Genomic DNA, 115,875 nt, shown 5'->3' on the forward strand with positions numbered 1-115,875 from the left:
GTGTGCTGGGGAATCACTAGCCCTTAAGGGTGAGAAGGTCCTTATTTAAAGGAGAAATACGGTCAGGTAAAGGAACGAACTTTAATTCCAACATTCAAAAAAAGGAGGCGGCAGGAGGATCAGGGATTCAAGGCCTGTCTTGGCTACAGAGGAGTTCAGGGCCACTTGGCTGCATGAGAATGGGTCTCAAAGAACTCGAACCAAAAAAGAAGGGCAAAGAAGCTGTTCCTGGAGCCTTGAATCAGGGGAATGGATTCGGAGGGAGCCAGCCAGATCACACTCTCAGTCTCCACGTGCCCAGGCTCCGTCCACCTATCTCTTGGCTGCCTCTGGTCTGCCTGTGCCTGCGTTTGGGAACATGGGCCCTGTGGCTAATGGGCTGGAAAGTGCACACCCAAAGGCAGGTCCCCGCTCGTGGAGGGTGCTGGTGTGGGGGCCAAAGGTGGGTGTGAATGAGAGCGCCTTGGCTTAGTGGTCCACAGGCTACCCCAGGCTGACCGACTTTTCTCCTTGCCAGGCTGTTCTTTGCTGGAGCCAGAGAAGGCCACCTCCCCAGCGTGTTGGCCATGATCCATGTGAAGCGCTGCACCCCAATCCCAGCGCTGCTCTTCACAGTAAGGCCCCCTGCTGCTGCTGGCCTTGCACAGATCCTTCCCACGCCTTGTGGCTAGCCTGGGTTGGGACTCACACCATCTGCACACACATACCTGTCCCCCTTCTGGTCCAGCTCTGCATTGCAGTAGGCCCCAGCTGAGATAGCATGTGTGGCCGTTGCAATGCTTTGTGAAGGTCAGGGGATATAATTAGAGAAGATCTTAAACACCCACAACTCTCAGGCTGGCTCATTTTCCTTCTCCTGTCCTATGGAGTCAGACTGAAAAGACTTGGGATGCCACAGTCTCACAAAAACATGTCTCTGTCCCTGGCTTCACTGGCACCTGCCACCACAAGGGTACAGCGCTGAGCCTCTGCTTCAGCTGGTCATGCACACGCTCACCCTTCTCCCCTTCCACCACTTCCTGCCCTGGACCCTGCCAGCCTCTTGGAAGGGGCCATTGAAATAAACCTAGTTCAGGGCACACGTGATAAGAAAAGTCACAGACAGAGGAAAACTCTTGAATTGAAGGTGGGGGAAAGGCCGCTTTGAATGGGGAAGAAATGGTGTAAAAAGAACAGAAGCATTTAGAGCAGCAACCCTCAGCCATGGGTGGTGACCTCCTCAGGGGCCGCTTATTAGATCTCCTGCATTCAGACACTTGCATAACGGTAGCAAAACTACAGTTACGAAGTAGCAATGAAAATAGTTTTATGGTGGGGGGGGGGGTCACCACAACCTGAGGAACTGTATTAAAAGGGTATGACGTTAGGAAGATTGCAAACCGCTGCTCTAGAGAGTAAAGGAAGACCCAAAGACTTGTCCTCGTTACGTTTTTTGAATTAATTTTCTTTTCCTTCTGAATCTTGGATAAAACATTGCAAATTACTTTGAGCCAGACGTGGTGGCACACACCTTTAATCCCAACACCCAGAAGGCAGAGGCAGATAGATCTCTCTAAGTTTGAGGCCAGTCTGACTTACAGAGCAAGTTCTAAGACAACCAGGGCTACAAAGAGAGACCTTGTCTCAAAAAAGCCATAGAGATGCTCCTGGCAATAAAGGTATAGGCCGTCTGAGGCTATTCAAGGTGGCTGGGAAGTCCCTATCCCGAGATGTCCACTATAAACTAGCACACCTGGCCTGGAGGGGCAGACCATCCCCTAATATCTCACGTCACTCTCACCTCTCCAGTGCCTCTCCACGCTGCTGATGCTGGTCACCAGTGACATGTACACACTCATCAACTACGTGGGCTTCATCAACTACCTCTTCTACGGGGTAACAGTTGCAGGGCAGATAGTCCTTCGCTGGAAGAAGCCGGATATCCCCCGCCCCATCAAGGTGAGAGGACCTGCCTCGGAGCCCCTCCCTTCCTCTGCTGCATCCAGTGTGGGGCAGATTTTTGAATCATCGTGGCCGTGTGTGCATGAGATAGTCACTTCCTTACCTCACTCTTAAATCTTACACCCTGGGTGGGCCTTAGCCCTCCAATATCAGGGTTCGTTACATTATGTCCCAAAGTGAATCTCCTGCTGTCTGCTTGTATGCATTCTAACCGAGACCCATTCTAACTTGAGACCCATTTGGTGCATCCAGATGAGGCCTGGCCTGGAAGTAGATGTGAAGTAGACAGGAGCCAAACAGACCCAGGCCGTTTCTTTGCTCCCCCTCCAGGACCTCTGCAGGTGTACACTAACGCGCTCACCGGCTTCTCAGTCCCCTGGGCTTCTCTGGCTGCCACAGGCACTTATATGAGTCATGAGGTCTTATCTGACCTCACCTGGGAGGAAACTGAACAATAAAGGCCCTTACTTCCCTGCCTCCCTCCCCGATTTCACCAACATCTGTTGATAGAGCACCTATAAGAGCCCAAAGTGTGGGACACAGAGCTGAGTGAAGCTCCACCATTGCCCTCGAGGAGGATGAAGAAGAGAGAGGGTGCCCTCATCCTAAAGCCTCTAAAAGCCACATAACTCACAGTACTTCTGTCCCACAGATCAATCTGCTGTTTCCCATCATATATTTGCTGTTCTGGGCCTTCCTGCTGATCTTCAGCCTGTGGTCGGAGCCAGTGGTGTGTGGCATCGGCCTGGCTATCATGCTGACGGGAGTGCCTGTCTATTTCCTGGGTGTCTACTGGCAACACAAACCAAAGTGTTTCAATGACTTCATTGGTAAGTAGTGGCTAAAGAGAGGGCCTCTTGGGTAGACACAGAGCCGTCTAATGGGGGATCCCACCTTCACTTGAGTCCAGAGGGCTCCTCATTCAGGGCCAGGAATGACAGGTGTCTTCAAAGACCTCTAAGGAGAGAAGACCCGCTGGCATCCGCGGATAGACCTGGGGCAGCCTACCAGTCATCCACCAGCTCTGTACAGGCACTGACCCGGTTTCTGTATTGTTCCTTTCCACAGAGTCACTAACCCTAGTGAGTCAGAAGATGTGCGTGGTCGTGTATCCCCAGGTGGATGGGGACTCGGGGACAGGGGAAGCAACCAGTGAAATGGAGGAACAGCAGAAGCCCATCTTTCAGCCTACTCCTGTCAAGGACCAGGACTCAGAGGAACAGCCCTAGCCCTGAGGACTGCCGTCCCTTTAACTGACCACTCCCCACTTCATCCTCTCTGCCCTGCATCCCTGCCTACATCCCCCTAACACACACACATACACACACACACACACACACACACACACACACCTATACTTCTGTCAGGCAGGGCCAAGTCCTGGGTGTCCACAGTGACAAGTTCTAAACAAAGACACTGACCTTTGTACCCAAAGAACCCGCTTCCAGTCCCAAGGCCCACGGTCGAGGTCAGTGCACCAGGGTCGGCAGACACTCCAAGGGTTAGAGGAGACTGGAGGTGCCATGGGTACCCTGCAGGACTCTTCCTCCTGGGCCCATGCCCTTCCGGTGCCTCTAAGAAACCCGGGTTCACTGCTGCTTCTTCTCCCTAGTTCTGAGCCCAGGTGAAGCTTCAATTGGGAAGGAGGTAGCAGCACGGTGGGCTGGTTGGGGAAGGCAAAACAAACACAAATGTCACCACTCACCATCTTTTCTGGAGAGACTGAAATGCCTCTTCACTCACCGGGGACCCTGTACCTACCACTCCACTGCCCAGCCTAGGCCCCCTGCTGAGAAACTTCCCTTTCAGGATGCCTCCTCCCCACTGAGCTAAGGACCAAGAAGGAGGACCACCCTATCCCCAGCTCTAAGTCAAGCTTGTGGAATACATAAGGGTAGGCTCAGACTGCAGAAGCCAAGCCCTACCCCTGATCCTGCCCCTGCTTCTGCCTCCTGTCTCCTTGTGGTGCCAAAGCTCCCTGAAGCCAGAAAGGCTTCTTATGTTCAGTCGAATAGATATCTATCTCTCTCTTAAGGGCAAAGCGACTCAGCTACACCCCTCCGGCCCCCTGAGCATCCCAGCCGCTCCTCCCACCCACAGCACTGCCAGCCACCCTCATGCTTTTTCTCCCCTGGACCTTGGCTCAAAGACCAGGCAGAAAGGATCCCCAAGCCCTTCAGGCCTGAGATTCAGAGTCAAACCAGCCTTAAGTCATCTCTCCACCAAGAACTGAGCCTAAAAAATGCTCCCTAGTTCTACCCTTCAGGACAGACTTGGTGTTAAATGCCTCCCCTGGAAGGAAGGGTGCTTCCCCCTCCCCAGAGACGCTCAGCCCTCACCCTGGGGAGACCATGTTGCTGGGGGAGTGTTTTCTGAAGGCTGGTTCCTCTCCCCTCCCCCAACTCAAGTGATCCCACCCCCATCCTGCCATCCTGTTTGGGACAAGATGGAAGGGCAGTGACAGAATGCCACTCCCTTTGGAGAGCTCAGAAAAGTCCCTTCCACGAGAGCTACCGACCTGTGCTCTACGGGAAGGTAACAGTGTTTCCCTTGTCCTGGCAGCCTCTGTATCTGCTGTGCCAAGGACCCCATGCCCTATTCCATCTACTTAAACTGGAATACCCCAGGGCCTTTGCCTGGCCCGTCAGGTCCCCTGACTTCTCACCTAGCTCACCTGACCCCTAACTGGTGAGAGGCTGGGTTTGGGCTGATTATGGCCCTTCAGAGTGCAGTCCAGGCAGGCTGTGGGGCCTCAGGGGGACCAGGGACCATCCCTCCATCCCTTTCTTCTCATTCCTTCAGCCTCTACCCACCCCCTCCTTGAATTATTATCTTTTTTTTTTTAAGTGGATGCCTTACTTTTTTGGATAAATATTTTTGAACTTGGCATTTCTATTTCTTTTAAATTTTTTAATGTATGGTGGTTTCGGGGGGCAAAGCTAGTCCCTTAATAATCTGTCATGTCACTGAGTTCATTTAGCTCTTAAGTTTTCTTGGTTTGTTTTGTGGAGTGTTTTCAAGTAATAAAATTTTAAATGGAAATGAAGCAATGATGTTAGTCAGATGACCGCTGGCTGGTGGTGGCGTGTGCCTGCAGAGCAGGCAGAACTCAGAGTGTCGAGGCCAGCCTGGCCCGCAGTAAATCGAGTTCCAGGACAGTCTGGGCTACGTAGAGAAAACTGGTCTCAAATAAGAAAAAAAAAATCAGATGACTTCTGAATCAGAGTCAGTGGACGTTTTTACTTAATCCAGAATTCTTTGGTTGCCAGGTTCCTCTGGGACTTTGTTCTCAAAAGTCTCGGTTGCCATACCTTTGAGCTGCCCGGTAAATTCGGAGCCTATACGGTCTTCCAATAACTACCTCTTGTCCCTTCTGTGGCGTCCTGAAGGTCTGCGGAGTCCCCACTCCATGCACCGTGCTGAAATCGTGCAATCACTCCCCAACATCCAGACAGTCCAGGGGCCAGCACCAGGCCAAAATGGGGGTAACACCCCGAAGCCTGGCAATAAAGACTTTGTGGCACTGTGGAAACAGCCCGCAGGGGGTCCGGGAGCCTGTGGAAGATGAGGCACATTCACCCAGTCAAGCAGAAGCTCCTGTGAGCTTAGTCACTGAAGGAGGATAGAAGCCACTATTGGGCCAGGACTAGAAAAGGGGAGGAGTTAAGGTCAGCTTATGTGCTTACTTGGGAATATTTTTTTACATTTGTGTGTGTGTGTGTGTGTGTGTGTGTGTGTGTGTGTGTGTGACAGCACTTGGGTGGAGGTCAGCAAACATCTTGCAGGAGTTCTTTCTTTCCACCGTGTGGATCTCAGGGATCTAACTTGAGTTAAGATTGGCAGCAAGTGGGGGCTGGAGAGATGGCTCAGAGGTTAAGAGCACTGACTGCTGCAACCACATGGTGGCTCACAACCCTCTGTAAAGAGATCTGGTGCCCTCTTCTGGTCTGCAGCATATATGTAGGGAAACATGTATACATAATTAATAAATAAATCCTAAAAAAAAGATTGGCAGCAAGTGCCATTTTGCCGGCCCCTAGAAAAAAATTTAGTTAGTTTAAAACAAACAAACAAACACATTAGCTAGTCATGGTGGCATATGCCTCTAATCCCAGCACACAAGAGGCAAAGGCTGGCTGACCTCTGTGAGTTCTAGGCTACCCTGGTCTATATAGCAAGTTCCAGGACAGCTGGGGCCCTCCTGGTGCTTTTGGAAAGTTGATGGGACTGGATCTAGTCCTTGCTTCTGCCCCTCCTCTCTACAGCCCTCCTGCAGCCTCTCCTGGGGCACCATCATTCCAGAGCCAGCTCTGCTTACAGACTTAGGACCTGTGGGGAGGAAGAGAGTGAACAGCAAGACACTACCCTTCACCACCTGGGAAACTGAGGCACAGGCACGTCCACTCCAAGTCTTAGCCTGGTATCAACACTCCTGCTTGTGGCTGTCCTTAGCTCCAGACAGGCTAAAAGCTTGCCATCCTCGGAGGCACAAAGCCAGGATGGGGAGATGCTGGGCCAGTAGCTGGTCACAGAGCAGCTGTGTACCCTCGGTTATCCCACAAGCAGAGGATGGCAGTCCTCCAAAGGCCACCCACTAAACCTCACATCACCTATTTGAACCTCCATTCCTTTCTCTAGCCTCACCAAGTCTCCTCCATGTTGCCCCCATTCCGGTGTGGTCAGGCCTCCCGAGTTCCCTCTTACGTAATGAAGAGACTTGTCCCTGGGATTGTCCAAATCCCCCAAATAAAGTGACATCTGATGATCTTCAGCGTGGTCAGACGCAGGTGTGGGTCTCGTACACGGCTCGCACGTCTTTCTAGCCTGAGCCCTTTTTCTGCCTTAGCCCTGACGTTGCCTTCAGCGCTAGGAACTTCAGATGTTTTGAGTTTAGATAATATTTCTTCTTTAGACACTTTAGGAACCTTTTAGGAGTCACTAAGTCATAGCTGCTTAAGAGTTTTTGTTTGTTTGTTTATGTGTTTATTCAGTGTATTTGTGCAGCTCACACAGGTCTCAAGGTCAGATGTCATTTCTCACTCTTCACCACACCATCCCTGGAACTTGAACTCAGCCAACAGACTCGGTGGCAAGTGCTTTCCCCTCTCAGCCATCTCACTGGCCCACATTCGTTAATTAATTAATTTAATTAGTTGCAATTAATTGATTAATTAATAATTAATTACTTGCTTAAGCAACAGGTCTGTGGTTACGGTGTCCAAAGGCTTCACCGTTTTTATGGAAATAACAAGTTTATCCCTGAATTTTGCAAGCTATCACACAGATTCCAAATAATCCTTATCTTCTGAAGACTATTCAGATATGTAGTGGCATATGCCTTTAGCATGCCTTTAGTCCCAGCACTCAGGAAGCAGAGGCAGACAGATCTCTGAGTTTAAGGCCAGCCTGGTCTACATAGTGAGCTCTGGGCCAGCCAAGTGCTTGCATAGTGAAACCCGTCTCAAAAAAGAAAATAAGCCGGGCGGTGGTGGGCGCACGCCTTTAATCCAGCACTCGGGAGGCAGAGGCAGGCGGATCTCTGAGTTTGAGGCCAGCTGGTCTACAAGAGCTAGATCCAGGACAGGCTCTAGAAACTACAGGGAACCCTGTCTCGAAAACCAAAAAAAAAAAAGAAGAAGAAGAAAGAAAAGAAAATAGTGTTCAGACATGTCAATCTTCCATCCTTTTATCGTTTTGTTTCGTTTGGGTCTTTTTAGTTGCTGTGGTTTGTGGGTTTTAGATTGCATTTACTTTGTGTCTGTATGTTGCCTGTATGTGTGTATATACACCGTTTACATCCCTGGTTGGTCACAGAATTCAGAGAGGTATTGAGTCCCCTTAAAACTGGGGTTACAGATGATTGTAAGCCCACATGGGTGGACTAGGAAATCAAACAAGATTGTCCTCTACAAGAACAATACTCTTTTTTTTTTTTTGGTTTTTGAGACAGGTTTCTTCTTAACTTTTGGAGACTGTCCCCGGAACTAGCTCTTGTAGCCAGGTGGCCTCAAACTCACAGAGATCCGCCTGCCTCTGCCTCCCAAGTTGTGGGAAGAAAGGCGTGTGCCACCACATCCAGCTAATTCATTTGTTTTTTGAGAAAGAGTCCCCACTCTGTACTTATACTCACCTCAAACTCATAGCAGTCCTCCCTGCCTCAACCTTTCACATCCTGAGTATGATGTGATTACAAGTGTAATACATGCTCATCCTTAATTTTCATTCAGGAAATATGGTCATTGTGTTTAGTAGTTTTATGTCAACCTTGACACAAGCTAAAGTCACCTGAGGGGGGGGAACCTCAGTTTAAAAATGTCTGCATAAGATGGAGCTTAAACAAGCCTATAGGGTATCTTCTCAGCTAGTGATTGCTGGGTGGTGTCGCACCTGGGCTGGTGGTTCTACGTTCTGTAAGAAAGCAGGCTGAGCGAGCCATCAGGAGCAAGCCAGTAAGCAGCACCCCTCCCTGGTCTCTGCATCCGCTCCTGCCTCCATGTTCCTGCCCTGTTTGAGCTCCTGTCCTGACTTCCTTCAATGATAGACTAAGATACATAAGTGTAAACCAAATAACACCTTTCCTCTGGAACTGCTTTTGGTCATGGTGTTTCATCACAGCAGTAGAAGCCCTAATGAATACAATCATCATCACAGAAAAGCTTAAAAAGAAGTATCTCAGCCTATTCTCAAAGAGCAAAATGGGCTAGGGATGTAGCCCAGTTGGTAAAATACTTGCCAAGTATGCATGGTGCCCTGGGTTCAATCCCCAGCACCACCACAGAAAAAAAAGGAAGGACAGAAAGAGGGAGGGAAACAGGGAAGGAAAGAGGGAGGGAGGGAAGGAAGAAAGGAATGCATGGTGACATACACATAAAATACAAATAAATCTTACAGGGGTGGGGTGGGGGATGAAAACCCTTAATCCCAATACTTAAGAGGCAGAGGCAGGTAGATCTCTGAGTTCGAGGCCAGCCTGGTCTACAGAGGGAGTTCCGGCACAGCCAGTGCTCTGTTATGCAGAGAAACTCTGTATTGGAAAGCGAAACAAAGCAAAACAACAACAAAAAGTATGCCAGGGAGAAGAAGCCAAGAATGAAAATGTACTTCATGGACTATCTCTCTGTCCAACCGCTGCAGATGAAGACCACCTCCCCATGGGGCTCCCAGTCTGGACTGGCAGGGTCTGGCAACAGTATTCCCAGAGCCTGTATACTCCCTGGTGCTTTTATGCTCAAAATGCCACTTTGAAAAAATAAAAAGTTTGTCAAAGCTGGGCAGTGGTGGTGGCGCTAAGCTTTAATCCCAACTCTTGGGAGGCAGAGGCAGACAAATCTCTGAGAATATGAGGCCAGCCTGGTCTATAGAGCGAGTTTCAGGACAGCCAGGGCTACACAGAGAAACCCCTGTCTCCAAAAAAAGAAAGAAGGTTGTCGAGCTGATTATGAGCATGGTGGCACATGCTTACAATCCCACTTGGAAGAGAGAAGCAGAGGATCAATGAATTTGGGGCCAGCCTAGGCTACATGAGAGCCTAGTTTTGTTTTTTTTTAAGATTTATTTATTTATTATGTATACAGTATTCTCAGTACTCTGCCTGCAGGCCAGAAGAGGTCACAGATCTCATTACAGATGGTTGTGAGCCACCATGTGGTTGCTGGGAATTGAACTCAGGACCTTTGGAAGGGCAGGCGGTGCTCTTAACCACTGAGCCATCTCTCCAGCCCCGAGAGCCTAGTTTTTAAGAAAAGTAAAACAAGAGCAAGTGAGAAGGCTCCAGTGGTAAAGGCGCTCGCCGCCAAGTCCAGCAACTGGAGTTTACTCCCTGAGACTCACGTGGCAGAAGGAGAGAACTGAGTCCCACAGTTGTCCTCTGAATTAATGTGGGACAGGAGAGATGCCACAGTGGAGAAAAGCACTTGCTCTTACAGAGAATCTAGGTTCAGTTCCAGCACCCACATGCTCAACCATCCCTAACTTCAGTTCCGAGGGATCGGAGCCCCTCTTCTGACCTTCATGGGCACTAGGCAATCACATGGTGCACATACAAACATGCAGGCAAAACACCTACACCTATAAGATTAAATTGAAAAAATCAAAAAAGAAAAGGTAATTCCCACTCAACAAGAGAGAAGTCATTCCTGGTACTGGAAACCTAGCCAGCTACTCGGAGCTAGTGAAGTCATGGATCTTGGAGGAGAACCTACGACCACCACTTTACTAAACCAGCATAATCCCTAACTACACTCTAAACATCTGTCTCCATCAAGGAAACATCTCTTTATAAGGCATTACGGAAAACCACAACCAGTCAAAACGAGGACTTTTGGAGCCCAGTTCCAACTGATACATGTACAACGTAATTCCTGCACCTAAGACTCAGGGATCGTTGTGGAAGACTGAGGCAGAAAGGATGTAAAAGCCAGAGAAACAGGAAGTGTGCTGTGAGCGTGTGTCTCGTAGAAATGTCAGCGAGGCTGCATCCATGAAGTCTCACCAACACGGCTGCCTAAACATAGCATGAACAGTGATGACACCAATAGACATGTTAACATTTGGGGGGACTCATGAAGCTTCAAGCCTAGACGAAGAGCTACGAGCAACCAAGGAATGCTGAGAAGTGGAGAAACAGTCTGCCCCTGGGAAGAACTCTCCAATAGTTATCTAATTCAAATGATCAGCCCTGAAAACACACACATACGAGGAACATTTTACAGACTAAATAGGTTGCATTCATGTATTTAAGAATATATAGATCAACAATTAAGGAAGAAGAGGCCATGAATTTGAATGTCAGCAAGGGAAGGGTGTATGGGAAGGGTTAGGGAGAAGAAGGGGAAGGAGGGAAATGATGTCATTATAATTTCAATTTTTTTTTTAAATAGAGATGTAAACTAGGTGGTGGTGGGGCCTGACTTTAATCCCAACATTCGGGAGGCAGAAGATCTCTGTGAGTTCGAAGCCAGCCTGGTCTACAAGAGCTAGTTCCAGGACAACCAGGGATACGCAGAGAAAATCTACTTCAAAAATAACCAGAGGGCTGGAGAAATGGCTCAGTGGTTAAGAACCCTGGCTCTTCTTCCAGAGGTCGTGAGTTCAATTCCCAGCATTGGTAATGAGATCTGGTGCCCTCTTCTGACCTGCAGATGTACATGCAGACAGAACACTGTATACATAATGAATAAATAAATAAATAAATAAATAAGTCTAAAATAAATAAATAGCCAAAGAAAGGTGGCAGAGTGGGGGTGAGTCCTTTTATCCCCCAGTGTGGTACCCACTCTCTCAGCTCATTATCCTTACATAGTCACAGGAGGCACTGAGCACACCAGCATACCACAGACCATCTTCTAGATGGCAGCCCTGGGGGCAGGCAATACCAAGTGTATGCCTGTTTCACAAGGAAATGTGACTTATGTGCTGTCTGCCTGACATTAACCTGACACACGCAGTTTCAGGAACTCCATAAAACCTCATTATGTTCATAACAGTGCTTTGAGTTGTGACAGTAGCTTGAGATCGTACATTAACTTCTTTCAACAATGCCTTAAATTTCATTTGAACAAAGTATTTAAGATCTGTTTTGTGAAATAAAACAGTAACCAGACATGATAGAACATGCCTTTAATCCCAGCACTTGGGAGACAAAAACACATCTCTGTGAGTTCAAGGTCAGTCTGGCCTACGTAGTAAGTTCCAGGCCAGCAAGGGCTATGTAGAGAGACAAACAAAAACAAATAAATAAATAAATAAATAGAAAATTTAAAGTCTTAAATTTAAATTAAAATATGTATTAAAAATACGGTTAAAATTTTAAAGAGAGCACTGGATGCTCTTAATGGACAGAGGTTTGATTCCTAGCACCCACGTGGCAACTCACAAGCCTCTGTAACTTCAGTTCTCAGGAAGCCACCGCCCTCCTCTGGCCTTCCACGGGCACTGCACACCACCACCCTCCTCTGGCCTTCCACGGGCATTGCATACTGGAAATGCACAGACACACATGCAGGCAGAACATCCATACACATAAAATAAAATGAAAGACAAAAGGGAGATGAAAGCAAATGTTTAAATAAACCAGGTGGTGGTGGCATACGGCTTATTTTGTTTTAAACCCAGCACTCAGGAGGCAGAGGCAGGCGGATCTCTGTGAGTTTGAGGCCAGCCTGGTCTACAGAGTGAGTTCCAGGTCAGTCAGAGCTATTACACAGAGAAACCCTGTCTCAAAAAGAAAAAAGAAAGAAAGAAAGAAAGAAAGAAAGAAAGAAAGAAAGAAAGAAAGAAAGAAGGAAAGAAAGAGAAAGAAAGAAGAAAAAATGTAACTGGGCAATGGTGGAACACGCCTTTAATCCTGGTACCCAGGAGGCATAAGCGGGCAGATCTCTGTGTACTGGCATTTAATTTGTATTTTAATAAATAAAACTTGCTTGAAGATCAGAGAGTAAAACAAACACACTGGTCAGCATTACAGACCAGGCAATAGTAACACACACCTTTAATCCCAGGAGCTACACTAGTTGCCATAGAAACCAGGCAGTACGTGCCTTTAATCCCAACCCTAGAGATTATAAAATAGGAGACAGCTCTCACACAGTCTCATTCTGAGATTCCTGGAGGCAGGATCGCCATTTTCAGACTGAGGTCAAGGTAAGAGCCAATGGCTGGCTGTTTTGCTTTTCTGACCTTCGGATTGAACCCCAATTTCTCTCTGAGTTTTTATTAATTGTGCTTCATCTCTGTTGGTTCTAGGCTAGCCTGTTCTACAGAGAGAGCTCCAAGACAGCTAAGGCTACATAGAAAAACCCTATCTTAACCTTCTCCCCAATAATAATAAAGTAATGTTAAAGAAATACAAATTTATTTGGTTTTGTTATTGTTGTTTTGGTTTTTTGAGATAGGGTTTTCTCTCTACATAGCCTGGACTGGCCTGAAACTCACTATGTAAACCAGGCTGGCCTTAAATTCATAGAGATCCTCCTGCTTCTGCCTCTCCAAGTGCTAGAATTAGAAGCATGCACCACCACACCCTCATGGGTTTCTGCTATTTAAAACCCAGATTTTTAAAATGCTTGTCAGTGTAACCTCCAAGACAGCAGGAGTGTGGGCTCTAGGGACGGGCATAAAAGCAGTGGAGAGGTCAGGAAAAGGGAAAGAGACAGCGCTCACTGGGTCGGTTGCAAAGTTTGAACAATCTCCTGAGGCAGGCACCACTACTGCCATTTTGCGGTATGAATAAGTAGCTTAGCCAGGGTCAGAGAGCTGTTAAGTGGCAGATTTGAGCCCATTTTCCTCTTAGACTTCATAGTTATGCTTAGCCACTGGCCTGTCACAATTCACTGAGATAATATACACCCATTGTTTTAGTTAACGCACACAGTAGCAACAAGAAACCGATCTCGCTGAGCTGCGAAGCCCCCCTCCCTAAGGACCTCCCAGTGTTTCTACCTCGCTCCCTCCTTTCCCAACCCCCTCTCCTGGTTCCCTATCTAGACCCCTAGTGTTTATGCCTTAGTTACTAGGAAACGCTAATATCAGCCTGCAGGCAGCGCCAGCTGAGCAGTCCAGACACCTGCATCACTCAACCTCCTCATTTCCTGCTGGCTTTATCTGTACCCCTCCCTCAGGGAATTCAGTGCTTCCGTGGAGCTCTCCCCTACTCACCTACTCCAGGCAGCCGGCTAGGCGGAAGAAGATTCCCTGAGTCACGCGGCAATGGCTACTCCATCCCTCTGTCCCCGGGCCATTTCAAGAACAAGCCTGTAGCCCTTTCAGAGATCCACAAGCCGACCTCTTGTGTTTGTGCAGCCTCTCCGCCTTATTTTCCTTGTCAACAAAATTAGAATAAAAATACTGTTTTGCCTCCTCTCCTTAGCTCACAGCAAAATGGGCACCATGAAAAAGCGCATATTTCACCAGACAGTGGTGGCACACGCCTTTAATCCCAGCACTCAGGACGCAGAGGCAGGTGGATCTCTGTGAGTTCGAGGCCAGCTTGGTCTACAAGAGCTAGTTCCAGGACAGGCTCCCAAGCTACAGAGAAACCCTGTCTCAAAAAAACAAAAAAGAAAAAAAAGAAAGAAAAAGAGAGAAAGAGTGCATGTTTCATCGGTTAAAACAAAGCATTAATTACCAGATGACATGAGACCCACCCATTATCGTTATTCCACAGCCAAGGAGGGGACATAGTTTCTCTTTGAGACAGGTCCTGGCACCAATCCCCTAGCCTTCCCACACTATCAGTAACCTGACTGAATCCCCAATCCTAAACTTCCTTTTCCTGCTTCTCAGACCTGAGCTTTCAGGGCTGGTGGCAGGGTTGAGAAAGGCTGCCCCCTGCTGTCCACCTGGTTCCAGACCATTACAGTACCGACAGTATAGAATTTAGGAAGCAATATCGTCATCTAGTGGCCAATAGCGATAGGTCACCAAACTGAAATCTCTTAGCTCTGGTACCTTTTTGGCAGGAACCTGTACAATAAAGAGCAGAAATTGCCCCACCGTTTCCCGTGCTCTGCGTCTAGGATACGGGTTGCCCTCCCCCTGCTTGGCCAGGGCTTTTGAAGGAAACATATTTGATCGTATTTCAGGCTGCACTCAGAACATGTGGGGCAAATTGTTACATTGGAGGGGATGGGCTGGAGGGTTCTATCAAGGATACAGTGTCTGACAAATAGACAAGTTACATTTGCAGTTTGACTTTAGTGTTCAATGACAGATGTATGCTATGCAAGTTTACTCCTGCTGTGGCCCCTCACAGTTACCTGGTCCTTGGAATATTCAGAAAATGTTCTGGTTTGGGGCTGGAGAGATGGCTCAGCGGTTAAGAGCATTTCCTGCTCTTCCTAAAGGTCCTGAGTTCAATTCCCAGCAACCACATGGTGGCTCCAACCATCTGTAATGAGCTCTGGTGCCCTCCTCTGGCTAGCTGTATACATAATAAATAAATAAATAAATAAATAAATAAATAAATGTCTTTAAAAAAGAAAAAGAAAAGAAAATGTTCTGGTTCTTAGGGCTGGAGAGATTGCTCAGCGGTTAAGAGCACTTACTGATCTTCCAGAGGACTTGAGTTTGGCTCTAAGCACCTATATTGGGTGCCTCACAACTGCCTGTAATTTCAGCTCCAGGAGATCTAATATCTCTGGCTTCCTCTCTGATATCCTCTAGGCACCTGGAAGTGTGCACGTATTCACACGTGCATGCACACGCATGCACACCCACATACCTACAATTTAAAATAATAAAAATAAAGCCATTAAAAAATTCTGTCCTTCTCCCCAGAGCATCTGCTAGTAATAAAAGAGTCAAGGGGGTATGATGACACACCTGTCAACTCAGCTCTAGGGAGGCTAACGCAGGAAGACTGAGAGTTCAAGGCCAGCCTAGGCAAACAGGGAGCCTCAGCCTATAAAACTGAAAAGTAACACATTTCTCATTTCTGTGTATTCTCTTCTTGCCACTAGCCTTAGAGCCCTGCCTGAAGCTCAAATAAAAGCCCAGCCGCAGCAGATGCCTCTGACTGCAGGGCACAAGGCAATCCCAAAGGGGAAAAGAAAAACCAAGTTTGGAGATCAGTAGACCAGCAAGAGGTGCAGCTACGGGCTTCTCCTATGGACCCAGAAACAGCCCCAAGAGGAGGTGAGGACTCAAGAGAAGACTTCTCAAGCTTACAAGAGGAAGTGGACCCGAGAGACACACACTAGAGGTCAGAAAAGAGTCATGCAGAAGGAAAGCTAGCAAGGGGAGCTCCAGTGAGCTCCTGAGCCTGCATACACCCCAGAGCACAGGAAGTAGGGGGCAGAGCCTCCAGTCAGTGTGGGGTGGGGTCAGCCTGAGCCTCTTTCAGTGAAGGTGAAGCAACTGGAGCCTCCAGCAGATCCTGTCTGTTGGTTCTGGGGCAGCAGCCTGCCTGGGCCTGAGGTACAGGGCTCATGTCTTAACCAGAAACCTCAGCTATGTCCAGGCACCCTGTGGCAGGATAGGAAACATGTACACAAGCCCTGTACAAATTAAAGCGCACTCTAGAAGCAAAGGCAGGCAGAACTCCATGAGTTCAAGGCCAGCCTGATCTATGTAGTGAGACCCTGTCTCAAAACTAACAAATGAGCGTACTTGTGCTTGGGCCAGGGGTGACTTGGTCCTCAACTTATTAATACTTTCCAAACCCTTCAAACAATGATGGCCAGGAGAATGCTGCGGGAGGTGGGGTTACACAAGGAACTGACTTACCCCAGGGTAGGTGGAGTTCAGGACTAGGGGGAACAGGGAGGAAGATGTGTCAAGGGAGGAGTTTAGACTAAGTTGGCATTGGAGGACTGCTTTCTCTATTGGCTGTGGCTTGGTGCTTTACTCTACACAGATCTCTTTGGAAGAAGATAGACGTTCAGAGGAGCTACCCTAGACAACGGGTTCCAAACCCTTGGGCTCACAGGACAAGAGGGGACATTTTCCCAAACAACAACTTCTGGACTTTGGCTGGGGCCTCACCAAAGAGCGCCCTAACTGCTAAGCACCCCTCCCTCTGGGGTGTGCCCTGCCCCTCCCTGACTCATACTAAGGAGAGAGGGGAAAAGGGAAGAAAGGAGAAGCACTGACTACAGAAGGAAAAGGAAGCAGTGGAGGAGGAGAAAAGCCACGTAGGAGTGGGTGACAGAAAAGCCCAGAGAGGTCAGACCTAGGGCAACGCTAGGGTCGGGGGAAGATCAAGAGAGGACAGGGTGAGCATCCCAAGGAGTGCCCCAACACAGAACCCAGGGGCGGGGAGCCAAGGGGGCGGGCCGGCTATGTCCCACGGGACCTACTATGAGTGTGAGCCTCGGGGTGGCCAGCAGCCACTCGAGTTCTCAGGGGGTCGAGCTGGGCCTGGGGAACTGGGGGACATGTGTGAGCATGAGGCCTCCATCGACCTCTCTGCCTACATCGAGTCTGGGGAAGAACAGCTACTTTCTGACCTCTTTGCCATGAAGCCGGCGCCGGAAGCCCGAAGCCTTAAGGCCCCAGGAACCCCTTCGTTCCCCCACTACCTGCCAGCTGACCCTCGGCCATTCGCTTACCCCTCACATACATTTGGCCCAGATAGGAAGGCTTTGGGGCCTGGCATTTACGGTAACCCAGGGAGCTACGACCCCAGGGCTGTGGCCGTGAAGGAAGAGCCTCGTGGGCCAGAGGGCAGCCGAGGCACCAGCCGAGGTGGCTACAATCCCCTGCAGTACCAAGTGGCACACTGTGGGCAGACAGCGGTGCACCTTCCCCCGAGCCTGGCAGCACCTGGCCAGCCCCTACGCGTCCTAAAGGTAAGACCAAGACAGCTCTCCCTCTTTTCACCATGGGCTGGAGCAAGGTGGTTGGATGAGGGGACTCTGACTTGGGGCTTACCTAAGAAGTCTGCGTTTGGTGCTCCTCTGTGAAAACTCCCCACCTTAAGGCCTTCTTTCCCCACTCTTGTGAATTCGCTTCTTCATACTCCGCTGTGTCCCGAAGACCTTGTGGGAGCTGCTCTGCCCTGACCTGGGCCTGGACCCGCTTCCCTGCTGTCTGTCCACTCCACCCCTTGTCTTGTTTCTCCACTGTCCGCTTCTGGAAGAGGAAACGCTGCTGATTGTAGAATTGTAGAACAGGAGACTTACAACAGACAAATGGAATGAAAGTGTTCTCAGAGAATATGAGAGAGCAGGAAAGAAAGCTTTGGGCTCCGATCAGGAACATGTGCATCTGGGTTGTTGTCTTTCACAGGGTCAGGGCGATGCCTTGGGAGATGGGAGCTGCCTGGGAGCCTGTATTCCTTGGAAGCCCCAAGTATGCGCTTGCTGCTAGGATTCCTACTCAGACTCTTCTCTTCCTCTCGGTGGACACTCACTTCTCTGTCCCTCTGACTTACCCTCCAGGCCCCTGTGGCTGCTGCTGCCCCTCCCTGCAGCCCCCTTCTCAAGGCGCCCTCCCCAGCTGGGCCCTCACACAAGGGCAAGAAGGCAGTGAACAAAGACAGCCTCGAGTACCGATTGCGACGGGAACGCAACAACATAGCAGTGCGCAAGAGCCGGGACAAGGCCAAGAGGCGCATTATGGAGACACAGCAGAAGGTGCTGGAGTACATGGCTGAAAATGAGCGTCTGCGCAGCCGTGTGGAGCAGCTCACCCAGGAGCTAGACACCCTTCGGAACCTCTTCCGCCAGATCCCTGAGGCGGCCAGCCTTATCAAGGGCGTGGGGGGCTGCAGCTGAGCCTGCCTGGCAGACTGTGGACACCAAACCCTGCCAACCCCCTCCCTCCTAGGTCCCCAGAGTCCTGAATAGGCCAAGCCTAAAATAGGGATCATGGACAATGGCAGCCAGTAGCTGGGAAGGTCGGGACCGTAATGATTCTGTGGCTGAATAAATTGCACTGTGGCTTGATGCTGGAGCGGTTCACTGGGTCTGGGGCCTGGGCCTGGTGGGACGGCTGTGTGGCCATGGCATACATGTGGCTAGGTCCACATATTCTTGTCCCCCTGTCCAAATGCTGCGCACATCTCTCCGTCACACCTACAGCCAAGCTGCAGACCTGTCGCTCCTTTCCTGTCACTTCACCTCCGTGTCCTTCCACCTGCTTGTGCCTTTGTAAGTTGAACGCATGCTCGGTACCACCACCGTGCACGCCAGGGCCTGGAGCAGCCTCTGCACGCTGTCTTTAAAGAATTCTGGGGTTCAGGGTGATCCCAGCACTACACAGCTCCAGCGCCAAGCCCTCTGACCCTAGGCATGCTCTCTTACTTTAAGGCCTGGAGCTTTTTTCCCCCATGACTTCCTGACGGCTCTGCCATATTCGGGGTCCCTTAGCACTCCATCTCTTTTGTCTTGTCCACAGCCCCGCTCCTCTCTTTCTCTCATCCCCTAACTAGCTCCCTAACGCTGGAGAAGGTGACCAGTGGGGAGAAATCAGTTAATATGTGAAACCCCCACATTTCAGGGGTTTTCTTCCCCCATAGAACTGCAGCCCAGGAAGCAAAACTGTACAATAATTGAGTCTCGGTTTGCACCTCTGACTGACTGGTTGTCTGACCCTGGACCAGTTCCCTCTCCTACCAGTGCCTCGGTTTCCTCATCTGCACAGGAGGAATCTCAGTACCAACCTACCCCGTGTGCTGTTTTCACAGGGAAAGGGGCTTTGGCATGTGGTGAGCGTGACTCTTTGTCCTAGCTCCATTTTTGCTAGAAACAAAAAGACGTCAGACCTCCTCTAAACTTCTCTTTTTGCAGGTGAGGAGCCTGGGGCCTCAGAGCAAGGAGAAGACCCCCCAGAATCACAGAACTACATAGAGGCAGAATCAAAAATAGCTCTGTGAAATCACAGATCTCAAGAGGTTCTAGGAGAGACCTCAAGAGATCATCTGTGTGAGCTTTGCCCTCAGACAAGCCAGATAGTGTGAGCCACATCTTGTAGATAAAGCAGGGAGGGCCAAAGGGGATAAGAGCTCACTCAGTCCTTTGCCGCCTCAACTCGATGCTTGTCTTTCCTCTCACATCCTCCCCTCAGGGAGAATTCTGAGGGCTGGGGACGCGGCAGAGTTGGCAGAGTGCTTGTCTAATATCCACAAGACCCTCGGTTCCACCATGAGCACCGCAAAAGAGTAGCAGTGAATTGTTCCACCGTGTTGGAGACTAGACAGGATGAGAGCTGCAGCAAGGGGAGATGGGCATGATATACATACATCATCACAGATCTGATTCCCTTTCCACATCAGACCTCAGTGGTCCAAGCTATCAGACATCAGCATGTACCAGGCTAATCTTGGCCAAAACCTTCCCACTTCTGTCTTGGCACCCTCTCTTCTCCCTGTGTCCTCAGGCCTTTGCCAAGCTCTGTTTGGGGAGGACAGACTTGAACCTTTGGGTGAAGGTCTGATGGGTGCTGCTTGGATAAGAGCTGAAGGTGGCCATCTCTATGACACCTGGGGAAATCCTCTCACCTTGCCTTCACCCCCTTGGGATGTATAACAGGGGGCTGCACAGAATGCAGCTGGTGGCTCAGTTTCCCGATTCCCTCCACTTGACTTAGGACCACCCCACTCTCTCCTGGACTACTTTTGAATGCATTCGATGGTACTGCTTTGTCTAAATGTCTTTCCCATGGCTCTAAGCTGTGTCTCCTTCCAGCCCCTCAGTGACCTGTCACTCCTAAGAGTGTCTTTTTAATTGGCACTGAAGCTGAAAAAGCCATCTCCCCAGTGAGATCCCGATGAGATATGACGAGGAATCAAAACACAGCCCACTCCTTTCTGTCTGACTCTGTCCGAGTGTCTCGCCGCTTGCAGGCGGCCCTCGAGCTGATGTTAGCTGGCTTTGATCAAAGTCATTTATTCAACAGATACTGCCAAGCTTCTTTGCTGAGAAAGAGATGTGGCTCAGCTGCAGGACTAGGAAGGAAAAGGTAATAGACAAGCATGCCTCCTGTCTCCACAGCCCTTCTACGCACCCCTCCACTCTGTCCCTTCATGGGCTGTTCTGCTCTCAGGAGGCTGCCTGGAGGTGAGGGGGCACTGGTGTACAAGAGAGAGCTAGAGGAATGAGAGACAGAGCCTCTCTGCTGGCCTGTCTCTTAGCATTCCCCTGCCCTTAGGGCCCTAAGGTGGCAACGGCTCCCCTGCTATTGAGCCCTGGTACCTGCCATTCCTGAGGTTTTCCAAGACTCTCCTTGGACACCATTATAAAGTACTTTCATTCTCATTATCCCATTCGAATGTGCCTGTGGGGAAAATCAAATTAACAGGTACTGTCTCGGCTAGGAAAGTTAAAGGCCTCTTGGAGGAAGTGACATTTAAGTTGGAACCTAAAAACTTTCAAGGGGGTTGATGGTCGCAGGGAAGAGGGATGAAGGGTAGGTGATAAGTACAGCTGGGCACTCTGAAAATACCCCCCCGCCACAGCGAGGAATAGCGAGCGAGGACTCCCCTGCCGGTCCCTCTGCCTTGACTGCTACCTGTGCTGGGAGTCTAGCTGGCTTATCTTTGACCTGAGAGTGACCTCTCAGGGCTGTCCAAGGACTAGCCGGAGGAATGGAGGGAGGGGCACTTGGCCAACCCCTGCCAGAGTTTGGAAAGGCTTCAGGACTAAAGGTGGAGAACCTGTGAAAACCAGCACATTAAGCCCCCCAGCCTCACCCCCACCACCTCTTCCACCACCAACCCCATGTCCATTCCGGGCCACTTTTCCTTCTTTGAGCAGAACTGAGGTAAAGGACAAGAGACCTGAACTGAGACTCGATCTCAGGCTACGGGGAAGCCTGTGAGAAGGAAGGTTGTGGGGAGAGACCGATACCACGAGGGAGGAAGCTGCCCAAGGTGAGTCTGCCAAGGTCAGGCAGCAGCGCTTGTGAAAGCTGCCCCCTTCAGTGCACACCTCCCAACCCCCAGAGATTGCCTCACCCCGGCCCCCAGGGCCCCCAGCCCAGTGTTGCAAGATCCCCGTTGGGGTTGTGGTGGAAAGGGGCCTCTCCACCTCCACCTCCACCCCCTGCCCTGCTCCAAGCCTGTGAGAGGACACTAGTGTAGAGCAATGAGACAGCGGGGCTGAGGACCTGTGACCTCCCCTTGGACAGCCACTAGTCTCCAGCCAGCCAACTCCTCCTCCAAACTCAAAGTGTTCTAACCTACACAGTATGCCCTAGCCTGACCTCAGAAACCCAACAGCAGGTGAGAAATTCTCTCCATGGGGAAAGAAGGTGGTGTATTTGAAGGACAGTGGCAACTTGACTTTATTAAAATGACCAACAGCGGTGTCTTAGTGGAGCAGGGGAAGGATCCTCGGTCCTGGCAAGGGAAGGCCTTGCTTGCAGGGAAAGACCCACCTGCAAAGCTGTGACTTCTCACTTGTCCTAAAAAGAAGCAAGGTCACGATGCAGGCAGAGGCGAGCCATATATAGCATGGCTCCACCCCAGGGTCCTTAAAGCTAAGCTTCATCCAAAGGCTCAAATTCAAAATCCCTATCATTCCCCCCAACACCTAATGGCTTGGTCACCCCGACCAGGCCATCCAAACACTGCTGCAATCGGGACGGTTTGCAAAACTTCAGCTAGCTCCCCTTTTGTTACCATCTGAGGTTAGGACTGTACTTGGGAGATAAGCTCAGCCCCACCCACCTGTCCCACAGACTGCTGGCCTTCTGCAACTGGGAAGGTTTGCAAAACCCCTGCTAGCTCCAGCTGTCAACATCTGAGGCTAGCTAGGACTGCACTCCAAGATAAAGGCTAGCTCCACCCACCTGCCCTGCCTTCAAACCTCTGAAGTATCATGGCCCCCAAGAGACAGTGCTCCCAAGAGCCCACTCGGGGTCTGGAAACCTTCTCAGGCTAGCACTGAGAGCCCCTATCTGAACCTTGGGGTTCCATCGCCAGCCTCACTTTCTGGTTTTGTGTTTGTTTCTTGAGTCTCTTAGGCTGAAGCCCAGACTAGCCTAGAATGCAAAGCAATCCTCCTGCCTCAGCCTCCTGAGTGCTGGGATTTCAGGCATAGTCTGACACACTCAACTTCTTTTCCTATCTTTGTCCTCACCACATGGAACACTTACTCTTGGCCAGGCACTTTTCCTACATTAGGAGCGACAGGCTAAATGAGATTCGTCTTTGCTCTTGTAAAGTTTACAGTTAAGAAGGGTGGCAGACAAGCACGTTATCATAAATAGAGAATTCTAGATTGGGGCCATTGCTCTGTGGTTAAAATAGAAGTGATTTGTGAACATTTTTGTTCGTTGTGAGACGGGGTCTCACTACGGTAGTCCAACCTGGACATGGACTCTTTTTTATTTGTTTGTTTGTTTGGTTGGTTGGTTGTTAGGTTGATTTTTTTTTGTTTGTTTGTTTCTGAGAGAGTTTTTCTCTGTGTAGCCCTGGATGTCCTGGAACTCAATCTGTAGATCAGACTAGCCTTGAACTCAAAGGTTCACCTGCCTCTGTCTCAAAGGTATGTGCCACCACCACGGGGCTGGACTTGAACTCTTAATCCTCCTGCTTCAGTTTGTCAGGTCCTAGGATTGCAAGGGTATACTACCACACCTGGCGCCAGTGGTGGGTTTCAGTTAAGGCATGTGCTTTAAATGTAAGGACCAGGAAAGGCATGTTTGAGAGAATAACATAGAAACAGATTTCAAGAGGTAAGTCTGGCAAAAAGCAGGGTTTCCCACATAGATATAATTGTTCCTAAGCAAGCCATTGCCATTCATGTCACAGTCTGCGGTTGCAGTGGGACAGGATAGATTGGGAGGGAGAGGGGTGCCCGGAATTAGGCCCAGCATGGCTGCAGCTGGAGTTCCCAAGCTCCCTCAGGTGGAAAGACTGCTCTTCCAAAGGAAGAGAAACCTGCCTCTCTCTCTCTCAGAAAAGGAAAAGGTAGAAACAGATAAAAATAAAACTAAGGAGCAGATAAGACAGCTCAGTAGATGGAGGCACACATACTGCCAAACCCGGCATGAGCTTGATGCCCAGAACCTGGCAGGAAAGGAAGAGAACGGCTCCTGTTTGCACATGGCACAAATGGCTAGACACACACAGACAGACACACATACAGACACACACATACAGACACACAGACACACACACAGACACACATACAGACACATACACACATACAGACACACACACACATACACACATACAGACACATACACACATACAGACACACACACACATACACACATACAGACACACATACAGACACACATACAGACACACACACAGACACACACACAGACAGACACACATACAGACACACACACAGACACACACACACATACAGACACACACACATACAGACACACATACAGACACACAGACACACATACAGACACACACACATACACACATACAGACACACAGACAGACACACACACAGACAGACACACATACAGACACACACACACATACAGACACACACACAGACACACACACAGACAGACACACATACAGACACACACACAGACACACACACACATACAGACACACACACATACAGACACACATACAGACACACAGACACACATACAGACACACACACATACACACATACAGACACACAGACAGACACACACACAGACAGACACACATACAGACACACACACACATACAGACACACAGACACACATACAGACACACACACAGACACACATACAGACACACACACAGACACACAGACACACACATACAGACACATACAGACACACACAGACACAGGCACACACAGACACACATACAGATACATACAGACACACAGACACACATACAGACACACACACATACAGAGACACACACAGACATACACATACAGACACACACACACACAGACACACATATACAGATACACAGACACACACACACTACTTTTTAAATTTTATTTTTAGATTTATTTATTGTATTTGCAATACAAGTTTGCTTGCATGTATATGTGTGTACCACATGCATTCTTGATGACCAAAGAGGTCAGAAGAGGGTATCAGTTCCCCAAGAACTGGAGTTCTGGATGGTTGTGAGCTACCATGTGGGTGCTGGGAATTCAATCCAGGTCATCTGCAAGAGTGGCAAGTGCTCTGACCGGTGAGCCAACTCTCTGGCCTCCAAAATAAATGGGTTTTGTTTGTTTGTCTTTTTAACATGTAGCAAAGAATTTAAAACACATAGGGTTGAGTTGGGCATGGAGACATATACCTTTAAGCCCAGCATTTGTGAGGCAGAGAGAGGCAAGAGGATCTCTATGAGTTTGAGGCCAGTCTGGTCTACATAGCAAGTTCAAGGCCAGGGATGATACATAGTGAGACCCTGTCTCAAAACACCAAAACTAGTGATAATTTTTAAAAATAAATTTTGCGGGCCGGGCGGTGGTGGCGCACACCTTTAATCCCAGCACTCGGGAGGCAGAGGCAGGTGGATCTTTGTGAGTCTGAGGCCAGACTGGTCTACAAGAGCTAGTTCCTGGACAGGCTCCAAAGCCACAGAGAAACCCTGTCTTGAAAAAACAAACAAACAAACAAACAAAAATAGGTTTGGCTGGGCGTGGTGAAGCAAACTTGCAATCAACACTCAGTCAGCTAAGAAGGGACTATAGTGTTTGAGGCCAATCTGTCAGCATAGCAAGACCCCATCTTAAAATAATAAAAAGACTTGTAATAGACAGAGGATGTTCCTATCTTAGAGCTTTTATTTTTAATTGTGAAAAAAAGAGGCTCCTAAAAGTGGCTGAGCTGCAGGAGAGGCTTTGGCATGAAGGAAGGTACAAAATCCTAGTTGCAGCCACGCGGTAGTATGCATGCCTTTAAACCAGCACCCAGGAAGCCTGGTCTACAGAGTGAGTTCCAGGACAGCCAGGGATGTTACACAGAGAAACCCTGTCTCCAAAATACAAAACAAAACAAAAACCCAGCAAACAACAACAAATCCCAGTTGCTAAGGGGAGGAGGAGAGAGCTGGTCGCTGAGATTTCTGGTTTGGGAGCACACAGTTGGAGCTGGTGATAAGCGTTTTTTTAGAGCGGCAATGGTCTGTCTTCTGGAATGATTTCCTCTGGTCCTTAGCTGCTCAAATACAGATGCAGGCAAACGCTGGATCCGTCTAAGGTTGGTGCTCAACTAGGGAGGTTGGTGGAAAGGATAGACAGGGAAGAGGAGTTGAAGACGTTCAGGAAAGAATTTCATCAGAGAGTCTACACCCTCAGGCAGAGAAGGGGAGACTAAAGAAAAGAAGGGTCACCGTTTCCCAGCCTGCTTGTCCAACAGCTGCAGTGAGCCAACCTAGCAACGAACCCTAAGGAAAAGAGATCGTATCAGAGAGGGGTGTTTGATTCCGTTATTTCGTAGATGTTTCAGTTTCTAGTGATGATAAGGCTCTGGCAACAGCCTGGGACTATCTCACTTGAGTGGAATGGAGGACAAGAATGCTAGAGGTGGAAGGGCAAAGGATCTGACAGAGTTCCTGCTGGACAGAGCACCACCCGGTGACACCACCACAGCGGCAATGCCACCACCTCTGTTGACTGTGCTCCCTTGTATTTTCTCCATTATCCTCCAACCTCTTGTCTCCAATTCCTCACCCCTGTCGTATCCACCTTCCCTCCGGTCACCACCTTTTCTCCTCTGTCTCTCCTGTCTCTCTAATGTAACCTCTGCTTCTCTGGGTGAATTTTTTTTTAAATAAAGTGAATACTTTTCTTTAATATTTTTTATTTATTATGTGTACAGTATTCTATCTGTGTGTATGCCTGCAGGCCAGAAGAGGGCACCAGATCCCATTACAGATGGTTGTAAGCCACCATGTGGTTGCTGGGAATTGAACTCAGGACCTTTGGAAGAGCAGGCAATGCTCTTAACCGCTGAGCCATCTCTCCAGCCCCCTCTCTGGGTGAATTTGAGAAGCCATACTGTGTAGTTGGTGAGATGAGGAGTCTAGGGTTGGAATCCCACACAATTATTTGATTGCCTAATTTTGTTGTGCCTAGATTGTAAAATTGAGATAATGGCAATAATACCTAATCCTTCTAAGATTTCTGGAAGACTCACAGGGGTATACAATGTTTGGAACAATGTCAGGACACGAAATGTGCTTGTAATGACAATGGCTAACGCGTAACTCCTCACCTCCTTCTCCTGCCTCACCCTCATCTTCTGAGCTCCACCAGCCCTCCATAGTTACTTCACACATCTTCAAAGAGATGAGTAAGACTATTTCTCTCCGAAGTCTGGTAGAAAAGCACAGTCTCACAAAAGTCAGGATAGAGCTGGGGGCAATGAAGAGGTTTCAGTAGCTAAGAGTGTTTGTGGCCTTTGAAGGGGACCTGAGTTCATTCTTCACACTCACAATCATCTGTAACTCCAGTTCCAGGGACACATGCACAGGGCGGTAAAACACTTATACACATAGAATAAATAAAGCTTAAAAATGAAGACTAACTCGGGAGGCAGATGTGGGAGGATCTCTGTGAGTTCAAGGCCAGCCTAGTCTACAGAGCTAGTTCCAGAACAGCTAGGGCTACACAGAGAAACCTTGTCTCAAAAAACAAACAAAAAAAAACAAAAAAACAAAAAAACAAAAAACAAAAACAAAACAAAACAAAAAACCAAGAAAGAAAGCAAGAAAGACTAAATATGTAAAAAAAACAAAAATAGAATTGGGCATAGTAATGCATTTTAAAAGTGATTGCAGCACTGAATTTCAAAGAAAAGAGTTGGGAGGATCCAGAGTTCAAATGATAGCTTCTCAAAAACAAAACAAAACAAAACAAAACAAAACAAACAAACAAACAAAAAAAAAAAAAACGAGGCCGGGCAGTTAGGACTATTACACAGAGAAGCCCTGTCTGAGAAAAACAAACAAATAATTAAACAAAAACCTGTTTTTAAAGATGAGAAATAATTGTTGTTGGAAGACAGTATATACAAATGAATGTTCTCTTCTTTCTGGGGAATAGAGAAAACCCCAAAGGGTAAACAGCTTGGATCTGGAGTAAAGCAGGGGCAAGGAATTTTTCTTCCAGGCATTTCCGCGCAGGGTTGACAGTAGGTCCTAGTTCACTGCCATCCTACAGTAGGCTCTGTCTGATCTGAGAGGTGTAATATAAACTACTTATAGGCACGCAGTGCAGGAAAAATAAGGTGTCCCTGTGTTTCTTTTGCTGGGGTGGAGCTAGTTCCACCCTCCACTCCCACAGCCTTTGTGAAGTTAAGGACAGCCCCTACTCCAGCAGGGTAAGGTCTCTCCTAGCACGGCCACATGGGGGCAGCAAAGAACAGGAGTGGCTGTGGAGAAGGGCCAGAAATGGGCCAGGCCGACTGTACTCGGCACACAATACTTCTTAGTGGGAGCTTTTTGGTTTGTTTGGTTTTGTTGTTGTTTTTCAGATGAAAGGTCTTCAGACAGCTTGAGAAAGCTGTATTTGTCTTAGACAAAGAAAAAGAGTCCCTTCAAGTTTGTACACCTAATAATAATAAGCTTTTAAATTCTAAATTCTCTAATTTCAGTGTGTGATTTTTTTTTTCTTCTAGTGAAGGTGAAAACAGGACCTTGCCCTAGACCATATAATATATATTCTTTTTTTATTTATTTCTTTTACATTCTGACCACAGCCTCCCCCTCCTCATAATAAATATTCTTTTCTCATTCACGAGTGCCATTGGAGGCCAGAATCCCTGGATACCCCTAGAGCTGGAGCTGCAGATGGTTGTAAGGTACCTGACATGGGAGCTGGGAAGCAGGAATCCTGCTATCAGATATTTACATTACAGTTCGTAGCAGTGGCAAAATTACAGTTATGAAGTAGCAACGAAATAATTTTATGGTTGAGGGTTACCATAATTTGAGGAACTGTATTAAAGGCCCCCCCCAAAAAAAAGGGTCCCAGCATTAGGAAGGGTGAGAGCCACTGTCTTAACTGCTGAACTGTCTCGTGCCCTGGGCACTGTTAGCGCTTTACAGACCCTCGCTTACTCCCCGTAGCAATCCTTTAAGTATTTTCATCCTTAAAATGGGAACGCTAGAGCACTTGGTCAAAAGAACATAAACAGGGCTGGGTGGTGGTGGCAGGAGAATCTTCGAGCTCAAGGCCAGCCTGGTCTACAAAGAGTTCCAAGACAGCCAAGACTACACACAGAGAAACCCTGCCCATATTCATTTCCCAGAGAACCCAGAAGTTCCCTTCTACTACGCTGGTCCTGAGCGGTTGTGATGGTGCACATCTTTAGTCACAGTACTCCAGCACTCGGAGGCAGAAGCAGGAAGATCGCTGTGAGTTCCAGGCTAGCCTGGTTTGCATAGAGAGTTCCAGGCTAGCTAAGGCTACACAGTGAGATCCTGCTCCCCCAGCCAAAAAATAAAAAATAAGAATAGACTCTAATCCTTCCCTGTCATTAATTAGATATTCTGCTTTAACATATGTGACTTTATCCCTTGCAATTAGTGGAGCAGACACGAAGGTGCTTGGCTGTAATCTCTGCACTTGGGAAGCAGAGGCAAAAGGGTCACAGGTTCAAGACCTGACTACATAACAGAGAAAAGAAGCTAAAACAATAGAGTTAGGCACTCATCTCCACACTGAAGACCTGACAGGAAGTAGGCTTCTTCTTGGAGTTTTGGCGAGCAGGAAGAGCCTGTGCCTGTACTTAGAGAAAAGTAGGGCTTGTCAGGGCTACAAGGAGGGTCCCGTAAATGCTCCCTCCCACCTCTGGGTGTAGAATTTGGGCTGGAGATGTTAAGAAAGACTTCCCAGAGTAACTACAGGAAAGGAAAGGTGGGGGTTAGCCCACGGGGAGGAATGGTAGCCAACCAGGGGAAGCAGTTCAGAAAGGCGCAGTGGGAGCCGAGGAAACAAAGGGCTCCAATAGTTCCCACAGAGTATCTTTGAACTTCTATTACGCCCATCTTTACAGTTATTTTCCCCCTCCTGCCAATGAGCGAGCGGGTTCTGGGAAGCCTCTCAGGCCTAGCTCACAGCCTCCCCAAGGAGGAGGTGTTGGTTGGTTTGTTTGTTGTGCACCTGCTGGCAATACTACACAGGTGCAGAACATTCCTGAAAGTCTCACAGCCTCGTTAGAGGCTGGTCCAGTAAAGGGCAAGACCTGTTTGCTCACCTCCAAGGAGATGGCAGGCATCCATGAAAAACAACAAAAACAAAAAAACGACTGCCCCCAGGCATTCCTCATCCATCTCCTCATCCATTGCCTCCACTTTTTTTGTTGTGGTCTTGGGGGAGACTTCAAGACTTCCCACTGAGAAAGACAGGAATGTGAGGTAGGCCCTCTCTGGGAAAGTAAACTGAAGGCTGGGAGTCACACTTCCCCAGCTCTCCACCTCTGGCACCCTAGAGGAGACAGCCCTAGTCCTTGTGGTCCATATCCTACCTCCTAGTAGGAAAGGAGACTTAGTTAACAACTTCCAGCTCCTCAGAGAACAAGCGAGAATGGTGCCGGGGATGTGGAGAGAGAATACAGAGAGAAGGGCAATATCTGACCTGGCACAGCGGGCAGGACCCAGGGCTGGCAGTGGAGACACAGGGTGAAGATGCAGCTGCTACTCCTCCTTGGGGTAGCCGCAAGCAGATGTCTGCATGACGAGACCCAGAAGTCTGTGCGCCTTCTCGGGCCCCACTTCTCCCACGCGCCCATACACTTCCGCTCCTCGATCCTTCCTCTCCCTGGCTCCCACGATCCTCAACCCCTTAGAATCCAGACCTACTATACAAGAGATCCCGTATCCAACGAAGCTTGGGCTCCTGATGCGGATGAAATGAGAGGGGCATCTCGAGCCCTGGCTGCACTGAGAGAGACCACTCGAAGAATTCAGAGTATCCTTGCAGGTAAGTGAGGAGCCAGCAATAATCACGGAAGGCTGAGGGGAAGAGAGGTCCAAAACAAAGAGTTCATTACAGAAAAGGACTTGAACTCAGATGATGAAATAAAAAGTGTCCTCTTGTCTTAAGTCACCCCAGTACAAGGATCTCTGCTTCTGAGTCGGGACCCCACACGATACTGCCATGCCATCTGGGGAGACCCAGACACTCCAAACTACCACAGGTGAGTTTGTCACTGCTGATGTCTTCTTCAAAGACATCTAGAAAATGTCTCCAGCTAATTTCTACACTTTTTTTTTTTTTTTTGGACAGGTGTAGCCTCTTGAACCCAGGATACCAAGGAGAGAGTTGCCTCGGGGCAAAGGTAAGAGCAAGTCACCAGTCTTAGGAATCTGAAGGTCTCTAACCTACTTAGACTTCCCTAATACCTCAGCTCATAAAAGGAACTGATCTCAGATTCGTCAACTTGTCCTGTTCTTCATAATAATGTGCATTCCTTAGTTTCTTTCCGCCAACTCTCCTCCGATACGTTAAAGCAGAGCTCTGGTGGCTAGGGGCACAACTCTGGGTTTGTTTTTTTTTTTAACTCAATTTGAGCCCAGGTCTTGCACATGCCATTAGGTGCTCTGAGTTATACACACTCAGCTAGCAATCAGCTCCAATTGGCTACCTCGATTGGTACTGAGACAGCCCGCGTTATCTCCTTCCTTCTAGCATTCCAGTTTCCATCCATCTGCTAAGTTTATACAGATTTCATCCCTGACAGATACCCGATGCTCACCTGCGCGGTTATTCCGTGTGGCCAGAGCATGGTCTGCCCCAGCTGATCCAACCAGACGGCCCTGGTGTCCAAAACACTGATTTTCTCCTGTATGTGCGGGTCGCCCACACTTCCAAGTGTCACAAAGAGGTGAGGTTCCAAGCCCACCCCTTTTCCCTCTCTTAGTCTGAAGTTTTGTAAGGAGGGGTATGGAAATAGAAGCAGCTTTATTGAGTTGTGCTTGGGGGAGGCAGTTTGGGGTATGCTGACAAAGCTAGAATTTGGGGCTAAGAACCTTCCACAAGGGCACCACGCCCCCAGCGCTCTCCAGAGGCCCTGCTCAGTTTTCAGAAAGGCTCCATCCAGCTGTACTGCCTGCCTCCCTCTCCTCCTTTCTGGCTACCTTCTCTTTTTTTTTTTTTTTTTTTTTTTTGGTTTTTCGAGACAGGGTTTCTCTGCAGCTTTTTTTTTAGAGCCTGTCCTGGAACTAGCTCTTGTAGACCAGGCTGGCCTCGAACTCACAGAGATCCGCCTGCCTCTGCCTCCCGAGTGCTGGGATTAAAGGCGTGCGCCACCACCGCCCGGCCTGGCTACCTTCTCTTGTTGGCAGCCCTCTGTCCTAGCTTACGCCGCCTGCTGCCAGCTGGACTCAGAAGACAGGCCCCTCGCTGGCACCATTGTCTACTGTGCCCAACATCTCACCAGCCCCAGCCTCAGCCTCAGTGACATTGTCATGGTGACTACTGCACGAGGGGTGCGGGGGGATGGGGCGGGGTGGCAGTCTCCCAGGAAGAACCTAGTGGAGGTGGAGCAGGAGATGCCGTAGGCTCTACAGAGAGCTGGTTATGCAGAGGGGCTAGAGTCCTGCTACAGAGCCCGCCCCCCCCCCACTGCAACCACTTGTTCTTAGGGTACGCTACATGAGCTGCTCCACACACTGGGTTTTTCTGGAGAGCTCTTCAAGAAATGGCGGGATTGCCCCTCAGAACTCAGTGGTAAGCGGGAGGAACGAGGGAGTGGGCTTCCTGTCATGTCGACCAGGGGAGTTCACCACCTCTCGGTTCTACGTCACCCTTCCTGAGTTTTCCTTTTTCGAAGCCAGCCAGAGAGAACTGTTCTACAAGGAAACAAGTGACAAGACGAGATGCGTGGGGACAACTGCTCCTCAGCACCCCAGCTGTTAGCCACAGCCTAGCCAAGCACTTGGGTGTCCCGGGGGCTTTGCTGGGCGCTCCTTTGGAAGAAGAGGTGAGACTAAACCTTGGGATGATGAGAGAAACAGGGAATAGCCAAATAGCAACCAACTAATTGCTGCCTTACCCAACAGGGCTCTGTGTCTTCACACTGGGAGTCCAGGTTATTCCAGGGCTCTGTGATGACGGCTACCTTCGAAGGTGCCCAGCGCAGTCGACTTGACCCAGTAACGCTGGCTGCCTTTGAAGATTCAGGCTGGTATCGAGTCAACTACAGCGCTGCAGAGCAGCTATTGTGGGGTCAGGGTAAGAGGCAAGAGAGATCTGCCGGGCAACACTTCCAACCCAAGTCAGCTTTGTGGCAGGATCTAGTCTGGAGTTATTCGCTACTAAGGTGTAATTCAAACTGTAAGCAGTGCTGGTGCTGAAGGATGGGGTTTTATCTCCTCCCTCCCACAAGACAGGGTCTGGCTGAGTAGTTCTGGTTGCCCTGGAACTCACTCTGTAGACCAGGCTGGCTTTGAACTAACAGAGATCCTCCTGGTTCTTACTCCCAAGTGCTAGGATTAAAGTCATATGTCACTGTGGCCAGTTTGAGGTTTCGTCTTCGCGTACCTTCTTTTCTTATCGCACAAGCAGGCTCTGGTGTAGGATTTGGCCTGGTGAGCACATGCAGGAATGGGTCCTCAGACTTCTTCTGCACCCGCAGGTGTGTGTGGAGTGGGCAGTGTGTGTTGAGTGGGCAGTACAGCTGTCGGCGATCCCAGTGTCTTTATCTAACTATCGCTTCCACACAGTGGGCTGGGCTGCCACTACCTGCACCTGGACAAGGGAAGCTGCTCCTCAGACCCAACGCTAGAAGGCTGCCGCATGTACAAACCCTTAGCCAGTGGGGTGAGTGGACTACAGAACAGAGGAAGCAGGGCCAGGAAGAGTCGACCTCTGCGGTCTTACACTACTCTGCCATTTTACCTACACTTCAGAGTGAGTGCTGGAAGGTGGAGAACGGACTCCTTGCCGGAGCAAAGAACCCCCACGGGGAGATCTACCATCCCTACAGCCGATGCTTCCTTGCCAACCTCACCTCCCAAGTGCTCTCCGAAGACAAGGGCAGCCAGCTCTCGGTAACTCCCACGGGCCGTTGCTATCTACATCAATGCACACACAAGGGAGCATACAAAGTACAAGTGGAGGGATCACCTTGGATACCTTGTCTTCCGGGAAAGGCTATTCAGGTGAGAATTTCTTTTTCTTTCTTCCTTTCTTTTCTTCTTCTTTTTTGGTTTTGTTTGTTTTTTTCAAGACAGGCTTTCCGTCCTGGAACTTGCTCTGTAGACTAGGCTGGCCTCAAACTCACAGAGCTCCACCGCCTGGGCCAGGTGAGAATTTTAAGAGTAGTCGGAGCACACAGGCAGAAAAGTTGGGAAATGATTGATTGGTATTACTGCCTAGCTTCTTAGAGTCTTACTCTGTAGTTCAGGCTGGCCCAGAACTAGCTACATAGCCTAGGCGATCCTCAAACTTGCAACAATCATCCTGCCTTAGCCTCCCATACACTGAGATTACAGACATGAACCACCAAGCCTAATATTGTTTGTTTTTTGAAGTTTTGAATTTTTATAATATATGTATCTACTTAGCAGTCCTGGGGATCAAACCTGGGGCATTGCAATCTCTGGGCTGAATCTTCAGCCTCTGGTCCACCTATCTTTCTCCTCCTGTCTCCATAGCCCACGACTGGGCCAGTTTCCCTAGACGGTAGCCCTCAACGAGTACCCGAGGCTGTAGCTTACACCCTACCATCTCGTTGCAGATACCTGGATACAATGGTCTTCTCTACTGTCCCCAAGGCCGGCTATGCATGAGTAACGAAGTTACCAGTGCCATCACTTCTCCACCGAGGAGTTTTTCAACCCCAAACTTGCTATTCCAGCTGTCTTTAGGGTTAGCTGGGACCCCAGGCTACTCTCTGGGGAAAGAACAGAGAGAAGAGCTGGCTGAGGTGGTTCTGCAGGCTCTGGTGACAAGAGGTGGCACTAGCAGGTAAAGGGGACAATTCTACCTGTTTAGACACTGAACTCTGCTCTCCTCACTCTGAAGCTACACTTAACTCTAGATGTTCAAGCACTCCTCCTGCATCAAGTGATCTCACTGTCTGTGCAGGTGCTATTTTCACAGCCCAGCCATCACCTCGAGTCTGGTGTTCACTGTGAGTATGTGGAAGTCTCCAGGCTGCCAAGGGCCTTCCGTTGCTACACTGTACAGGACCCTGACTTTGACTCTTCAGGAGAAACCCCTCCAAGTACACTATGAAGAAGCCATCTTTACCACAGAATACAGCAAGTAAGAACGTGCCCCTGCTTTCAGACATTTGAAATCACATTTGTTTTGGGTATTTTTAAGATTTACTTATTTGTATGTATCTGCATGTGTAACCTTATGCCAGAAGAGAGCCTCAGATCCCACTACAGATGATTGTGAGCTTCTGTGGTTGCTGGGAATTGAACTCAGGGCCTTGGGAAGAACAGTGCTCTTAACCACTGAGCCATCTCTCCAGCCCCCTGAATTCACATTTGTTAGGCATGCATTTATGTATACCTTTTTCTAGACAAGGCTATGTTTGTCAGTAAAGATGCCCAACATCACCTTGTACCCATCAAACAGTAATAGGACCCAATCCCTAGAACTTAGCAATTTCAATTATCTTGTTTTTTTGTTTTTTTTTTTGTGGGGGCAGGGGAGGGTGAGACAGGGTTTCACTGTATAGCCCTGGCTGGTCTAGAACTTACTTTGTAGACCAGGGTAGCCTTGAACTTATGGATTCATCTGCTTCTGCTTCCCCAGTTGTATGGTTTTGTTTTGTTGTTTTGTTTTTAAAGACAAGATCTCATTTAGGATCAGGCTGGCCTCAAACTTACAGAGGATGATCTTGAACTTCTGATCCTCCTGCCTCAGGAGTAAACGTGGGCCATCACAGATCTCTTACGCAGTGTCTTCCCATATGCTTGTCATTACCATTAGGGTCTCCTTTCCGTACTTGAAGCTGTTGGAGACTTGGACCTTGGTTTCATACCTATGTTTTGGGTTCAACATCAGCTTTTACTGGGTTGTTTGCCCTAGTGCTTGATCCAAACAGGTTTCCATTCCATAACACCTGAACACTACTGCAGGACAAACAGTGCCTTTCCTGTTCCTAGGCTGTTGACTTCCTTGGACCATAACCTCTCTGTGACTGACCAACTTCTACCCACGGGATTCTGCCTACTGTTGCTAATTCTGGTGGGTGCATTGGGAACTATGGCTTATCAGAAACGAGCTACACTCCAAGTGGGACCATCTACCACTTAATCATCATGAGAGATACATGTACAGGTGTGATGCCAGCCAGCAAGATGGCTCAATGGGTAAGGTCACTTACTTGAGTTTGATTCTTTTTTTTTTTTTTTAAATATTTATTTATTTATTAATTATGTATACAATAGTCTGTCTTTGTGTATGCCTTCAGGCCAGAAGAGGGCACCAGACCCCATTACAGATGGTTGTGAGCCACCATGTGGTTGCTGGGAATTGAACTCAGGACCTTTGGAAGAGCAGGCAATGCTCTTAACCTCTGAGCCATCTCTCCAGCCCTTGAGTTTGATTCTTAAGGAGCCACAAAGTGGAGAGAGAAGACCAACTCCTACAAGTTGTCCTGACTTCTATGTGCACATTGTAGCTCATGAGTACCCATATACAGACATACATGAACACATCCAGAACTGCGTAATTTTTAGTACTTATTTATGTATGAGTGTTCTATCTGTGTGTATGCCTGCATGTTAGAAGAGGGCATCAGATCCCATTACAGATGGCTGTGAGCCACCATATGGCTGCTGGGAATTGAACTCAGGACCACTGGAAGAGCAGGTAGTGCAGCCAATGCTCGTAACTGCTGAGCCATCTCTCCAACCCCCTCCACTGTTTTTGTTTTGTTTTGTTTTTTTAAGACAGGGTTTCTCTGTGTAGACCTTGGTGTCCTGGAACTTACTCTGTAGAACAGGCTGGTCTTGAACTCAGGAGATCTACCTGTCTCTGCCTCCTGAGTGCTGGGATTAAGGCCCTCACACATACATTTAAAAATAAATGAACCAGCCTGGTCTACAAGAGGACAGGCTCTAAAGCTGCAGAGAAACCCTGTCTCGAAAAACCAAAAAATAAATAAATAAGTAAATAAATGAAAATCTATTTATTGTAAATCCTGTTCTACTTTCCTCAGAATGCCTCTTTGCTAGAATATCAACTTTTCAATAGTTTTGCCATATACAAAATGTGGAGTCTTATGGTGAAGAACTATCCTTTATTTTGATACTCCCCCACAAATTAACAGTGATTTTTGTGAAGCATCAGTTATTTTCAGACTGTTGTAGACCAATGACAGAACAGGAACATTTGCCACCAGCCCTAAGTGCATCACACACGCTTTAGAAAAGGTTGCTGCTATTTGATGTTTATCTAACATTCATTGCTCTTTGGAGTCAAACAATGCAATGGATCAAGTAATTATTTTCTTCTCTTGATTTTCCTTAATTTATTAAATCATCACTGGAAAATCCAACAGTTAGGACATCACATTTTATGCTAGAGTTGGGTGAATGTGGTAAAACCAGCTATCTGGGCCAGCAGTAGACCTGAGTTATAAAATACAGGTTCATTTAATTATAGTAACAAAAGTCATTAAATTCTTGAATTTAGACATCTCCTGCTAAAGCAAGTACGTGCCATAACCAGATTTGTCTAAATGGATGACATTTAGAGTCCAGGTGGCATCGCTAAGTTAAAAACAGTGCTGGCACTCATCATGAAGTTCACACAATTTTCTTCCCCCAGAGGCAGGGTCTCTTTGTAGCACTGGCTGTCCTGGAACCTGATACATAGGCTCGGCTGCGTCTGCCTCCTAGTGCTGGAGAAAAGGGCACACCACTACCCCAGCAATTCAGGCCAATCTGAGTGACAAACTTACACTCGATTGTCACTATAGTCATGGTCTTTGGTTTGATCAGACATAGTTATCTTCTTGATCTGATTGGCTATCAGTCTTTACCGGCAGTGGCAGCTACTTCTTGGTAAAACTTTGCCACGAAATCTGGCTCACTGACCTCCAGCTGTCTGACAAATTCATTGCGCTCCTGATCAGCCCAACCTCGAAACCACTGATCCCAAAGCCGTAGCTGACACTCAAAGATACACGGTGGCCGGTTTGCCCCAGACACACTAAGCTGCTCCAGACCATCCAGCAGTGGCTGCAGCTTTCCAGGCACTGCCTTAGCTACCAGGTCTTGCAGAAAACGTTCCCGCTGGGGACCCGACCAGCTGGCAAACCAGTGAAGAATACACTTCATCTCCTGGGAAGTGATGTAAGACATTGGAGGAGGGGACGAGCCGGCAAGGTCATCTGGCACCGAAGGTAACACAGAAGGGAAGGATGGCGGCATTGACGAAGACGATGATTCCAGGGGCATCCTGAAACAAACAGATCTGTTAATACAGTCTATGGCAGAGAGCAATCCAAACAACCTCCTAAGCAGCAAACCCTACTGCACCCAATTGATAGCCACTAATTCAATTTAGAGGAAAGCAACTGGACCCTTTCTTTTTTTTCCTAGAGAAAAACAACAGGACACTTCCTTTCTTTCCTTTTTTTTTCTTTTTTTCTTTTTTGGCTTTTTGAGACGGGGTTTCTCTGTAGCTTTGGAGCCTGTCCTAAACTAGCTCTTGTAGACCAGGCTGGTCTTGAACTCACAGAGATCCACCTGCCTCTGCCTCCCAAGTGCTGGAATTAAAAAAGCAAGCGCCACCACTGCCTGGCTTATTTCATTAACATTTATTTACATTTATTTGACGCTAAAGTTATTCACGTGCTGGAAGTTTTTGTTAGCGTTAGTTTCTCCTGAGATGTTTTTGTTCCTTGTAGCCCATCCTCCATTTTGGGAACAGTTTCTTTTCAAAAGCTAAGATCATTTTGAAGTGACAGGCAAGCTCACACGTGGGTTAATCTGACTGTATTTTGGGTGCACTGTTCTGGATATTGTCAATGACCACAGAATCTACTTCAAAGCTTGTAGTTCAGCATTTCCAAGCATGTGTAACAAAACTTCAGCACTCTTTGGGGACCACCAATCACATATCTAGCCCTACTCTTATCAACTCTACTGTAATACTGCCAAAAGGTCAGTTTCCTTAAAGGGACATCTTTCAGGTACTTGGTAGCTCTTTGGGTACATAAGGCCTTGATGGCTTGGGCAATTTCACATGTGTTCTAAAGTGAACACAGACACCTAACCTCTTGGTTTGAATGATTTGGAGGTAGAGGTTTCTGGGTCAAGAGTAGAGTAATCATTGTTACAGGTTACCTCAAGCAATCTTAGAAAAAAAATCTTGCCTCCTGCCTCAGCCTTCCATGCGTTGGTGTTAAAGATTACAGGCATGTCAACACATCCACCCACAGCTTCCCTCCCCACATCCCTTCTAATTTTCGCATAGCCTAGGCTGAACACATAGCTAAGGATGGCCTTGAACAGAGACGGCCCACCACACCATTCCCAGGGTGCTAGGAATAGAAGCCAGGGCTCCTGCATGCTAAGAGAGCACTCTACCAGTTGGATCTCCAGCCACCACTACAAATAATCTTAAAACAACCAACTGAGGGGCTGGGGAGACGACTGCTCAGCATTTAAACACACTTCCTGTCCCTTCAGAGTACTGCCTCCAGCATCTGTGGGACACGCATACACCCACAGACAGACACAGATACTCAGCATCTGCGGGACACGCATACACCCACAGGCAGACACAGATACTCAGCGTCTGCGGGACACGCATACACCCCCAGACAGACACAGATACTCAGTTAAAAATAATAAAAGCAAGCTGGTCAATGGTGAGGCAAGCCTTAATCCCAGAATTTGGAAGGCACAAGCAGGCAGATCGGATCTCTGAGTTCCAGGCCAGCCTGGTCTACAGAGTGACTTCCAGGACTCTATTCTGAAAACCAAAACAAACAAACAAAAATACTTGTTCTATCTCTCCTACTTCTGTTTCAGGTTAGGTTCACATTTATCCACTCTAAAATCAAAGTGTATAGTTTTATAAACTTTGGTACAAGCAACTGCTCCCAGACTGTTCTGTAGTTATCAACAGTGTGGGGACATCCGAGAGCCAAAACCCGCCTATGCAATGTGTACACAGCCTCTGAAATTTGTCAGAATTGTTTTTATTTTCTATGAGGTCCTTAATAAATTCTGTACAGCACCAATAAATTCAGTGTAGGATGAGTAAAGGCCTTGCCTCAAGGAAGGTAATAGCTGATAAATCACAAGTTACACTTTCAAGGTTCTGAAAAAGGTGCCTTTGGTTTCTTGACTTAGGCAGCCAAGGAAGGGAGATACTGGTGCACATGTGTATCTGAACCGTTCTCCTTACTGGTTTATACCTATATGTGCTCATGCATCAAGTGTCAGCCAACTTCATCCAAAATGTTTAAGTCCTACAGTTTGTATCTCGAACTACGAAAACCTTCAACCCTCTATGACCTAAATTGCTACTTCTGTTCCTTCTGCTTCGAGTTGGAAGATTTGTATCGACAAAGATAGGAATCCCTAAAGATCAGTTCAAGTCGCGGTTCAGGGTGACTGCCATTTTCAAAGAGACCCTAAGGGGTAGGTTCTTTCTAAAACTTCTCTTTTTCAGGGAAAGGGAATTTTTCCAGGGTCTTGCCACATGGCTTCAACGGTAAACTTAAATTCAATGTCATTAGTAAATTTACTGCCTGGGAAGCTATTTTTTCCCACGTTTGGAAGCCGCAAGCCCCCAAGTATTCCTCAGACCGAATGGCCAGGATGTAGAGGATGCGGGACCACAGGAGTTTCGCCACGGGAGCAGGAGGGTTCCCCAAAAGGAAACCTGCAGACAGACACCAAATCTTATCTGGACAAGGAGGGACTTCTTTACCTGTTAGTTACCTCCCCTTTCCTCTCAAAGGGCGCCCAGAGATCACTAGAATCTTTCAGCTCCAGCTCCCGCAGTCTCTTCCATGTTTCCTGAAAACCCTAAGCAGAGCCAGCCCAGTAACCCACGTACTTCCGGTCTCAAACCAGCCCCAAACACCCAAGTGCCCCAGCGCCTCATCCCCCAGGTCCGAAGATAGCCGAATATCTCCGATTACGGTTAAACCCGATTCGAGGGCTTCCGAACAGATTCGATCAAAGCCTCGGCAAGACGAAAACAAACGAGCCTGAACGCAAAAAAGGGAGGGGGCGGCGGCTGGGCAAATAGAAAGAGCCGATTGGTACCGATGTGGAGACGGAAACGACCGAACAGTTCCGGAGGAAGCCGGGGAATTCAGAGCAGTAATAGAGGGGTAGACTATGGCAGTGGGCGGAGCCAATTCGGTACGTTCGAAGGGCGTTAGCGGAAATTACCGAAGATGCCCGAAGCCGTCGGGACGGACCCGAGTACCTCACGCAAGATGGCGGAGCTGGAGGAGGTGACTCTGGACGGGAAGCCTCTTCAGGCTCTGCGGGTGACCGACCTGAAGGCCGCACTGGAGCAGCGAGGCCTAGCCAAGAGCGGGCAGAAGAGTGCCCTGGTCAAGCGGCTCAAAGGGGTGAGAAGTCAGCGTTGCCGAGGTGTCGGAGGGGAGCGGACCCGGTAGAGACGAGTCTCCGCCGCGGCGCAGGCGCAGTGTCCGGGCTCGGCGCGAGCTCTCTCAGGCCGCCAGCGCGAGCCTGCAGATCCACGCGCACGGTGGTTGGTGTGGCTTGCGCTGGAATAGAGATAACGCCGGTTCCCGCCTTAACGGCAGCAGCGCGAGCCCAAAATGGGAGGGTGCGCGCTACTCTCCCGGAGTGTCTTAAGCTCCTTCCTTCTTCCCCCACCCCCTCCTTGTTTGTGTCTGTGTTTTCGGCGCATGCGCTGCAGAAGGAGTTAAATCCCTCTACAACCACCGGTGTGGCTGGCCTTAAGGGGGCGAGTAGGGCAGGGTCCGAGTTAGGGGTACAGTTGGGCGGATAGGGTTGGTGTCTCTAGCCGCAATAATACACATGGGGTAGGGTAAAAATGTCCGCTTGATTAGATTAAGACCTTGGATGAAGGGAAATCTTGATAGAAGGACTTGGTGAAAGACGGGTGTCTAATGTATAGGGAATCGAGAAGCAGTCTGGATAAGAATTTGGTGACTATTAGTGTAAGAGGTGAGACAGATTAGACAGGGATTTTCGTATCGGTTTGAGTAGATGAGAATGGGTTCGTCCTGAGGTATACCATATTGTGTATCGGTTTGATGTAGATGGAGGGAAGAGGAGATGGACCTGTGTAGTTCATTAGGGTACATGGCTGATAGTGCGGATTGGGACGAGGTTAGTTCAGGGTTTGAGTTGACAGACCGTTGCTTATCCTGAAGCTGACAGTTTGTGGGTGAATGTGGATTAAACCAAGCCACAGATGACAAAGTCTGTGGTCAATTTCTTTTTGAATTTTTAATACATTTGATTAGTCTGGATGTCACTCTGCTGAAAATTGTGCCAGTTCAATTAGTTTTAGTTCTGAATAACTAACCAAGTCAGATCCTAATCAGCAGCCTCACGGGTTCATGTAATTTAAAGCTTGTTTGAGTATTTGGATTGCCGCCCTCCACCCCCACCCCTGCCGCCCCGTATTACGAGATTTAAAGTGGCTCCTAGTCAAAATTGCCGACAATAATCGGGATTCTAGTACTGATTCTGTCACTTTTGCTTATTTTTTTTTTTTATGACATAGCCAGGTCGCTGATTCTTTGTGTGCCTGTATTTTACATCTGTATATTTGGGAGCGGTAACCATGGCTACCATTAAGGGTCTCATGAAGATACATGAGAACAGTATTAGTAAAGGGCTTTTAAGCTCCATGAAAGGAGTATGGTATAAATGTATATTTAAGTGATTTAACATAATGAAAAGGCTGTGGGAGAGGTAGAAATCTGGGCTGCTTTTTGGTCCCCCCTCCTGGTTTCTGATTTTTGCTCTTCTTTATGCCAGGCTCTAATGCTAGAAAATTTACAGAAACACTCAACACCCCATGCTGCATTCCAGCCAAATTCACAGGTAAGAAAGAATTTGTTTAGATAGAATGGGCTGTTTGGAGAAAATTGGAAATAGAAGGTGTTGGATCTTCCATGCTTATCAGAAGCAGTATTTTCTTAAATTATTTTTATTGCAAGTGTTCTCGTATTAGACAGTTGTTGTCTTTTTCTTTTTTAAGGTTCATTTTTATGTGTATGCGCGATTTGCCTGCATATATATCTATGTATTGTGTGTATGTCTGGATCCCACAGAGGCCAGAAGAGTATGCTGAGTCCTCAGGAACTGGAGTTACAGACAGGTGTGAGCCACTATGTGAGTGCTGACTTGTACCTGGGTCCTCTATAAGAGCAGCCAGAGCCTCTTAACTGCTGAGCTCTCTCCAGCTTGGGCAGTTGAATTCTAATCAAGACTAATTTTGCATAAAGAGTAAAAAAACATATTAGTGGAGCTGTAATTTGGATACTTTCAGTGTAGCATGCCAAAAGGTATAGCTCTGATGAAGTGTGCCACAAGAATCTGAAGTCACTTACTTGCCATTAGTTTGGGGAAAAGTTGTCTTTGAATAGGGATGTGAAATAAAACACCTGTTATTAACAACTCTTATTGACATAGTTTTTTTTTTAAGAATTTGATTCTGTATTAAAAATTCCTTATTTCTAGTGCTAGCTGCTTAACTATATACAGTTACTCTTAGACATCCCTGAAACTTTTGTCACTTAGGACAAGGAACTCAACATTTGAAGGCCTTATTTCCTCGCGTGTAGTAGGAAAAGTAGTTGGGCTCAGTTCTTAGTTATGCACCTGTTCTGCTTGATAGCCGGGCTAAGACACTATGCTTTTTTGTTGTTACTGTTTTGTTTTGTTTTGTTTTGGAAGAATGAGACAATTTCTCTGTGCAGCCATGATGGCTTGGAGCTCCCAATGTAGCCTATGCTGACTTTAGACTCGGAGCAGTCCTCCTACCCAGCTTCCCTGGTGCTGGGATAACAGACTTATGCCTTGTCCCCAGCTTTCTACATATGTTTTATTTTGAAGACAATATTCTATAGTTAAAAGCAAAATATAAATGTCTAGATCATATTGTCTATTAGAATGCTTTTCATCTTTTAAACATTCCTTCATTTAATATGTCATACACTTAAAGGAAAATGCAATGGTGTCTGGGTCCAGGACTAGATGAGGTCCCAGGATACTGTGGAAAGTCTTCTGTTCCCTTGTTAATACCTCATTAAGCTGTGAGTCCCATAATCTAGTCAGGTTTCTGAGGTTAACAAGCATGGGAAAAAAAAAAAAAAAAACAACTATGTAAGGGGCTGGAGAGATAGCTCAGTACTCAAGAGTGCTTGTCACTCTGATTCAAATTAGAGTTGATTCCAGCACCTCTGTTGTAAACATCTGTAACTTCAGTTCCATGGGAGCCAACCCTCCTCTGACCTCCAAGAACATTGCTGAGCACACAGACACACATACACACACACATCTAAAGGTACGTGTGCATATACCCATAAGTGAAAGCTGAAGAGATGTCTCCGTAGCTAAGAGTACTTGTTGCTCTTTAGAGGACCCAGGTGCTGTTCCCAGCACCTACATGGTGGCTCACGGCCGTCCTTAACTCCAGTTCCAGGGCATCCCATATCCTCTTCTGGCTTTGAACACCAAGCATACACGTGATGCACATACATCCATGTAGTTTAAAAAGTCATACATATAAAATAAGAATAGATAAATCTTCAAAAAACAATTTAAAAAAGAAACTACTTAGAATAGTCAATTCACAGTTGTATTTTTGGATCATTTTAGACTTTGAAGCATTGATTGTATTAACCAAGGTTTTGCAGGAAACATACTTGTTTTTTTATCCTTGGAGCTCACAGTTCGTCAGTGTCCATTGAGTACTGAGAGACTCTGGTACTGCAGGTGAAAATAAGTATTTACTGTTAGAAAATATGATTGAAAACATCGAAGTATTGGATTGACTTGCCTTTTTTTGGAGGTCTGAAGACATAAAAGAAGGACTTGAGGGAGACTTGTAAAGAGAGAACTGAAGGACAGAAAGAATGATGTGGGAGTATTATAGATGGGGGAAGGATTAACCTTGGATTGACTTTGTTGTTGCTGTTGTTGTTTTGAAGCAGGGTCTCTCGCATTTCCCTGGCTACTCTGGAATTTCCAGAGATCCTCCTGTCTCTGCCTCTGGCTCCACCTCCCTAGTGCTGGGATTAAAGGTATGGGCTACAGTGCTTGGCATGGCAAAAACTTCTTACTCAGAGAAAACAAAACTATTTGGTTGGAGTTTTTGAGGCAGGGACTTCTCTGTAGCCCAGCCTTAAACTATGGCAGCTCTCGTGGTATAATTGCAGATAAAAGCCACATGCACTCCCTTTTCTGTAGTTTATTTTGTTTATCTTTTAATGGAAGTGGTGTTATAAGTGTCTCAAGTATTGAATGCATATTCCTTTCTTTGGTCTCTTAATTTCATTTAAATACTATGCTTGTTTTGTTTTGTTTTTGTTTTTCAAGATAGGTTTCTCTGTAGCTTTGGAGCCTATCCTGGAACTAGCTCCTGTAGATTGGGCTGGCCTTGAACTCACAGAGATCCACCTATCTGCCTCAGGAGTGCTGGGATTAAAGGCGTGCCCGGCAGTACTATACTTTTTTATATTCATTTTGTGTGGATGCGTGTTGTGCCTGCATTTGTGTATGTGCGCCTTGTGTGTGCCTGATGCTCTTGGGTCAGAACACCTGAAACTGTGTAAACGGTGATTGTGAGCCACTATGTTCCAGGGTTTGAACCCAGGTCCTCTGTAAGAACAGCCAGTGCTCCTAACTACTGAGCCATCTCTAAAGCCCTGCACTTGAACTTTAAAGATATGTAACAAAATATTTTCCTGGGTTGGTGGAGTTTGATCTTTTGGAGAAGCTACGACTTTTTCTTCCCAGATTTACTTACTTTTTAAAACTTGTTTGGTTATTTATTTATTTATTTTGGTTGTTCAAGATATGGTTTCTCTTCTGTAACATCCCTGACTGTCCTGGAACTCACTCTGTAGAGAATTATTTATTTTGTTTTTAGGAGTGTTTTGCCTGCATGTGCACTGTGTCTGTACCTGGTGTCTGTAGAGGTCAGGTTCTCACTGGAACTGGAGTAACAGGTGGTAGCATGGGTGCTGGGAACCAAACCTGGGTCCTCTGCAAGGGCAATAGTTGCTTCTAACTGCTGAGCTGTCTCTCCAGCCTGGCATTTGTCTTTTTTCTTTTTTTCTTTTCCTTTTCATTTTATTTTATTTCGGTTTTTCAAGACAGGGTTTCTCTGTAGCTTTGGAGCCTGTCCTAGAACTAGCTCTTGTATACCAGGCTGGCCTTGAACTCACAGAGATCCATCTGTCAGGGATTCACCTTCCTCTGCCTCCTGAGTGCTGGGATTAAAGGCATGCACAACCACCGCCTGGCTGGCATTTGTTTTTTTTTGAGATGGGAACTCACTTGGTAGACCAGAGTGACCTGCACAGTGGATATCATAGAGATTGGCCTGCCTCTGCCTCTCTAGTGCTGGGATTAAAGGCATGCATCATGCCTACTCTTCTTATTTTTAAGGAAAATGGTAGGTTATTTTTAGATAAATTCTAATTTATATAGAAATTTAGATGAAAAGGCATAATTTGGGCTGAGGATATAGCTTACTGGTAGGGCTCCAGGTATTATTCCTCCATCCCCAATACATACAGGGGCCAACAACAGGATCCATTGTGATAGCACACATTGTGATATACTACTCAGACTGAGGATGCTAACGCCTAAGGATTTCAAGTTGGAAGCCAGCCTGGACTATGTAGTGAGACCTAATTTCCAAAAGAAGTGTAGTCCCTAGAATTCTTACTTCTTTTTATCTGTGCACTAACATTTCTCTTTGGACTGAATATTTTAAATAAAATATTGACATAGTTTCTCTTTTTGCCATAGTGCTATTTATTCTGATGTTTAGTATAGAATGTTTAGAAAAAGCCTTCCATCTGGGTGGTGGTGGCTCCTGCATTTAATCCCAGCACTCAGAAGGCAGAGGCAGGTGAATCCCTGAATTTTGAGGCCAGCCTGGCCTGCACAGTGAGTTATGGGACAGCCAGGGCTACGTAGAAAAATTCTATATTAAAAAACCTAAAAAAAGATAAAGAAAGATAAATCTTCCAAGAGTTATGTTTCTTGGATCCAGATACATGAAGTAGACTTGCTCCATGGAATTTCTTTGCATTTCCCTGGTATACTTTCTTAGACTGTTTTCTTTTTTTAATCTCTCATTAAAAGAGAAAAGTCTTACATGTTTAAAACTATCAGATTTTACTGTTTATAGAAATCATTTAAATAAATTCACGTTTCTTTATAAGGTAATTTGCTTTTGTTGCTTTTAGTAAAATGTTTCATAATCATTTTTAGTTTTATTTATTTATTTTTAAGGCAAGGTTTCTTTGAGTGCTTTTGGCTGTCTCCTGTAGACCACGATGGCCTTGACTCACAGAGACCCTCTGCCTCTGCCTCCCGAGTGCTGGGATTAAAGGCGTGCGCCACCACCACCACCACTGCCTGGCTTTATTTTTAATTTTTTAAATCTTTTTTAAGGAGTAATTTTTTACTGACTTATTTTTATTTTATGTGTATTGGTGGTTTGCCTGAATGTGTGTCTTTGTGATCGGGATTCACCTGGAACTGGAGTTACAGACCTTTGTGAGTTGCCATGTGGGTGCTGGGACCTGAACCCAGGTCTTCTGGAAGGGCAGCCAGTGTTCTTAACTACTGAGCCATCTCTCCAGCCCTCATAATAATTTTTAAAACATTTTAACATATTGAGCTTAAATTTGTGATAAACATTTTAAAGCATTTTTTAAGGGGTGGGGTGGGTTAGAGCAGTAACTCAGTAATTAAGAGTACTGGCTGCTCTTCCAGAAGACTTGGGTTTGATTCTCAGTGTCCATGTGGCAGCTCAGAGGTAAATATATCCATTCCTAGGGCATCTGATACCTTCCTCTGAACTCCGTGGGCATTTACAATGTGCTGCACAAACAGTCAAAGCACCCATACACATTAAGTAAATTTTAAGTTTTCAATAATTAAAATAATTCATTATAAAAAAAGAACTTGGAAATAAAAATGTTATGTAGCTAAATTAACCAAACCCGAAGTATGTACATTACCATGAGCTTCTCTGCAGTTAGAATGGCCATTGTGAAGCTATGGAGCTTCACATTGGATTGTATGCTTTAACTGTCTTAATACATTTTTATGTGACTTTCCCATGAGGAAAAAAAAAAAAACCTTTAAAACTAGAAAAACATATTTGCATCTCTTCATGACTCAGGTATCCGTTACCTGCATGCAGACTTTTCTAATCACCTAATAGCTGCCTCCCTTAGACTTTCTTATCCCATTTCCTCTGCACAGATTGGGGAGGAGATGAGCCAGAACAGTTTCATCAAGCAGTATCTGGAAAAGCAGCAGGAGCTCCTGAGGCAGCGTCTAGAACGTGAAGCTCGAGAGGCTGCAGAGCTTGAAGGTAAGCCCGGCCGTCACTTCTAACGCGGTCTTTGCTTTGATCTCTGATACCAAGTAGATGGGTCTCACTAATTTCAAGAGTAAGTCGGGTGAGACAGCTGCTCACTTGCTTTCAGTGTTTTGTGAAGCCAGATGATTTACAGTTTGGCTGTGTCAGGGAAAGAGATGCTTAGTTTGACCGAGTAGAAGAGGAGTTGGAAGTCATGCCACCCTTTAGATGAGGTGGAGCTTAGCGCTTGTTTTTGTTCAGTGTTCTTTTTTGGTATGTGTGTCTGTATCTATAACTTTGCCTGCCATCCTTCACTGCTACAAATCCCACATGCTGAGCCCTTCACTCCCTCCCTGCCCCGACCCACTGTGTACTTTGCAGAAGCTGAGTCGGAGGACGAGATGATCCATCCTGAGGGAGTGGCTTCCCTGCTGCCTCCTGACTTTCAGAGCAGCCTGGAGAGACCAGAGCTGGAACTCAGCAGACAATCGCCCAGTACGTATCTCCCTCCCCACTGCGCTGTTTGTCAATCTTGCGTAGTTGGTGGGGGGAGGTAGTGATGCCTCCTTTCATGATAAGCCTCCATGAAAGTCCGAGGAAAGCTGATGTTTGATGTCTGTTCTTAGAGAAGTTATGTCCTTTTTAAAATGTGGTTTTACTTACATGTTAACTACTCAGTATCTTATCAGTTAGTATGATTTTTCTCTGTACCTTTTCCGTCTTTCATACATCTCTGAATTCAGCAACAGTCACAACTTTCATCTCTTTATTTGTTGTATGTATACATGTAGCCACCACCACTCCCAGATTTGACATCTACTGTTTACATGCCTGTTGTATACCAGGTATGTACTTGGCCCCAGAATATACTAGAGGAAAAGATGTCTGTCATAAGGAAATTTACAGTCTAGTAAGTAGATGGGTATTGATAAAATCATTATGTATACAGTTATACTGAGTGCTGTTAAAGGCAATGCAGACTGTTTTGTGAACATAGTATAAAGAACTCCAACCTAATTTGTATAATTGGTTCAAGTAAGATTAAGATTTTCGTGTGATAGTAATACTAGGTACCTAATTTTTCATGTTATCTCATGTAAAGACTATAAATATAGCCTTTGTCTTTTGGAAAGATTTTAATTTTATTTTGATTTTGTTTGTGATAAGGTTTTGATACGTAGCCCTGGCTGTCCTGAAACTCACTACTACAGACCGGGCTGGCCTCAAACACATATCCACCTATCTCAGCCTCCAGATTGCTGCAGTTAAAAGCATGTGCCACTTTCCCAGCAAAAATTAGGATTTTCAAGGCAGTGTATGTGATGGTCATTAGGTAGTGTAGTGAGCCAGTGTGTAAATGAGCAGATGTTTTCAGCTGTTAGTGTAGTTAATGTGCATCCGGACGGTTAAATATGGACAGTCCTGCTGGGCAGTGGTGGCGCACGCCTTTAATCCCAGCACTCCAGAGGCAGAGGCAGGAGGATCTCTGTGAGGTCGAGGCCAGCCTGGTCTACTAGAGCTAGTTCTAGGGCAGGCTCCAAAGCTACAGAGAAACCCTATCTCGAGAAGCCAAGGACAAAGGCGCTGATCTTTGACTCTTCTGCATGGACAGGCTCTGTGGGAGCCTTCTCAGCTTGGTTGATCACCTTCCTGAACCTGGGGGGAGTTGGGAGGTCCTTGGTCTTAACATAGAATAGGGAACTCCGATGGCTCCTTGGCCTGAAAATGGAGGGGGGGAGGGGAGGGAAGGGGGAGGAAGAGGGGAGGAGATGGAAATTTTTTAAATAAAAAAAAAGAAAGAAAGAAACCCTGTCTCAAAAGAAAAAAAAATATGGACAGTCCCTCCATATTGAACACTTTCAGAATATGTGTCTTTTCAGCTCTCCCGATCAGCATAGAATTCCGTGAAAAGGATAAATTTTTTTAGAGATATTTATTGGAGAAAGAAATTCCATGTAAGGTTAAAAAAAGTGAAGGACCTTTGAGGATTATTTTATGTAAGGTCTTAAGTTGGTTATTAGTGTCTATTTTTTGATCCTAGTCTGAGTCCTTGAGGGAAATTTTTAGAAATTGTTTGTTTTTATTTTATATGTATAAATATTTTGCTTACATGTATGTGTGTGCATCTCTATGTGTGCCTGGTGCCCAGGGGAGCTATAAGAGGGCGTTACATGCCCTGGAATTGGAGTTAAAGGTAGTTGTGAACTCACATGTGAGTACCAGGAACTGAACGTGGGTCCTCTGTAAGAGTAGTAAGTGTTTTTAACCACTGAGACACCACCATGCCTGTTTTATTTTGTTTTCAAGACAGGGTAACTCTGGCTGTCCTGTAACTTGTTCTGTAGACTAGACTGGACTTGAACTCACAGAGATCCATCCGTCTCTACCTCCTGAACACTGGGTTTAAAGCATGTGCAGCCATTCAACTCTCTCTGCCCCTTTTTTTGAGCCTCATGTAGTCTAGTCTAGTCTGGTTTCCAGTTCACTGAGTAACCAGGAGTTACTCTTGAACATGAATTACGGTATGCTCCATCACATCCTGCTTCATTCAATGCTAGAGAGATCAAACCTAGGGCTTGGTGCATGATGAGTAAGTACTCTACCAGATAAGCTATAAACCCAGCTGAAAATTCTGTTGATAATTTCTTTGTTTATGGATCAAACCCAGAGCCTAGCACATGTTAGACAAGTACTCTGTCCCTTTGGAATTTTATGTTTATGGGTGTTTTGCTTTTGTGTATGTCTGTGCTCCATGAGTTCAGAAGAGGGTATCAGATCCCATGGAACTGGAGTTACAGACTGTTGTGAGCCACCATATGGGTGCTGGAATTGAACCCAGAAGAACCAGTGCTCTTAACAGTCAGTCATCTCTGTAGTCCATCGTCCCTTACTACATTTGGGGTTGGGGCTGAGGAGCACTAGCATACATGCCACAGACCATGTGTGGAGGTCAGAGGACAACTTGTAAGAGTTTGTTCTTGGCACCATGTGGGTTCTGGAAATTGAACTCAGGTCATTAGACGTAGTCTCAGTTTTTGCTGGCTGTAGACACTTTTCTTTCTGTGTGTATGCGTGTTGCCAGCCCCCTTGGAAGCTTTTAAATTTAGCACTGACAATTTTGGAGTGATTAAAAAGTTCTTCAGGGACCTCTTTTCTCCCCAAGTAGGAAAGTAGTCAATTCTCAAATGGTTTGTTTGCTTGTGTGTTTGTTTGTTTTTCAAGACAGGGTTTCTCTGTGTAGCCCTGGCTGTCCTGGAACCCACTCTGTAGACCAGGTTGGCCTCAAAGTCACAGAAATCTGCCTGCCTCTGCCTCCAGAGTGCTGGGATTAAAGATGAGCTCCACCACTGCCCAGCTGGTTCACTCTGCTCTTTACTGCTCTTCTTTTCCCCAGATTATAAAGCCAGAAAGACAGGGAGAGTCTCTTACAAATAAATTATCACCATTCTCAAAGTTATGGAAATATGTATTGGAATTTCTGCTAGATACATATTTCTGTTATTAGAATATATTGGATGTTAGTACATGTATTGTCTGTTGGTGAAGAGAATAATTGCACATAAAACTTTAAAAATGAAAGATAGTAAGTATATGACACAAGTGATACACATATACCATACGTTTATTTTTTAAGATTATTATTTTGTAGTTTTAATTATGTTTATCTGTGTGTAGGTCTGTTTACAGGAGTGCATTGGATCCCTTGGAGCTGGAATTACAGGGTTATAGCCACCTGACATGAATGCTGGGAGCGAAGCTAGGGTCTCAGGAAGAGTGGTAAATGCTCTTAGGCACTGAGCCATCTCTTTAACCCTCTTCCATAGGGTTTTTTTAAAAATTGCATTCATTTATTTAGTGTGTGTGTTTGGATGCACCAATGCCATGGCTCACAGGTGGAGGTCAGGACAACTTAAATTGACTCTTTCCTTCCATGATTTCAGGGACTGAATTCAGTTTGACAAGATGTTATCTTTACCCACTGAGCCATCTTGTCTGCCCTTTGTTTTATTTTGATTTTGTTTTTCTGAAACTGGGTCTTTGTGTAGCCCTGGAACTTGCTGTGTCCCAGGCTGTTTCAAACTCACAAGGATTCATCTCCCTCTGCCCCTTGAATGCTGAGATTAAAGGTGTGCACCACTTTGCCCAGCTGTTCTGTTTTTTATTTACTTATTTATGAATATTTATTATATATACAATATTCTGTCTGTGTGTATGCCTGCTGGCCAGAAGAAGGCACCAGACCTCATTACAGATGGTTGTGAGCCACCTTGTGGTTGCTGGGAATTGAACTCAGGACCTTTAGAAGAGCAGGCAATGCTCTTAACCTCTGAGCCATCTCTCCAGCCCTAGCTGGAGAGATGTTAAAAAACAGCTGTTCTGTTTTTTAAGACAGGGTTTTGCTGTGTAGCCCCAGGTTAAACTTAGTCTTGAGGTCTCTGTTGCTTGCCTCTTGAGTACTAACATCATCAGAGTGAGAGATCTGGGACTGCTCTTCCAGGGGATCTGAGTTTGATTCCCAGCATCCACAGGGCAGCCAACAGCCATGTGTATCTCCATTTCCAGGGGATCTGATACCCTATTCTGGCCTCCACAGGCATCAGGCACACAAATAGCACATAGACATACATCAAGGCAAAAACACTTAGATACATAAAGTTAAAAAAATAGTGAACAATCTCAGTACTGGAGGAGTAATTAGAGATTGCCTCATGGCAGAGATAGAGATTTGAAACACTCCTTAAAAATCAGTAAGAGTTTAAATTGCCACAGATTTTAAGAATTATTTCTAGAATAGTACAAAGACATAATAAAGATAGGAGTACTGCTGTTTTTTTCATGTGTGTGTGAATATAGTTGAGATGTGTGTAGGTTTCTGAGGCAGCCAGGAGGAGAGTCACACTCTGGAACTGAAGGCGATGTAAGCCTCCCAGTGTGCGTCCGGGGAGAAAAGTAGCAAGTACTCTTAGCAACTGACACGTCTCCAGCTGCTGTGGTGTTCCTAAAGGAGGGACAACACACTTAGACTAATACCACCAGGGTAAAGGTATTCGTTTTCAAAAATACTTTAAAATACAACTTAAAATACAGATTGAAATAATATTATAGAAGTCTTTATGTGCCAAGCCAGTAAATATGAACTTTTAAATTTTTCTAGGTAAGTAGAGAACTTTTTGTTTTTGTTTTTTTAATTCACTGTGGTTTTTTGAGAAAGACCTTCTGGGGACTGGGAGACAGCTCGGTCAATCAAGGGCTTGAGAACCTGAGTGTGGGCCTCAGAACTTATGCCAAAAAAAAAAAAAAAAGCTGAATACATGGTGTACCTGTGGTCCCAGCACTGGAGAGGAGACTGGTATCCCTGAGGCTCATTTGACCAACAAGACTATCCTGCTCAGCAAGCTCCTGGCCAACTACTGATCCTTTCTTGAAAGACAAGATGGATAGCATTCAAAACACCCAAGGTTACCCTCTGGTGCATGACTGTGAGCACATACACACCTCCATTCTAAATGTAATTTGAAATGAAAGTGAACAGTGTATCTTTATATAGAATAGGTTTCAAAAGCAGCCATTTTGAGAGGATAACCGGTCTTCTGTGGTTTAGATCCTCAGTAGGACTTTACCTGTGATTATAATTGATAGAGGAAAAAAAAATACCCAGAGGGGAAAAGGGTGAAAAGTAAATTAAAAAACAGGAATTTAGTAAGTTGTAGAGTACAGCCAACAATTGCCTTCAGTGCTCTCAACTGTATTTTATGCCAGAGATTTTTCTCCTAATCTTGGAGACTTTTCTTCTAATCTTGGCTAGGATATGCATCTCACTAAAGATATGATACAGCCAGACATGGTGGCGCTTGCTCAATGCCAGCTACTCACGAGGTTTCTGTGTTGTGGCCAGTCTGGCAATTTATCAAGGCCTCATATTACAAAAAAATAAAGAAGTCTGGGTATAGTGGCAAGTACTTGGGAGGCAGAGGCAGGATGGTCTCTTGAGTTCAAAAACTTGCTTCTCTGTAGCAAGTGCAGGAACAGCCAGGACTAGTAGAGAGGCCCGGTCTTGATGATGATGATGATGATGATGAGCCCATGGGATGGCTCAGTGGGTAAAGATGGTTGTTACCAACTTAATAACCCAAGTTCGATTCTCTGGGCCCCATGAAATAGAAGGAAAGAATTTCTAAAGATTACCCTCTGACCTTCACATTGTGTTGTGGTATGTACACACCCACATACTTAAATAAACATACACACAATAAGTATAAATTATATAACAATTATATAAAATATAATTCCTAACCTGGAACTTGCTATCTAGACCAAGCTGGCCAGTAAAATCTAATTCTCAACAATTAAAAAAATACGAAAATGTGGTAAAGGGCTGGGGATGTAGTTTGGTGGCAGAACACGTGTCTAGTATCATGAGGTCCTGGGTTCAGTCACAAAAACTGCAAAACAGATGTGGGAGTGACGGTGAGCTTGATATGGAAGAACACTTGCTGCAAAGCCTGACAAGTTCATTGAGTTTGGGTCCCAGAACCCAGGTGGTGGAAAGAGAGAACCAAGTCCCACAAGCTGCCCTCTGACCTCCACACACCTGTCATAACATGCATGCTCACCCGCATACGAATAAATACATGTAAGGAGTAAGGCCAGCAGAGTAGTGAAGGTCTGTAACTCCAGGCTGGGGAGGCTGGGCAAAGGATGGCCTCGAGTTCCAGGCCAGCTTGCACTGTGTGGTAAATAGCTGGGCAGCAGGGTCTGGTTAACAAGACTCTGAAAAACAAAAAGGAAAACCCAAATGGCAAGCTGTCATTGTTATAATTTATTGGCCTGTGATAGATTAACATTCTCTATCCCCAAATCAGGGAACACTCGGCATCAGGGCTGATAGAGCTCAGCGTACCACCCCTCCATGTAGGTACTTGAAGAAATGCCATTGCCTTTTCTGTTTTACTCTTGAGAGTAAGATTTTGGTTGGAATAAGTTTTCTAGTAACATGTTTTGCTAATCACTAGTAACAACTAAGTGCTTTGTTCACTTGTTTGTTTGGTTTTGGTATTTATTTATTTATTGTTTTAGTTTTTCGAGACAGTTTCTATGTGTAGCCTTGACTGTCCTGGAACTCACTGTGTGGACCAGGCTGGCCTTGAGCTCAGATCCACCTGCCTCTGCCTCTTGAGTGCTGGGATTAAAGGCGTGAGCCACCACTACCTGGCGCTTACTTGTTTTTGTAGAATGTTTTGTAGAATTCCTGGATCCTGCTCCGTGAATTTTTTCCTTCTTAATCTCCCAGTTAGTTTCCTTGACTAATTTGATGTAGAAATAATTAACCAAAAGAATAGTTTTCTACTGTTATATTAGGATCTTTAGTTGTATTCTAGTAATCTTTCTTATATTCTATAAAGAAAACTCCTACTGGAAGATTGTTGTTTGGTTGGTTGGTTGGTTGGTTGGTTGGTTGATTGGTTGATTTTTCAAGACAGGGTTTCTCTGTAGCTTTGGAGCCTGTCCTGGGACTAGCTCTTGTAGACCAAGCTGGCCTTGAACTCACAAAGACCCACCTGCCTCTGCCTCCGAGTGCTGGGCTTAAAGGCGTGCGCCACCACTGTGCAGCTGTTGTTGTTTTTAAGATTTATGAGGGTGTTTTGTCTGTATGTGTATATTTGTACATGTGTGCCTGGTGCCTACAGAAATCAAAAGAGGGCAATCAGATCTCCTAGAACTGGAGTTATGGATGATTGTGAGCCACCATTTAGGTGCTAGGAATTGAACCTGGGTCCTCTGGAAGAGTAAGTGCTCTTGAGCCATCTCTTAGCCCCATTAGATGTTTGTTTTTAAGAACTCAGTCAAGGAAATATACGAAAACATCCTTTTAGTTTTCAAGATAGGGTTTCAATGTGTAACAGTCCTGGCTGTCCTGGAACTCTTGGTAGACCAGACTGGCCTTGAAATAATGGAAATCCACCCGTCTCAGCCTCCTAAGTGCTGGGATTAAAGGCGTGCGTGGCTCTTTCACTAAAATGGAAAAAACATCTTAAAATATATGCTGAGAACATTGGTTTCTTCCTGCACTCTCCATCGTACATCTTTAACAGCCTCAGTGCTTTACCCTGTCTTTGTCTTACAGAGTTTGTAGCCCTACTCCTTTTTCTCAGTCTGGATGCTGAGGGGGATTTGGCAAACAAATTCCTTAGAAGGCTGAGCAATAATTTTAAGTTTGGCATCATTGCTAAGACTCCCTATTGTTGCTGCTTATGTTTAGATAAGGGTATCTTGGTAGTTGTGATCCAGTTGCCTGAATTGGATCCTGTAAATCCTCTCCAGGGATTTGTTGTCGGAGATTAAAAATAATAATAATAAAACTACTTAATCCCAGCACTCAGGAACCTAAAGCGGGAATATGGAGAATTTGGAGTCAGCCTGCGATACATAGTAATTCTCTGTATCTCAAAACAACCCCCAGACTACTCTCCTAATGCCCTTATATAGTCTTCATATGAATGCCTCCTTCACTGTCTAGCAGCCACTTTCCCTTTCTTCTGAAGGCTTCTGGCTTTGGACATCTTGGAAATGAGACTTTTTTTTTTTCAAGCCTTGAATTTCCTTTATTATTAGCCTGTGGTAGCTTTGGGTTTGCCTTTAGGTAAAGTGCTCAATTTCTACATGTATTAACATCTGACTTTAAACATTCATGTGGTCAGGTATTGATAATAAAAGATACCAGCTGTCTCAGGCTGGGATCACACATGGTAACACCTTCCAGTTAATTAAGACACTATCCTCCACCTCTGAATGTTTTGTATTGTTTGTGATTGCTTGTTTCATTCTGAGGATCCCTTCGAGTTTTCGTGACTTTTATAAAAGTGATTGTCAGAACTGAACAGCTTACCTATTTTCCCAGATCTCTTTGGTGACCTCCTAGTGCTTCCAAAGAATTAATTATCCAGAATCCTGTTACTGAGGTTTTACAGTATGGTATCCAAAATAATGTACATTAGACTAACCTACAGTTTACATTAGGTGAAGAATAAATCTCTTAAACTTGGGTATGTTTAATTTGTAAATTACAGCTTAAAAAAACTTGCCTTTGGCTCTAAAGACATTTATCTCTGGCCAACTTTATATACAACTTTTTTATTGCCTTCTTGTTGTTGCTTGTTTTGTTTCTTAATAGTGCTAGGATTGAACCCAGAGCCTGTACCGTGTACAAGTGCTGTACTGATGAGCTGCGTCTCTGACCCTTGTGCTCTTAGACATCTCCTTAGTAGCTCAGTCTTACCATCTCAGATGACTTTGAAGTCACCATGAAGTCCAGGGTGACCATGAATTCTTTTTAGTTTTTCAAGACAGCGTTTCTCTCTAACTTTTTGGAGCCTGACCTGGAACTCACTTTGTAAACCAGGCTAGCCTCGAAGTCACAGAAATCCACCTGCCTCTGCCTCCCATGTTGGAATTAAAGGTGTGTGCCATCATCACCTGGCTTGGCCTTGAATTCTTTATCCTCCTATTTCTCAGGTCCTGGGAATCTAGAAGCGTGTTACCATACCTGACCTTGTTTTTGCTTAAAAGATAAATTAACTTCTCTCTTTTCTTCTGTCAAAGGAGCTTTGCTTTTTTTTTTCTTTCTCCTTTTTCTTTTTCTTTAAGTAAATCCTCCTGTCCTGAACGCAACTCTGTAGACCAGACTGGCCTTAAATTCACAGATCCACCTGCCTTTGCATTAGTGCTGGGATTAAGGACAAGAGCACCCCACTGAGTGAGAAATAGTTATCTCTTCTCTTCCTCTCTCTCTCTCTCTCTCTCTCTCTCTCTCTCTCTCTTTCTCTCTCTCTCAAGATTGATTTATTACATATACAGTGTTCTGCAGGCCAGAAGAGGGCACCAGTTTCATTACATATGGTTTGGGCTACCATGTGGTTCCTGGGAATTGAACTCAGGACCTTTGGAAGAACAATCAGTGCTCTTAACCTCTGAGCCATCTCTCCAGCCCCAGTTATCTCTTCTTTTTTTAAAATATTTATTTATTATATATACAATATTCTGTCTGTGTGTATGCCTGCAGGCCAGAAGAGGGCACCAAACCTCATTACAGATGGTTGTGAGCCACCATGTGGTTGCTGGGAATTGAACTCAGGGCTTTTGGAAGAGCAGACAATGCTCTTAAACGCTGAGCCATCTCTCCAGCCCCCCAGTTATCTCTTCTTTTAGCTTTGTTTACTTTATAATTTAACCTATTCCAAATCATTGAATTATGAATTGTGTAGTCCAGCCAATAATATGCCTCAAATGTTTGCAAGAGTCTAAACTGTCTCTGTATGTCACATAGATCCTATTAGAAAAACAAACAAACAAAAACCTTATTTCAAGTGTTTATTTACTCTGGTATAAAATTATATCATTTCAGAGATCTGGTTAATCAAGTAATTGTGGAATAAAATTTTATAAAATGTTCACAGTCTTGGTTTTATTAGTTTTAGCTTTATTACAATCAAAGCTTAGTTCATTTTAGATTATTGGTATCTCCAGACAACAGCAGATCCTGGGTTAGAGCTTACTCCATCAGAATTATTTAACACTAGTTTAATACTACTTGTGTAGGTCGTGCTTTCTGTGTGGTTTAACCTTTCTTCTTAGTGGGTGTCTTGGTAGTCAGGACTAAACTAAGGCTTTGTGCCTGCTCAACAGGCTGAACTTTATCTCTAGCCCAGACTTATGCCTTTTATACTGTATTAATGTTAAGTCCAAACCAGGCAATGGTGGCGCACGCCTTTTGTCCCAGCACTCGGGAGTTAGAGACAGCTGGATTTCTGAGTTCAAGGCCAACCAGATCTATAGAACAAGTTCTAGAACAGCCAGGTCTACATAAAGAAACCCTTTCTCAAAGAAAAAGGAAAGAAAAAAACTAACTAAAGTTAAGCCTATTTTAACTAAGTATTTGGAATGTAGTTATCTTCATTGCTCTCTTCGCTCATTGGACATTAAACCTAAGCTTTGTGCATTATTAGATAAGCACTCTCCTCATAAGCCACCCACTCTTCTAGTAAATACTCCCTTCCCATCCTTATGCTGTTTTTTAAGTTTTATTTTGTGTGTATATGTGTTTTGTCTGCATATGTGTCTATACCACATTACAGTGCTTGTGGAGGTCAGAAGAGGGCATCAGATCCCCTGGAACTGGAGTTGCAGCTGGTTGTAAGCTACCATTTGATTGCTGGAAATCTAACACACACACAGCACCACACCACCACCACCACCAAAGAGCAGCCAGTATTCTTAACTGCTGAGCCTTCTCTCCAGTCGCGCGCCCATGCTGTTTTCTAGTTCACCCTAGTACTATCTGTGTGGTTATAAGCTTGCACTCTCCACTGAGCTATGCTCAGATCTTCCATATAGTATTTAATATTGGTAGTAAACAAGAATTTTCCAGTTCATGCCCTTCTCTTTCTTAGTTAAGATATTGAGACTTAAATTGCTTAAGTGAATTTTCCATAATTTCATTTGTGGAATATAGTGAACCTTCTTTTTTCCAGTTTTATGTGGATTTACTTGCATGGTCTAGATTGGTAATTTTCAAACTTTTTCTTGCAAGTAAGAAAAAAATTTCTAACTCCGATATGCAAAACATAGTTAAGGGCTAGAGAGATGGCTCAGAGGTTAAAAGCATTGCCTGCTCTTCTAAAGGTCCTGAGTTCAATTCCCAGCAACCACATGGTGGCTCACAACCATCTGTAATGGTGTCTGGTGCCCTCTTCTGGCCTGCAGACATACAGACAGAATATTGTATACAAAATAAATAAATAAATAAATAAATAAATAAATAAATAAATTTTTTTGGTGAAGCATAGTCAAGAGGACCCAGTTCTAAAGTTCTGTTCATTTAGCTTGAATTAATTGTCAGTGGACATCTTTTATTTTTTAATCCCTGGGAGCGTTGGCTAACTGAGCACTCCATACTGCTGAGCTGTATCCCTAACTTCCTTTTTTACAAAGAAAACTTTCTTACTCATTTCTTGAGTTTATGATTATACAGATTGACTGGTATATTTACTCATAATAGAGTGATCAAACCTAGCAGTAGAGCTAGCACGGATCACACATATAAATTGTAGCATGCAGTAATCCAAGACAGAAGGATCCAAGCTAGCTTTGGCTACGTAGCAGTACCTCATCTCAAGCCAAAAGAAGGGGTATAGCTTAAAGGTAGACTTTGGTTTAACTTTTTATATGTATAGATAATTCGTGTGCCTGTGTGTCTGCGCACCTCTTAAATGCCTGGTGCCCAGGATGGCCAGAAGAGGGTATCAGACCTCCTGAAATTGGAGTTACAGATGATTATAACCCACCATGCAGGTGCCGAAAATTAAACCCAGGTCCTCTGAAAGAGCAGCAAGAGCTCTTAACTGCTGAGTCCGGCCCCCTACAGTGCTTGTTACACATGCACAAGGTTCAGAGTTTTCTTTCCCAGTGTTTTGGGTAAGGATTACTAACAAATAATGGTACTAGGCAAACTTTTCAAGAGTGATAATAGGGAGTGGAGAGGTACCTATGCAGTTCAGAGCACTGGCTGTTCTTGCAGAGGACCTAGGCTTGATCCTTAGCACCTGCATGGTGTATCACAACAATCTGGAACTTTGGTTCTAGGGGATCTGATGTCTTCTCTGGCCTCTAAAGGCATAAGAGGAAAACTTGCACACATGTGCAGGCAAAACATACACATAAAATATTTTTTTTTAAGTGGATACAAAGCAATGAAGACTTCTGGTTTTATGTTTTTGAGACAGTCTCACACTGTAGTAGTCTAGGACAACCTGGGAACTCAACATGTAGCAACTTGTGCTGGCCTAGAACTCACAGCAATTCTCCTGCCTCAACCTCTGGAGGGCTGACATTGTATGTGTGAATGACCATTCCAGGCCTCAGAGTGGTAAACTCTCAAGTTCTGCTTCAGAATACCAAAAGACATTATAGAAATAGGTGCATTTTGTATTTCTGTTTCCCTGCTGGACACTTTAAAGTTCCTGGAAGTTACTTTAACTTCTGAGTCATTTGCGGTCTTAAACTATCCCTAACATACAGTTATTTAAAGAACCCCTGGGACTTGTGTAGTCGTGAGCGTGTATGTGAAAGAAATGTGGAAATGTATTTATGAACAGCTTGTAGAAAGTTATGAATCAGGGTTTTCAGATCATGAATGTAACTTGATTTTCTTTCATTTGGTAGGAAAGAGCTCCTCTTTTTCTGAAGAAAAAGGTGAATCTGATGATGAGAAAACAAGAAAAGGAGAAAGACGATCATCCAGGGTTAGACAGGTAATCCAATCCCTAGATCCCAGTTGCCACTTCCTGCAGTGCTCTGGATCCATCAGCCATCACAGACTGTCTCTGGATTGCTGTGGAGCCATCTTTCTCATGCTGCTCTTTTATCATTTTGTTATTTAGATGTGCTCTGGCCTTCAGACTTCTGAGAAAATACATACATTTTTAACTTTTTTTTTTTTGAGACAGAGTCTCACTGGGCCCTGCTGTTTTAATTTTCCCAAGTGCTGGAGTTACAGACAACAGGCTACCATGCATGCCTGATGTGAACATAGTAATATATGGTTTTTCAAAACGTATATGTGAGGGCTCAATGAAGAAAGTTGCCTGATAACCTGATTTCAGTCTCTCAGACCCTCATAGTAGAAAGAGAATCCCAATGCCCATGTAGTTGTCCTCTTTAGTTCCACATACACAGTAAATAATGTAATTTTTCTAAAAAAAATTTTAAAATTAAATATTGAAAATGACTAGGCTAAGCTATATTATGAAATGTATAATAAGACAAGATATGGCATAATTAAAACTATGACTGCATCAATAATAGCTAGTAGAGCAGTTGGAAAATATGTGAAATAATGTTAAGGAAGAACAGTGGGGAAGTGCAGCCGTACTTCCACAGGAGAGTGGAAGGCAATGACACACTGGTATTTTCGGCACTTGAGAATTCAGGTGCTCTCAATTTGAAACCATCCTGGGTAACATAATGAGGACCTATCTCAGAAGAGAGAGAAAAAGAGGAGAGTAAGAAGCAAGGTGTGGTGTTGCAGCTCAAAGCAAAGAAAAGAGAAGAATGTCTGTGTGATATGTCTTGAATAACAATAGGGTAGTTCTCCCTTGCTTTCCGGGTGTTCCATTCAGTTGTGAGAAGCATAAAAGAGTCTTGAGTCTGGAGAGAAATGACCCAGTTCTTGCAGGGGACCTGGGTTCAGATCCCAGCACACCAATTGTGGCTCACAACCTTATCTCCAGTTCTAGGGGATCAGACACCCTCTTGTGACCTCCTCAAGTACTAAGCACATACATGGTGTAACTATATACATATGAGCAAAATATTCATACACATAAAATAAACCTTTAAAAAATTTAAAGCTAGGGACACATGGTGGTGGCACATACCTTGGATTCCAACACTTGGGGAACAGAAGCAATTTGACCTCTGTGAGTTCAAGGCTGGTCTACAGAATGAGTTCCAGGACAATGAAAGCTACACTTAGAAACATGTCTCAAAAAATACCAAAAAGAATTATACAGCTTGGGCTGGCGAGATGGCTTAGCAATTAAAGCCCTGTGTGCTCTTCCAGAGGATTCGCGTTCTAGCACCATCACCCACGTGGTAGCTCACATCCATCTGTTGCTCTAGTTCCCAGGAGTTGGATGCCCTCTGCCAGCACTTGTGCTCACACAGATAATAGACATTTACACAAATAATAAAGTAAATCTTTTTAAAATACATAAAAAGAGACTGAAGCTAAAAAAGCAAACCAGAAGCAGCTCTAATGATGTGCTCCTTTTGTTTCCTCTGCCCTGGTTCCCTGAGGAACCCATGTCAGCAGTAGTTGCTGTCTCGCCTGCTTCTGTGTTGCTGAAGGTGTGTCCTCCATTTCTCTCTCCTAAGAATACCTTAAGAGATGCTCTTTTCAGGGTTGGAGAGATGACTGCTTAGGGGTTAAGAGGTGCTCATTTTCCTCATTCATTATGAATGAGTATATCTGAAGCCATTGTATATCTTCTCTTTCAGGCAAGAGCAGCTAAACTCTCTGAGGGCAGCCAGGCTGCTGAGGAAGAAGAGGATCAAGAAACACCATCTAGAAACCTAAGGGTCAGAGTAGATCGAAATTTAAAAATGGAGGAGGAAGAAGAGGAGGAGGAAGAAGATGATGATGATGACAATGAAGAGGAAGAAGAGGTAGATGAGGGACAGAAATCTAGAGAGGCAGAGGCACCAATCCTGAAACAGTTTGAGGATGAAGAGAGAGAAGAGATTCCCAAAGCAAAACCAGAAAAGGTGGTAGAAGAGAAACCCCAGTTCATAACATCCCAGGAAAATGATGAGTTAGAGAAAGGAGGGCGAGTTACAAGATCCCAAGAAGAAGCTAGAAGAAGTCACCTGGCCAGACACCAGCAAGAGAAAGACACAGAAGTAGTTTCTCCCTTTCAGGAAGCAAATGAGGTAAAGTCTTCACAAGGCTTGGAGGAACGATCACAGTCTCCTTCCCCGCCTCCACTCACCGAAGACCTAGAGAAGACCCCTGTTGTGCCAGAGCAGATAGCCAGTGAGGAAGAAACTCCCCCACCACTACTTACCAAGGAAGCATCATCTCCTCCAGCTCATATACAACTCCAGGACGAGGAGGAGATAGAGCCAGTGGAAGGTCCAGCACCCCCTGTCCTCATTCAGTTATCACCTCGTAATACAGATCCTGAAAGTCGAGAGCTGATAATGTCTCCACATCCTGTCAATCTGGTAAGAGGCCTGTCTCCTTTGTCCAGTATTCCAGACAGCAAAGCAGAATCTCCAGCAGAGAGAGTGCCAGCTGAGAGTGTCCTGCTTCTGGCTCAGAAAAGCTCACTGTCTGAATACTCAGCCCAGAAAGGTCTTGAAACTGAACCTGAAAAATCTGCTCACCCCCTCCCTCCAGCTGTAGAGGAATTAGTACCCACCAAAGGGACCACTGAGGAGCCTGTGAAAAAGCAGTCTTCGGAACAGAAGGGGGACAGAAGAGCGCCTCCCACTCTCTTCCCAGACCATGATTTGAAACACTCAGCCGACTCGTCCTCTAGCCGGTCCTCTTCACCTTCCTCCTCCAGCTCGAGGTCCAGATCTCAGTCACCCGACAGCTCAGCCTCCCACCCACAGTCATCTCCAAGACCTAAACACAGAGATGTATCCCAAGCTCGAGTTCACGCCAACCCTCATGACAGACCCAAGATGGGCTCCAGGTCAACATCAGAGTCCAGGTCACGGTCCCGATCCCGTTCCCGTTCAGCATCAAGCAGCAGCAGAAAGGTGAGTGTGGAGAATCCTGTCTCCTCTCGACTAGTCTTGAAACCCAGAATAACGTGTAACGATTTCTAACAAGAATAGAAAGTCCTTGTTTATCCGGGTGGTGGTGGTGCACTCCTTTAATCCCAGCACTCAGGAGGCAGAGGCAGGAGGATCTCTGAGTTTGAAGCCAGCCTGATCTACAAGGGCTAGTTCCAGGACAGCCAGAGCTACAGAGAAACCCTGTCTCGAAAAAACAAAAAACAAAAAAGTTCTTGTTTAGCCTCCACTGTTTACTTTCCCTTCGTTACAGAGTCAGTGCATTGGTCCTTGGGTTCTCTGGTCATTCTGAACCCCTTTGATTACAAAGCATGTTGCATACACTGCTCTTTTATTAGTCCCTGAATGGAACTTAGTAAATTTGTTGAATAAGTAGTTGGACACTGTTCACTTAAATGACAGTAGACACATGAGACAAAAAGATCTAGAGGAAGACCAAGTATTTGTAACCCATAACTGTATCAGCTCTTGGGAGGTAGAGGCTAATGGATCAGTAGTTAAAGGTCGTCCTAGGCTACATATCAAATTCAGTGCCTTTTTGGGCTACTTAAGTCTCTTTATCAAAAAAATAAATAAAAAAGATTCAGAGTATATGTAGAAGGAGCTACAGGCAGGCCTGCTTTTCATCCCGCCCAGCTCCCGCATAGCTAGCTTAGCCCCGGAAATAACAGCACACAAACTGTATTCATTTAAACACTGCCTGGCCCATTAGTTTCAGCCTCTTGTTAGCTAATTCTTACATCTTGCTTTAACCCATATTTAGTAATTTGTGTAGCACCACAAGGTGGTGGCTTATCGGGAAAGATTCAGCATGTATGACCTGGCAGCTGGCTCCATGGCGTCTGTCTCAGAGAGGAGAGGCATGGCGTCTGACTAACTTCCCTTCTTCCCAGCATTCTGTTCTGTCTACTCCACCTATCTAAATCCTGCCCTATCCAGTGGTGGCGCACGCCTTTAATCCCAGCACTCGGGAGGCAGAGGCAGGCGGATCTCTGAGTTTGAGACCAGCCTGGTCTACAAGAGCTAGCTCCAGGACAGGCTCTAAAAGCTGCAGAGAAACCCTGTCTCGAAAAACAAAAAACAAACAAACAAACAAACAAAAAGCCTCAGAATAAATCCTGCCCTATCAAAAAGCCAAGGCAGTTTCTTTATTAACCAACGAGAGTCCTCCGTCAAGTATATATGGATCAGGTGAGCAAAAGCTGGAAAAGCTCGTGCGTCATTTGTTCATACTCCTCTCCCCATTTCATTTTGTGCTTTCAGTCTCTGAGCCCTGGAGTCTCCAGAGACAGCAGCACCAGCTGCACTGAAACCAAAGATCCCTCTTGTGATCAGGAGGCTCCACCAGGGCCACAGCTGCAGGTCCTTGAACCAAAGGAGAAGACTCCCACGTCCTCAGCCTCTGTCCGGGGGAGGCATCTGAGCCAGACTGAGCCAGAGCAAAAGCGTGTGATCCAGAAGTTACAGCCTGAGCAGGTAGGCTGCTCCCGCCCCTTAGGCTGCATTGCCCCATTGTTAAGTGTTTTTGAAACGGTGTCCTTACTCAAACTCAGGGTCCTGCCTTAGCCTCCCAAGTGCTGAGATTACAGGTGTGTGCCAATGCTGGACAAAAGTCAAGAAGTGCAGAGGGTTGAAGATGCTTCTTAATTTTGTTTTTTGGGTTGTTTGGTTTTTTTGTTAGCTTGGTTGGCGGGGTAGCATGTGTGCGTGCCATGGCACAAATGTGGAAGTCAGAGGATGAGTTTGGTTCTTCCATCATGTGGTTTTAGGGATGGAGCTCAGGTCCTTGGCAGCTGAGTCATCTCACTGACCTTGTTTAATATTTGTTTTAATGTGAGTATTTGCCTGAATGAATGTATTTAACTACAAGAATACAGAGAGATGAGGCATCCAGTCCCCTGGAACTACAGTTAAGGATGATTGTGAGCTGCATGTAGGTGCTGGGAAGTGAATGCTCGTCCTGCAAGAGCTCAAGAGCTGCAAGTGTTCTGTCTCTTCAGCTCCCTGGACTTTGCCTTTACATAAACCTTCTTAACTCCATGGTTAGCCAAAGCTCTGTGTAAAGTTTAGCAGTGGAGTTTTCATCTCTAGGTTTCTTCCTCAGGACACTTCCATTTATCTGCCTTGAAAGGGAGGCCTTTTTTTTTTTTTTTTTTTTTTTTTTTTTTTTTTTTTTTTTGTTCTTTCAAAAAAGAATTTTCTCCTTTAATCCCAGCACTAAGAAGTTAAGAGGCAGGTGGATCTCTCGGAGTTCAAGGCCAGCCTGGTGTACGTAGTGAGTTCCAAGATAGTCAGAGCTGCATAATAGAAGACCCTGTCTCTTGTGGCTTTTGGGAGGGTTTTGTTTGTTTGTTTTCCCTGAGACAGGGTTTCTCTGTGTAATCCAACTCAGAGGTTCACCTGCCTCTGCCTCCCAAGTGCTGGGAATAAAGATCTACACTACCACCACCCAGCTGAGAGACCCTGTCTCAAAAAAAGGGCTCTGGGGTACCGAGAATTGGAAGTGCTTGCTCAGTGGTAGGTAGAGTGCATGCTTAGCAAGCAGGGAGCCTTAGGTTTAATCCCAACTACCTCATCCTTAATCTAGTAAAATGATTGCTAGAATAGAATGTCTGTCTGTCTGTCTCTTTTTCTTTGTTGTTGTTGCAGTGTTGGGAATGGAACTTGGGGCCTCATATATGTTAACTATTTCTCGAGCCCTTATAGAAAGCCTTTCCTAGTATTAAATATAGAGCCCCTAACCTTACACATACTAGGAAAGTAGTAGTATTGATCTATGTCCCTCAGACTTCTTTTTGTGTTTTAAGACAGAGTTTTGCTATGTAGGCTGTACCTTAGCCTTAGCCTTCTGAGTGTTGAGGAAACAGGTCTCAGCCACTGGCCCAGCTAGAAAGTCTTGAAGTGCCTAGCTTTAGCCAGGCATGGTGGCTCATATTTTCAGTCCCAGCACTCAGGAGGCAGAAACATGTGGGTGTCTGGGAGTTGCAAAGCTGGCCTGGTCTACCTAGTGAGTTCCAAGCCAGCCAGAGCTACAAAATGAGAACTTGAATCAAATAAAACAATTTTAGGGGCAGTGGTGATGAATACCTTTAACACAAGCACTAGGGAAGCAGAAGCAGGCATTTCTCTGAGTTCAAGGCCAGTCTGGTCCAAAGAATGAATTCTAGGACAGCCAGGGCTGTGCCAAGAACTCGTCTCGGGAAGAGGAGGGAGGAGGAAGAAAAAAGGCATCGACTTTGGGCGGTGGTGGTGCATGCCTTTAATCCCAGTACTTGGGAGGCAGAGGCAGGCGTTTTTTGTGAGTTCGAGGTAAAATAACAAAGATGGCCATATTTGAATGTCTGTCCTACCTGTATACTATGTATGTCCTGCCCTGTTTTACTAACTACGGGTTAAAGAAAAGGAACCTAACAGGATTAAATTCTTTGCTTTGTTTTTGCTCTCCATTAACAGGGGAGCCCAAAGAAGTGTGAAGCTGGAGAGGCAGAGCCACCAGCTGCCACACAGCCTCAAACCTCAGAGACTCAGATCTCTCATCTGCCAGAATCAGAAAGGATTCTTCACACTGTGTAAGTAAGAACATAACAAGGAACATCAAGTGTGGGATCATTCTTTATGCACGAGGGTTTCTCTGACTCAGCAGTCCTGGTTTCCTTTTAAACACACAGGCAGACTTTTAATGGACAGAGGCCAGACTTTAATGTCACCATAGTAGGACCTCAACTTGCAGAACATTAAAGTGGTTTGGAAAATAGTGATCCAGGATTAGAAAACATCTGGGACCTTTGAGCTGAAATAGGTGGCTCCTTTTAACAGGCACCTGAGTGTAACAACAGAATAGGGGATTAACAACAGAATAGGGGATTAATGCATCCTAACTCAGCGTCCTAATCACATTCACCAGGCTCTTCCATATGAGCCTAAGAACCCAGTGTGATAAAGTGGGCTGTTAAAGCTAGACATGGCAGTTTGTACCTGTAATCCCATTTTCAAGGTAGGCAAAAGAGGACTAAACTCCAGTGGTCCCATGGCAGATTTGACAGCAGCTAGATGAAATGCTGTTTAAAAATTAATAAATAGGCACACATAATGCCCAGGAGGATGAGACAGGAGAATTGTCACAAGTTTGAATTCAGACTGGTTGACATAGTGAGTTCCAGGCCAGTGCTTGAATAAGTCTTGTCTATAGACTGGGCATAATGGCACACGCCTATAATCTCAGACTCGAGGCAGAGATAGACAGATTACTTGCACACGCCTTTAATCTCAGACTCGAGGCAGAGATAGACAGATTACTTGCACACGCCTTTAATCTCAGACTTGAGGCAGAGATAGACAGATTACTTGCACACACCTTTAATCTCAGACTCGAGGCAGAGATAGACAGATTACTTGCACACGCCTTTAATCTCAGACTCAAGAGGCAGAGATAGGCAGATTACTGAGTTGGAGGTTAGTCTGGTCTATCTAAGAAATTATGGGACAGCTAGGGTGACATAGAAAGACCTTATCTCAAAAAAAAGTCACACAAATCTGGGCATGGTGGCACAAGCATTTGGAGACTGAGGCAGGAAGATTGTGAGTTTAGGGTCAACCTGGACCACATAGCAATACCCTGCCTCATAAAGCAAAGCCAAAAAGAAGACTAGCTACATAGGAGCATGGCTTTCCCTCATCTCTGCCTGTCACTTCGGTGAGTGGCCTGTACCAGTCGGTGTTTTAAGAGCACAGCACAGCAAGTAGGAGGCCCTCTCAAGACACTGTTCTTAGAGTTAATATGAGTTTTTTAGCACTTAAATTGTAAAAGAAATATCCGTGTCTTATTAATTTTGTAGTTAAATAGATAATCATTATTCTGGGCTTTGTATTGTAAATTAAGTTATTGAAGCAAGACAGGTGTCATGTGCACACCCCAGTGCTCTCCTACAATCCCGGTATTGGGGAGGCTGAGGTAGAACAATTGAAAGGTCAAGGCTAGCCTGGGATAAGTACCAATTCTCTGCCTCACGAAAGAAAAGAAGAGAAAAGAGGCGTGGTGGAACACACTCTGGAGGTGGAAGCAGGAGGATCAGATGTCATCCTTGGCTTCATAGTAAGTTTCAAGGCCAGCCTGCTATGGTGAGAAATTCTGTCTCTAAATATTTATGTATGAATTTATTTACTTACTCGCTCACTCAGAATTCCTGGCATCAGCATCTCAAATTCTCATGAAAAATGAAGTATTAAAATAGTAAAATTGCTTAACTTTAAACATCAGGGATTGTGGATTGCTTTGAAAAATGTCCTATATATATAAGGTTTGATCATTTACACACTTAAGAGAGCTTCCAACATTCTCTCTAGTTTGGAGGGTGGAAGGCAAGTGGTATGCTAATCTCATTTCCTGTGACTAATGATAGTTTTGTTCTCTGCTGTGGCTTTGCTACATTGCTACATTTTTGCTCATATTCTTGCCTCTGCTGCCATCTTGTGGCCTTTTTTTTTAAATTCAGAAACTCCTTTTGAAAAGGTTTAGTTTTTCTGTTGTGAGAACAGGGTTCATCATCCTTTGGGAAAGGGTTTTTCTTCTAGGTTCATAAAATGAAACTTGTGGGATTCTGGAAGGTATTCAGAACCCCAGTTTACACCGCCTGTGACAAAGTGGGGCAGAATTTTCCTTTGTATGTCACTCAGTCATATTATGGTCTTGCCCATTCCGTAAAGGTGCACATGTGCAGTTTGAAAGTGCTTGTTCCCCCCTTGAAGAACTGCTTACTGTGCATGTGGGAAAGTAGCATCTGCACACCTTTAAATATCTGCAAGGTCCTAGGTAAAGAGGCTTTTTTGTTGTTTGAGAAATGCCTTTATTTCTGGATTTGATTTTTCCATTCCATTGCAGAGCAAATGAAGCTTGGAGTTATATGCAGAGTTTTTTCACTGCCTTGAGGTGATTTTGACCTTCATTTTATGACTAAGATAATCCAGTTGTATTAATTCTGACAGGGTAGATGACTTGGGCAAATGGAATTGTCTGTTGTCATGATCTGCGGTAAGCAGTCTGTTCAACAACCTGACAAAAAGATGGTTTCACAGGCTGAAGCCCTACACTGTTCTGACCTAGAATTTGGTAAATAAATTTTGTAGGTTTCCTACCTTTCAACTGATTGATTGGCAGCACTCCTGATCTTAGCAGCCTGATGTTCTAGAGCCCTTGCCAACTTAGAAAGTGGATTCTTTTACAAATATTAAGTAGCAAAGAGCATTGGTGACTTAACTCTTGGTTTTCCTTTTGTCTCAACACCATATGACTACAAAATAAAAAAACAGTAAAGTGTTAGGCAAAGATTATAATTTACTTCAAGGACCATTCTTACACCTGTTGGTTAAACCTATTTGATTCTGATTGTATGGGAGGTAGTCTAACTGTAAGAAGTGAGCCAGGTGTTATGGCACACCCCTTTAGTCCCAGCATGAAGAGGTGGAAACGGGGTGGGTGTTGCTGTGTGAGTATGAGGACAGCCTGGTCTACATGGAGAGCTCCAGGACACCCTTCCTATAAGACAGTAGTGGTAGTGGTGTCGTTTTTTCCTTGCTCGGGGCAAGGATCTGGGAGTCCTCGGTCCAGACTTGTTCAAGCTGTGTTCCAAAGTCCAGCCTTTTGCCTGTGCTGAATATAGCAAAAAGTCTCCTACAGCAAAAGAATAATGCTTTCCTTTTATATTAAAAACAGTAGAGGAGCCGGGCGGTGGTGGCGTACGCCTTTAATCCCAGCACTCGGGAGGCAGAGGCAGGCAGATCTCTGTGAGTTCGAGGCCAGCCTGGTCTACAAGAGCTAGGTCCAGGACAGGCTCTAAAGCTGCAGAGAAACCCTGTCTTGAAAAAAAAAAGAAAAGAAAAGAAAAGAAAAGAAAAGAAAAGAAAAGAAAAGAAAAGAAAAGAAAAACAATAGAGGGTTAGAGAGAGAGAAAAGAGAGCATGTGTGCTTGGTTGATAAAATGCTTGCTGTATGCATAAGAACTTGAGTTTGATCCCCAGTGTCTACATGAAAAAACTTGGTGAGCGTGATGCACACATGAGACCACACCACATAAAATATGCTCTGCTTGCAAGGAAAACAGTGGCGGTGCACACCTGCAATCCCAGATCTTGTATTGAAGGCTGGCCCTGGCTTATGCACCAAGACCAAGTTTAAAGAGGAAAAAAAAAATTTCAGAAGGTACAATAAGAAGTGAAAAGGGTGCAGTTGTTGATGGGCAGTAGTGAATTCATTTACTGACCTTTTCTAGATACAGCCCTCTGTATACACAGACCTAGTCAACGGTAGCATCCTCAGTCTCTTGATGCTATGCTTATTTGTCCTTGTGCCTTGAGAAAAGGAAGGAAATACTTTAAACCAGTTTGACAGTCTGATGCTCCTAGAGAGACTTAGATGCCAGTATCCCAAATGATATATTTTTTAAAACAAAAAAAAAGCATAAATTTGATACCAGAGTTGGCTTACTGAGAAGTTTGTATATAAGGATAAACCCTCCAAATCATACTGTCAAGTTTCATTATTTCTTAATTAAGTTTTCATCTAGGGTCTATAGCATTTTAGGATTTTTCTATAATAACTAAAGTTTAAACATACATGCCTATAGAAATGGCCTTTTCCATTGGTTTCTCTTGGGTTGTTCATATTGTAATATGTTAATATTTAAATAATTCTGTCCTTTTCTTCTGAGCTGTGATGCTTTGCCCGGGGCTTGTGGATCCCTGCCTGTCTCCTCTCCTGTTCCCAGTACAACTTTACAGGTCAGAAACATTTGTTCAAGAGCTAACAAAAGGGGTAGAGAGAGAAAGATGCCTTTTGTCTAAAAAAGATGGGAGTTTCAAGGATTCCTTGTTTTCTGAAAATAGTGTCTTACGAATTCTTGGATCCCATAAAATTTATCAAAGGAAATAGAAGGGGCTGGAGAGGTGAATCAGAGGTTAAGAGCACTGGCTGCTCTTGTAGAGGACCCAGGTTCGTTCTTAGCACACATGGCGCGTGACCATCTGTAAATCCAGGGATTTCCCTGCCCCCTTCTGGCCTCTATGGTGACCAGGCACACTCAGTGCACATACATACTTGCAGGCATAACACTTATAAAATAATAAGTCTATTTCTTTTTCTTTTATTTTTAGAGGTTATAATTACATCATTTCTCCCTTCCCTTTTCTCTCTCTGAAGCTCCCATATACCCTTCCTTGCTGTCTTTCAAATTCATGGCCTCGCAGGGCGGTGGTGGCACACGCCTTTAATCCCAGCAATTGGGAGGCAGAGGCGGGAGGATCTCTGTGAGTTCGAGGCCAGCCTGGTCTACAAGAGCTAGTTCCAGGACAGGCTCCAAAGTCACAGAGACACCCTGTTTCGAAAAAAAAAAAAAAATTATGGCCTCTTCTCTCATAACTGTTGTTACATGCATTTATGTATGTATGTGTGTGGGTAGACATAGAAGGAACAAATCTTAGCTGAGTGGTGGCTCACCTTAATCCCTGCACTCAGGAGGCAGAGGCAGGCCAATTTCTGTGAGTTCAAGATCAGCCTGGTTTATAGAGTGAGTTCTGGGACAGCTAGGGTGACACAGAGAAACCCTGTCCCAAAAAAATACAACAAACATGCATATACATTATGTATATATAAAAGTTCAGTGACAACCCAGATGTGATGGTGCATACCTGTAACCCCAGCATCAGAAAGGAGTAGCGGCTGGAAGGTCTCTCTGAGTTCAAGACCTACATAGCTAGTTCCATTGTTAGGATCAAAGGCATGCACCACCACTGCTCAATGAGAGACCCAGGTTTTTGTTTTTGTTTTGTTGGTTTTTTGCAAAATAGGGTTTCTCTGTGTCTTAGCCCTGACCGTCCTGAAACTCAATTTTTAGACCAGGCTGGCCTTGAACTCACAGGGATCTCCCTGCCTCTGCCTCCTGAAGGAGACCCTGTTTTAATGAATAATGTAGAAGAGGGAAATGATTCCCAACTAACCTTGTGGCTCCACGTGCAGCCTCACACAGGTACATACAATGTGCATGGAACCCGCCCCTCACACATACATGAAGAAACAGAGAACAAAGTCTTTTAAATCAACAAATATTTATGAAGTATCCCTTTTTTACCTATCATTACACTGTAATTAAGAAGTACTTATGCTGGGTGGTGGTGGCGCACACCTTTAATCCCAGCAGGTGGGTCTCTGTGAGTTTGAGGCCAGCCTGGACTACAAGAGCTAGTTCCAGAACAGGCTCCAAAGCTACAGAGAAACCCTGTCTGGGGGGGGGGGGGGGGGGAGGGGAGAAAGTACTTATATAGTGGGTTTTGTGGGGTTGTTTTGCTTTATTTTAAGATTTATTCACTATATATGCAGTATTCTGCCTGCATGTGTGCTTGCAAGCCAGAAGAGGGAGCCACCATGTGGTTGCCAGGAATTGAACTCAGGATCTCTGGGAGAACAGCCAGAGATCCTCTAGCCACCTCTCCAGCCCCCATATTGGGTATTTGTGTTGGACCCTGAGCTAGGGGCCAAAGTGCACAGTCCATACCTCTGAGGAACTTTGCAGGGTGGAGATAAGTGGCCAATAACCTAATTATTATTATTCAGAGTGATAAAGGTATTGTCAAAACTTGTCATCCCATCACTAAATGTTTTAACATCAGAGAAAGTATCTACCCTTTGAATTAGAAAAAAAACAAAGCTTGAGATGTGGTACCTCCAGTGACTGCTACCTCTACCTGTATTTCCTACATAGTCTTAACTAGATTTGCAACATCAGCCAAGCCAGACCCCACAGAGCTCACACTGTCCCTGGGGTGGATATTATTAGCAACACTTACAGAAGATAGGAGAAATTCGTGAATTTGGCCACTATCTCACAATTTGTAAAAGGTCTGAGATTCCTGGGTTCCCTTTTCTTTTTTTTTTTTTTTTTTGAGCCCCATACAGGATCTTGCCTTACCTTCTGAGGGGATCACTGTGAAAGAGAACTGTTAAAGTAATGGATGAGCGTCCCTTCAGCATGCGTTGTTGGGCAGTAAGTTTAGGGTTTTAAACAGCATGAAGACAGTTCCATTCCTATCTAAAAGCCCTGATCACACATCTTTAATCCCAGCACTCTGGAGTCAGAGGCAGGCTGATCTCTGAGTTCAGGGTGCAGGCGGGCACACACACACACACACACACACACTCCTTTCTCCAGAGCTTGCAGAGAAGTTCTGAGAAGCTGTTCTGGTGCTACAATTCTGTCTGCCATCAGGAAGAGGAGTTAAGTCTCAATTGGCACATGAGCTTGTCCAGTCTCTTAGTGTTGTGTTGCTATTATGGAGTGGGGTGCTTTTTGTTTGTTGTTGCTGTTTTGTGACAGGTTGGTCTCAAACCTTTAGCAGTCCTCCTGCGCCTGTCTCTCAAGTCCTGGGATTGTAGTTTTGAACCACTGAGTCCGACAGGAATGCATCTTTTGTTCAGGTCCGCTTCCGACTTCATAGTCGGAATCTGTGAAGATTCCCATCACTACTGTCTTTGGGTGTCTCCCAGTTTCGTTGTGCTCAGCTAATCTCATCCTCCCTTGTCCAAGCGACACCTCTCACCTCTAGTGTCTTGTCTGCTTCAGAAGCCTTCCAGCTTTAGCAGTGCAAGACCTCCTGGCCTTTCCTTAAGAGTTGTTGGCAATTTCAGGGCCAAGCAGCCTTGTTAAAGACTGGGAACACGGATCTGTTATCCCTCCGAGACACCCATCCTTTTCTCTTTTGGAGAAGGAGCTCTCCTCCCAGGTTTATCCACTTTCCTCCACCATTCATTTGAAACAGACAGGTTACCTGTAGTCATTGTGGGGGGTGAGCAGCATGGAAGCTCTCTAGCTTGGAGAGTGATGGACACATTAAGAAAAAAATGTGTCTCAATGTTCTGAGGGCAGAATAGAAATTTTGGTCATCTTTTAAAAATCTTCCCACTTTGGCTTTAACTTTTTTCTTTTAATCATTTCTCATTCCCAACTCTGCTGTTTTACTTCACTTAATTTATGTCTTCAATCAGGCAGCTGTAACTGTGTGTTCTCCCACCTGGCCCCTTCTTTGCCCCCGGGAAGACTGGGAGAAAGCACCCTGGCCCCGTTAGCACTAGACCTCTCTCTGTAGCTGTGGTAACCTGAGAAAAGAAGGAAAAAGGCCCGGCTTCTCGAGCCAGTTGACTCCCTGTGGCCTGCCAGAGGATAAGAACCTTGCTCACTCAGCTCCCTCCCTCTTTCCCCTCCCCTGCTGCATCAGGGCCCTCCCCCATCCGCACACACGGGCTGCTGGGTAAGTGGCAAGATGGCTCCCCTGCATGTCTCCGGCTGATCGCTGCCGCTTCGCCAATACAATAGAACCAGCTACTACCAGCAGCCTGGCCCTCTTCCTCCTCTTCTTCCAGAGAGACCCATCCGGCTGAACTCGGGGTTTGCCGTGAGGACTTAAACGCTTATCTCTTAAAAGCCAGATCTATTTTAGCCTCCCCGCTCCACCACCACCACCTCCCCTTCCATTTACCATTTTTTTTGGATCCCCAGTTGCTGCATCTTGATTTTCTCTCTCTGGATCGGGTGCCTGGGAAGCGGTGGTGGGATCTCGGGGCAAGGAAGGTGGTTTGTTTGGTTTGGGGTTTTGTTTTTTTGTTGTTGTTGTTTTAATTTTTTTAGGATTTTTTTTGTTTGGTTTTTGTTATTTCTTCCATTCCAGAAAGGGATAAACAGCACTTCCAGGGGGAGAAAAAAAAATCATGTTATCAGACAGCAAAGAAGGGTGAGAGCCTCGCATCCCCATGTGTCCTTCCCCACCTCCAGCCCGCCTGCCTCCCTAGCTTCCTCATGGCTTTCACTGTCTTTCATTTTGATCTGTTTTCAGGCATTCCGCTTTCTCCCTTTGTCCTTCCTGCTTCGTTTCTAATTGGCCCCAGTTGCCCTCTCCAAGAAATAGGTCGTTTGTTTTGGTTTGGCTTTTGATAAGCCTTTCTTCAAGATTTAAGCAGATAAATCACGTGTTTCTGTGGGGGCCTGTTAGCAGGGGGCTCAATCCTGACTTCCCCCTCCCCCTCAGTTTTGCATCTCTCACTGCCTATCCTAGGGAGGCTTTTCTGACCCCTTGTATGTCAGACAGCCTGTTGGGAATGCTGGGTTTTCCGGTACTAGTTACTGGCCTGGGGAGTCTTGGTTTTCCTTCTCTGTCACTTGGGCCCCCGACCATCCTGATTTGATTGTTGTTTTTTAAGCCTAGTAGTGGGGCAGGGGGGTTAGAAGTTAGGGTGGTGACGGAAAGGTAGGGATGTGTTTTATCTAATGGAGTCTCGGGGTTTCTTTGTCTGAAGTGGGTGCTAACTTGTGGGAGAGTGGGGTCCATGTTTGGGGGAGGGGAGGGGAGGGACTGACTTGGGAGGACTGCTCTTTTTATCTCTTGGAAGTTGGAATGAGAGAGTGGGAGAGACTGGGGAAGAGTCAAATGTAAGAACAGTTTACTGTGAGCAGGTAAAATTGGCCTGACTCTTCCAGCTTCCATACTTGCTCAGCAGTTTCAGGGTTCCCAGGGTTTGTGCTACCAACCCTGCACTCTCCCTGCAGCCCCTCGCCCTTCTCTGTACCTGGTGTCTCCAGATCATGTGGACTATGAGGCACTTGCTTATTAAACCGTTGATTTAACACAAGGCCAGGATCATTTGCACCAGCCATGCCTTTTTAATAGAGGAGCCAGGTTCCCTTTAGTTATGTAAAGGTGCCTGTGACTAGGGGATAGGGAGACCACAGCCGATGGACAAGTTGAAATAACTTTTGAAGGACTTTTTAGAGGAGGATATTTGTTTTGGGCAAGAGAACTGTGGAGTTAGTACCTGAGAACTCTTGGGTCCTGGGTGTCTACATGTTCCATCCAGGGACCAGGTGACCAGGATCGGTCACTGTAATCCGTGCTTTTTCCCCAAGGGAAACATTCCCACTTTCCTGTGCAGGCCAAGTTCTAGTGTGATCTAAAAGGCAGCTGTTACAATCCCACCCAAGTAAGGAGACACTGAGAATTTATAGCCAAAGCTAACATCTCGCTCTCTCTTCCCCTTCATTCTCTCCTGCCTTTCCTTCAACCTCTTTCATCCTGTCAGTGAAGAGAAGGAGGAAGTGACCATGGACACGAGTGAGAACAGACCTGAAAACGAGGTTCCAGAGCCTCCTGTGCCTATTGCAGACCACGTCAGCAATGACGAGCGCCCAGAGGGCAGTGCTGAAGAAGAGGAGAAGAAAGAGGTAACTAGCCAAGCCACCTGATGGGGCGGGTGGGCAGAACGTGGGCCTAGGGAGACTAGACCATCCTGGTGATCCCTCTTACACAGTGGGATGACTTCAGAGGGGACGAGGCAGGGCCTTGGATCAGGAGAATTCGCTGGTTTAGCAAGGGATACCCCTTGTGATGGGGACAGGGCTGTTTGATTTCCTTTCCCTAAGTGGGAAGTAGTGCAGACCAGACTCATAATTTGCAGATCTGTTAATGGTCCTTTTTTCTGAAGCCCAGGCACAGCTTTTCCTGCTGCTGAAGCTCACGTGAAGCTAACTCCTTGAGCTTTCCCTCCCTTTTAAAGGCTTAAAGGCACTCAACGCCACCTAGTGGCCCTTGGTGGCTCTTACCAGATCAACTATGCGGAGGAATTTTTTGTTGCTCTTCTGCCCCCCAGTGGTCTCATTACAGAGGTACACTTCTTATAAGCCAGCACTGGGGTTATCCATAAGGCCATAAGGCTCCTCTGTCTCCTTTTTTTTGTGTGTGTGTATTACCTTTTTTCCTGTACCCAATTCAAGAGGCTTCCCACATTGGAGCCAGCGAAGTCTTCTTGGCTCTTAAAGAGATAGAATTAGCTGGGTTTGGGAGTGGTATTATTGTAGGGTGGGAGGGGCTGTTGTGTGTGTAGCCTTTCTCTGGTGTGTGTTGCGGGGGTGGGGGCCGGTGAAAGTGATTTGATGTGCAGAATATTATTTATTACAAGGTCCTTCTTCCCCGTAAAACTTTGTCCAAGTACCTCATGTACGGTAATCCGCCCGTAAAATATAACCCTGCCCAACTGGCCAATCGCTGATGCCGCCTCTACCTCTGGACCCACCCGCTGCTACTGAGCCGCCCAATCAGAGCCGAGTCTGCTATCCAGGTGTCTTGGCCAGAGGGGGCATGTGTATGGGCTCCTGTGATGGGCCCCTTTGCCTCCCTGTCTTGCTTACGTCAGGGGGCTAAGAAGAGCACTGTTGTGGAGAGACTCGTATTGAGAAACAAAAGCATTTGGAAAGGGGTGGACTTGAATCATCTCCCTACTTGGGACACCCCAAGAAGAGTTTGTGCCAGTGCTGGGGCGCCTGCCCACATGCCCTTACCTATCAAAGACTGTGGGTTGCCTTGTTTGCTACAGACTGTTGGGATTCCCATCTAGGGACCAAGAAACCTAAGAGGCAGTGTGTGATCACAGTGCCATGCTGTAAACACTGAGTGGGACCCATGGCTTAAGCTGTGCCGACTAGGAACCCTGCAGAGAAGTCTAGGGTCTGTACCCCAGGGATTTAAAGCTGATGACAGCCCAACCCATGTGTCACCACTTGCTCATCAAATGGATTTTCTTATGGTCCCTGTTGTCCATGGTGAAGGGCAGCAGTATGTTGGTTGCTCCAACTTCTCCATCCCTGGAGGCAGGGACTCACTCATCCACCTGCCTGGAACCACTGTCTCAGCTGGAGTCCCTAAGGAGATGCCAACCACAACCCAGAAGACATATTTCGATCTTTCTGCCGAATGTGTTCCAGGTCCTGGGGAAGTTCATCTACTACTGCCCCGGGCTACCTTCATCAGAGGCTCCATGATCCTCCTCGGTGAAAGGACCCCTCCCCAGTTACATTCAGAGGAGGAAGGGACTTTGGAGTCATCACCTGGATTCCAAGTATTGGGTGGTGGTATTTGCTGCAGCTTGCCACTGGTGGACTAGGGTCCTGCCTGCCTCATAAAAGGCAAGGAGCATTCCTGCTACTCACAGGCCATCTCATCAGGGACTGCAAGATGATGCCCTACAGGGCCAGGACTGATGTTCTGTCCCCATTCCCCCCTCTGCCCCTCGCTGAGTCTGGCCATCGCCAGTGAACTGTCTTGACATCTTGGAAACTGGGCAGCGTCCCCCCACACGTTTCCCTCCCGCCTCCCCTGCGCCCCTGGGAGGACTCTGGCAATGCCGCGCTGACTACCACGCCGTGCGCCCACCTTTTTTGCCAACCCAACCCCCCACCAATTGCACAACGCCTAGCAGGGAGGGCTCATTCTGATTGGACCGGCGGTTGACTAGATACAGTACACAGTGAGGTGCGATTGGCTGAACTGAAGATCCCAGGTGTGAGATGGTACCTGGAACATTTGTCATATCCTAGTTTATCCTTTATTTTCTACTTCCTCTTTACTCTGTTATTTTCATTTCTTTATTTCTCTGATTTTTTTTTGTTGGGTTTATTTATTTGGTTCGTGTTTTTATTGTTTTAATTAAGACTTCCCCCCGCCTTTCTCACTAACTTACCCATCATGAGCAACCCAACTAGGGGTCAGGCTGACCCTAAAGAGAGACCAAGGAGACTTGGTTAGATGACAGGTGGGGTTGGGGTGGGTGGGGAAGGATAAGAGGGTTCTGCCCTACCCTTTAGAAGGGTGGGTGGTAGGGAGGGTGGTCTTAGTTTTTCCAGAAATAAGCACCTAAATCTAAAAGTGTGTTGTTTCCCTTCCACCCCACCCCAATACTTTGTTCTGTCTGTATTATTACTCCCACTGAGTGTCTGGGAAGAGACTTGCCCAAATCTGTCTCTTGGGTTGATTTTGGTTTTGACCCTTGGCCAGAGCCCCTGAGGTTTGAACCCTATTTGAAAGGGTAGCGTTAAGGCCCTGCTGGAGTAAGGGTGGTGGCTAGAGGTGCTGAGGCTTCCCCTGGGGCTGCCTGCCCTTTACCAAAACCTCTTTACCCAGGAGATACTTTCCAGTTCTCTGCTAGCTGTTGACTCAGGAGCTTCCTCTTCCGTGACTCTAGTGTAGTTCTCTCCGTGCTAGGGTTGGTCTGGGTGTTTTGCAAGCACCCCACATCCTATTAAGATGTCAGACTCTGCATCGGGGAGTAAGGGAAAGTTGTTTAAGTTGCCATCTCAAGAGCTGATTCTTTTGTATCTTTCACATTAGCAAGGAAGAACCTGAGAGGGCCCAGGCACCAGGTCTGGGCGTAGCTCATTGGGTTTTGATACCCTCATCCCTTAGATCCAGTGGAAAAGGGAGAGAGCTGGGCATGGTGGCTCATGCCTGTAATCCCAGCGCTTGGGAGGCTGAGGCAGGAGGACTGCCACAAGTTTGAAGCCAGCCTAGGCTACATAGTGAGACTCTATCTCAAAAAAACAAAATCAAAGGTTAATTAAGCAGCTGGGAGGTTGTTGACTTCCTCTTCTAGCTTATTTCTGGTAAAGCTAATACGCTGGTGTGAAATGAGATAGATGAGTTTCCCTGTGATGTTTGGTTTTAAGTTTTCCTCTAACTTGCATTGATTCTGCTTCGTTTTTTGCCGTTTGCTGCTTCTGTTTTGGTCTCTATCTGTTGGTGTCTCTTTCTCTCTGTCTCTGTGTGTCTTTGGCGTTTATGCTAAGATTGCCCATTTAACCTCCTCCCCCCTCTCTGTGGGGTATCTCTCTCTCTCTTCCTTATCTTCTCCATACAGAGTTCGATGCCCAAATCCTTCAAGAGGAAAATCTCCGTTGTCTGTAAGTCTAGCTCCAAATCCCTGGCAAAAGTTATAAAAACTGCTCACAGACTAATAGAATCCCAGTTCTTCCCAGTAGCATTCTTGGTAGGGGGCAGTTCTCTATCCCCTCCACCTAGTGAGTCTTTGCCTCCCCTACACATGTAGGTTTCTTTTTTTTTTTCCCCTTTGAGCCAATCCTGTTGTTTCTCCAGTTACCTGTGGGTGTGTTACTGAGGGTTGACCCAGGATCTTGCCCATGCTAGCAAGCAGACCACACCAGTTTCCTCAGCTCCAGCCACGTTTAGGGAGAGTGCTGTGCCTCAGATGGTTTCCAATCTATGCTCTTCTTTGTACTGATTTTTGAGACAAGGTCTCTGCTACATAGACCAGGCTGGCCGCAAACTGAATCCTGCCACATCCTCTCAGGTAGCTGGGATTACAGGCATGTGCTGCCACACCCAGCTCTTAGAGAAATATTGTTCTTTCAGGTATCTGACCTTGAATTTGTAGTTAGACTCCCAAAAATGCTTACCATTTTATACTTTAAATGACTGCTTCTTACAGTCATTTTAACTGTCTTCCCACTGAGGAACTCTGGTGGTTGGCCTGGAATTTGCTGTATAGACCAGGCTAGTTCTGAATTCACAGATAGTCCTCTACATTTTCAAGTGATGGGATTAAAGGTTTGTATCATCATGCCTGCCCACACACCTATTGCAGAACTTGATTGGATGGCCATAGAAGGTCATATAGTCCTGCAGTGTGCTCATGTCCCTGGGTTCGGCCAGCTAGGTGCCCCCTTCTGCTTTTTGCAGACAAATAGTTTCCATCTATAAGAAAGAAACAACATCATCCTTCCTTCGTTCCTTAGTGCCCTCCCCCACCCAATCCCCCAAAAAGAGTATTTTCTTAACTTTAAGTGTTATGGTTTGAGCTAGCAGGGAGCCTGAGGCCATCTAACTGTCGGGTTCTATTATTTCTTGGGGACAGCAGCTACCAAGGGGGTGCAAGCCGGAAACAGTGACACAGAGGGGGGCCAGCCTGGTCGAAAGCGCCGTTGGGGAGCCAGCACCGCCACCACGCAGAAGAAACCTTCCATCAGCATCACTACTGAGTCACTCAAGGTGAGGTGGGGGGCAGGGAAGGGGGTGCGATGTGTTCAGGTGGGGATAGACATGGGCCCAGTGTAACGGGGTGGCGGGGCTATCTGTGTCCCAGAGCCTCATCCCCGACATCAAACCCCTGGCGGGGCAGGAGGCTGTTGTGGATCTTCATGCTGACGACTCCCGGATCTCTGAGGACGAGACAGAGCGGAATGGTGACGATGGATCCCACGACAAAGGACTGAAAATATGCCGAACTGTCACTCAGGTAAAAGTACTGCATCAGGAGTGAGGCCGTGGGTAAGAGCAGACCGCTGAGGGCTGGGTTCAGATACAGAGTACAACCGCACCAGTTCGTTACTCTTGTTTGAGCAGCTTGCGCCTCAATACCAGAATTGAAACTAAAGCCTCAAATAGTACTTTAACATCTTCCCTCATGCAGAAAACAAGGTCCAGACTAGCAAGATTGTTCAGTGAGTGGGTAAAGGGCCTACTGGGAAGCATGACTGCACTCCTCAGGACCCATATGGCAGAGATCAGCTCGTAAAGTTGTTCTGACTTCCACAGAGACCATTCATTGCCTCTGTGTATGTAGGCACACAAATAGTTAAATGTTGTTTTTGTTTCAATAAAAGTTTTTTAACCAGGCATAGTGGCACATGGCTTTATTTCCAGGAAGGCAGAGGCAAGCAGTTCTCTGAATTCAGAGCCAGCCTGATGCACATATGGATCTGTAGGACAGCCAGGACTTCACAGACCCTGTCTTAAACCAAGAGTTGGGAGTCACCGAGAATAACGTCCCACAGCGGACGGGATGTGTAAAGTTAATGCCACTGCTGTCTCTGTGGGAGCCAGAGTCTGAAGAGAATGTGCCAGTGTGGTGACCGATGGTCTCTGTTTTCTCATATCTGTATAGGTAGTGCCTGCAGAGGGCCAGGAGAATGGGCAGAGGGAAGAGGAAGAAGAAAAGGAGCCTGAAGCAGAACCCCCTGTACCTCCCCAGGTGTCAGTAGAGGTGGCCTTGCCTCCACCTGTGGAGCATGAAGTAAAGAAAGGTAGGTGAGGTGTCTGAATTCTCTGAGGACTACATAGGAACCATTTGGGCATTTGGCGCCTTCTGCCTTACATGTCAAAGGTTTTCTGTGCCTGGCATCTCCCGGGTTTGAGTCGCCTGATGGTCAAGTCTCCACACTAAGGAGACCGGTCTGCCCTTGCACGTTGGCACATCTGGATGGGAGAGTGGCTGCTGAGTAGAGAATGAAAGGAAGGGAGCCATGAGCCAGCAGAGCTGACTCCTGAAAACTGCTCCTGCTCTCTCTTCTCAGTGATGTTAGGAGAGACCTTAACCCGGAGGTCCATTAGCCAGCAGAAGTCTGGAGTTTCCATTACAATTGACGACCCAGTCCGGACTGCCCAGGTGCCCTCCCCACCCAGGGGCAAGATCAGTAACATTGTCCATATCTCCAACTTGGTAAGTCATTGTTTCCTTATTGTGGGCTCCTTTCCTTCAGGGTTTAACACACTGGGTAGGAGCTAGAGAGATGCCTCTGCAGTTACGAGCCTAATGCTCTCCAAGTTCTCAGCATCCACGTGTGAGTGCTGTGACTCAGGCCCGGGTCCTCTGGATACTTAATGCAAGATATATAGGTATGCTGCCTTCCTTAAGACCTTGAAAGTTCATTTTCATTGGCAGGTTCGTCCCTTCACTTTAGGCCAGCTGAAGGAGTTACTGGGGCGGACAGGAACTTTAGTAGAAGAGGCCTTCTGGATTGACAAGATCAAATCTCATTGCTTTGTAACGGTGAGCAAAGAGGCCGACTCTTTAGTTTGGGCAGCTCGAGGGCACTGTAGCGAGTGGAGAGGACTAAAGACGCTCCATGCCTCTCTGCTTCTCCTTACCAGTACTCCACAGTAGAGGAAGCCGTCGCCACCCGCACAGCTCTGCATGGGGTCAAGTGGCCCCAGTCCAACCCCAAATTCCTCTGTGCTGACTATGCTGAGCAAGACGAGGTGAGAGACCTAAGGAAAAGGAGGGAATGAGCAGAGGCAGCCATATTCGGTGGATTCTGAGACCTTCAGCAAACCTGCAGTCACCAATACTGTGGTTTTTTCCTCTCTTTGTATCCCTGGTACCTGGACTCCTTCATTGGAAATGATTTAACCTCTGCCTTGACTGTCCTTGTCCCTCTGCCCACAGCTGGACTATCACCGGGGACTCTTGGTTGATCGGCCTTCTGAAACTAAGACAGAGGATCAGGGAGCACCAAGGCCCCTGCACCCTCCACCCCCACCCCCAGTCCAGCCACCACCCCACCCCCGGGCAGAGCAACGGGAGCAGGAACGGGCTGTGCGGGAGCAATGGGCAGAACGGGAGCGAGAAATGGAACGTCGGGAGAGAACTCGGTCTGAGCGAGAATGGGATCGGGACAAAGTTCGAGAGGGTCCCCGCTCCCGATCACGGTCCCGTGACCGCCGCCGCAAAGAGCGTGCAAAATCTAAAGAAAAGAAGAGTGAGAAGAAAGGTACTTAGGAGGGTAGGGTGTTCATGTCTCCTCCTGGTTAGAGGGACCAGGGACCCAGGTGGGTGGGGTCGGAGGGTTTTATACATCTGATGGTGATTTCCTCCCACACAGAAAAGGCTCAGGAGGAGCCACCTGCCAAGTTGCTAGATGACCTTTTCCGTAAGACTAAGGCAGCTCCCTGCATCTATTGGCTCCCACTGACTGAAAGCCAGGTGAGTGGTCGCCTTTGTTGGGTAGTGGCAAAGCTAGAAGTGGTTGCTGTGCCCAGGGGATGAATGTGGCTGGAGTGAGTAGGCCCTGGCATTGACATAGGGAGGGAGGGCATGAGTGAAGCTGCAGAGGCAGGAGGATGTCTGTGAGTTCCGGGCCAGCCTGGTCCACAAGAGCTAGTTCCAGGACAGGCTCCAAAGCCACAGAGAAACCCTGTCTCAAAAAAACAAAAAAGAGGAAGACAGCCACTAACAGCCAGGGCTACACAGAGAATCTCTGTTTGGGAGAGAGAGACAATATGAGGATGAAGAGAGCGAGCCACCAAGGGTGCTGTAGAGAAATTGAAGGTGGCCACAATGGCAGAACTAGTAGAGCTTGTGAGCTTGTGGGTGTCAAGAAGCTGGCTGTGTTACCCATACTTCTTGGAACTTAATTGATTAGCTGAGAAATGCATGTTTTATAAAGTCTTCTTTATACAATTCTTTTCTGCTTTCTTTTTTTTTTTTGGTTTTTTGAGACAGGGTTTCTCTGTAGCTTTGGAGCCTGTCCTGGAACTAGCTCTTGTAGACCAGGCTGGTCTCGAACTCACAAAGATCCACCTGCCTCTGCCTCCCGAGTGCTGGGATTAAAGGCATGCGCCACCACCGCCCGGCTCTTTTCTGCTTTCTTGATTATCTAGAATTGCTTTCCATGAGACAGCATTCTGTTAGAGTGTGTATGTTGGAAAGGGAGTGGTGGCGGTCAGAAGACAATTTTGTACTTTGATTCTCCTTATACCTTTATGGATTTCAGGGGTGGACTCCATTGTCAGGCTTTAACAAGGACTTTAATACAGTGAGCTGTCTTTCTGACCCCTTAATGTGAATTAAAATTTGGGAGAATTTTTGGGCTTAATGCTACTCAGATTTGTTTGCATCTAGACTGATGGCAGCTAGGGAAATACCAAAGAGACGGCATGTGAATGGTGCTGGCCCCACATGTATGGGGGGGTGTGCACAGCCCATCCCCCATGCCGGCTCTTTTCCTATTTAACAGCAAAACTGACAGTGACCCTGAGCTAGGAGTTCAGGTACTGGGGCAAGATACACAAAGTGTGACCAATTCAGACAGGACTGTGATGCACTTTGTCTCTGCCCTTCCTGCCTGACTACAGATTGTTCAGAAGGAGGCAGAGCAGGCTGAACGGGCCAAGGAGCGAGAGAAGCGGCGAAAGGAACGAGAGGAAGAAGAACAGAAGGAGCGGGAGAAGGAAGCTGAGCGGGAACGGAACCGACAGCTAGAACGGGAGAAGCGAAGAGAGCACAGCAGGGAGAGAGAAAGGGAGAGGGAGCGAGAGAGGGATAGGGGTGACCGAGATCGGGACAGGGAACGAGACCGAGACCGAGGCAGGGAGAGGGATCGCAGAGACACCAAGCGCCACAGCAGAAGCCGGAGTCGAAGCACACCTGTACGGGACCGGGGTGGGCGCCGCTAGCTGAGGAAAACTAGGAGAGCTGCAGGTACCTGCCACTCTGCCCGGGGAGGATAAAGGCCACAGAGGGATAGGTACAATCACCACCACCCTGGAACCAAGGGTCTCACACCATTGCTCAGTGCTGAACTATAACTGCCACCCATCCCCACACACCAAATGGAGCAGTGGCAATCTCTCCCCAACCTATCTCTTGGAACTTAGCCCTCCCCTTTCTTCCCATTAAGTGTTGAGAGGGAAGAGCTAGGTTATGGAGGGAAGGGTTTGGCCAGAAATGGGAATAGCCAAGTGCCCCAGACCTTTTATTTTCCCTCCGTTCTGCTTTCCACCTCCCTTGGGTACTCACGCACAGCCTCTTGGGAACAGCCGGGGCCGGGACTGGGTCACCTATGAGCTGAATCAGCCTCCTCCTGAGTCCCAGGGCCCCTGCAGTTCCCAGTCTCTGTTCTGCAGCCTCTTGCCCTCTGGTTCCACTTTATATCCACCTTTTCCTTTTGTTCAATTTTTATTTTTATTTTTTTTTATTATTAAATGATGTGGTCTATGGAAAATAAAAATCTGACTTAGTTTTAACTGGTAGTTGAGTGCCTTTCCTTGGGGTTTGGGTGAAAGGGGTTGAATGGCTCCGAGCATGGTAGGCTTCTGCATTTTTCTGGAGCAGCCGCCAGAATCCTCATCCCCGCCTTGGCTCTGTTCGACCCAAAGCTGTAGTCTTCTTCATCTGGGAAAGTGTGTCCTGTTTCCTTGGTGGGCTCCAACAGCTGGCAGGGTCCCCTACCCAGTCCCTTGCACAATTAGGCATTTGGTCACCCTCAAGATGCTTCCCACAAGTGCCACCAGGGGGCACAAACACTCAAGAATAGATCCTTGCAAAGAGCTCCCCTAAAAGATTCTCTCCCCATCGATGTCGTGCCCCTGTCCCTGGCGACCTCCCTAGACCCCCGCTGCCTCTGCGTCCTTAAGCTCACCCTAGCCGACTCAATTCGCTGTTGGGATATGCATAAGAACCCGAGGCAGCAGCCTCGTCCCCGCACCCCGACCCAGAGCGAGAAGCCGGGTCTCCCGCAGTGCTTTCCCGGGGCCCCACCTCACGGTGTGCCTCCGCAGGTGCCCTGCTGGCCATTCGTGCTTGGGGCCCCCCGCCAGGCCCTCGCAATAGCCTGGCCGTCCTGCCCGTGTGTGTACCCTGCTGCGGGCCGGCCCAGGAGCGGCCCCACATCTGTATGCGCCCCGCAGCCCGGGAGCCGCGGGGGCGGGGACTGGCCGGGGAGGGTCGGAGAGGCAGGGCTCTCCTCTCCCGCGCGAGCCGCCTCTCCTCCGCAGGCGGAGCCTCCTTCCCCCGCCCCCTCCGTCTCGCTCCCTTGTTCTCGCCGGGGCCGCTCAGACCTGCAGCAGAGCCGCGGCGCCGGCTTGGATCTGCTTGGAGCTGCGCCCCCGGGAGCCAGCGACGGAGGCGGGCGGAGTGCTGCTCGCAGTCCCGAGCCCCTCGGCAGTGCCAGGTAAGGGCGCCAGCCCGGGTCGGGAATCCTGGCGGGGGCAGCGGGGGACCCGCAGCTTGCAGTGCGCTCTGGCTGCGAGCTGTACCGGCTCGGTTCTCCCGCGCTCTGCTCTCTCCCTTCCCACACACCTCTCCTTTTTGCCTCTCCTGATTTCTCTTCACCCTTCCGCCTCTCTGCCCCTTTTCTCTCCCTCTTGTCCTGTCTCTTCCCATCTCTTCTGCCTTTTTCTTCCTCTGCCTTTCTCTTTTCCCTTTCCCGCTCTCCTTTCCTCTCCCGTTGCCTGCCTTTGCCTCCTCTCCTCTCCTCTTCTCCTGCTATCCTGTTTCCCACTCCTCTGTTTCTTTCCTTCTGTCTTCGTCCCGCCTGCCTCCCTGGTCCCCTGCTGCCCTCTGGCTTCTTTTCTCTTGGGAACAAACGGCCTGTCAGGTGTGTGTCTGCTCTAGGGGAGGAGGAGGGGCACCTGACCGTGGGCCCCTTCAAGAGGAGGGAGAGAATGGGAAGGGTCCTCTCTTTCTAGCTCCTTTCCCGCAGCCCCTCCCTCCTTCTACTGCTCCTGGTAGCTTACTCTACCAGAATGAAGTTCCCGAGGCCTGATCACACACCACACACACACACACACACACACTCATAGCCTGAATGCTCCTCTGCCCCTTCCAGTTCCCATGCCTAGTACCTAGGACTCCTTGCTACCTCTCAGATACCAAGGCTGCTTCCTTTGCCTCTCTCTCTCTCTCTCTCTCTCTCTCTCTCTCTCTCTCTCTCTCTCTCTCTCTCTTTCTCTCCTGTCGTTCCCATCTGGTCTCCCTGTCTGCCCTGAGCCCCACTGTCGCTGTGCCGCTGGCCCCTGGGTCAGCCTCTACCTCTCCTCAGTCTCCTTGCCTGCAGCCCTGCTCCCAATCCTTCCAATTCTACCCCACTCTGCTCCGTTAGACCAGTTCCCCTTAAAGACTGCAGCTGGCAGAGTGGGCTGGGGACAGTATGGATAGGTGGGGCTCTGGGGGGCGGGGGTGCTGTTCTAAGTCCCAGCCTGACTTGGGTGCACTCCTTATCGTTCAGCCTGACCCTATGGATAAGGAAGGCTATGTGTCAATGAATACAACCTCTTAATTTTAAACCCTTTCTCTGTTAGCCCATCTGCCTTCTCTAGTACCCTAGCTGTGTGCCCAAGGTAGAAGGACAGGACAGGATTTGAAATTCCAAGTCCCTTTAGCATCTATCCCCTCTGCTTTTCCCTCCCCAGCTTTCGAGAGCTGACTGACCTGAGGTTTATGGGTTTGGAGGGCTAGAGGGGAATCCAGGCAGAGCTAGGTAGAAGGATCTGGTTGTCTGTCTTGGGCTGATTTCTGGGCAGTGGATGTCTGGTTTCTCAGGGATCTGGGTTTCAGTATCTAATTTGGGAGAGAAGTAGGATTTAGACTTCATCCTGAGCAGCTACCTGTCCTACAGGTGTGGATCCATGGGGTAGCCTCAACGCATCTTCCCCGCCCAGCTCATGGGCCACCTAGCCCTGCCCAGCCTCAGCACCTGGGGCCAGTGAACAAGAGCCCTGGCTGGATTCCAAACATGTGGGGCCTTGTGAGGCTCCTGTTGGCCTGGCTGGGTGGCTGGGGCTGCATGGGGCACCTGGCAGCTCCAGTCCCAGCCTGGGCAGGGTCCCAGGGACACACAGGTCCTGCACTGCTGCGGACCCGGAGGAGCTGGGTCTGGAACCAATTCTTTGTCATTGAGGAATATTCTGGTCCAGAGCCTGTCCTTATCGGCAAGGTAAGGATCAACCCTTCCCATGTGTACTGTGGCTTCTGTCAGGCCCTGCTCTGGACCTTCATCACTCTGCAATGACCTTGGGCCCCTAGCCTTCCTAACATTCAACCCACACCTAGACTCTAACCCGTGGCTCTGCACTCGGAGGTTTCTGCCGTTTTCTCTGACCCTTACAGCTGCACTCAGATGTTGACCGGGGTGAGGGCCGCACCAAGTACCTGCTGACTGGGGAGGGGGCAGGCACTGTATTTGTGATTGATGAGGCCACAGGCAATATCCATGTGACCAAGAGCCTGGACCGGGAGGAGAAAGCACAGTATGTTCTACTGGCCCAAGCTGTGGACCGCGCCTCTAACCGCCCCCTGGAGCCCCCATCAGAGTTCATCATCAAAGTGCAAGACATCAATGACAATCCGCCTGTGTTTCCCCTTGGGCCCTATCATGCCACAGTGCCCGAGATGTCTAACGTTGGTGAGCACCCCAGCTCTGAATGCCCTAGCTTTCCTGGAGCTCTTTCGCCCCCTCTTGCCCTGTTGTTGTCTCCTTTAACTCAGCATTCTTCACATCTGGGCTCCCTCCCTCTACTTTCCTTTCCTGGCCTTGCTGCTGCTGAATGGGATACGGGAATCTCCCACAGGGACGTCCGTAATCCAGGTGACTGCTCACGACGCTGATGATCCCAGCTATGGGAACAGCGCCAAACTGGTGTACACTGTGCTGGATGGACTGCCTTTCTTCTCTGTGGACCCCCAGACTGGTGAGAATGGACCCAGGAAGCTTGTGGGGCAGCCGTGGGGACGAACACCCCTGACCCAGTGTCTCTCCCTTAGGAGTGATTCGTACAGCCATCCCTAACATGGACCGGGAGACCCAGGAGGAGTTCTTGGTGGTGATCCAAGCCAAGGACATGGGTGGCCACATGGGGGGGCTGTCAGGCAGTACTACAGTCACAGTCACCCTCAGTGATGTCAACGACAACCCTCCCAAGTTCCCTCAGAGTAAGAAGGCCATTCTGTGCCCAGACAATCCTTTGATTGCCCTGCCCCTCCAGCTTCCGGAGAAGCCATCGTCCCCGGTCCCACCCCAGCCAGACCCTGGAAGGACTTGCTGGAGGAGGGCAGGAGGGCTAGCAAATCCCTAAGAACACATCTTCTTCCTTGTTTCTCTAAGGTCTATACCAGTTCTCTGTGGTGGAGACAGCTGGACCTGGAACCCTGGTGGGCCGGCTTAAGGCCCAGGACCCAGACCTAGGGGACAATGCCCTAATGGCTTACAGCATCCTGGATGGGGAAGGATCAGAGGCCTTCAGCATCAGCACAGACTCCCAGGGTCAGGATGGGCTCCTTACTGTCCGGAAGGTTAGCCTTCCGTCTGTTGATACCCACAGACTCGGCTGGGAGCAGATAGCTCATTGGTAGGAGCTTGCCTAGCATGCCCCAGTACCAAGAAACAAACAAAACAAAAGACCTCCTGAACTGCGGGCTCAGTTTCCCCTCGCTCCTCCCCCACCCACTGGCCAACTTTTAACTGGTTTTCCTGGAACATTACTTAGGACCCCTGTGTTAGAGCTAGGAGGTCATACTGATCGTACCTTTTAGATGAGGCTCTGAAAGCTAGAAGGGAAAATGAGTGTCTCATGGCTACTTAACAAGTCCACTGTGGAGCTTAGAGCTGCTCTGCAGTGTTCACCCACCGTGACCTCTGAGGCCACACCTCTCCAGGGCACTAGATACACAGGGTGAAGCCACTCTGCCCCTGTGAGGTGGGCCCACCCCAGTTCCCAATGCATCATTCTCTGTGTCCCCTCATCATAGCCCCTGGACTTCGAGACCCGCCGCTCTTACACCTTCCGCGTAGAAGCCACCAACACACTCATCGACCCAGCCTACCTGCGGCGGGGTCCCTTCAAGGACGTGGCCTCGGTACGAGTGGCTGTGCAGGATGCCCCAGAGCCACCTGTCTTCACCCAGGCCGCCTACCACCTGATAGTACCTGAGAACAAAGCTCCTGGCACCCTGGTGGGCCGGGTCTCAGCCAGTGACCTGGACTCCCCAGCCAGCCCAATCAGGTTAGCTGGACCGCGAGCTGGGGAGGGGCAAGGCTTCCTGAAAGGACCACAGAGGTGGCTAGTCCCGGGATGTGGCATCTTTACAGCAAATCATATCCCTTAGGGAAGGTCTCACTTCCTGTGCCAGCTTGCTGGTCGTCAGGCCTGGGTGCTAGGGGAAGGCTGGAGGCCTCAGTGACCACAGCCCTGCTCTCCACCCACTTCTTTGGAGTGGCACCTCCTAGTGGCAATACAAGCAAATGGACTCTCATTTGATGAATGCACCTCTGTTGATGAAGCGCTTCACCTTTCGCCCAGCCCGTGGCATTTAGTTCCCACAATGTCCCTATGAAGTAGGTATCCTCATTGCCAATTGTTTTCAAGGCCATGTGAGTGACAGTGGATTTCCAGATTTGGCACGGTCTCCCTCGTGAACCACGCTTCCACCCTCCAGACCAGCATCCCTGACACAGCCCCGTGAGGCAGGGGTGCTGATGTCATTCCCATTTTGCAGTTGATTAAACAAGGTCAAATGATTTCCCCAAGGTCACACAGCTGGTCTGAGGCAGACCAGGGCTGAAACACACAGGTAGTGTTTCCTTGTCCACCACGCTTGTCCGGTCCAGACCCCTAACTCTTAGGGCCTCCCAGGGAACTCCAGCCTGACCGATGGCCCTGACTGGCTGGTACAGCTCGGCTCAACCAGATCAGCAGAGGGGAGAGAAGGGGAAGGGGAGAGGTGGCCGCTCCCGAATCAGTCCCATTTCCCCTAGATACTCCATCCTCCCCTACTCGGATCCAGAGCGTTGCTTCTCCATTGAGCCCGAAGATGGCACTATCCGAACAGCTGTGCTCCTGGACCGCGAGGCTCGTGTCTGGCACAACCTTACCGTGCTGGCCACAGAGCTGGGTGAGGAGTCCTGGGCCCTGAGGAGACAGCATTGTTCTGGCAGAGAGCCATCCCTGAATGTGGGTGGGGAAGGTAGTGACAGCCGTGGCACCCTCATCTGCTCAGTTCCTGGCCCCTGGCCGGGAGCCTCCTCATGAAATGGGCACCCTCAGACTGGCATAGGGGGGTCTACTTACGCAGTCTCTCTACCTGACACTTCCGCCTCACTGATTTGCTCAACCCCAGAACTATATACCTCCAGCCTGTGTGCTAACACACTGCTCAGAAAGGGACTATGTGGGAGTGTGTCAGCAGCCCCCAAAAAGGGAGCCCTTCTAGGAAGTTTGCAGGGACTTGCCCCCACACACTGACGTAGGGGAAGCATGCCGGCCCCATGTGTGCAGCCTCTCTGGTGCCCCCACTACCATCAGCAGCACCTGATTCAGGTCTCTGCCCTGGGGAGACAGGAAAACCCCTCAGCCTTCTGTAAGTAGCACCTTATACCCCATTGCTTGCGTTCCCGCTGTTTCTGAATTTACATCAGCATTATGACTATATATATCAATGTCAGCACATGTCAACAAAGCTGTCTGTATATGTACATAGGGTCCTGTACTCAGGAATGGATATAATTCATATGTGAAGTATACAATTGTGTGGCACATACCTGTAATCTCAGCACTAGAGAGGCTAAGGCAGGACAGTCAGTTCAAGAGCAACCTGAAGTACACGGGACCCTTAAATATGAATATATATATTTATATATATGTACACATACACACATTTACTTGTGACCACATGTCTATAACGATATATGTGCTCACACTTTAGTGTTTGCATAGAATTATATTATTATGTTTATGGTATTTGTGCATGTGATTGAATGTGTATAGTGGTATAGACAAGTAGCTATAGATATTATTTTATATACATGAGTAATTGTGGATGGAGGAGTTATTGCTTATCGTCTATTAGGTACTATTTTAAGTACCAAAAATGGATTGACTCATTTAATCATCACAATTTGATTAGGGAGATATGATTAGTTCCCTGTTCTCAAGTGAGGAAACTCATATAAAGAGAAGTTAAGTGACTTCCCAAACTCACATAGAACATAAATGGCAGAGGAATCTGAGCCAGTCAGTTTGCAGGGTGAGCTGTTATCTCCTCTGACTTCCTGCTTTTCACGGGTGTTGAATGTACGTATTTGTACTTGTTCGTCTGTGCGGCTATGGTCTCTCAGGCAGTCGTATCTGTAGCTGCATGCATATCTGTAGAGATGAGCATATGTGTATGAGTGTGTATTACATACATTACTGCACTGTGTGTGGTTGCTTGTTTCTATGTAGCTCTGTGTGTCTGTGTGTCCTGTTTTCTCGTACTCTTGCCAAATTCGTTCTTACCCTCACCCTGGTATTGGCTAAGAGCTCATGGCCCTTACTGCAATGAAAGACTGGACCCCATATCATTCTGTGTCCAGTTACCCCAGACCTTAGGGCCAGGCAGCCCACTTAGCCTGCCCTGCCCCAACCTGTGACCTCAGCGCCTTTCACTAGGACCAGACACCTCTCCCCCATCCTTGAGGAAAGGTGAGGGGAACTGAGAAGCTCAGTTCGCTCAGCATTCTCTCTTAAATGACCCTGATGAGAGGAACAAAGTAAGACGATGGTGAAGGGACGCGCAGGGTGGGGCCTAACCTCTGCACCCGTAGACCACGAAGGTCAACTTATTCTCGGTGATACAGCTTCCCAGACCTGTGACGGGGTGTGTGTGTGTGTGTGTGTGTGTGTGTGTGTGTGTGTCCATTCTACTTGGATGGGGGTTAATGCTACATTCACTGTTCAGGTCTGCTTTGTGTGTGTTTGATTTGTTTTTAATACCCACCTACTATATCTACAGTGTGACTGCTTATATATTTCATGGTTTATATCTGCATACCTTGTGTGTGCTTTCTGTTTACTTTTCTACTTCTGTTTATGCATATGCTGTGTTTATCTTGCATGAGTTGCTGTGTGTGCGTTATCAGCTTTGAATATTTGTTGCATGTGTATTGTATAATAAACACATCTTACTATGTGAACACATGCATTTGTATAGTCCCACCCACTTTAACATGGTTTGCTGCTCCTGTGTTACACGTTATCTCATGTTGCTCTGTATGCATGCTGTGTTGCCTCTATGCCTCTAAACCATGTATGTTGTATGTGCGTGTATGGTGTACATATGTTGGTATTCTGGCTTCAGATAGCTCTGCACAGTCCTCCCGCGTGCAAGTGGCCGTCCAGACCCTGGATGAAAATGACAATGCTCCCCATCTGGCTGAGCCCTATGACATGTTTGTGTGTGATTCTGCAGCCCCTGGCCAGGTAAACAGCCAACGTAGATGGCTTGTGCTCCCAAGGCCTCCAGCAGCCATTCCACTGAAAGGGCTCTCCTCTTCCTCCCAGTTGATTCAGGTCATCCGGGCTCTAGACAGAGACGAAGTTGGCAACAGTAGCCAAGTCTCCCTTCAAGGTCCTGTGGGCCCTGATGCCAACTTTACAGTCCGGGACAACCGAGGTGGGTGACCTTCTGCAACCACACCCATGCCTGTCTCCTTCCTCTCCCTCCCACACCCCTGCCCCACCTGTGGAGCCACCTGCCCAACAGAAGGTAGGTGTGCATTTACAGTTATACTTGTTTGCTCTTACACCTTGTTTGCTCTTACAGCCTTGCCTGGGAAGCTGGCTGTATGGGCTGGACCAGCCCTCCAGGAAGGTACCCCAACCACCTTTCTTTTCCCACAGATGGCTCTGCCAGCCTGCTGCTGCCTTCCCGGCCTGCTCCACCACGCCAGGCCCCCTACTTGGTTCCTATAGAACTTTGGGATTGGGGACAGCCAACCCTGAGCAGCACTGCCACGGTCACTATCAGTGTGTGTCGCTGCCGGCCGGATGGCTCCATGGCATCCTGCTGGCCCGAGGCTCAGCTCTCACCTACTGGTCTCAGCACTGGAGCTCTGCTTGCCATTGTTACCTGTATGGGCACCCTACTTGGTAAGTCAGGCCACCCAGGGACAAGGTGTGGTATCTAGGCCTGTTCTGTGGGGAGGGAGAAAGCAGGTCTAGACATAGGGCATGAATGACCCCCTCGGGCCAGGATTTTCTATTACCCAGTAGGTCCAAGAGAAAACGTTTTGTCTCATATCCGTGATAGTAACCAGCCTTATATAGGTAAAGAGCTCTTCGGTGTCAAGTGTGGTGCTGGGCACATCATGAATGTTATATTTTAATTTTTCAAACACTTAAGGAGATAAAACTTTTTCCACGTAAATTCACGCAAAGCAAATAAACGGTTAAGGCAAGAATCAAAGCAACCTTTGCCAAATGTCAGATCTAGGGCTTGCAACCTCTGGCCACACCGCCTCAGCCTTCACCTGGCCCCTCACGGGAACCAGCTGGCTCGGTGGCTTGTGTGCTCTTGTGCAGCCCTGGTGGTGCTCTTCGTGGCCCTGAGGCGGCAGAAGCAGGAAGCATTGATGGTACTGGAGGAGGAGGATGTCCGTGAGAACATCATCACCTATGATGACGAGGGCGGTGGAGAGGAGGATACCGAGGCCTTTGACATCACAGCCTTGCAGAACCCAGATGGAGCTGCTCCTCCAGCAGCGGCGGGGCCGCAGGTGCGCCGCGACGTGCTTCCGCGGACCCGAGCGCCACGCCAGCCCAGGCCACCCGGCCCTGCCGATGTGGCACAGTTGCTTGCGCTGCGGCTGCACGAGGCAGACGAGGACCCCAGTGTGCCCCCGTACGACTCGGTACAGGTGTATGGCTATGAGGGCCGAGGCTCCTCCTGCGGCTCGCTCAGCTCCCTGGGCTCCGGCAGCGAAGCTGGCGGTGTCCCCAACCCCACCGAGCCAATGGATGACTGGGGCCCACTCTTCCGCACTCTGGCTGAGCTGTATGGGGCCAAGGAGCCCCCGGTCCCCTGAGGCCGGCCCAGGCCCTGAGGCTCGCCGCGCTCGCTGCGGTGGGGCAGCCCGCACAGGCACTCTGAGTGAGCCCCACGGGGTCCCAGCAGGCGGGGGAAGCCCAGGGGCCCCGATGTGTCTGTCCCTCCTTCCTTCCCCCTGGTACCCTCCCTTTTACCTCCCTCTCCTCAGTCGGTCTGTGTGTTTCTCCAGAGATCCCTGTCTGTGATTCTCCACTGTCGGGGGGTTGGGTTTTATAACTGACCCAACCTCAGTTCTCACTGTGACTCTGTGGCTGTTTTTGTCTAGTAATTCTAATCGCTCAGACTGTCTCCCTTGCCCACACACATGCTCTCTGTCTTCTACCCACATGTTCCCTTCTCCTTAAGTCCCTGGCTTTTTGGTTTGTTTGTTGTTGGTTCTGTTTCTTTGTTTCCTGTTATCCATCCCAAAAGCAAGAGAATCTTCCAGCCACTGCTGCCCCACCCAACTGCAGAAGATGCTCTGTTCCAGGTCATTGTCCGTGGACTACGGGTGGGGGGCAGCCGGGGGACCACTGCTGCTCCTCCAATCCTGTTTCTAAACCAACTCTCAATTCCTCATAGACCTGCCCGCATGGTTCCATCCATCACTCATGCCTCATCCTGGCTCCGCTGGCTTCCAGCGGAAGGAAGAAGGGAGCCAGCTCACCTCCTGGGGCAAGAGCTTCAGCCCCCACATAGCCACCTCCCTGGAGCTCTGCCCGGCTGTCAGCCTGCCCTGGGCATCCCAGCTCTGGGCATCCTGTGTGCTTCTTAGGCCCCCCGAAGGGAAGGGGGAGGGGAGAGAAAGGGGAGGCAGCTGGGGAAGAGGGGAAAGGGAGGAAGGGAGGGGCCTCCATCTCTAATTTCATAATAAACACTTTATTTTGTAAAGGAGGAGCCTGCTTCTGTTTCTGCACTCGGCTTTCTGGACAGAGATTCCTCTGTGCTGAGGGTGGAAGCGATCTAAGCCCTCTGGTCCCAGCTCATTCCTTCTTAAAGGTACCCACTCTATCTCTGAGGAGATAGGAGTGTTAGGACCGTTCCATTGGAGGAGCAGAAGGATAATGGCTGTCCCCATGCCCGCCACCAACTCTTTAGTCCCACTTCCATTTGCCGCAAACCAACCCATGAAATGAGCCTGTGGGATTAGCAAGAGGAAAGTGAACAAGGGGACGGGATGAGTGGAGGCATGAGACGTCAGTCAGAGAAGCAGGATGAGTGCCTAAGGGGTAGATTATATCGGTGGGGTGGCAGCTAGTTGGGACTGCCAACATCCTCAGTGCTCACTTCCTGAGGCACAGGAGCATCTTCTCGGGGAACAGCACAAGTCTCGGGCCTTTTCTCCAGGAAGGTCTCAGGCTCCCAAAGTAAGTGGGTCCCGGCAGGTCTCTGTGACGCTTCCTATTAACTGTAGTGCTGGCAGCTGGAGAAGGTGGCTTTCGTGGGAGAGATAGAGACTGGGTCTCATTATGTAGCTCACCGTATAGCCCTGACTAGCCTTGAACTCACAACAAGCCTCCTGCCTCCATCCCTGAGGGCTGACATTAAGGTCACACAGCTGGGAACAAACCTCATGCCTTCCATAACTGCTGACTTAGAACAAGCAGGCGGTGGGATGCCAAGAGCCCTCTCTCCGTTGCTGGTTATTTACTCTGCTGAAGTTGCATTAAAAGGCCTGCATAAAAGCAAGTGTCTATCCTTCCAAGACCTCAAGAAACTGAAGATGCAGCAACCAAAGCAGGACATCAGAAAGGACAGGGTCCTATGGCCCAGGCCGGCCCTCTGGGCCTTTGGGCTTACTCTGATAGCTGCTTCAACCTTTAAAATGTATTGGAACAATGAATGAAGCTATGCCTGCCCGGTTCTACCAACCCTACCGAGGCACTCTAACAATGCATTAAAAAATTAAAGGAACATGAGACTGGAGCAATAGCTCAGATTTGAAGAGGCAGAGGCAGGTGAATCTCTGTGAGTTTGAGGCCAGCCTGATCTACAAAGTGAGTTCCAGTACAGCCAAGGATACAAAAAACAAAAACAAACAAACAAAAAAAAACTTATTCTTTCAGGGCTCTAGCCTCCTGGGAAGAGAGGTACAGAGCATCTCAGGGGATTGGGTTGCACACACAGAGACACACACAGACACACACACTCTTCACAGCCTCTGGCTGGGCTCAGGTGTCCAGCACAGGTCCCACAGCACCCCTCTGCGCCTGCCTTTGCTCACTGTCTGAAGGCCTGAGAACAGACCAGGGGAGTAAGGAGTAGCTATGGGATGATGCAGAGCCCGGCCCCAAGCTCCTCTTTTCTGTGACTTTCTACTGTGCAAGACGTACAAAGCCGGGAGCAGGGGATGGAGGGGGAAGGTTAGCAGTGTGCCACATAGGCTGCACAGGCTGCTCTCACTCAAGTATCACTCCTTTCTCTTCCCCACCTGCACACCCAAGTGCAGATCCCTCTGCTGAATCACAAACCCATAGCCGGATGTAAGACCTACTCACATCAGTGGCCATGAATCTGAACCTACTCATGCCCGTGCAGAAGTTGCCCCTCCCCCTTTGCCCCTCCAGGAACAGGAGGTCCCAAGAGTCCCTGACCTTCAGTTCTCACCCCTGGAGCCCCACACCTCCCCAAGGCTGGGCAGTTTGTAGGAGATGAAGGCTGCTGTGGAGGTCAACAGGTGGATTTCCACCCTGACTAGCAAACTAGTCTCTACGCACTGGGAACTCTCCACAATCCTCTGTTCTTTCTGGGGGTTCCCAACTTTCCTTCCAAATCTCCAGAGCTTGGAAAATTCAATTCAGAGTCTCTAAGTCTAATGTCAATGAATTCTGAAGTGTAGACAGTCAAGGAAGAGGAAAAAAACAGCTGTCAGTCTTAGGACTGGAGGCTTCAGGAGAGGTAAGAGAAAAGGTGATTCCTTCAGACCCCACCTCCTGACCATTCTGGGGAGAGGGCGCTGGCTCCTGGAGCTGAAGGCTTGGATCTCCCAGTCTGGGCCCTCAGGAAAGCCAGAGCAGGCCAGGAGGGCCAGGAGACTTGCTAGCTGGCACCGCCAGCATAGTGTCTCCACTGTGGTCTTAATCCTCTGAAGGGAGCAAGTCTGTGGGGGTAAAGAGCAGGGCTAGTCTACGGGGCAGGACTCAGGCCCTGGCCAGCACAGCAAGATAAGCCTGGGAATGGGCAGTTTCTCTGAGCTCACCTTCCTACCTCATTGGCTCCTTGGAGTTCATTCATCTCCAGCCAATAGTCAGGGGCTTGGCCTATTCCCCAGAAGCAGAAAAAACCCTGTCTCGAAAAAAAGGGGTGGGAGGCAGGACAGAGGGAAATGGGCACAGAGAGCCCAAGAAGGCTTGGACATGTCTAAGCTCTACAATGTTGTCACCTACTATAACCTGGGAAGTCCGATAACTCCCTAAACCTGATCCAGCTTCTATAAAGGATCATGCTTCCAAAGTCTGTCATGAAAACACCACCCAGTCTAGGAGGAATCACAACAGTCATTAGAGTCCCAGCAGGGGGGCAGCAGAGACAAGCCCAAGGCCACTATAACTAAAATAGGCCCTGAAGCCCTGGGGTTTCTAAGTCTTTCTGAGGAGGCTGCTCTCTCCTTGCTGGCCTGTCTGACTAAGGTGAGAAGTGACCAGGAGAGAGAGATAAACACTCAGACAAATAAGGACCAAAATGAGAATAGAGATTGGGACAGGACGGCAAAAAATAGCCTAGCACATAGCAGGGCAGTTGGTGTGCAGTAGACATGTAACAAGTATTGGCAGAGTCAGTTTAGAGGCAGAGTTGGGCAGAGACGTCAATAGCTCTGGGGGGCAGAAAGGATAGGGACTTAAAACGAGCAGGCAACCCAGAAAGGCCAGAGCCAGATGCTATGAGGCTGCTTCAGAACCAGCCCCGCTAAGGCAGCCTCATTCTGTGACCTACCCGCCTTGTCTGGGTCCCCCAGGTGCTGTCATGTCTCACAACATTTCAGTCTTCACTGTTATCCCGTCGTCTTCTGCTGTCACCTCCTCTGGCTCCACAAAGAGCTCTCCACCTCCTGCAGCATCTTGTGGAGTGGCAGGCCCAGGGCGGACTTGACTGACTTCCGCCTCCCGCTCCTGCTCCCGCTCCCGCTCAAGCTCCAAGCCCGGGGCTTTCTGCAGCTCCATGTATAGCACGTAGGCATCACTGCGGGACACGTACTCCCATCCAGACTCTTGAACGTGGAAAAGGTCCACGGAGCCCCCTGAATAAGCATCACGGTGGGTGGCATGGGCCACAGCACAGCGGGCCAGAGTATAGGCTTCCTGAATGGTCATGTCATAGTGGTAGCTACGGTCAAGCACACCATAGGCATACGGAGAGCCAGAGCCCACAGAGAAGATGTCTCCCTGCAGACAAGTGCCATCGCTGTAGACATAGAAGAGTGCAGGGCCAGAGTGGTCCCAGCCACACAGGGCTGTGGCCACACACAGATCCAGACCCCGGTAGCGGGACATCATAGCTGACAAGAGTTTGGCTGTGCCCGCCACGCTGGGCAGCTGACCTTCCCTCAGTTCCCGAAGTCGCAGCTCCCGCTGTAGTACCCGATACCATGTGACACAATCAGCAGAGGTCCCAGAGGTGGTACCCAGAAGGTGCTGGTGCACAGGGATGACCTTTCGTGAGGCTGGACATGCCACATAGCTGCCACAGGAGGAACGAGTGTCAGCTGCGGCAATGACACCGTGACGGAATCGAAAAGCCAGGGTGGTGGTGCCGTGAGCCAGCCTGGGGCCGTAGGTCTGCAGGAAGGTTTGGGGGTCACAGCCCCGGGGCACAGCCCAGCCACCAGCCTCAGGCAAATGTGGGGATAGCCCCTGGGTATCAGGGACCTGCCACTTGCAGACATCCTGCAGAGCCATCTCTGAGGCTGAGTGTAAGTTGGAAGGAGCCGGGCAGTATTTGAGGACTGGGCCAGAAGGGATAGAAGGTCAGAAGGGTAGAAGGACGCCGTTGAGAAGCTGGACCACAGCCAGAACTGGTAAGTGAGACTTTGTGAGCTGAGGCTTCACTGCTCCAGATCTCAAGTCAGGCTTCTGGATTGGTTGGTAAAACATCTCCACCCACATCAGAGAACTGCCAAGAGGAGACAGAATGCGCAGCAGAGGTTCTTGTGCTGGGGAGACGCCCGCCACCTATCAGTCACCGAAGAGTCTCCTGTCTGTCAACCTCTATCTGCCCAGCAGGGGTTGTGGCGGTGATTAGGGTAACTGCAGAGAAGAGTGGATGCAAGAGGAAGAAGCGGGCTGCGTCCTCCTTGGCTTTGCTGTGGGACATTAGGCAAGCAAAGACTTCCAACTCATGGCAAGATGGGGGTGTAACACGGATTGTGTTCAACACAGAAAAGGCAGGAGTTTCTGTTAGAGGGAAAAGGAGAAGATTTCAATACCTCCCCAAAAAGCAGGATACTGAGGGGTAAGAGTGCCAGAACATGAAAGTTTCTCTTCTGCTTTGGGGACAAAGGGGTCCTTCTGTCTGCACACAAAGATGGCATTCCTAGGTTGGGAAGGTCACTAGTAGGTAGATAAAAGCACTTGCTTAGCAAGCCTGGCAACCAGAGTTTGAGCCTCAGAACCCACATTAAAAAGACAGATGTTGCCGGGCAGTGGTGGCGCACGCCTTTAATCCCAGCACTTGGGAGGCAGAGGCAGGCGGATCTCTGTGAGTTCGAGGCCAGCCTGGTCTACAAGAGCTAGTTCCAGGACAGGCTCCAAAGCCACAGAGAAACCCTGTCTCGAAAAACCAAAGTAAATAAATAAATAAGTAAAAAGCCAGATGCCAACTCTCAGGAGGCACAGGCAGGCAGATCTCTCAGTTCAAGACCAACCTGGCCTTGAGAGTGAGTGCCAGGACATTCAGAGTTACACAGAGAAACCTTGTCTTGCAGATGCAGTGACACACGTCTCTAATCATCATCTCTATGGCAAGAAGAGAAGCAGAGACAGGAGAAGCAGCTCACCTGGAGGACCAAGGTGGAAGGCGAGAACTGGCCCGAAGGTTGTCCTCTGACCTCACACTCACTCACATACACTTTATACACACTGACAAACACTAAGTAAATAATTTGTTCATTTTTCAAAAAATGGCCTTCCTAGGTATCCATGGAGCTCACAAGTGCAGTATTTGCCTAGATGCCCAAACCTGGCATCACAAAAATAATAATAATAATAATAATAATAATAAATCTGAAGGCATCCATATGTAATGATACATACCTATTATCAATTCCAGCATTCCAGGCTAAGATGGGAGGCTTGTGAGTTCCAGGCCAGCCAAAAGACTCTACCTCAGATAAACAAGCAAACAAACAAATAACTTTTAAGATAAATACTATAGGAAGCTGGAGAGATGGCTCAGTGGTTAAAAGCACTGGCTGCTCTTCCAGAGGACCTGGGTTCAATTCCCAGTACCTACATGGAAGCTCATAACTGCCTGAAGTTCCAGTTTTGGGGGATCTGACACCTTCACACAGCAGGCAAAACATTAGCGTGCATGAAATAAAAATTTAAAAAATACTACAAAGTTTCAGATTCTCTGATGTGGGATATCCTTCTGTATATGTGTTGCTTTTATTGGCTGATGAATAAAGTTGTTTCAGCCAATGGCTTGGCAGAGTAAAGGTAGGCAGGAAATCTGAACAGAGATAGAGATAGAGAGTAGGCAGAATCAGGGAGATGCCGTGTAGCCACCAAAAGAGAAAGATGCCAGAACATTACTGGTAAGCCACAGCCTCATGGCGATACATAGATTAATAGAAATGGGTTAATTTAAGATATAAGAACTAGCTAGAAATATGCCTGAGCCATCGGTCAAACAGTGTTGTAATTGATATAAGTTCTTTGTGATTATTTGGGTCTGGGTGGCAGTCTCCATTTATAATTCTCTGTAAGAACAGAGTGAAATCCTCCTACATCATGCCATCATCAAGTCGGGCCGGGACAGCTGAATGGTCTCCTAAGTGGACACTCCAGAGGCATGCAGATCTCTGTGAGTACAAGGAAAGCCAGGTCTACATAGAGAGACTCTGTCTCAAAAAAAAAAAAAATAAATAAATAAAAATAAAAAAAAATAAAAGAAAACAAAATTAAAAAATAAGTCCACTGTTGTGGAACATTTGTTTAACTAGGCAAAGATGTGTTACATTGGTTTACGATGCATTTGCTTAACCATGTAAAGATTCATTCCATTTGTGTTAAATAAAATTAACCTTGGCTCAGAGAGGCAGAATTAGCAACTAGCTGACAGGAAGGGAGAAGTGTAGTGTGGCTTTTGTTGGTTTAGGTTTTGATTCTTGGAGACAGGGTTTCTCTGTGATACACCCTGGCTGTCCTGAAATTCACCCTGTAGCCCAGGGTGGCCTCGAACTCGGAGATCTGCCTGCCTCTGCCTCCCGAATGCAGTGTTTAAAGGTGTGCGCCACCTCCGCCTGGCAGCAGCATGAGTTTTTTAGCTGGAGTGATGTGAAACGAGGAAGAGGAAGCTAGCAAAGAGAGTTGCTACTCTAACTCTCTGAGCTTGCAGGTGTTCACCCTAGCCTTTGAATTTCACGTTTTATTAGAATGAGAGGGATTTAGTTAAAGCTACCTTCAGCAGCAGAAACAGAGCCACTGTCTGGGGGAATGGAATCCACCCAGGCTAAGGCCTTAGTAGCTGGTGGCCTGTAGTTTAAAGGGCAGCCACTATGATAAAGGGAAAATAGCATTTTGGGGCTCTACATTGGACTTTCTTGGACTGCTAATCAGCTTCCAAACCATGACACAGAGATTTATTAGTTATGAATGTTCAGCCTTAGCTTATGCTTGTCCCATTAGTTCTTATGACTTATTTTAACCTGTCCGTCTTCTACATCTTGTCTCGAGGCTTTTTACCTTACTTTCTCTTTTTTTTTTTTTTTTTTTTTTTTTTTTGGTTTTTCGAGACAGGGTTTCTCTGTGGCTTTGGAGCCTGTCCTGGAACTAGCTCTTGTAGACCAGGCTGGTCTCGAACTCACAGAGATCCGCCTGCCTCTGCCTCCCGAGTGCTGGGATTAAAGGCATGCGCCACCACCGCCCGGCTTTTACCTTACTTTCATTCTGTATATCCTGCTCTTACTGCTTTTTCCATGTCTTACTGGCTGGTAACTGCCTGGCTGGCCCCAAGCATTGCCTCCTTCTTCTCCCTCATTCTCTCCTCTCATTCTCCCCTCCTCCTCTTTATTCTCTCTGCCCAGCTGCCCTGCCTATTCCTCTACTGCGTAGTTATTGGTTGTTCAGCTTTTGATTAAACCAAGCAAAGCAACACATCTTTACATCATTGAACAAATGCAATATAAACAAACGTAACCCATCTTTGCCTAGTTAAAGTATATTCCACAACAGTCCACTATAGGCCAGTCCAAATCCATCCACCACAATCTCTTTTCTTTATTCCTAGCACATTTTCTACTTCTACTCCCCCTGTCTCCAGCATTTAATTCCTATCCCTCAATGTCTGGTTTAAGTGCCATGTATTCTGAAATCCTTCCCCAGTATGAGCTTAAAAATGTAAAGCTGTGGCTTGAAGAGGAGGGTTGATTTCAGTGTTTTATTTGTTTGGTTGGTTTTTAGTTTTGAGCCAAGGTGTCCCTGTTTAGTTTGAGCTATCACGAAACTCACCCTGTAGTTAATTAGTTAATTTAGATTCATTTTGAACTCTCCTTCCAAGTGTGTGCCACCACACCCAGTATTTCTTGTTATTGCTGCTGTTTTTTTGGGGGGGGGTTGTTGTTTCTTTGTGGATTTTGTTATTTGTTTGTTTGTTTGTTTGTTTGTTGTATACTGTGTTCTGGAATGTATGCCCACATATCAGAAGAGGGTACCAAATCTTGTTATAGATGGTTGTGAGCCACCACATGGTTGCTGGGAATTCAACTCTGTTCCTCTGGAAGAACAGTCAGTGCTCTTAACCTCTGAGCCATCTCTCCAGCCCCCCCCCCCTTTTTTTGAGATGGTTTCTCTGTGTAGCTTTGGAGCCTGTCCTGGAACTCGCTTTGTAAACCAGGCTGGCCTTGAACTCACTGAGATCCACTTGCCTCTACCTTCCAAGGGCTGAGAATAAAGGCATGCGCCAAACTGCCCAGAATTGTTTTGTTTTGTTTTGTTTTTGAGACAGAGTCTCACTGGTGGACCAGGTGGTCTTGAACTCACAAAGATCTCCCTACCTCTTCCTCACCAGTGCTGGGATATTGCTTTGGTTTTGAGGTAGGATCTTGTTTTGTAGATAAAGCTGGTCTTCAACTCCCTCTGTAGCTCATGTTTGCTTCAAACTCACTATCCTCCTGCCTCTACTTCTTAAATGTTGGTGTGAAACTCTGTCCTCTGAACAGGACACAACTATTGCCTTCCTGAATGAGAGTAGATGTGATTGTTCATATGACATCCTCCCAAGACTGAGCCCACTACCTTCCCTTTGAGAAAGGGAAAGTGTTGAAGAGACCACAGTGAGGAGCACACACCAGGCCCTGCCCCTCCCAAAGGGAAAGTAAGCAGTTCACAGTTGTGTATGTGTTTTTTGAACTAATTTATTCATTTTTTATGTGTGAGCATTTTGCCTGCATATAGTATGTATACCATATGCATGCTTGGTGTCCATAAAGGTCAGATGAAGCCAAATGTATCTCCTGAAGCTGGAGTTACGGATGGTTCTGAATCACCATGTAGATGCCAAGAATTGAACCCAGATCCTCTGTAAAAGCAGTCAATGCACTTAGTTGCTGAGCCATGCCTCCAACCCCCAGTTAACAGCTGTTGGGGAAAGAGACTATTATTTAGTAGTATAGCTTCTATTAGTTGCCCAGGTTCCTATAAGTAGCCACTTAGTCACGCACCTCTAAGTAACCACACGTGAACTCACTGGGTCACCATGCTAGACCTGGATGACTAGTTCTTTGATCTGTCGTGGTGCTCCATGAGGAGTGACAGACATTTGTTCACATCTCTCCAGGAAATGGCATGCAACATGCAAACATACTGGTAAGGCTTTGATTTTGAGGAGCAGTGGAACCCAAGTGGACCCCAGATCGCCTTATCAAAACCATTTGCATCACTTGTTCCAACCGACCTGTATCTACACTGACCTCGATACCTCTGAACTAGAACACTTGATGACATCTTTGTAGGACAACAAGACTGAGTCTCCAGCTAAGTAATTAGAGAGTGACAATCTTTAGGACCAGAAAACTGGTTCAGGAGAGCATTTCAGGATCTAGGGAATAAGACACTGAAGGTGAGCTGGCAAGATGGCATAGCATGTGGAGGCTCCGGACACCAAGCCTGAAAACAAGCTTGATTCTCAGAACCCACATGGTAGATGGCCAGAAATGCCCCCTGCAAACTGTCCTCTGACCTCCAGCCCCCCCACACACACACGGGAAGGGGGGGGCGGTGAGAGAGAAATAAAATAATATGGAATTAAAATTTTTTGTTTGAGACTGGGTCTCATTATATAACTGTAGCAGGACTCAAATTTTCTAACTAGACCAGGCTGGCCTTGAATTCACAGAGTTCCACCTGTCTTTGCTTTTCAAGTTTGGGGATTAAAGATTTAAAACACTACACCCAGTTTAAACTTTAAAAAAAAGAAAAAGAGCTGAGCAGTGGTTGTGGCACATGTTTTTAATCCCAGCACTCGGGAGGCAGAGGCAGGTGGATCTCTGTGAGTTCAAGGTCAGCCTGATCTACAGAGAGAGTTCCAGGGCTATTACACAGAGAAATCCTGTCTTGAAAACTCAAAAAAAAGGAAGGAAGGAAAGGAAGGAAAGAAGGAAGGAAGGAAGGAAGGAAGGGAAGGGAAGGCATTACAGAAGTGATTGCAAAGAACACACACGCAACAGGAATTTTGCATTCTCTTTTTCCCTGTGTGTGTGGCAGGGGTGTGTGGAAGGCTGTGTATGTGTTGCGGGATATTCAACCACACTGTGAACCCTGAGTTTGCATTTGTGTTAATTATATAAAATCAGCCTTGTGTCAGGAGGCAGAGCCAGCAACTAGTTGATAGAAAGTAATCATAGAGAGTCTCAGGATATCAGGAAGATGGGTAGAGATACACAGGAAGTAGTAGGGAGGGACTTTAGGCATGGTGGTCTTTTTTAGTATGGTGGAGTGGAAGGATGCCCTTTTTCTGAGACACCAGAGAAGAGCAAAGGTCAGCTAGTTGCTCCTCAGTCTCTCTGAGCTGGCAGGTTTTCACCCCAGTCTCTGACTCCCGAGTCTTATTGATAAACAGACTGATAGAGATTTAGTAAAAAGTACATTTGTCAGGCAGTGGTGGCGCACGCCTTTAATCCCAGCACTCAGGAGACAGAGGCAGGAGGATCTCTGTGAGTTCGAGACCAGCCTGTTCTACAAGAGCTAGTTCCAGGACGGCCTGGACTGTTACACAGAGAAACCCTGTCTCAAAAAACCAAAACACAGAACAGAACAAAACACTACATTCGGTGGCATCAGCAGGAGGTGGATCCGGTGGGATGTAAAAGTCCTACCAGGTGGCTGTCTGAGAAGCTGCTCAGTAACTGCAGAGCTGCAATCAGTGGCTGAAACAGCAGCTTCGGTGCAGCCACTGTGCCGGAGGAAAAACAACATGCAGGTGTGTGCACGTGGGGTCCATGTTGAACAGATTCCCATGTCCTGCTCTATCTCTGTACCATATTCCTTTGAGATAGGGTCTCTCAACAAACCTAAAATGCTGGTTTTCTCCCAGACTATCTGACCAGCAAGCATCTGGGATCTACTTGTCTCTGTTGCCCAGCACTGGGGCTATGGGTGCTCATGCCCACACCCAGCTTTTTAGCTTAGTGCTGGGGCTCCAAACTGAAGTAGTTCCAGCTCTCTGTGTCCTCTCACAAGCCCTACCCTGCATTTCCTCCACTACCTAAGTGTGAGACGGATAAAAATGTTCTACCTCTGGCTGTAGGATTTGGAAAAGGTTGCCAGGTTTCAGCATGGAAAACACTGCACATGCAAAAGCTATAAGGGAGGACGGCCCGAGCTGGGCATTGATGGAACACTGAATTTAGATACTGATAGTTGGATCCAACAAGCAAGGCTAGAGGCTGACTTCATAGATCCACAAAGCAGGAAGCAACATTTTATACACATTCCTACTTCCTGACTTGTTACCATTCCCAAAAGTGTTGAGCGGTAAGGGTGGGTGGGGAAGGAAGAGGCCATGAAACATCGCCTATTTCTGATGAAGCCAATCTTGGCAGGCTGCAGTCGGATCTCCAGCTACATCTTTATGGACCCTCAACTCTCCTTCAGATTCTCACATGTCAATTACTACTATTTTAAATGTCAGGCGCGAAGGAAGGCATTGTGGCACTTGCCTTTAATCCCAACACTTGGGAGTCAGAATTCAAGGCTAGCCTGGTCTACATAGTGAGTTCCAGGATAGCCAGAGTCACACAGAGAAACCCTGCCTTGAAATATCAAAAACAAGTAAACAAAAAAGCAGGCACTAAACTGAGACTATACTTTTTCAGTTAACCAAACCCTTTGTTTTTCGACCTTTATTTTATTTGCCTTACAGGTAATTTATTAATAAAAATTCTCACTAGAAGGTAGAAGAGAATCTTAGAAACTGGTTTCTTTCAGCAGGGTGTGGTGAACGCCTTTAATCCCAGCATTTTGGAGGCAGAGGCAGGAGGATCACCATGATTTCACGGCTACATAGCAAGTTCCAGTCCAGGCCATGGCTATATATATAGTGAGACACTGTCCCCCAAAAAACAAAATAAAACAAAAGCCTTTTAAGGAATAGCGCCCCTGGTGTGGTGGCGCAGGTTTGCAATCCCATTATTCTGAGACAAGGCAAGAGAGCCTTGTAGAGTTGGAGGGCAAACTGGGCCACGTAAGTGACTTTCAGGATATAGAGTATGATCATTTCAAAAACACACACACAAAAATAGCTGTGGTATGAATGTTATTTAAAAAGAAGCGGTGTTGTTGTTGTTGTTATTGTTTCCGAGACACTTTCTCTGGGTGGCCCTGGCTGTCCTGGAACTTCATAGACCAGGCTGCCTCTGCCAACGGAGTGCTGGGATTTCAGGCTTGTGTCACCGAGGAGGTGTCTTTTGTTTTTTTTTTTTTTTTTTTCTTTCTTTTTTTTTTTTTAACCACAAACTAATGTGGCTGAATTAATACCATAAGAAAATGTCCTAAAACAATTATTTTAACCAGAATTAGGAATGGTGTCCTTAAAAAAAAAATGGCAACCCCTCGTTAACAGGGTTTTTAGAAACAGATGCAGAGTGTAACCTGACCCTGGGCCAGGGCGGCGACCAAACGCCAGAACCCAGGTTGGATTTTCAAGCCGTCACGCCCTTCTCAAAGATGGCCCTCAGTCAACGAGAAGTTACTCGGTGGGTACTACGATGACCAAAGTAAAAAACGGTAGTCGCATCCTTTTAGCGTTCGTTTCCGCCCTTCCTGGGTGAAATCAGCCCGACGCAAGCACGTGGAGGCGTGGTTGCCCGGAGTAAAAATGGCTTCTCCCTATAGACTTCCTGGGACGTGAAGCTGTGACGGGGCGGTGTTGCCGGTCCGTTCTTCGGAGGCGGTCTCGGAGTTAATTCCTGTTGCCCTCACTAGAGATGGCGCTGGCTAGCGTGTTACAGCGGCCTTTGCCGGTGAACCAGCATGGGTTTTTTGGACTCGGAGGTCGCGCAGATCTGCTGGACCTGGGTCCGGGGAGTCCCGCTGATGGGCTGAGCCTGGCCGCGCCCGGCTGGGGTGTCTCCGAGGAGCCGAGGATCGAAATGCTTCATGGAACCACCACCCTGGCCTTCAAGGTGCTCAGCCAGCCGCCCTGCGGCTCTCGCCTCTCGGGCATCCCAGCCGGAACCGAGGCGGGCGGAGGTTCGGTCCTCTCACCCCGACCCTTAGCGGTTTCGCCGTCTGATAATCTTGAGAACGGGGAGGTGGGAGCGGGGGCGGTGAAGGAAGGAGACCGAGACTGTTTGGGTTGGCTCCTAGGCGTTCCCGTTTGTCCCTGTTCAAGAAGGGAAGCCGCAGTAACAGCGAACCGTGGTGGCTGAGAGAAAAACGTTGTAGCGGTTCAGCAAAGGTTTTACAAACTGGGGGTCCCCTCCCCGGAGCTCGATAAAGTCCGGGCACTACTGTAGTGGGTACCAAACAATTAAGGTCCCTGTGCCACCTCTAAATAACTAGTTGTGGCTCTTAGGCGAATCTTTAAAGATTTATTTATATTTTAAATAATTTATTTTATTTCATATGCGTTAGTGTTTTGCCTACATGTACGTCAGCGTGAAGGTGTCAGGTCCCCTGGAACTGGGGTTACAGACAGTTGTGAGCCGCCATGTGGTGCTTGGAATTGAACCCAAGTCCTCTGGAAGAGCAGACAGTGCTCTTAACCACTGCGCTCTCTCCAGCCCGATTTATTCTTATTTTTGTGTGTTTTGCCTTTTTGTGTATTCACTACGTGTGTAGTGCTCGCAGAGGTGGAGAGAGGGCGTCGGATTCATTGGAACAAGAAGTAAATACGCTGTGCACACTCACTAGGGTGTATTTGTGTGCTGGGAACTGAACTCGACCCTGAAGAATAAGACTAGCCAATGCTCTTAACCACTGAGCTAACTCTAGTGCTCTTAGGGGAGTCTTTATGTCATTAAAGTCATTTCTTCATATGTGAAGTGAGTAATCTTGTTATTCTCAAATCAGGAATTGCTGTTAAGCCCAAATGACATTTAATATGTGGACTCAATTACACAATCCAAAAAGATACAGGAAGATATTCTGGTTTTACATTAATACAAAAAGAAGTATTGGAAGTATTTGTGGTCTTATGTGACCTCCTTTGTGTTTTCTCTGACTTGAATTAGTTTCGCCATGGAGTCATTGTTGCTGCAGATTCCCGGGCCACAGCAGGTGCTTACATTGCCTCCCAGACCGTGAAGAAAGTGATCGAGATCAACCCCTACCTTCTGGGCACCATGGCTGGGGGTGCAGCCGACTGCAGCTTCTGGGAGCGGTTGTTGGCTCGGCAGTGTCGAATCTATGAGCTTCGAAATAAGGAACGCATCTCTGTCGCGGCAGCCTCCAAGCTTCTTGCTAACATGGTGTATCAGTACAAGGGCATGGGGCTGTCCATGGGTACCATGATCTGTGGCTGGGATAAGAGAGGCCCCGGTGAGTTGTTGGAGTTATGTACTCCTTGGCGTGGGCCCTACGGTGGGGCGGGGCTAAATGGATAGATAATTAAGGGCTTTTAGTGGATGCTGAGGATGTGTGTGTTAATTGGGTTCTTGAAGCTTTTCCTTCCCTCTCCAAGGTAAGGTAGGCATTGTGCTGTATAGGAAAGGGCATGGAGTTAGACTTGCTGTGTCATTGTCTCAGCTGACCTCAAACCTTTCCTCTTAGCCTATTTCTTCATCTCTCAGTAGGTTGAGTGAGCTGTCACAATGGTTGTGTGTAGTGAATATAAAGCAATAAGGACAGCGATGGGCACATTTTCCTTCTTCCCCATTCAATAAACAGTGAGGACTAGAAAACAGCTATATTTGAGAATTCAGTTGACTGAAGAGATAAACTCTAGGCAGTTTTTTGGGGGGTACAGGGGGTCAGTTGGGAAAGAATTTATCTGTGTAGCCCTAGCTGTTCTGGAACTCACTCTGTAGACCAGGCTGGCTTTGAACTCACAGAGATCCACCTGTCTCTGCTTGACAGTGTTGGGATTAAAGGTGTGCGCCACCACCACCTAGCAAGCTAGCATTTTCTAACAGGACAAAAAGTGAGCTGCACACATAATTTTAAAATTTCTCATGAGTGTGTGTGCATATATATATATAGTGTTTTATATTAAATTTTTTACATTGTTTCATTTTATGTGCATGGGTGTTTTATCTGCTTATATGTCTGTGCACTACAGTGCATGTCTAGTGTTCAAAGAGGCTAGAAGAGGGTGTTGGATCCCCTAGAATATAGTTACAGACAGACAGTTGTGAGCCACTGTGTGGGTGCTGGGAACCAAACCCAGGACCTCTACAAGAGCATCCAGTGCTCTTACCCATAGAACCATTTCTCCAACCCCATTTTTAAAAATTTTAAGTTGGCAGAGACAGGCGGATCTCTGTGAGTTTGAGGCCAACCTGGTCTACAGAACAAGTTCCTGGACAGCCAGAGCTACACAGAGAGATCCTGTCTGGAAAAACAAACAAAAAAAGAAACCAAAAAATTTTAAGTTACATTATTTATTTCTTATGTGTATGTGAGTTCAAGAAAGCGCACATCCCAACACCTACATGTGGAGTTCGGAGGATAACTTACGGGAGTTGGCTCCCTTGTTCTATGGAATAAACCCAGGCCTTTGGGCCTGGTGGTAAGCAGCAGTCACATGCTGAGTACCTCACTGACCCTAACTTAAACAACAGAGAAGCCAAGTGATCACAGCTGTGATCTTAGCCCTATGGAGGCTGAAGCAGGAGGGTCAAGAGTTTAAAGCCAGCCTAAGCTGTATTGAACCAGGACCGCCTGGGCCACACAGTGAGACCAAATCAGAAATATATAAAGCTAGTGGAATTGGTTTATAGAAAATATAAAATTCCCAAACTATGTCTCAGTATTTGGCGGTAGTACCATTTTAAGTGCTGTTGTCACTGTGTGGATGGTGACACTCAGCTGTGTGGTTGCCATCTCCGTTTCATTTAGTCTTTGGCCTAGAAGGAGCCCTCCCTTGCAGCCCTGGGGCTCTGTTTTAAGTGTTGTCTTCCACCATGCCTGAAGGTCCTATGCTTGGACTGTCTAGCACTCTTGCCTTTTGGACTTCCCCTTAGAACAGGCACGATGGTTTGTGTAATGGAGGAGAGATGGGTGGCATGGTGCTTGCACTCTGGAGAGCTCAACAGGAAATTTGATTCTTTCTCCAATTTTTAAAAAAATTATCGGTGGTCCTGGCATATGCCTTTAATCCCAGCAATCAGAAGGAAAAGGCAGGCAGATCTCTGTGAATTTGAGGCCAGCCTGGTCTACAAGAGCTAGTTCCAGGACAAGCTCCAGAGCTATACAGAGAAACCCTATCTCAGAAAAGAAAAGAAAAGAATAGAAAAGAAAAAAGTTATTTTGTTTCTTTGTGAGTTTCTCTGTGTGTGTTTGCATGTGTGTGAGTATTTGCATGTGTGTATGTATGTGCACCACTTGTGAGTTTCTGTGTGTTTGCGTGTATGTATTTGCATATGCGTGTGAGTGTTTGCGTGTGTGTGTGTGTGTGTGTGTGTGTGTGTGTGTGTGTGTGCACCATTTGCACGTCCAGTGCCTAAGGGGGCCAGAAGAGGGCGTTGGGTCCCTGGAAACTGAAGTTACAGACACTTGTGAGCTACCCTGTGGATACTGAGAACTGAACCTGGATCCTAGCGAGAGCAACAAGTATTCTTAGCTGCAGAACAGTCTTTCCAGCCATTTTGTTTTGTTTGAAACAGGATTTTCTGTAGCACAGGCTGGCCTCAAACTCAATTCATAATTATGGCTAACCTTTAACTCCTGGTCCTCCTGCCTACACTGCCCAAGTGTGCTGAGATTCCATTTTGGTGGTGGTGTGCGTGTGTGCATGAGTGTGTTGATAGATAGAAATCAAACCCAAGGCCACCTTGCACGTGCAAGGCCTATATTCTGCAGAGCTACATCCTTGTTGAGAAGATGAGAAATCGCCTTGGAAGATGAATGAGATAGCAAGGAAATGATGGTCTTTCTCCTTTTATCCCTACCCGCCTCGTCTCCTTTTCTAGGCCTCTACTATGTAGACAGTGAGGGGAACCGGATCTCTGGAACTGCCTTCTCAGTGGGTTCTGGCTCCGTGTATGCTTATGGGGTCATGGATCGAGGCTACTCCTATGACCTAGAAGTGGAGGATGCTTATGATCTGGCCCGCCGAGCCATCTACCAAGCCACCTACAGAGATGCCTACTCTGGAGGTTCAGTCAACCTCTACCACGTGCGGGAGGATGGCTGGATCCGTGTCTCCAGTGACAATGTCGCTGACTTACACGACAAGTATAATGCGCCTGTCCTCTGAAGGAAAGCGGATGTGGCCCTCTGCACCTGTTTGGGGGCTCCTACTGGTTACAATAAATAATAGCACTCGTTCCATAGTGAAGCCCACAGTTATTTCAGTACCTCTTGTAAAGCTCTGAAACATTGTGTGTTCACAGTTGATGGGCTCCTGATGGATGCATTAGCTGTTTGTTTTACTCTCTTGGATGCTAAAATTACACTACTCTTCAACCTCGGCCTCTGTCGCATCTTTTGTCCCTCCTTCAAGCACTTTACAGTCAAATAAGCCAGGACAGTGGGAGAGAGAAGGCACTGTAATTACAGGAGATGGTGGCGTGGAGTCATGTCTGCTGCATACATAATGTCCTCGCTCGTGAAGCTAATAGTGAAGCAGGAGGAGGGAGAGGCTTCCTGCTTCTGTTTGTGGAGATGAAAGTTGATGAGGTGGAAAGATACACAGGGATGTTCCAGCCCGGGCTGCAGAGGGAAAAGCTCTTACCTCGTGGTGGGGGCAGGAGGACGCTGTACACAGTGTAGAATGATAACCCTCCCCACCTGGAGAGACGGGTTTCTTTTGTGTGGCTGTCCTAGAACTCCCTGTGTAGACCAGGCTGGCCTAGAATTCACAGAGATCCACCTGCCTCAGCTTCCCAAGTGTTTTGATCAAAGGTTTGCGCCACCTCACTCAGCCAAATCTGGAATCTTGAACGAGTTGGGAAGGGAAGGCTTGAGCCCTGAGAAAGTGGACACATGGGTGAAGCCTTGGTGATGCTGTTCTGGTCTCCCCATGTGTGGATGATGGATGTGCGGCTGGAGGGGAGAAGGTGGGATGTGTGGATGGGAAAGTCCCTGCTGAGCACATAGGAAGTTGATGCCACACACCCAGCTTTGAGGGGGTCTGTGACTCAGGGTGGCAGCAGACAGGTGGGATATAAGAAAAGACCATCAGTTAGTCATATTCTGGTTTAGAAGGCAGGCAGGCTCTTCTCCCATCCCAGCAGGGTGCAGTTTGTGTTCTGATTGATGAGGCTGTCCTTAGGAACTGATGGAGCCTTGTTAATTGCATTTGTCATGTGCAGGGAAATTGTGAATCAGTGAGACTGGAGAAAAGAGTCCGGGAAACAAATGAGTTGTGCCTTGGGAAATGCATTTTGTCGTGAAGTCTCTGGAGCCTGGGAACCACTGAGCATGGACTCAAACAGACTGTACTTTTAAAATGAGACTATTTTGGCTGGGGATGTAGGTCAGGAGGTGGAGTGAATGTCTAGCATTTACAAAGCCCTAGGTTCAAACCCCAGCAGCACGTAAAAACCAAAAACGTAGTGATAGGCTTCTAATCCCAGCTCTTGGGAGGTAGAGGCCATTCCCAGCTACATCGTAAACTGGAAGTCAGCCTGATGTCGCGGATTAGGTCAGTACGATAAGTAACCAGGCTAGCTCA

General features: G+C 47.3%; 8 protein-coding genes across 11 annotated transcripts in view; 6 read left to right on the forward strand and 2 right to left on the reverse strand.

Moving 5' to 3' along the window:
• The window catches only part of Slc7a8 (solute carrier family 7 member 8), a 23,248-nt gene extending 18,471 nt beyond the window's left edge, over window positions 1–4,777 (forward strand). The window contains exons 6-9 of the mRNA XM_038310220.1: window positions 518–614; window positions 1,789–1,938; window positions 2,594–2,771; window positions 3,010–4,777. Coding sequence (XP_038166148.1) covers window positions 518–614; window positions 1,789–1,938; window positions 2,594–2,771; window positions 3,010–3,170 — 586 coding nt within the window. The 3' untranslated portion in view covers window positions 3,171–4,777. The remainder of the gene's footprint in view (window positions 1–517; window positions 615–1,788; window positions 1,939–2,593; window positions 2,772–3,009) is intronic.
• Window positions 4,778–16,718: 11,941 nt separating this feature from the next.
• Window positions 16,719–18,155, forward strand: Cebpe (CCAAT enhancer binding protein epsilon). Its single transcript, XM_038310671.1, has 2 exons — window positions 16,719–17,228; window positions 17,820–18,155. The coding sequence occupies exons 1-2, from the start codon at window positions 16,719–16,721 to the stop codon at window positions 18,153–18,155; spliced, it is 846 nt and encodes a 281-aa protein (XP_038166599.1).
• Window positions 18,156–25,813: 7,658 nt separating this feature from the next.
• Lmln2 (leishmanolysin like peptidase 2) lies at window positions 25,814–35,531 on the forward strand. Its single transcript, XM_042054088.1, has 15 exons — window positions 25,814–25,937; window positions 29,901–30,236; window positions 30,360–30,453; window positions 30,543–30,594; window positions 30,997–31,140; window positions 31,601–31,726; window positions 31,901–31,985; window positions 32,093–32,238; window positions 32,318–32,489; window positions 32,823–32,892; window positions 32,981–33,077; window positions 33,167–33,418; window positions 33,997–34,226; window positions 34,347–34,526; window positions 35,381–35,531. Exons 1-15 carry the CDS (start codon window positions 25,814–25,816, stop codon window positions 35,529–35,531), a joined length of 2,259 nt encoding a protein of 752 aa, XP_041910022.1.
• A 968-nt stretch (window positions 35,532–36,499) lies between these two features.
• Window positions 36,500–41,084, reverse strand: C13H14orf119 (chromosome 13 C14orf119 homolog). Of its 2 annotated transcripts, none has more exons than XM_038310711.1 (2): window positions 40,640–41,084; window positions 36,500–37,682 (listed from the first exon to the last, which is right to left on the reverse strand). In XM_038310711.1, the coding sequence occupies exon 2, from the start codon at window positions 37,679–37,681 to the stop codon at window positions 37,253–37,255; it is 429 nt and encodes a 142-aa protein (XP_038166639.1). In that variant the 5' UTR covers window position 37,682; window positions 40,640–41,084; the 3' UTR covers window positions 36,500–37,252. The 2 variants fall into 2 exon arrangements, with proteins under 2 accessions (XP_038166639.1, XP_038166638.1); XM_038310710.1 differs by lacking the exon at window positions 40,640–41,084 and adding an exon at window positions 40,170–40,322.
• Acin1 (apoptotic chromatin condensation inducer 1) lies at window positions 40,639–86,789 on the forward strand. Of its 2 annotated transcripts, XM_038310708.1 has the most exons (18): window positions 40,639–40,824; window positions 42,233–42,298; window positions 47,708–47,819; window positions 48,189–48,302; window positions 61,026–61,114; window positions 62,862–64,130; window positions 67,620–67,735; window positions 77,281–77,422; window positions 80,887–80,929; window positions 81,901–82,034; window positions 82,129–82,281; window positions 82,930–83,068; window positions 83,339–83,484; window positions 83,707–83,814; window positions 83,916–84,023; window positions 84,211–84,535; window positions 84,647–84,747; window positions 85,899–86,789. In XM_038310708.1, the coding sequence occupies exons 1-18, from the start codon at window positions 40,645–40,647 to the stop codon at window positions 86,217–86,219; spliced, it is 3,666 nt and encodes a 1,221-aa protein (XP_038166636.1). In that variant the 5' UTR covers window positions 40,639–40,644; the 3' UTR covers window positions 86,220–86,789. The 2 variants fall into 2 exon arrangements, with proteins under 2 accessions (XP_038166636.1, XP_038166637.1); XM_038310709.1 differs by lacking the exons at window positions 40,639–40,824; window positions 42,233–42,298; window positions 47,708–47,819; ... (2 more) ...; window positions 62,862–64,130; window positions 67,620–67,735 and adding an exon at window positions 74,366–75,938.
• An 804-nt stretch (window positions 86,790–87,593) lies between these two features.
• Window positions 87,594–97,153, forward strand: Cdh24 (cadherin 24). Of its 2 annotated transcripts, none has more exons than XM_038310145.1 (13): window positions 87,594–87,715; window positions 89,162–89,479; window positions 89,653–89,947; window positions 90,114–90,233; window positions 90,307–90,474; window positions 90,647–90,834; window positions 91,291–91,544; window positions 92,297–92,433; window positions 94,657–94,778; window positions 94,860–94,971; window positions 95,199–95,447; window positions 95,880–96,874; window positions 96,967–97,153. In XM_038310145.1, the coding sequence occupies exons 2-12, from the start codon at window positions 89,279–89,281 to the stop codon at window positions 96,380–96,382; spliced, it is 2,349 nt and encodes a 782-aa protein (XP_038166073.1). In that variant the 5' UTR covers window positions 87,594–87,715; window positions 89,162–89,278; the 3' UTR covers window positions 96,383–96,874; window positions 96,967–97,153. The 2 variants fall into 2 exon arrangements, with proteins under 2 accessions (XP_038166073.1, XP_038166074.1); XM_038310146.1 differs by having other exon boundaries at window positions 89,767–89,947.
• Window positions 97,154–100,352: 3,199 nt separating this feature from the next.
• On the reverse strand, window positions 100,353–101,279 carry Psmb11 (proteasome subunit beta 11). Its single transcript, XM_038309579.1, has one exon. The coding sequence runs from the start codon at window positions 101,277–101,279 to the stop codon at window positions 100,353–100,355; it is 927 nt and encodes a 308-aa protein (XP_038165507.1).
• An 8,697-nt stretch (window positions 101,280–109,976) lies between these two features.
• Psmb5 (proteasome 20S subunit beta 5) lies at window positions 109,977–114,670 on the forward strand. Its single transcript, XM_038310089.1, has 3 exons — window positions 109,977–110,221; window positions 111,272–111,578; window positions 114,170–114,670. Exons 1-3 carry the CDS (start codon window positions 110,024–110,026, stop codon window positions 114,454–114,456), a joined length of 792 nt encoding a protein of 263 aa, XP_038166017.1. The 5' UTR covers window positions 109,977–110,023; the 3' UTR covers window positions 114,457–114,670.
• The last annotated feature ends 1,205 nt before the right edge of the window (window positions 114,671–115,875 follow it).

The sequence above is a fragment of the Arvicola amphibius genome, chromosome 13 (assembly GCF_903992535.2).
Source record: "Arvicola amphibius chromosome 13, mArvAmp1.2, whole genome shotgun sequence".
NCBI classification, from domain to species: domain Eukaryota; kingdom Metazoa; phylum Chordata; class Mammalia; order Rodentia; family Cricetidae; genus Arvicola; species Arvicola amphibius.

Bases quoted from the DNA above. Each gene is read 5' to 3' on its own strand.
- Lmln2 (XM_042054088.1), top strand. From the start codon at position 25,814: ATGGAGGACAAGAATGCTAGAGGTGGAAGGGCAAAGGATCTGACAGAG. The intron at 25,938-29,900 runs GTATTTTCTCCA...GACCTGGCACAG, and splicing joins TCTGTTGACTGTGCTCCCTT to CGGGCAGGACCCAGGGCTGG. The intron at 34,227-34,346 runs GTAAAGGGGACA...CTGTCTGTGCAG, and splicing joins ACAAGAGGTGGCACTAGCAG to GTGCTATTTTCACAGCCCAG.
- Psmb11 (XM_038309579.1), bottom strand. From the start codon at position 101,279: ATGGCTCTGCAGGATGTCTGCAAGTGGCAGGTCCCTGATACCCAGGGG.
- Cebpe (XM_038310671.1), top strand. From the start codon at position 16,719: ATGTCCCACGGGACCTACTATGAGTGTGAGCCTCGGGGTGGCCAGCAG. The intron at 17,229-17,819 runs GTAAGACCAAGA...CTTACCCTCCAG, and splicing joins AGCCCCTACGCGTCCTAAAG to GCCCCTGTGGCTGCTGCTGC.
- Acin1 (XM_038310708.1), top strand. From the start codon at position 40,645: ATGCCCGAAGCCGTCGGGACGGACCCGAGTACCTCACGCAAGATGGCG. The intron at 64,131-67,619 runs GTGAGTGTGGAG...CTCCATTAACAG, and splicing joins CATCAAGCAGCAGCAGAAAG to GGGAGCCCAAAGAAGTGTGA. The intron at 82,282-82,929 runs GTAAAAGTACTG...ATATCTGTATAG, and splicing joins TATGCCGAACTGTCACTCAG to GTAGTGCCTGCAGAGGGCCA.
- Psmb5 (XM_038310089.1), top strand. From the start codon at position 110,024: ATGGCGCTGGCTAGCGTGTTACAGCGGCCTTTGCCGGTGAACCAGCAT. The intron at 110,222-111,271 runs GTGCTCAGCCAG...GACTTGAATTAG, and splicing joins CCACCACCCTGGCCTTCAAG to TTTCGCCATGGAGTCATTGT. The intron at 111,579-114,169 runs GTGAGTTGTTGG...CTCCTTTTCTAG, and splicing joins CTGGGATAAGAGAGGCCCCG to GCCTCTACTATGTAGACAGT.
- Cdh24 (XM_038310145.1), top strand. From the start codon at position 89,279: ATGTGGGGCCTTGTGAGGCTCCTGTTGGCCTGGCTGGGTGGCTGGGGC. The intron at 89,480-89,652 runs GTAAGGATCAAC...TGACCCTTACAG, and splicing joins AGCCTGTCCTTATCGGCAAG to CTGCACTCAGATGTTGACCG. The intron at 92,434-94,656 runs GTGAGGAGTCCT...TTCTGGCTTCAG, and splicing joins CGTGCTGGCCACAGAGCTGG to ATAGCTCTGCACAGTCCTCC.
- C13H14orf119 (XM_038310711.1), bottom strand. From the start codon at position 37,681: ATGCCCCTGGAATCATCGTCTTCGTCAATGCCGCCATCCTTCCCTTCT.